The 137883-nt window shown below is 42.8% G+C and overlaps 17 protein-coding genes, 1 long non-coding RNA gene, 1 other non-coding gene and 4 pseudogenes across 31 annotated transcripts in view; 10 read left to right on the plus strand and 13 right to left on the minus strand.

Annotated features, from left to right (window-relative positions):
* Window positions 1–308: 308 nt before the first annotated feature.
* On the minus strand, window positions 309–915 carry LOC127755574 (probable calcium-binding protein CML25/26). Its single transcript, XM_052281254.1, has one exon. The coding sequence runs from the start codon at window positions 856–858 to the stop codon at window positions 406–408; it is 453 nt and encodes a 150-aa protein (XP_052137214.1). The 5' UTR covers window positions 859–915; the 3' UTR covers window positions 309–405.
* Window positions 916–6402: 5487 nt separating this feature from the next.
* On the minus strand, window positions 6403–15726 carry LOC127754833 (ammonium transporter 3 member 1-like; annotated as a pseudogene).
* On the minus strand, window positions 8736–11329 carry LOC127754834 (uncharacterized). The gene is made up of 8 exons (XM_052280430.1): window positions 11162–11329; window positions 10623–10791; window positions 10331–10421; window positions 10176–10234; window positions 10019–10079; window positions 9605–9695; window positions 9445–9521; window positions 8736–9069 (listed from the first exon to the last, which is right to left on the minus strand). Exons 1-8 carry the CDS (start codon window positions 11187–11189, stop codon window positions 8941–8943), a joined length of 705 nt encoding a protein of 234 aa, XP_052136390.1. The 5' UTR covers window positions 11190–11329; the 3' UTR covers window positions 8736–8940.
* A 1048-nt stretch (window positions 15727–16774) lies between the features above and the next one.
* Window positions 16775–21904, minus strand: LOC127753646 (protein CHUP1, chloroplastic-like). The gene is made up of 9 exons (XM_052279059.1): window positions 21637–21904; window positions 21499–21545; window positions 20024–20728; window positions 18184–19476; window positions 17925–18056; window positions 17666–17847; window positions 17424–17535; window positions 17186–17329; window positions 16775–17083 (listed from the first exon to the last, which is right to left on the minus strand). The coding sequence occupies exons 1-9, from the start codon at window positions 21713–21715 to the stop codon at window positions 16985–16987; spliced, it is 2793 nt and encodes a 930-aa protein (XP_052135019.1). The 5' UTR covers window positions 21716–21904; the 3' UTR covers window positions 16775–16984.
* A 235-nt stretch (window positions 21905–22139) lies between these two features.
* Window positions 22140–32895, minus strand: LOC127753647 (probable phytol kinase 2, chloroplastic). 2 transcript variants are annotated; one of them, XM_052279062.1, is made up of 8 exons: window positions 32281–32330; window positions 32014–32105; window positions 24181–24509; window positions 23858–23925; window positions 23602–23736; window positions 23344–23459; window positions 23087–23201; window positions 22140–22993 (listed from the first exon to the last, which is right to left on the minus strand). In XM_052279062.1, the coding sequence occupies exons 3-8, from the start codon at window positions 24298–24300 to the stop codon at window positions 22723–22725; spliced, it is 825 nt and encodes a 274-aa protein (XP_052135022.1). In that variant the 5' UTR covers window positions 24301–24509; window positions 32014–32105; window positions 32281–32330; the 3' UTR covers window positions 22140–22722. The 2 variants fall into 2 exon arrangements, with proteins under 2 accessions (XP_052135022.1, XP_052135021.1); XM_052279061.1 differs by lacking the exon at window positions 24181–24509 and having other exon boundaries at window positions 22145–22993; window positions 32281–32895.
* LOC127753648 (uncharacterized) lies at window positions 29550–30764 on the plus strand. Its single transcript, XM_052279063.1, has 5 exons — window positions 29550–29816; window positions 29911–30026; window positions 30106–30184; window positions 30261–30399; window positions 30474–30764. The coding sequence occupies exons 1-5, from the start codon at window positions 29728–29730 to the stop codon at window positions 30633–30635; spliced, it is 585 nt and encodes a 194-aa protein (XP_052135023.1). The 5' UTR covers window positions 29550–29727; the 3' UTR covers window positions 30636–30764.
* A 9155-nt stretch (window positions 32896–42050) lies between the features above and the next one.
* On the minus strand, window positions 42051–44466 carry LOC127754967 (probable transcription factor RL9). Its single transcript, XM_052280577.1, has 5 exons — window positions 43719–44466; window positions 43364–43440; window positions 43217–43253; window positions 42981–43131; window positions 42051–42759 (listed from the first exon to the last, which is right to left on the minus strand). Exons 1-5 carry the CDS (start codon window positions 43969–43971, stop codon window positions 42312–42314), a joined length of 966 nt encoding a protein of 321 aa, XP_052136537.1. The 5' UTR covers window positions 43972–44466; the 3' UTR covers window positions 42051–42311.
* A 3118-nt stretch (window positions 44467–47584) lies between these two features.
* On the minus strand, window positions 47585–51014 carry LOC127754747 (uncharacterized). Its single transcript, XM_052280309.1, has 4 exons — window positions 50264–51014; window positions 49146–49628; window positions 48235–48744; window positions 47585–48152 (listed from the first exon to the last, which is right to left on the minus strand). Exons 1-4 carry the CDS (start codon window positions 50750–50752, stop codon window positions 48072–48074), a joined length of 1563 nt encoding a protein of 520 aa, XP_052136269.1. The 5' UTR covers window positions 50753–51014; the 3' UTR covers window positions 47585–48071.
* A 1070-nt stretch (window positions 51015–52084) lies between these two features.
* On the minus strand, window positions 52085–56208 carry LOC127754748 (protein MALE DISCOVERER 2-like). 2 transcript variants are annotated; one of them, XM_052280311.1, is made up of 9 exons: window positions 56118–56208; window positions 55482–55646; window positions 55245–55395; window positions 55051–55150; window positions 54400–54522; window positions 53593–53864; window positions 53195–53385; window positions 52963–53095; window positions 52085–52857 (listed from the first exon to the last, which is right to left on the minus strand). In XM_052280311.1, exons 3-9 carry the CDS (start codon window positions 55339–55341, stop codon window positions 52277–52279), a joined length of 1497 nt encoding a protein of 498 aa, XP_052136271.1. In that variant the 5' UTR covers window positions 55342–55395; window positions 55482–55646; window positions 56118–56208; the 3' UTR covers window positions 52085–52276. The 2 variants fall into 2 exon arrangements, with proteins under 2 accessions (XP_052136271.1, XP_052136270.1); XM_052280310.1 differs by lacking the exon at window positions 56118–56208 and adding an exon at window positions 55848–56102.
* Window positions 56209–57553: 1345 nt separating this feature from the next.
* On the plus strand, window positions 57554–57625 carry TRNAP-CGG (transfer RNA proline (anticodon CGG)). The gene has a single exon. It is a non-coding gene; the product is annotated as a tRNA-Pro (tRNA).
* Window positions 57626–58238: 613 nt separating this feature from the next.
* LOC127754312 (ubiquitin-activating enzyme E1 2) lies at window positions 58239–64060 on the minus strand. Of its 2 annotated transcripts, none has more exons than XM_052279791.1 (7): window positions 63924–64060; window positions 63491–63837; window positions 62571–62788; window positions 60865–61659; window positions 59902–60770; window positions 59260–59692; window positions 58239–59079 (listed from the first exon to the last, which is right to left on the minus strand). In XM_052279791.1, exons 2-7 carry the CDS (start codon window positions 63723–63725, stop codon window positions 58483–58485), a joined length of 3147 nt encoding a protein of 1048 aa, XP_052135751.1. In that variant the 5' UTR covers window positions 63726–63837; window positions 63924–64060; the 3' UTR covers window positions 58239–58482. The 2 variants fall into 2 exon arrangements, with proteins under 2 accessions (XP_052135751.1, XP_052135750.1); XM_052279790.1 differs by having other exon boundaries at window positions 63920–64060.
* Window positions 64061–67493: 3433 nt separating this feature from the next.
* Window positions 67494–70381, minus strand: LOC127755322 (ferritin-1, chloroplastic-like). The gene is made up of 8 exons (XM_052280979.1): window positions 70010–70381; window positions 69533–69616; window positions 69392–69452; window positions 69201–69288; window positions 68389–68450; window positions 68198–68263; window positions 68021–68084; window positions 67494–67914 (listed from the first exon to the last, which is right to left on the minus strand). Exons 1-8 carry the CDS (start codon window positions 70294–70296, stop codon window positions 67871–67873), a joined length of 756 nt encoding a protein of 251 aa, XP_052136939.1. The 5' UTR covers window positions 70297–70381; the 3' UTR covers window positions 67494–67870.
* Window positions 70382–71326: 945 nt separating this feature from the next.
* LOC127754926 (LOB domain-containing protein 12-like) lies at window positions 71327–77992 on the plus strand. Of its 9 annotated transcripts, none has more exons than XR_008012922.1 (7): window positions 71341–71549; window positions 71640–71844; window positions 72156–72299; window positions 72799–72940; window positions 73525–73782; window positions 74647–74755; window positions 77337–77475. XR_008012922.1 is itself a non-coding variant. In XM_052280535.1 (5 exons), exons 1-5 carry the CDS (start codon window positions 71473–71475, stop codon window positions 73541–73543), a joined length of 582 nt encoding a protein of 193 aa, XP_052136495.1. In that variant the 5' UTR covers window positions 71333–71472; the 3' UTR covers window positions 73544–73672. The 9 variants fall into 9 exon arrangements, 3 of the variants coding, with proteins under 3 accessions (XP_052136495.1, XP_052136496.1, XP_052136494.1); XR_008012923.1 differs by having other exon boundaries at window positions 77332–77370; XR_008012924.1 differs by having other exon boundaries at window positions 75796–77362.
* A 12027-nt stretch (window positions 77993–90019) lies between these two features.
* LOC127755923 (xylan O-acetyltransferase 12) lies at window positions 90020–93939 on the plus strand. The gene is made up of 5 exons (XM_052281534.1): window positions 90020–90838; window positions 92173–92344; window positions 92448–92656; window positions 92869–93027; window positions 93369–93939. The coding sequence occupies exons 1-5, from the start codon at window positions 90216–90218 to the stop codon at window positions 93715–93717; spliced, it is 1512 nt and encodes a 503-aa protein (XP_052137494.1). The 5' UTR covers window positions 90020–90215; the 3' UTR covers window positions 93718–93939.
* Window positions 93940–103429: 9490 nt separating this feature from the next.
* On the plus strand, window positions 103430–108056 carry LOC127754836 (protein NUCLEAR FUSION DEFECTIVE 4-like). Its single transcript, XM_052280432.1, has 3 exons — window positions 103430–104077; window positions 106337–107211; window positions 107302–108056. The coding sequence occupies exons 1-3, from the start codon at window positions 103724–103726 to the stop codon at window positions 107810–107812; spliced, it is 1740 nt and encodes a 579-aa protein (XP_052136392.1). The 5' UTR covers window positions 103430–103723; the 3' UTR covers window positions 107813–108056.
* On the minus strand, window positions 104071–108597 carry LOC127754838 (uncharacterized). The gene is made up of 3 exons (XR_008012899.1): window positions 108551–108597; window positions 105879–105975; window positions 104071–105768 (listed from the first exon to the last, which is right to left on the minus strand). It is a non-coding gene; the product is annotated as an uncharacterized LOC127754838 (long non-coding RNA).
* Window positions 108598–109985: 1388 nt separating this feature from the next.
* LOC127754566 (protein DETOXIFICATION 44, chloroplastic-like) lies at window positions 109986–119926 on the plus strand. Its single transcript, XM_052280142.1, has 15 exons — window positions 109986–110413; window positions 110827–110958; window positions 111053–111213; window positions 111904–112039; window positions 112224–112292; window positions 112755–113032; window positions 113118–113189; window positions 113285–113401; window positions 113486–113581; window positions 113672–113793; window positions 113879–113914; window positions 114559–114781; window positions 116325–116525; window positions 118621–118664; window positions 118944–119926. The coding sequence occupies exons 1-15, from the start codon at window positions 110062–110064 to the stop codon at window positions 119617–119619; spliced, it is 2715 nt and encodes a 904-aa protein (XP_052136102.1). The 5' UTR covers window positions 109986–110061; the 3' UTR covers window positions 119620–119926.
* On the plus strand, window positions 114509–117623 carry LOC127754837 (uncharacterized). Of its 2 annotated transcripts, XM_052280433.1 has the most exons (4): window positions 114509–114781; window positions 116325–116525; window positions 116616–116675; window positions 116842–117623. In XM_052280433.1, the coding sequence occupies exons 1-3, from the start codon at window positions 114671–114673 to the stop codon at window positions 116667–116669; spliced, it is 366 nt and encodes a 121-aa protein (XP_052136393.1). In that variant the 5' UTR covers window positions 114509–114670; the 3' UTR covers window positions 116670–116675; window positions 116842–117623. The 2 variants fall into 2 exon arrangements, with proteins under 2 accessions (XP_052136393.1, XP_052136394.1); XM_052280434.1 differs by lacking the exon at window positions 116616–116675 and having other exon boundaries at window positions 114536–114781.
* A 1447-nt stretch (window positions 119927–121373) lies between the features above and the next one.
* On the plus strand, window positions 121374–124822 carry LOC127753684 (probable leucine-rich repeat receptor-like protein kinase IMK3). The gene is made up of 2 exons (XM_052279099.1): window positions 121374–123289; window positions 123895–124822. The coding sequence occupies exons 1-2, from the start codon at window positions 121498–121500 to the stop codon at window positions 124533–124535; spliced, it is 2433 nt and encodes an 810-aa protein (XP_052135059.1). The 5' UTR covers window positions 121374–121497; the 3' UTR covers window positions 124536–124822.
* A 1602-nt stretch (window positions 124823–126424) lies between these two features.
* LOC127753685 (uncharacterized) lies at window positions 126425–128106 on the minus strand (annotated as a pseudogene).
* A 2621-nt stretch (window positions 128107–130727) lies between these two features.
* Window positions 130728–131631, plus strand: LOC127753686 (uncharacterized; annotated as a pseudogene).
* A 905-nt stretch (window positions 131632–132536) lies between these two features.
* Window positions 132537–134187, plus strand: LOC127754567 (uncharacterized; annotated as a pseudogene).
* Window positions 134188–134350: 163 nt separating this feature from the next.
* The window catches only part of LOC127753641 (uncharacterized), a 4637-nt gene continuing 1104 nt past the window's right edge, over window positions 134351–137883 (minus strand). The window contains exons 3-7 of the mRNA XM_052279054.1: window positions 137696–137883; window positions 135374–135471; window positions 135231–135280; window positions 134920–134984; window positions 134351–134666 (exon numbers count right to left, since the gene is read on the minus strand). The exon at window positions 137696–137883 is cut by the window's right edge and continues 196 nt beyond it. Of these exons, the coding sequence (XP_052135014.1) occupies window positions 134373–134666; window positions 134920–134984; window positions 135231–135280; window positions 135374–135471; window positions 137696–137883 (695 nt within the window). The 3' untranslated portion in view covers window positions 134351–134372. The remainder of the gene's footprint in view (window positions 134667–134919; window positions 134985–135230; window positions 135281–135373; window positions 135472–137695) is intronic.

The raw sequence follows: 137883 nt of genomic DNA on the forward strand, positions 1-137883 counted from the left end.
CAACATTGACTAGACTCTGCTATATTGTTAATCTAGAAAGACCCAGTGCAATGCAAACAATGGGCTCTGCCGTTGTCGTCTAAAACGTTGAAATGGGGAAGCTGCAGGGCAGGGCTTACTCTTCCATCTCTTCTCTTGTGTCTCTATCCATCAACATTGAACAAAGTTGTCCTAGACCTAGCTATTCTTCCTCGTGCGTGCTATGGTAAACTCATGCCTCATGGCATGCAAATTGCAAAGTAAAAAAACAATAAAATTGAATGAGTCTATCATCATATGGACACATGAGGAATTGCCAAGCAACTAGCTAGCAATCAATCTGTCATCTGCACTAATTAATTAATTGACAACAAAAGAATGAATGGATGAATGAGAAATAGTAAGTGCAACAAATTAAAACGTAGGTCAAGCCATGAGCATCATGACCCTGAACTCGTCGAAGGAGAGCACGCCGTCGCCGTTGAGGTCGAACCTGCAGATCATGGCCCTGCAGTCCTCCATCTCCAGCCGCTGATGCTCTGACCCCAGCCGCCTCAGCATCCGCCGCAGGCTCGCCGGCGTGATCACCGCCGTCTCCTCCTCCTCCGCGTACATGTCGAACGCCTCCCTGAGGCACCTCAGGCTCTCCTCCGCTGGCTCCTGCATCTGATGAGCAGCTGAGAGCCTCATGAACTCGTGGTGGTCCAGCAAGCCGTCGCCGTCGGTGTCGGCCGTTGCGAGGATCGCCGCCGCCTCCTCCTCGGACACCTCCTCCCCGAGCGCCGCCGCCATGCAGCCGCGCAGCTCGGACGTGGAAATCTTGCCGTCGCCGTCCTTGTCGAAGGCCGCGAACACCGACGACGACGCTGTTGATGCCATGCCCAGTGCTTAAACCAGTAATTAATTCTGCCAGTAATTAATTAATTGACGACTCTGTTGCTGCTGGATTGATGAGGGTAGTGATATATCATATATATATATATATAGGAGCTATATATATGCAAGAGATCCAGTGGGATTATAATTAGGTAAGAGGAGAGAAGCTTCAACGTTAATCACATGCATGTGGTATTGACTGACCGCCGGATCGATCGAACGATACGATATGCAGCAAGCGCAACGAAACGGATCTTCAATTTCCGCGTCATTTAGTTTAGTTTGGACTTTGGAGTAACGTACATATGCATTGGCATGTCGCTCGTGCCTAAAAATAAAATTCTCTTCTATTTAACGGTCACCTGGTTATTAATTAGTTATTCACTTCTTTTTTCTATTTAAAAGTCACCTGATTATTTATTATTCTCCACCGTGTGACGCCCGCGTATAGAGGTTACTGACCAATTAACTAAACCATACTTAATCATGTGCATATGGTGTTATCTCACGCTTAATTAATTCCCTTTGAACCAACAGCATAATAAATTAATCATCAACTCAAATGATCTCGTCAGACGGCCATGCATATATATATTAGCCAGACGTTTGCAAGATATATCTATGACTCAATGCCAGAGTAGATCAGAATGGCACTAGCTAGCTAACAACTCGTTATTCACATGTGATATTTGTATTATATAATTTTGGCCTCTCAATTTCTCATCTGGATTCACTAATCACTGACATCCATATAAATTTTGAACACATATTCTTTTAAGATAATATAATTAAATCTAGCATTTACTTCAAAGAAGTTATAGCCCCATATATGAAGCACATTAAAAAAAAGTGATTTGGAGGGAGACATGTCCGTGCAAACATTTTTTAAGTATAAATTGTGAGCATGTTAGGGATTGAACACATAATCTTAGAGTTGAAACCACACACCCCTGCCACTACACTATCGAGTGCATCTCAAGAAGCACATATAATTCTATTCAAACTCAAAATGACTTATAGTGTGAAATAGATGAACTATACTTTAATAGAAAAAGAAACTATATATGCCCCTTTAATACATTTATGAGAATATTTGAATTTTATTACTAGTACTTACTCATAGGATGTAGATATATAGTAGAAAGATAAGTATAACAAGTAGAATTACAGAGTAAATTGAATGTCAGTTGCCATTAGATTCCAGGTTGTAAAATCAAAGTGTTTTTGATTCTTTATTCTATGATGAACAATTGGCATATGTGATTATTGGTTTTGATATTTGGAGATTATTGGCGAAGTGGTTTTGGTAATGATTGATTTTCAGGTGATGAACATGGTTTGTTGTTTTGTCGGGTCCGGTCAGACCGGGCAGGTGCTGCCAGTCAGACCGGCGCTATGCGAGCGGTCAGACAGGCCAGCCCGCGGTCTGACCATCCGACTCTGTGTCAGTTTCGAGCTAAACACAAACTCCAAGCAGCGGGAAGGGGCCGAGCCACGCTACACTCTCAACAAGTCTCCAAAAGCGGCAACACCAGCTAAAGACCACAGATGGCCCTCTGAGTGGATGGACTCCAGAACCACTGAGACCGAAGAGAGCGCAGAGTCGAAAACCCTATGACTTAATTAATACAGTTATAACATGTGGTGTGTCAGCTTGCACTTAATTAATTCCCTTTTGAAGCGTGGAAGCATGATAAATGTAATGATCAAAAGTCAAATAAATCATATGACCAGACGGCCAGGTATTAGTATATCAGAATGATCAAGCTAGCAACGCGTTAGTAGTTACACGTTTTTACATGCGTAATACAGTAGAATAGAAGAAGGTTTGTTTAAGAAGATGATATTTAATTTACTAATAGTTTTTTTAAAATTTATATTAGTAGTAGAATAATTAGTTATTTCCAACAACAGATGTATAAAGAGTCGATGGGAAAGACTAGTACAGCTTGGGTTGGGGATATGCATGATCTTTTTGAATTGGAAGTAATAATAAGGTAAGGGCATTATGCTGGGCTGGATGGAAATTGTGCAGAAATGTTTGATCGTTGATGTTAGGGAGATATATGGAATGGATGGATCGATAACAGTTGGGCAGGAAAAAGAAAGCGGTGATAAGCTACAGTGGGCTCCAGGCGGCAGGCTCCCGTATCCGATTCTTGTTGGGCCTCCAGCCTTCCTCTCTTATACTGTAGTAGTATATAGGAATAAGTTCATCTGAGGTCCCTTAACTTGTCAACGAATCCGATTTCCGTCCCTCATCCGGAAAACCAGACACAACGGGTCCCTCAACTATCAAAACCGGTGCAGATTAGGTCCCTCGGCGCTTTTGGCTGACGTGGCGCCTACGTGGCTAATTTGACTCGGTCTTCATCTGACGTGGCGCTTACGTGGCAATTCGATCCGAAAAAACAATAAAACCCATGGGACCCACATGTCAGTCTCACACAGAAAATAATAAAAAATGGTGGGCCCCACATGTCAGTCCAACTCACCCCTCCTCTTCTTCCTCCTCACTCCCCATCTCCCCTCTCTTCATCTCTCTCTCCTCTCCTCTCCTCAGACGACGGAGAGGCAGTGGCACGCGGTGGCGGTGCGGTCGGACAGTGGTGCCTATACGGAGGAGCTCGGACGAGCGATGGCGGCGCCGGTGCAGCGGGGCGCGGCTGAGCGGCGGCTCGTCGCGAGCGTGGCCGTGCGGCGGCGCCAGCCCCGACGCGGGCACAGCGCGGGTCGCGGCCTCAACAGTGCGGAAGGGCAACGGTGCCGATGCGGAGGAGCTCGGCCGAGTGACGTCGGCGCCGATGCGGTGGGGCGCATGGCCGGAGGAGCCGCGCCGCCCAAGCAGCCGCGAGCGCCACTCCACGGTGACCGGCGCCATAGGAAGAAGAAGAGAACCGAGGAAAGAAGAAGAAAATGTTGCCACCAAAATTTATTCCAGGAAAGCAACACAAAAATTCATCTGCTGCTGCGTCTAACTCATGCAGGAACGCTGCTGCGTAGATGCACACGCAGCAGCAGCCAGCAGCTGCTCCGACGCAGCGTCACCACCAGCCAGCCGGAGGGACGACGATGACGATGACAGCTGCCTGCAGTAGATCGGGAGGAGCAAAACGAAGAGAAGGAAAAACAACATAAAAGAAATACGATAAAAATTTGGTGTCGTTTGATTCCGTGTTGTTCTTTCCAACCGCGCCCTACCGCATCGGCGCTGCCGTCGCTCGGTCGAGCTCCTCCGCATCGGCACCGTTGCCCGGCCGCACCCCCGAGGGCGCGACCCGCGGTGCCCTCACCGGAGCCGGCACCGCCGCACGGCCACGCTCGCGCCGAGCCTCCACTCAGCCGCGCCCCGCCGCACGGCGCCGCCGTCGCTCGGCCGAGCTACTCCGCATAGGCACCGTTGTCCGACCGCATCGCCGCTGCCTCTCCGTCGCCTGATGACAGAGGAGAGGAGAGGAGAGAGAGATGAAGAGAGGGGAGATGGGGGAGAGAGGATGAAGAAGAGGGGTGAGTTGGACTGACATGTGGGGCCCATGTGGGTCCCACCATTTTTTTTTGTTATTTTCTGTGAGACTGACATGTGGGTCCCACGGGTTTTATTATTTTTTCGGGATCGAATTGCCATGTAAGTGCCACGTCAGATGAAGATTAAGTCAAATTAGCCACGTATGCGCCACGTTAGCCAAAACCGCCGAGGGACCTAATCTGCACCGGTTTTAATAGTTGAGGGACCCGTTGTGTTTGGTTTTCCAGATGAGGGACGGAAATCGGATTCGTCGACAAGTTAAGGGACCTCAGATGAACTTATTACATGCCATCCAACCGAACACAAACATCAACGAGGAAGGAAGGAAGAAAGAAAGGAAAAGTCAGCTTTTTGCGATGAAGCGGCGGAAAATCCCCAACCCACAGCGACGGAGCAGCAGCAGCAGCTTGGGCAGATTTACGTGTTACCACGACGACGACAACCACACCGCGGACTCCTCCATTATTATTAACACGTGGTACGACGAGGCGGCGCGCCGGCTTCCCCTGGACGACATCCCGGAGCTCGCCGACGCCGGATGCTGCCTGGGCCTCGCCCACCCCGTCACCAACATCATCCTCAACACCATCCACCACCATGGCCGATCAGATTCAGATTCTCCCACGCCCACCCGGATGACCTACGGCCTCCTCGCCTTCCTCACCGACCACCAGGCCAGGCACTGTGCTCAATGGTGCTGAGGCAAACCCCCCCGTGCGCAAACTCTTCTTCGCCGAATTCTGGGACTCACAACCTGGTCGATTTAACAAATCAAATTCAAAGCCCATCTGCTGCCCTGTTCAAGATTACAGTGCACGTTTCGGTGAGTCACTCAACTCTTCTTCTCATATATATGCTCCTACTCTACTAAATTTTATTTTCGTTAAGGAATGTATTAGACAGGCATATTAATTGTGGCAATCGTTATTGCAATTTGCATGCATGCTAATGCCCTGCCAGGGTTTTAAATTTCGAAACTAACATTTCTGCCGCAGGTGGACGATACAAAATTTTTCCAAAATTTTTGACAGATTTTAAATAAATTTGAATAAAATTTGACTAAATTCACAAAAAAAAAGCAAAAAACCGAAATTTACGAACGAGATGTTAGCATTTTGGTGGGGGGCGAGATTTCGAACCGAAATTTCAAACCCTGTGCCCTGCTGGATTTGTGTAATAATAATATTGTTTTGGTTTTCCGAACAGGTCGCCTTTGCAGCTTCTGTGATGAACCAAGAACGATATTGCATCCACCATGTGCAACTGGAAGTTATTCTAATGACGATGACGATGCTGATGCTGACGTCATTCCTGACTACAATGTTGATGATGCCATTCGTATGTATGGCTCTGTTGCGTCCGAGCTTAGTGAGGGCAGGGACTTGGTAGAGTCAGACATCATTTATTTTGATCACGAAAAGGATGCTGCTAATCTTGCACAAGTTCTCAATGACCCCTCCTTCAAAGAAGACAATAGTTTAGGTCGGAGGAGGAAGCAGTAGTAATTAGGTTCCAAAACAGAGCATGCTAAGTTGCTACTCCCTCCGTTTCACAATGTAAGTCAATCTACCATTTCCCACATTCATATTAATGCTAATGAATCTAAATAGATATGGAAATGCTAGATTGACTTACATTGTGAAACGGAGGAAGTAGCTCAGATCAGGAACATGCATCTCATCAGAAAATACTAGAAGAAAGCTGTACATGTTTGACCTTGTACTACTATTCTTGTCAAACTCTGAAACCTTTGTTTGAATAGCCCTGGAAATTAATAACAATGCCATTTTTTTTCTCTTACAAAAATAAAGCAAGGCTATGAGCCTATGCCAAAAAGAGTATACGCTTATGCTGTGACAGGAGTGACTACTGTTCACAAAGCACGCACATATGTTTGAGAAAACTAATCCAGAAAGTTGACTAAAAACCAATCGGTAAAACTGATCCAGAAAGTTGACCAAAAACCAATCGGTAATCTGTAATTCCATCAGTTATTGGTTTTTTAAAGGAGGAACTAGACGATGAGTTTATTCAACAACTTGTGTCAACCATGGCCGGATGGATTAGCTGTCACTCTGTCAGTGAGGCACGGAGGCTTAATTTCATGAAAAGAAAAGATTATGAATTTCCGACCTCAATGGTCTCATGGCTTAAACTACAATTAGTGCCACTTGAAAAATTAGTATAAGCTTGTTCCCCATGGATGGCAATGTCTCCGGCGAGCAGCTCCTCTTCCGTCATCCTCAGCGGCACAAACGCCCTGACGAGGAGCAAGATGATGGACGTGGCGGCCACGTTCCATGCGGCAACGAACAATGCGGCGGCGACCTGCTTCAACACCTGCACTCCGCCGGCGCGGACGCCGTAGACGAGTCCCCTTGAGCCGGTCACCGGAAGGAACATGTCACAGAGAGTAGGGTGCGCGAAAACGCCGGTGAGGACGCCGCCCAGAACACCGGACACCGCGTGGGTGTGCAGGATGCCCAGCGTGTCGTCTACCTTGAACGACATGGCGGCGTTCATGGTGTAGCATGGCAGTGTCCCCGACGCGACGCCCATTAGCAGAGCTGCCCACCCCTGCACCAGCCCTGCCGCCGGGGTGATGCACACCAGGCCGGTGATCATGCCCTGCACCGCGCCCACCACCGACGGCCTCCCCGGACGGCGACGTCGCAGCAAATCCAAGCGAGGATGCTGGTGGTGGCGCAGATGTGCGTGTTGAGCACCGCCACCGACGAGTCGGTGTTGGCGGCGAAGGGGTCGCCGCCGTTGAAGCCGGTCCACCCCATCCACAGGATGACCGCGCCGGCCACCATTGCCACCAGGTTGCCACCACCCACTGCCATTTCCTCCTCCTTCCTCCTCGGTCCCACCCAGTACCGGCGGCGAGGTGCACGACGTAGCCGCCGGAGTAGTCCATGACGCCCCAGTGGAAGAGGAAGCCTCCGCCCCAAATGCTGTACACTCCCACCGTGTCGTCCACAGCGGCACGAACGCCATCCACGCCTTGACGCTCATGCGCCCGAGAACGGCCCCACGGTGACGCCGGCGAAGGCCCACTGGAAGAACACCATGCTCGCCGACGGGTACAGCGGCGCCATCGCCGCCGTCTCCACCTCGCCGTTGGAGTGGAGGTGGAGGGTGGAGGGGAGCAGCGCCTGGCTGAGCATCTAGTCCTGGGCGAGCGCCGGGGCGGGGCGGCCGACGAAGGGGAGGAGGCGGCGGCCGAAGGCCATGTTGTGGCGGCCATGGCGTAGAGCGCCATGAATGCGGAGGTGAGCGCCCACTTGCGGGGGACGGCGCCGGCGAAGAAGAGGGCGAGGCCCGGGAAGCCCTGCAGGGCGACGAGCGTGGCGGAGAGCATTGTCGCCCTTGTTCAGCCACTACGGCACCGCCACCGACGCCATTGCTCTTCCTAGTTTGAGTTCGATCTGCTGCTTCATCTACTTACAAGATGATGATGATGATAGTAATAATGTACTGTATTGATTAATAAACCATGTAGTAGTACGGTCCTAACTAACAGGACATATGGAATAGTATCTTATTAGTAGTAACAACATATGAGAAGCAAGCAAGTCATATGTCTACTACGGTGAATCGGGGTGATCTCATTAACAAGAGTGCAAATCAATCACTTGCTTGTGAGTGTAAAATGTACTTCCTCCGTTTCACAATATAAGTCATTCTAGCATTTTTCACATTCATATTAATATTAATAAATCTAGATATATATATCTATATAGATTCATTAAAATCAATATGGATATAGAAAATGCTAGAAACTTACATTGTGAATCGGAGTGAGTACTATATCTCATTAACCAAGGAAGAGACCAACGATAGATATATATATATATATATATATATATATATATATATATATATATATATATAGCTTGACTGGTAGACAGGAGACAAGAGAAAATGTCAAGTTCTAGGGCTTAGCAACATAGTTGAAGGAATCTCAGTTTGTAACCCCCAATGAGTTTCCTTAATGAAGCCTGGCAGCCCGAGTCTTACAAATTTTCAATATTCATTCATGACATCAAAAAGGTTTGGCCTATTTCTTTATCATCACCTTTGAGATATGAACTGGAAATAACATTTCGGAAATTTTCTATACGGAAGAATTAAATAAAAGAAACAGGAAGAATGAAACATTAATAAAACAAACAAACCTGCACACAACACTCAGAGAGGCCCCAGGCTAGGCACCAAAAACAACCAAAGAGTACGTTTTCTTTCTTCTTTTTTGGCGAGAAATCAAATTATAGCTACCAACGAATTCATTCAGGGAGTAACAATTGTTCGGAAGAGTTTAAATACCAACAAATGAAGCATGTTAGCTGCGTAGATGTGCCACCCTGTTAATAAGACACGAATAGCTTTATAGAAAATACTAGGACAACGAACACCCTGTTAACATATTACATTTTTCAGATTTCCAACGTACCAAGAGCACAGACGCCATGCGCACGCACAATACCAAAAACTGCCTCAGCACAACAAGACAGCAAGTTGCGTCACTGCAAACTGGGTGTGCAAGCCAAACAAGCTTAAGAAGAATCATCAGCTTCACCAGCTCGCAGTTGCGCCAAGCCTTCCTTGTAAACTTCGAAGTCATCAGAGGACCACCGGCAGACAAGGTACAGTCGGAATGTTGCCATCTGCATCCCAAGCAACCGCTGCAATACAGAAATTCAAGAGGACCTTAATGCAATGGAATAGAAAGACATAGGATTGCCCAATACATTTTAACTTGTGTATTTCCTAAAGTACATAATAATTACGACACCACAAAGATGTTGCCATTGGCTTGGTCACAATATTAACATCATCAAAAATGCCAATCTGATTTTGCATTTTTTTAATGGGGGATTTGCAATTATGACATTGCAAACATTAACCTTTGGTATAATGACACTGGACCCACATTTCATAGACACAGATGGGCCCATTTGTCATCCACTCAGAGTGTCAAAACAGCGAAGCCCCCATGTTTGCAGTCCTAATATTGCAATTTTCTCTTTTTTTAATCATGCACGATATGCAGTACGTACCAGAGTTTGTGCTGCTTCTGGTGAAATGGGCTTCCCTTCTTCACATACTATGTGATCTGCAACTAATTCTACCGCACCTGCATCAACCAGGCCAAACTTTACAACCATTTCGCTTGGTGATTTCCAGTACGCGCACAAAAAATGTAGGGAAACTGCTAACCTTTGTTCAGACGAACTGGCATTCCTTGCTTGCGTAGAAAGGGTTCCATTTCATGTGTAAACTGTTCTAAGGGGCCTTCCTTAAGCTCCACCTGACATATCATCAGGTTCTAAATTTGGTAAACCATGTTTTATGAAGAAGAGAAAGTGAATAGTTATTCCAGACATTGTGCATTGCAGACACCACAGCTAAAACAAAATCACCAAAGAGCTTAACCCTGTCAAAGTGCTTTTGACTTAATTTTCCACAAGTTACTGTAAATCCTACTACTTTCATCCCTAAAATAACCAAAGAGCTTAACATTGTCATTGGTAACGTCAGCATAAATCTCGATAAGCATGGACATTCTAGATTGTTTACTGAGAAAACAAGCCATGAACAGAGGTACATAAATAGAAAGGATAACTTGAATACCGTTTCTGTCGCAATACTTCCTGTCCTGGCGAAATCATGCTCTTCGAATTCTCGAAATAATCTGCAGTGGAATATATGGCAAAAAAAAAGCTCATATCAAGCATAGGCAGTCATCATGTATAAGTATAAAGTGCAAGCCATTGGATGAGGAGACTACCTCTCTACATCATCTCTTGGAAGATTAGTAAAGAACAGTCCAGTATCACCTTGTAGGAACTAAATACAGAAAACATACGTCAAGTAAGAGCTCATAATTCATAGGAATGGTGTGGATTGTATTATATGCCAAGTGTTAAGAAAGGAAAATGTCACCTTGGAAAGTTTATGAAGGCCTGTTTTAGCTTCATCAGCAGGTGAACGCCCCAGCGCTATCTGCATGACCTTCTTTCCAGCAAGGAATATCCTGACATAAAGGGAGTATGTAAGAATTTCATCAAACAGCCAACCTAGAATAGCTTTTGTAAATACATGCAAATATGTTGTAGTTGCAAGGTTAAAGCGAAAAGCCAAAATTCAATCTATGCAGCATATCATTTGATGCTTTGAGCAGAGAGGCACAGTACTGGCTAGACTAATAATACTAATAATAATAAAAGGCAGCTACCTGCTGGAGGACTTGAGCTGCTCTCTGAGGTCCTTGAGCTTCTGATTCCTCATGTTATCGTAGGTGAAGACATAGGCATTAGCGTAGTGCTCGACGGCATCTTTGATATCGGTAACAACTTTGCCCTTGCGCTCTAATCCAGGCTTCTTCTTGGTCTTGGATAAGGTTACTGCGCTCGAATCAGGGGCACAAATTAGAGCTTTGGTGCTGATAACTAACTAATTACAAAACAAGAGCGATCTGTGCAGAATATGCAGGATAGAAAAAAAATAAAGAGAAGGTTTTTGGATCTCCCTTGGCCTTGGGGAAACAGCATCACAGCATAGTCTGTACCTTACTACTGGCGAGTGAAAAGCATGAATGAAGTAAACAAGCTGTGCAAAGTAAACTGTATGATTCTCTATGATTAGAACTAACAGCATATATAATAACCATATAAAATTGCAAAAGATAGGATATGAGCGAGGTAAGAATAGAATCAGTCAGATAGATGGATGAGCAACGAATCGCCGCGGAGTATAGGGATTAGATGCAGTTACCAGGGCGGTTGCGCTTGGATTTCGGCATCGCCTCGTCTTCTCAGCTCGTCCTCGTCGTCGGTGCTGTTGCGGCTGGCGGTGGCGGCGGCGATGTTGCTCTGTGGGTGGTGGCTCTAGGGTTTAACAAGAGGGGATGTACGTCGTCTGTTTGGACACGAAGGAAGGAAACAAGGGATCATTGGGCAGGCCTCCTTCATGGGCTCCTCGATATATGGGCTTGAACATTTTTCTCATTTTATAGGAATAAGTTCACCGGAGGTCCCTCAACTTAACAGCGAGATTTTTTGAGATCCCTTAACCACAAAATCAGAAATGTGTACCCCTAAACTTACACAAACCGTGCACTTAAGGTCCTATAGTAATATATATGGGTGGTTTCGCTGACGTGGCATCCTAATAAGCAAAAAAATTAAAAAATGTCCATGGGGCCCACATGTAAGCTGCACATATTTTTTCTTCTCTTTTCTTCTCCTTCTCTCCTCTTTTCTCTCCTCTCTTCTTCGGGCCGGCGGCAGGCAGAATCGGCTTATCGGTGAGCGTGGATGCAGGTGGCGGGGCGAGCGCGGTAGCAGAGCAGCGGGCTGTGGGCAGAGCGGACGGCGGGCGAGCGCCACGGCGGAGCGGCGGCGGGCTGCGGGTGGAGCAGGCGGCGCTTTGTGCTCACACTGGTGATAATTTGTAAGCTGGAAAGCGACGTACCCATTTCCGGCCCTCCTCCGCCGCCATCGCTGCCGCCGATTTCTAGCCCCGCGCCGCCATGTCCCGCGCTACCACCTCTGCGTCCACCGAACGCTCTCGAGAGAGGGAGAGGGAGAGGGAGAGAGAGGAAGAGGGGAAAGAGGAGTTGAGAGGGTATGACAGGTAGGCCCTACCATTTTAAAAAACAAAAATATTGACTAGACTGCCACGTAGGATAAAACCGCTCTGAAGTAGATCGAGGGGGGTAATTTGTCCGGTATTGAAAGTTCAGGGTGAACGATGTCTGGTTTTCGAGTTTAGGGGGTAATTCGGTCGATCGCAATAGTTCGGGGGGAGGGGGTAATTCGCATTTTTTTTCCATAATAATTAAATAGATTTCGGTATTGAAAGTTCAGGGTGAATGATGTCTGGTTTTCGAGTTTAAGTGGTAATTCGGTCGACCGCAATAGTTTGAGGGGGTAATTTGTACTTTTTCCATAATTAAATAGATTTGTATCGTGTGTCCTACGTAAATTTTAAGGACTCTAAAAGCCTTATATGTTGGTCTATCCCAATCTAAACAACCAAGATGGGACTAAACTCTCCACAATATCTCATAACATTCACATGTGCCACTATGGGCCAAATTCCAAATTGGGCCGGGTATAACATACACCCCCTCAAAGAACCCGATGTCCTCGTCGGGCCCAACATACCCACAATCAGGCAAACTACCAGGAACATTCCCTCTTAGCACACGCGACTGTGCGCCCAGTGCTAGCACATGTGCCACGCTGTGCACTCCGCAGAGCCTACACGTGCAATGAACCCCATGTCTAGCCCTTGGCCCGCACGCAGCACGCGCCGGTGGCCGCGAAGGTCATCTCTGATACCATTTGAAACGCCCCAGAGTCCAAACAACTCAGATCCACTCTGCAACACTGAATGAACCACACCTACCACCATCCCACTTATGCTTTCGTCCTCGCTTCATGTAAAAGGATTAACCTGGGGATGGTGAGATGGAGTCTAGAAGCCTTATATGTTGGTATATCTCACTCTAAACAACCAACCAGGTGGGACTAAACTCCACAATATCTCATAACATTCACATGGGCCACTATGGGCCAAATTCCAAATTGGGCTGGGCGTTGTTCATGGTGTAGCATGGCAGTGTCCCCCACGCAACGCCCATTAGCAGAGCTGCCCACAGCCCACCCCTGCACTGCACCAGCCCTGCCGCCGGAGTGATGCACACTGCCCTGCACCGCTCCCACCACCGACGGCCTCCCCCGGACGGCGACGCCAAGCGAGGATGCTGGTGGTGGCGCAGATGTGCGTGTTGGCGGAGAAGGGGTCGCCGCCGTTGAATCCGGTCCACCCCATCCACAGGATGCCCGCGCCGGCCACCACCCGCCATTGCCATTTCCTCCTCCTTCCTCCTCGGTCCCACCCAGTACGCGGCCGTGTAGCCGGAGACGCCGGCGGCGAGGTGCACGACGTAGCCGCCGGAGTAGTCCATGACTCCCCAGTGGAAGAGGAAGCCTCCGCCCCAGATGCTGTACGCCCCCACCGTGTCGTCCACAGGCACGAACGCCATCCACGCCTTGACGCTCATGCGCCCGAGCACGGCGCCGGCGACCAGCCCCACGGTTACGCAAATAGAAAGGGAACCAATAACTTGAATACCGTTTCTGTTGCTGTATTTCCTGTCCTGGCGAAATCATGCTCTTCAAATTCTCGAAATAATCTGCAATAGAATAAATGGCAAATAAGTGTTCATACAAAACATAGGCAGTCATCATGTACAAGTATAAACCATGTGAGAGCTTTTACGGTGTTTGCATTCCAAAAAATGTAAAAATCCAACGCTTCTCATTAACATGTATCATGTAAAAAGTATTTAAGTATTAGTGTAGGTACTTAGGTATCAAAAATAAAACATAAATTTGCTAGTAGAGAGAAAATGACAGAATTGTCCTCAAATTTAAATCGGTACCGCATAGGTACCACTTAAGTCATTTACATGGTACTAGCATATATGTTCTCTCTTTTACGTGGTTTCCCGTAGATTTACATTGTGTTCTTTGAGGTTCTTATTTATGTGATTTTCTCTAGATTTACATTTTGTTCCAAGAATACATTACTAGCATAAAAATTCTCATTTGCGTGATCTTCTATAGATTTATATTTTGTACGAAATAACACATTATCGTGCCAAAGCTTCTCCCTCGATCGTGTCTCCTTGCGGGTAGAACAGAGGAGATCTCATTCCATTCCCATATACGAAGGAATTTGTGAACTACGTAAATAAATAACGAATCAATTGTGTCAACTAGATCTCACCCGATGGTCTTCACCTATGCCGTTGACTGGTCTATCTCGTCTCATGTTGAATCCCCGACAATTCCGATGGTTCTCCCTCTGTTTCTTTTTGGTGAATTTAGGTCAAATCCTAGTGCAAGAACGAACCAATGTGGAAGACAACGCAGAAGAAGAAATAAAACGGATCTGATCTTTTTCCCGTGGAGATCTATTCGATGCGTAAATCAATGCTTGATTTACGTTTTTACTACCTATCAGTACTGGTACAGTCCAGCCAAGTATTCCATCCACTTGAAATGCACATATTTTACTACTTAATTAATTCACTGCCATCGGTTACAATAAATTTTATTCCGTACCTTACCCCTCTCTCGATCAACGGTCCATATTACCCCACCTCTCAATACCTGTAAATATCTCGCAAACACCGTAAAAGCTCTCAAACGATTTATAAGGAGACTGTATCTCTCTACATCATCTCTTGGAAGATTAGTAAAGAACAACCCCGTATCACCTTGTAGGAACTAAATAACAAAAACTTACTTCAATTAGGACGTCATAATTCATAGGAATGGTGTGGATTGTATCATCTGACAAAGGAAAATTTCACCTTGGAAAGATTATGAAGGCATGTTTTAGCTTCATCAGCAGGTGAACGCCCCAGCGCTATCTGCATGACCTTCTTTCCGGCAAGGAATATCCTGGCATAAAGGGAGTATTTAAGAGTTTCATCAACGATTAAATATACAGACCAAGACATTGATGAAAATCGAGTTCAGGCAATCTAGACTACCTACCTGCTAGAGGACTTGAGCTGCTCTATGAGGTCCTTAAGCTTCTAATTCCTCATGTTGTCGTAGGTGAAGACATAGGCATTAGCGAAGTTGTTAACAACATCTTTGATATCAGCAACCACTTTGCCCTTCCGCTCTACTCCAGGCTTCTTCTTCGTCTTGGACAAAGTTATTGCGCTCGAATTAGAGCGACAAAAAATAGAGCTCGATGTTGATAACTAATTACGAAAGAAGACGAATTTGTGAAGAATATGTAGAACAGTCGTAATCTAGTAGGGGCCGGGGAAAAAGAGAAATGTTTAGATCTCGCTTGGCATTGGGAAAAAGGCACATCACATCACAGCACAATGGTGTGTAGTATTGGCGAGTAAAAGAAACAATTAAGCAAGTTGTGCAAACTAAACTAGGATGATTTTCCCGGAACTAACAGCGTAATAACCGTGCAATTGCAAAAGATACGATGTGAAGAGCGAGATAAGAAAGAGTCAGGTGGATGGATGAGCAGTGAAGTTTAGGAATTGAATGGGACGGGACAGTTACCAGGGCGGTTGCTCTTGGATTTCGGCATCGCCTTGGATTCTCAACTCGTCGTCGACAGCGGCGGCGGCGGCTGCGTGCTCTGGTGGCTCTAGTCTAGGGTTTCAAGAGGAGAGCGAGGAGCGAGAGCTTCTCTCTCTGCCGCAGGCGGCCTCAATAAATGGGTCGACTGACTATGGCCCAATTCTTTTCTCGGCCTCAATAAATAAGCTGCTTCTACTGCTCGTCTTGGCTTCCCATCCATCTTCTTCCTGTGTCTCTCTGCTCTAAGCGCTGCCGGAGAGAGCAACCTCATTCTCAGGCCCAGCAGAGCGCGGCATCCTCCTCATCTTCGTTCAAGTATCAGTAATATGCATAAAAGCATAAAATGCCTATTAGCTCAGCTGTTAGAGCGTCGTCGCAGGTTCGAGACCTGCATGGGCCATTTCCTTTTTCTTTTTAACAGGGAATGGGCATGGCATTCCCTTCCGCTTCCGCAGTTGTTGCGCTTGCGGAGTTGCCTCTTAATTTGCCGTTGAAATTCCCCTAAAAGAAATTGCCGTTGAAATCCTCGGTCATGAAAGAAAAAATCCCAAACGTTTGGTGGTGACGCACATGACCTATACCCTCAAGCGTGGCAATGGTGTGAAGCGCGACGGAATGAGGTGCCGCGGTGGCCGTGCTTGCCTCCGGGAATGAGGTCCTTCTCCTTCCTCCCAGATTTCGATTTAACTTTTTTCTCTCTCTCTCTTTTTTTTTTACAGTTTTGTTCAATTTTCACTTCCTTTCCTTTAGGAATCTCTCACTTATTTTCTCCACGATTCAGGACTGTTTGCATCGAGTTTTAGGGTTTAATATTAGTTTTAAAAATAAAAATTATGTATTTGCAGAGAGTATACTACTTCAGCTGAAAGTTGACTGCAATGTATACGAGTACTAACTACTTCAGCTCTCAAGGTTTGTTCCGCCTCTTCAGTGTTGAGAATAGCTTCTGCAGTAGTAGCTGATAGGTACTACTATCTCCATCCCAAAATATTTGACGTCGTTGACTTTTTAAAAAATGTTTGACCGTTCGTCTTATTCAAATAATAAATTTAAGTAATTGTTAATTCTTTTTCTATTATTTGATTTATTGTTAAATATACTTTTATGTATACATATAGTTTTACACATATCACAAAAGTTTTTGAATAAAACGAACGGTCAAATATGTTTAAAAAAGTCAACGGTGTCAAACATTAAGGGAAGGAGGGAGTACTAGTTCTTCTTTTGCTTTTAAAATTCACTTGCAGCCTTTAAATACAAACAAATACACACACAATAATCTAGTAATACATGTATTTATCATCTGTACACTTATCATTCTTTCCTGCCATATACATTTTGATGGAGACAGCAATATTATATTGGGATTTACACTTCTCTTTTTCTACTACTTTTAGCTACTCAATTAATCTTGCCTTTCAATAAAGAAACCAGTAAACAAGTGTGGAATGCATCATGGTTAGAGCTATACATCGGAAATTTGTGGAGCAGATGTCTGTGTAGACATCTTGCTTCTTAGCTCTTCAAATGCCTTCATGCTTTCCTCATCGAACCCTCCGGCAAACTGCAGAGCACTCGAGAGTAAGTTGTCAATTAGAAAAATCTCCATTTCACCTTTCAGATTAATCAACACCATTATTACATACATGGTTGCGGAATTATATACCTGATGAACTCGGAAAGCAAATCTCACACCCTGAAGAAGCAAGAACTCTCTGTTGGGCTCTTTCTCGGTGCCTTGCAAGGCATCAAGCTCTGTGGCAACCCTCTTCATATACTTCTTCGCCAGCTGAACAGATGCCAATTTGATCTATTCCCAACATAACAAGATGGAATTTGGATTTTTAGATTTCCTACATGGTCTAAAAAGTGACAATAGACACAGGCTAGAGATGTATGTTAACCTTTCCAACTACCCCGGAATCAGACAGCCAATCCACCGGTATTCCATACTCCCTGTAGCGTGATATGGCCATGTCTCTGGTACGAAGTAGCGCATAAACACTCTGCTCCACTCTGAGATAAGTATGATACTTGTTAGTCCAATCAAACATCAAATGCTTATGCTCGCTAAAGATATTTGGACTTATCTCAATCTGAGGAACCATGGAATTTGGGAGAAGAATGGTTCAGAGGAGATGCTTACTTTTCAAGCAAGGAATACATCTTCTTGAGAGCTTCTTCACATGCAAGCTTTCGATCTTCAGTAAACGACGAAACCTTATGTTCTAATTTTAGCAGGTCTTGATACTCAAAGGCTGCCTCTCTTAGCGCATCAGTTTTGCTCTCTGGCCAATCAAAGTGCTTTAGTACTGCCCGCTCATCGACCTAAAATGTTATTTGACCCTTTTTCAGTACTAACTATTTTGTCATGTGTTGCATAGAAAAAAAATAGATAAGCTTACCAAGAAGGATAGTTCCTCATCAAGCCAATTTACAAATGCAACAACTTCGTCGATATTTACAAAACTTGCTGCTCGGACCTCATTTGCTAGAGACTCGACAAAGTCTCCTTGTGTCTCCACATCCGCTTTGACCTGAAACAAATCCATTTTTTTATATAAAAAGTCAGTCCTCATAATAATCTACCTGAATTACTAATGGACTAAGGGAATTCGGTAGTATATATATTTCTGAAAGGTAGCATCATCTTGAATAACTTACAGCTAAGAGGAATGTTGATCTATTCTCAATCTCTCCAATCATGTTGCTTCTCACATCAAAGGCACTTGATGTTGTTGATCCCAGAGAAGTTGTGTCCTTCTTGGCTTCACGCTTCATGAGACTTTGATAAAACTCTACAACCTCTGGAGCACGGTGTACCTTGTCACCACCAGCAAGATTCCTAGGTAGGGAACCAGGGGGTGGTGGCGGTGGTGGCAGGCCACCAGGTTTGCCAGGAGGCGGTGGTGGAGGAGGTGCACCTGGCGGGTGTGGCGGTGGTGGAGGTAACGCACTTGCAGTGTTGGCAGTGGCTGATGGTGCAGGAGGTGGCCTAGGAACTCTTGGAGCTCTCTTCTCAATATTTGCAAGTTTCAGTTGTGTCACTACTAGAGGGTTGTTCTGGTTATCACTAGGTTGATCGCTGGATTCAACATTAGCTGTAGAAGCCTTCTCCTTTATTTGAGCAAGTTTTGGAGGGAGTGCAGATCTTGGAGATGGCACAATACCTGAACTGTTGACACCGCCATATCTTTGTACCCTAGCTTTCTCGGCCTTCTCTTTTATTGCCTTCTCCCGTTCTGTGGCAAGTTTATGCCTATCTTTGTAAGCGGGATACTTGTCATCAGCAAAACCTTGTACAGTCTTTGACATCAAATGGAATGAAGATGCAACATTTGCCTCATCCATGATATCACTGGGATCCTGTTCCCTCTTTCCAAAGGTTGTAATGCCCACACCATCTCCTGCATTTCTGAGCATGAGAGCCTCTAGGGGCCCCTTTGGTTTCTGGCTGGCGCTCTTTGGGGAGTCACTAGTGAAGGACTGTGTCGGTGAAGCTAAGCTGCTTCCATCATCCTTGCCCCTTCCCCACTTCTTGAGCTTTTGCATCAGATTGGGCCTTTTGCCAAAGAAGCTGTATCTGCTAGAAGAACTGTCAACTGAAACATTGTCGAAGTCTTCACTTCTGGGTGAAGAAGGTGCAGAAGAAGCAGTTTCAAGGTCAGTGTCACCCTGTCCTCGTTCTGATCCTGCATATTCCAGCATTAGAAGTTTGGCCCTCTCACGCGATTTTGGGCTCAGGGTCTTGTTAAGGTCACGAGCAGAAATTTTCTCAGATGGTGCCTGGTAGTTGCGGAGCTCATATCTCAGACAAGCATTAACCCAACGCAGGTAAACCAACTCTTCTACTTCACTGAATCTGTTCATTTGTAGGCCTTCTACTTGCTTGGTAAGGTCTTCATTTACATGCCTCAGCTTGTTGATCTCCTCTCTTGCATGGGAAACTACATCACTCTGCACAATGATAAGCTACGTTATTAATATATCTGTATATGCTGAAAATGAACATAATATAAATATCTATTGCTAGTTCATTCTTCCTTTTCTGAGAGAAGCACTGTGAAATTATGATGTGGTTTTGAAATATAAGTTTAGCTCTCAATATAGCTATGCATTATTGAATAGGCAAGGGATTTTTCAGTTAAACCAATGTTAGTGTGTGCAAGCCTAGTCCAATGGATAATAATTCAGTGTTGATAATGTGAGAGATAAGTCTAAATTCTGAGTCCTTGTCATGAAATTGATTGATGAAATCCCAAGGGGAAACTACAAAAAGAAAAAAAAATAAATCCTATCATTTTGTGCCTATTTTTCTTAATGTGAAAATGAGGATAGAGGGGGTAAAAATGTAGGACAGCAGCCAGCTGTCTGCATGCCACATAAATCATGAAAAAAAATATGTCAACATTAAAAACAATTGCTGCTGCTGCAAATGATGCCATGCAAATGTGAGGCTTTAGAAGCATATAATTGCTGAGTGAAAATGATACTAATATCATACCTCTGTTATTTTTCCTTGTGCTGCATCCAGCTTAACGATGAGATCCCTTTTCTCATACAAGAGCTCCTTGTTCTTCCTCCTCAGCTCAACTACCTCCACTTCCAGCTCCTTGAGCTTCTTCAGCTTCCTCTGCACCTCTGCGTCCTTGATGGCTGCCTCCTCCTCCTTGGACTTCAGCGCAATCACCTGGTTCTTTAGAAGCATCAGCTGCCCTTTCGTCTGGTTCGCCTCCATCTGTATCTGTCGCTGCAGCTCCTTGATCTTGTTCCTCGCAGCCTCCAGCTCCCTCTTGGCTCCTGTGCCACGGGCGACGTCATCCTGCAGCTTCTTCCTCTCCTCTTGCAGCGAGTTGATGGTCATTTTGAGCATGTCGATCTCCACCATCTTGATCTTGAGCTGTCTGTGTAGCTCTACAACATCAGTCTCCTGTTCCTTGAGGCCATAGTACTCTAGCAGCTCTCCCTCAAGCTTCACTTCCCTCTCCTCCAGCTCACGCACAAGTCCACGCAGCCTCTCCAGCTCGGAGTTAACACTGTTGTACCAAGAGCGTTCTTTGACGTCAAACCTGTCACTTGATAGGGGGATGTCAATCTCCCCTGATAGGAGGCTCTCGATCTCGGAGAGCATGTCGTCATCATCTGAAAGAGCTGAATTGATTATGCCGCTGATTGTTTTAACCTCTTCCTTCTCTTCTTCTTTCTCCCCCTGAACCACAGCAATTGAAAAGAACAGTTAAAAACTCACAAGTTTTGAGCTAGTAGAGAATGACATTCACTTACGTGTTCAGAACAGTTACAGTTTTTTTTGGGAATACGCGAGACGCGCATTTTTGTATTAAGAGGAATAAATGTATTCACAGAACGGGCTTGAAAAATAAAAAGAAAGGGCCAGGGTACAGGAGAGGGGAACAGAAAAGTAGAAGCCTAATCACCCGAATGATTTGGCGACCAAAGAACAAGTGAAGGGACTATCATGGTCGGTATGGCTGATCGAGCCATCTGCCAGAGGTCCGCTTCCCCCATCATAGCCCTAGCTATCTCCATCCAAGGTCTGCTCTTCTGGTTGAAGACCCGGTTGTTCCTTTCCTTCCAGATTGTCCATGCTACTAGTGCCGCAATTGTGTCGAACCCTCGGCGATGGTCTTTAATCATCCTTTTGCGACTGTCACATAACCAGGCATGAAAGGACTGCTCATTGAGAGGCAGACATTCAGAATGACCGATAGCAGTAAGAGCAATCCACCAAAGCTGCCGAGACTCCGGGCATGTGACCAGGAGATGATCAATCGTTTCGTCGCATTGATCACAGAGGGGGCAATGATCCGGGTGTGACAGACCTCGGCTTCGAAGGCGGTCCGCCGTCCAGCATCGGTTGAGGGCGACCAGCCAGAGGAAGTAACGACATCGAGGAGGGGCGAAGAACAGTTACAGTTAAACTCACAAGTTCTAAGCTAGTAGAGAATGGCATGCCCTTACATGTTCAGAGTAGCGAGTTTTGTCTTTTCCTTTCCTTGCTTGGCCATCTGTTGAAGTTCAACAAGAGCTTCAGTGAGAAATTCAGAGGAACAAATTAAGGAAGGAAGTGCCACTGCAAGAGAGAAGCAAGTATAGTACCTCTGCTGCCACTGTTGGCTCTCTTAAGAGTTAAAGCTGCGACGGAGGCTACAACAACGACGCCTAACCTGACAAGCATGGCTCCTTGCCCTCATCACTGTCCCGGGCTGGAGAGCTGACGACGCACAGTGCTCCCTTGGCTCATCAGAAACTGGCAAGCTATGAGAATGGCAAGCCAGATATCTTGAGCTAGAGATAGATAGATACATTGGAGGAGGAGAGCTCCTTGCCTTTGAAGAGTGAGTGAAAGTCACCAGAACATGTGGCTTGCAAATTGTTCCTTCCAATTTGTCTGTCTCTATATGTTTATCCCTTGTTTGCAAAAACAGACAAGGCTCATTTAGCAGACAAGCTCTTTTCTCTGTGTGCCAGCAGTGTGGCATTTACTAATAGCTGACAAAATTTACATAGGCTGACAGTGCCAGGAAGAAAGCAATGCATCTTAATTTGTGGCTTCTGATTTGCCTGTCATGATACAAGTACGGCTTGTGGCTTGAAAGCTAGCTTGCTAGGCAGGTTGTTTCCTGTGCACAAAAATGAGTGGTAGCTAGTGCGTTATAGCGATATTTGGATAGCTAGCAAAGACAGGACGAGAGTTATGAGGCTCACAGGATGGAGCTTTGCTTATCATTACCCTCTTCTGGACGCACCTGCAAAATCTGAAATACTAATAAGCTAATAACACACTTAGAAAAAGTTCTGATTTTCCTTTTTGGTGTTTTTGGAGGAATCTGGAGGTTCACCTCTGCTGCACCTAGAGAAAATCATTGTGCATGTATTCAGGCCTGTAATCTCCATGGAATGGAAGTATGTTTCGAGGGAAAACAAAAAGCGCTGGCAGCTTGCACACAACCACCATATATACAGAATAGACATTTAGTTTGGAGTGTAGACAGCTCTCTGGTATGTTTTTCCTCTACTCAACTTTTGCCTTACTATATCAGATAGCTTTTGTTTTTCTTGATTACAAGATACAACGATGATGCTTGTAGCTTGTATCGATCCTTGTTACATTAATCAAATCTGATATTAGTAAATCAGTTTCTTTTCAGCTCTGCAGGGCAGCTACTTACTAGTCAGTAGTCACTAGAACCTGTCCAAGACCATCTGATTCTGAACAAGTGCAGAAATGTCACTGCTGTCAGCGCTCATACAACACAGGTTTCTGGCCCCAGTATAATAGAAAACAAGGACACCAAGGAGGACAGAGGCGAGTGGCACAGTCAGATTGTCATCCAGGCGTGTGCTGATAGGGAGTGACTCCACAATTGCAGCAGCAAGCGATGTCACACCAAAGGCGATCACCATGCTCCAGCTCTCCTCGACAAATCCAAAGAGGTGGAAGTAGCACATGTACCTAGCAAGTACTCCAGCAGTTTCAGATTAACAGCTACCAAGACTTCAATAGAAATGTAGGGTAGCCTATTAGATACTCCAACTTGTTACTTACAGGATTGATGCAAGGAAACCAGCTAAGAACATTGCAATGGATCCAGCATAAGACTTATGAGGGTTGTAAGGAAGCTTTACATGTCCGAATCGCCTTCCAGCTATGTCAGCTACACCTGAAAGCAGTGTAGAGAAGTCAGTTGACGTCTGAAACTTTTCACTCGGTGAATGAAAGGAGCAGTCCAAAATCGATAGAACAGTGTCAGTATCAGCAGAAAATTTTCAACTGCAGGAGATTAGATGAAGCTAAGGCCGTACCATCTCCGGCACACAAGTTGCAAATCACTGCGATTGAAATGGGAGATGTCCTCCAGAAAATTACAGTAGCGAGTGTTATAGCACAAGCATAGTACAGTGGACCTTTAAGAAGCTCTCTGGAAACAAAAAGGGATTACTGAATCAAGTGGTAGAAGCAACACAACTATGATTATTATTATTTTTATTGCAGTAATGCGTAAGAATGCCAAATCTTTCTTTGCCCACTAGCTTGTCAAAGGGGGGAAATGAGATGAGTACCTGCGGTCCCCGTTCCTGGTCATGGAGTTAATGACGCCATCATCTTTGACAATACCAAGTCCAATCAAGGTAACCTTTATGATGTTGAATGCAATGACAAGGGAAGCAAGAAATGGAGCATAGACATCATCCGCACTGCAATCAGGAAGAGTACGTTGTCAGGAAGGCAGAAACACACTTGGTATGGCTATGACATGACAAAATTAAAGATACTGCTAGTATATTGTTGGTCTGGAACTCGATCGATCTGGTTTACCTGAACAAAGGCCACATAAGGAAGTATACTAAGCCAACAGTAATATGCACGAGTTTCCTGCAGAGTTTCTGAAGATGGACAAGCCCGACATACCAGTCAAGAATCAGCATAATTGCTGCGGAAAGACATGCTGCAGTATATATGTGATGTGACTAACACAGGATCTGACACAAACACCTCAATTAACCAACAAATTAATGGTGTGCTTATGGAAATTTGCCGGCAGCTAATAGGGATCTAAACACACTAGTCATATCATGCTACAGAGAGCTGAAGTGAGCAACCGTTAAGAGAGTAGGTGAAGGAAGAAGAGGTGATGTGACCTGGTCCAAGAGGGCGCGGTTGCCGACCTCTTCCCAGAAACGAAGCACGGCGAGGGCGGTGGCTCCGGTGAGCACGGCGGCGCCGGCGTCCCGGAGCAGCGGGCTCTCCAGAATCCACATGGATGAGGCCTTGCTAGCGGAGCGGCCACAAACTCAGATTTTACATACTGTATGTATTAAGGGTGTGGCTGACCTTGGATTATTGGACGGTAGTAGCTGATGGATACTCCTGATATAATAATTCTCACGTGTTTCTCTCCTCCATCTCTTCTCCCTCTACATGGAGTCCTTCAACTTCAATTCCTCCCCAATTTCATGGTAACTATTCTCTACATACACAATAATATAATAGAGTAATAAATTAAATAGTAAACTATCCGCTCTTCAACACCAATCTCTCTCTACTGCATTAATTTATCACTTTGGCTTATTGTCTCCTTTTATATACTCCCTCCATCCTAAATTGATCATCTTATATATTTATACACCAAGACCAAGGATAATTTAAATCACATCAATCAAGACACCATATACATATTCTCCCACAATGCATGCATCGATTAAAACAACATGTCAATTACACGCTTAGCATGCACACATTTTCTCTTGCTACATTTATTGTATTCCATTAAAATCCGTGTCCATGCGGTTATATGATTATCAATTTGAGAAATTTTGGATTTCATTATATGATGATCAATTTGGGAAGGAGTGAGTAATTAGGAAGATAGCCCGCGCATTCGCGCGGGCATGTGTATTAGTTTGTTTTGAAAATAGTTCTAACAAAATAAATTGAAATTAAAATAAGGTGTTTTCTATTTTTAGTTGAGTGTTCCTTGCATCTTTTTTTTTTGAAGAAATATCGACAAACTATAATAAATATATTTTCCCACCCTGCTAATCCTATCTTTAATTGCTTCATATATATGCAATTCGTTATGCATAGAGATAGAAAAGTTCTTAAAAAAAATATTTACTGTATTTCGAATTTAGTGATTAAGTCTAATTTCGAATATGTATTCAAATCAAATTATTGTTTTATTCTAAATTGTCTTTTTAGGGATTTTAAAGTGTACTTAATCTTGTATCGTGTTGTGTTTGGAGTTTTCTTTTAATACTTATTTTATTATTCCAAATTTTAGCTATTTATATGGACTCTTGATATTTTATATTCTACATGAAATCTTGTTGTATTTTTATAGTTTTAATGATTTTTTTATTTTTAGTGTATATTTTAATCAATTTGCTTTTTTTTTTTGCTATGAATTTACATACAAACTCCTTGTAGTTGATACGCTTGCTACCATCGGTCTCGTGGATCATCTCGTCGACCTCCTCATTAGTGAGCCTCTCCTGATATATTGGACATGACGTGGCTGGGCTTGGCGTTAGAGATGAAGCCATTTTCTACTCCTTGCCGAAGACTCGGAACATCTCCCTCTGCCCCTCCTCTCAATACTTGTCCTTTTGCATGCCATTAGGCCTAGAAACTCGTGGAAGTCAATGCTACCGCTGTCGTCGGTGTCTATCTGGCTAATAATGTCTTATAGCTCCGCTTCCATCGGGTTTAGAGTATATATCATGGTTCCAAGCTCCTTGGTGGTGATTGAACCTGGACTTTAGACTCACATATTTGAATTCATTCATTGTTTTTAAAGTGCTATTTTGCTCAAATATTTGTAGTCAAAACAACCAAATTATCTAACGGCCCATGTTAAACAACATATTTGCAAACGAAAAATAATTTATGAAAAATTTTTATATACATGTTCTTAGCGATCTAAAAGCAAATGTTGAAAAATAAACTTCGATGGAAAACCACAAAATTAACTCCAAATTTAAGGTTAAAAATTTAAATTTTAGCTAATAAGCATTAGCGAAAAGATGAGGCCGTAACTTTTATATAGTTAATATGGGCAATATATCTCTTGGATTATGTATTTAATTATCAATAACACAAGAAATCAAATAAATTGAGAAAAGTACATGTAACTTGAGAATCATCATCATTTAGCTACTGTTATTTTTTATATATGTTGTGTTAGCTAGAAAATAGGAGAGGACAGTGGGATCCTAGAGGAGAGTAGGAGGGTGGAGCATGTACATGCATGGTCACGTACGGTGGGGGTGGAGGTGGGGGAGCCAGATTTTTTTTAAGATCTAATAGTTAAAATTATTTGGTCCACCAATTTGAAGAAAAATCAATGTTTAGATTATTTTTAATTAGAGCGCCACATGACGTCTAGAAGTGTTTGTAGAACATCACGTGACAGTTTGAAAACGTTTGTAAGAAGTTTAATATATTTTTTTAGTATGTACTATAATATTGTTCCCCTAAAATTATATTTTTTATGATTTAAAATATATTCAAAACTGAGTTTTTAATTGTATAACTTAAGACTTAATAGCGTGTAAAAGTAGGGAGGCACATAAGTAGGAATAGGTAGGGCACGCTCGCTTAAAACCCACCTGATAACCCAAATGCCTAAATTAATTAATTTATTTTCCAAAAGCTTCAAGAAATTTATATGAAATCAAAGATAGCCTTGCTGTACTACTACTACTACGTGGAATCAAAGTGACCAGCCCAGTAAGGTGCGAGATCAAACAAGATGGAAGTTGCTTGCATCGCTTATATTGATACAACAGTGGGTAGAACCGTAGAACTGCTCCATTTATCGACGGATGATTTTCTTGATCTGATCGTTTGCTTACAAATTAATATAGTAATTATTTTGAACCCATCGAACTGTTGATTTCTTGATAAAAAATGATTGCTTAAAAATAAAAAAGAGAATAGGAGGGGAGGGGCAGCAAAAGGAGGAGACAAGGTGTGCGTACAGTGCGTCGCACGCACGGAAATAGGCAAGGTGTGATTGACCGTGAGTCTCAATGGATCAATATAATCACGGCAGGCAGATCACAAGCACACACGTCACTGCATATGCAACATCACACTCACGCACCCGTGAATTCACCTTCCACCCTAACACACTCTCGAAGAGATAGAAACCAGCAACACATCTCTCATCAAAGTAAATCCCTATTTAAAACCAACTTATATGTACGGAATATTTGTGAAAACTAGCAAGGTACGTACCACGCCTCCATCACATCACTAGTATTTCCCCAAGCAGTTTAATCTATTATATTATTAAAACAGTCTTGAAAAGAGGCACCACGTTCGCTGTGGAGACTAGAAATTTCCACGTTAATCGAAGAAAAAAAAAGAAAAAGAAAAAGATTTTAACCATTGGATCATAATAGATCTAGATTTTAACGGTAAAGATTTAATCAGAGTTTTACAGAGTATATAGCAGAAATCGGACAAGTCGGACAAGGTAAAAGTCAGAACCATTTAAAAGTCCAATGGTAGAAAAGGTGTATTACACGGTTTTCTATAGCCTTTATGAAATTGGGAGCTCAGAGTAGTGCTCCCTCTATCTACTTTTGATAGTCATATTTCATCTTGGCACACAGACCAATGATAAGTAATTCTACTTATCATCCATTTAAACATGCTACTAGTCATTCCTGCTAAACAAGCGATTCATTAATATTTACATTTCACGATGCTCAAGTAACCAATCTTGTGTGAAAGAATGAAGAGTCATGCATTAAATCCGAGAAAGTCATTAAGATGATAGGTTGTTAAATTGAAATATGCTTATCAAAAATAAAATTTTCGGATTTAAATATATAAATATCAAAAGTAGATGGAGGAAGTACTACTCTTAGCACATGACATAAAAATACTACTACTACTATTCACTGAAACAGTGTAGCACACGGATTGACATGCAAAGATTCCTATAGCCAAAACTTTTCCAAACTACTGCTATTATTCACCGAAACCGACTGCTATGACTGTCACCGAAACCGACTGCTTTGACGATCGGATTCACATCCCACAGCCAACAACAAATCAAGTCAATAGCAAACAACATGCAACCAGTGGCAATTGCTTAGGGGGTGTTTAGATGGGGCTAAAACTTTTTAGCCCAAGTCACATCAGATGTTTGGATGCTAATTTAGAGTATTAAACATAGACTAATAAAAAAAACTAATTTCATAAATGAGAGCTAATCCGCGAGACGATTTTTTAAGCCTAATTAATCCATAATTATCGAAAGTTTACTGTAGTATCACATTGTTAAAATCATGACGTAATTAGACTCAAAAGATTCGTCTCGCGAATTAGTCCAAGCTTATGGAATAGGTTTTGTAATTAGTGTATGTTTAATACTCTAAATTAGTGTCCAAACATCCGTTGTGATAGGGACTTGGAATAAGTCCCTGAAACCAAACAGCCCCCAGCAGCTCCAAGTCACCGGATTTGCCTTCTACAGTTTGTTTTCTTCCACTGGCAACCTTTATTTTTTTTTAATGTTTGGCCCGTCTTTCCCTCCTATAATGAAGATTATTAGAAATTAATCAAATAAAAAATATCATTAAAGATTAAAAACATTCATTAGTTATTACTATTTAATATTTGTACAATGCGACATATTTACACATTGATTAAACATGCATATTCACCCAACAGTAACTATTAGAAATAAAAACACAATTTCTTTATTATTTACACATGCAACATATATATATACATATCATTATTTTAATTTCTTTTTCAGACTGAAGGCAAGTTATGGTGTACAAGAAGTTAAGTGAACTAACAAGTAGAGGACATACATGGAACATCAAAGTAAAAGTCACGAGATTATGGGATTCAGCAACAGATGAATTACTCAGTCTTGATATGATCCTAATGGATGAACAGGTTTTATTTCTTTTACTTACCTAAACAATCGATCAAGTTTATCTTCCATAAACAATAACTGTTATTTTATCTTCCATAATTAATACTCCCTCCATCTACTTTTGATAGTCATATTTCCAAATCTGAAAAATCTATTTTTGATAGGCATATTTCAATCCAACAACCTATCATCTTAATGACTTTCTCGGATTTAATGCATGACTCTCCATTCTTCCACACAAGATTGGTTGCATGGACATCGAGAAATGTAAATATTAATGAATCGCTTGTTTACGAGGAATGACTAGTAGCATATTTAAATGGATGATAAGTAGAATCACTTATCATCCATTTAAATATGAAATATGACTATCAAAAGTAGATGGAGGGAGTAATTGTTTTTTTTATCAACAGGGAGATGTAATTCATGCATCTATATGGAAGAAACTGATAGACAACTACAAAACACAAATCAATGAAAGCTCAGTCTATGTATTCAGTAACTTCAAAGTTCAAGAATCCCAAAAATATCGTCCAGTTTGCAATGACCTTAAAATCACTTTCATGTACAACACAAAGGTCAAACAAGTCAAAGAAACAGCTGAAAGTTTTCCTGAGTATTACTTTGATTTTGCTAGCATTGACACATTACAAGACCGTGCAAATAAAGACCAACATTTATCAGGTAAAATCTATTGCTTTTTTATCTTTATTTTAAAATATGATATTGTTATTAGTTGATTTTCAATCCTTCAAATGTTGCAGACGTCATTGGACTACTAACCCGAATGAAACCAATTGAAACAAGGATGACAAGGAAAAACACCCCTAACCCACGACTTGCAGAAATTCGTGAGATTGAACTTCTACTATTAGGGTAAATATTGTTATGGCCAATATTTTTTTAACCATTACAAACTATTTTCATGCTATTGAAAATCTATAATATTTATGCCAATTGAAATTTACAGGGGGGATAAGATCAGATTAACATTGTGGGGGCAATTGGCTCGATTTTTTAGCGAAGATGTAATTGGCAACCAAACAGTTGTCATTGTTACATCAACAACAGTGCAAGAATATATAGGTAATAACACAAACTATGGAAATCAGATTGTTCTTTTTATTTATATAATATAAACTAACTAATAACCATGATTATATAGGTTTATCTCTAAGGTCAAGCAGTGCCACGAGAATATATACAAATCTACACATACGTGAGACATGGACACTTATTGACAGGTATATGTTATTTTAATACTGATTTTTAGTAACATAATACAAATCCTTCTTTGATTCAAATATTTATGCCTCATAGACAATTCTCCGAAGAAACAATACCAAAAATGATGGAAGTAGATAAGAGCACACAAGGAACAAGGGAGGAGCAAATGTTCTACAACAGAAAAACACTCAAGGATATAACAGAAATGCGGCATGGCAACCCAGGAAGTCAGGTAATTCCTACATAAATTTTATCTTAATATACTTGGCAATTATATATATCCTTAAAAAATTTCATAAATTGCAGGAATTTGTGTTTACATCAAAAGTTACGATTGATCGAGTACAAGAAAATATTCAATGGTGGTACATGTCGTGCAATCTTTGTAATAAAATAGTTATTCAGAAAAACGATAAATACCATTGCAGGAACTGCAATAAATATCCAGAAAATACAACGCCTAGGTAAGATTACTTCTTTTTTTTTGTAAATAGTAGTACTTACGTAATAATTTTTTGGCATTAACCACAATTCCATATTAGGTACCGACTACGACTCCAAATAAGTGATCACACGACATCTACAAGCTGTACTATATTTGATGATGTGGCACAAAGCATGCTAGAGACACCTGTCTCATCATTACTCAATTTACTAGATGGCAAAAACGACGAAATACCTAACATTATTCAACAACTCTGTGGAAAACAACTCATCTTCAAGTTCAAGCTCAGTGAACAAAATCTGACTGAAGGCACACCAAACTATGTTGTCAAAAGGACATTTGTGCCTGATTATATGCTTGAGAAGCAATACCTCATTAATAAGGCTGAAGAGGTAAAGCAGGCTACTACTGATTTTTTACAACACAAAATCTTGAAAATTTTATTTCTGAAATGTTTCCACATTATGATTTTACAGGAGTTAATGGACGACGATGTGGATAACATACTAAAACAAGATAGAGAGACAGATCAACAGGTATTTGAACATATAATACAAATATTCATTTATTTATAATATATAGCACATATGACAAAGACTTTATTGCCTTTGAAGGAACAAACCAGCAGGGGCCCTCTTATTAAAAAACAGATCCATCTCACTGCTACCCGTGAAGCAAGAGCTAGAGGATAGTGACCAGGAAATCATGAGTGAAGATGAACTCACTTCGTCGGACAAACCTCCCAGTTGCAAACAAATAAGACGGAGGACATACATAATAGAAGACGATTCAGAAGAGGAGAGCAACGAAACAAGTATGATAAAATGCGTAGATGCAAAAGTTCGAGGCAAAAATGCAAAAGGCGCTCATGCAAAACCCACAAAGGCAGAAATCAGAAATGACAACTACAGCCATGAAATAAACAAATCAGTTGTTCAAGAATCCATCAAGGCAGGAAAAAGACAGGCGAAAACCATCAATGGCATAGGCAAGGAAAGCTCTGTTGAGAAACGTAAGAAAACATATGTTCAACCAGACAATATAGCATGCAACACAAGGCCTCAGAGAACAAGGAAAATGAATTCTAAGTGTACAGATAGTGCTTAGAGCTCATGAGAATAGTTCATAATTAGCAGTACCTCGGTAGAATATCCTGCAGTTAATGATACTAGCTAGAAAGAATAGCTCATAGTCAATACAGATCATTACATGTACTATATTATAATAGCTGAATATTGTATGTGAATAAACTGAGATATATTACTATGCGATCTGTTATTTTATTTATGATTTTTTATCACCTCTATATATACAGACCTAATTTTGCAACCGATTGCACATGAAGCATCCAAACATATAATTCATGCAAATGATTAGAAAAGAAAAATAGCGTCAACCAACCTTTGCCTGCCTGCCAATTCCCCCAGGCTCGCCACCCTGGCCGATCCGTGACTCAACCACCGCACCACCTCCACCTTGCATTTTGCTGGATGCTGAAATGAGACCCAAAATAGCAGATTTTGTTATGGCCAAATTTTTTGGTGAAAACCAGCTAAAGGCGAATACTAAAAGAGTTGTGGCAACATAGTGAGTATTCGTTTGAAAACCTGACCTTAATTTTCATATAAAAGTATTTGATTAGCATTTAACAATTTTCCCATCATATACCTCGAGCAGTCGGCGCAAAAGCTCTCCACCGACGAAGCTCGCCGCCCGTTGGATCTAGCAGCAGCATGTGGAGTTGGGGCAAGTGGGTGTCGGAGATCTGAGAGCTGCGCAAGAACTCGCGCATCTGGCTCTGCACGTTTGCCACCGCCGTGCCATCAAGGGCCGCGCCGCCCCCGTCCTCTTCAACTAACCGGAGATCGCGCACGTGCTTCCCCGCTCGGCTTCGGCAGCCCCCAACGACGTGAGAGCCACACGGCGCTTGCGACGGCGATGGACGACCCCGATCCGGCGGCGGTCGCGGCAGCGCCTCGCCAAAAAGCGACTGGACTCGATAGAGATAGCCGGATCCGGCGGCTACGACATCGCGGACCATGCCGAAGAAAGGAGCAGCGGTGAGGAGGGGAATATGGACCCCATGCTGAGAGAGAAGTTTCCCTCAGGTTCCACCTCTCCCTTTCAGTTACTTCTCCTCATCGGATTTGACCTCACCTGATCAGATCTGGCCATTGAAGGAGGTGAGAAGGGTGATAAGAGGCAGCACAGGAAGAAACGAGAGAAGAGGAGAGGAGAAGAAACTAGAGACTGGCTGTGAGGATTGGGATGGCCATGGGCGGCTGAAACGAGAAAAATCAACATATGTATCTACCGTCCCCTCCACTTTCTCTTTCTTTTTCTTTTTCTATTTGTTGAGATGAAATTTTTGGGTTGTAGCACAAAATTTAAATCAATACCTTCAAAGATACATATGTTGATTAATATATAAAGATTTGTCTTACTAAGTACGATAAACAAAAGTAAGAAATTATATATTATTTATTTATTATATATATTATAATTTAAAAACATAGTCAAATATATATTTTGAAGATCGTGTCATTATCCAAAACATCAAACATGTGTACTACATCCAACATATTATTTTCTTCACACATGCAAAACAAAGCAATTTATTAGCATATAGCTAATTAAGTATTAGTTAGAAAAACTTAAAAAAAATAGATTTATATTATTATAAAAATAATTTTACTTTTAAGCACCCTGACATGTGAAATTAGTTGAAATTAATAATTTAATTCTATACAGCATTTATATATAGATGGAGTTAAGATATCTGTAACACTAATTTTAACGACGTTGCCTTATCTCACACGCAAACATTTAATACTCTTTTTTCATCCACATTTAATGCTCCATGCATGTGTCCAAACATTTGATGTGACGGAATTAGAAGTTTGAAGGGAACTAAACGCTGTCTAAAATAGAAGTCATAAAATGTAAAGAAACCGTGATACATCGAATAATCAAATAAAGGGGTGACTAACGAATAAGAGTTAGCGACTGAAATCGCTTTTAAAACCTATAAAATCGTTCGGCCTTTTGAAGTCCCAAAATAATGAGACAGCTATTTAACAAAATATAAGAAAACTCATATGTAAAAGAAGATAATTTTATATGGACGCTAGCCACGCAATTGCGCGGGCCACCCTGCTAGTTTGTGTATAAGTTTTCGAAGTTCTATATCTTGAACATTATATAGAGTGGATTTCGCAATATTTTACATATGTAAGTTTATATATATTATTTTTACTTTGCATTAATTCTAAGAGTTGACATCAACCATAATGATAAAAATTAGCAAATCTGCCTAACAAGCAGAATGTTGGGCATAAGAACAAAGAGCATTAACTAGCTGTGTCTTCACCTAGAAGCAATGTGACAAAAACCAATGCAACGTTTTCAATGAATAGAACTAAAGGGAAGAACTGGTCGTGCCCTGAACAAATTAAACCAGACACTTAGTTGAACTGAAATTACCGGTCCATAGATAGGCGGCGCATAAAACCTCAGAGAGATGATTAATTTATGAGTTGCATGAAGATCGAAGTCAGAGATGTACAGGGAAAATACGAAGATAAAATAGAAGCAAACTAAAATATATTGCATTGTCAAATAGTCAATCCAATATGGCATAATGAAGTACATAAGGTCATACTTTATAAATCCGTAATTTACGGATGCTAGGGTTTTGGCGGCGCCTATGCGATTGGGGCGCGGCGGCCATCTTCTCCTTTGGGAGGGTTCTTTGGATGGAGTTCGTCTCTGTTCCACCGGCAAAGTTTGGTCCTGTGACGTTTGATTCTACTGTTTGCATCTCTGGAGATCATGGAAATCTCTCTGGTGGTCTTCAGCAGTTTGAGAATCCTCTCTCATCTGGTGGGGTGAGACCTGTCCCATTATGGAAGCGGTCCACATTCTTAGGTATTTCTCTGTTGGCTATCAAGCTCTGGGATGTTCATGAGACAATCGGTTCCGGCAGGTTTGATCATCTACGTAACTTCGTCTCAGTTTTGTCCTTTGGAAAGACGTATGTGTATGAATCCGATCTGGACTCTGGCTCCTCCTCCTATAAAAACACACATGTGGTTTCCACAACGATACGTCCTTTGCAAACTCTGGAGATTCTCCTGTTAGGTTTTGATCTAGGTTCTGGGCAGTGTTCTCTCAATATCCATCTCATGGCGAAATCTCTTAGTGGGGGCGACAAAGGGACCATCAATGCGATGGTTACCCGCCCGAAGCTGAAGGATGACGCCGTATTGGATCTAGGGAACAAAGAGGTAGAGGATTCCAGGGCTCTGGTGAAAGCTGGGCAGGATCTGGTGGCAGCACCCCCGGCAGATGATCAAGCGGTGGATGTGGCAGTGCAATCTAGTTCAGGCGTCAACTTGGGTCCTGAAGCACATATGGAGGGTGCAGTTTTGGAGGAAGAAGAAGATGCAATTGAAGTGGAACTTGACGAGGAGGAAGTCAAGCGTGCAGGACAATGGACTATCCTAGCGAGATTCTAGTCGCTCAAATTCCCCAACCAGGTGGCCTTATTTGAGGACATGGGTAGAGCTTGGCGACTCAGAGCGGAGATGAGTTACAAATCTCTAAAGGACAATCTTTTCATCGTCACCTTTAATGCTGAGGGAGACCATAAGTTTGTTCTACAAGGCGGCCCTTGGATTCACAGAGGAGATGCTCTGATTGTAGCAGATTTCAATGGCCTTTTGAGTCCATCGATGGTCCCCTTGGAGTCAGTGCCAATTTGGGTAAGGATATATGATCTGCCCTTAGTAATGATGAACAAAGCTAGAGGTGAGCTGTATGGGAGTAAACTCGGCAAGGTCAGGGAAGTGGATGTGCAGCAAGATGGCAGCAACAAGCATGATTTCTTCCGCATTCGTGTTGATTTCCCGGTTAATCGTCCCCTGAAAAGACAGATTGCAATCAAAATCAAGATCAAAGGTGTTGAGGAAATCAGAAGGTTCAATCTTCGTTATGAGAGGGTGCCGCACTTCTGCTTCTTTTGTGGTTTCATTGGTCACTCAGATAAAGAGTGCGAGAAAAGATTAGCCAATGAGGCTCAACCACTCATGTTCTCTGCTGATCTACGTTGCTGTCCTCTTAAAGCTTTCGAACGGAAAATCAGCAAGGTTAAGGCAAATCAGAGTGCCGTGGTTCAGAGGAAGCTTGTGTTCAGAGGCGCAGGTAGTGCTAGCTCTTCTTCAGCGGGGAATAAATAGGGAGACTACTTCTACACTGACCCACCAACCAGAATCGATGCCTACGATGGTTTTGATTCAAGAGAAGAGGAAGGGGATGAGTTAGTTGATGCTCAACTTGCTGAAAAGGCTGGCTCGCTGCATATGTCTGACAGTACTTTGTCCCGTAAGAACCAAATAAATAAGTTTTCAGCTGGGGATGAGTCAGCATCACTTCCATCATTCGAGATAATCCCGGCCATTAGGAACCTGGGCACTCAACAGGAGTCTACTGAGGACGTGTCCAATGAGGCTACTATTAGCCCAATCAAGAGGAAAGGGTCTGATAATGCTCAACTGAAAATAATGGGCAAAGTGCAACAGGCTCTGTTGGAGTTTGATCAGAGTGAATCTCAGGGAGGATCGGGGCAAGGGAAGACAGGGGCCCCTGCTCGAGCCTCGAAGCGTTTCAAAAAGGATGAGAAGGCTGAGAACACAGCGGTGGATATGGAAGCAACCAGTCTCGGGGCTACTGGTAAACTGGCGAGACCTATGGCTGGGTCTCGCCAGGAGCAATGAATTGTTTAGCCTGGAACTGTCGTGGTATGGGCAACACTGCGACAGTTCGTGATATGTGCTCCTTAGTTACGGAGGCTGATGCCCGTTTGCTCTTCCTGTGTGAAACTAGGCAAAAGGTGGAAAAAGTGTGTCGTGTGCGTAGAAGATTGGGTCTTAAAGGTTTTGTGGGTGTCAGTAGTGATGGGATGAGTGGTGGTTTAGCGTTGTTTTGGCATGAATCTGTTTCCGTCGATGTCAGAGTTTTGAATAAAAATTTCATTGATGTGTATGTGCGCTTGTCTCCGGATGATCCCTTGTGGCATGTTACTTTTGTGTATGGTGAACCTCGGGTTGAAAATCGCCATCAGATATGGACTGCGCTTAGAAATATCAGCCAAACATCAAACCTTCCATGGCTGGTTATGGGAGATTTTAATGAGACTGTGGCAATTCGAGCACTTTTCAAGAACCCAGAGGAATGAGTCTCAAATGCAAGCCTTTCGGGATGTTCTTCAGGATTGTGAGTTGCACGACCTTGGTTTTCAAGGTGTGCCTCATACTTATGACAATAGGAGAGATGGATGGAACAATGTAAAGGTTAGATTGGATCGTGTTGTTGCCAATAATGGTTGGAGAGACATCTTTCCCTCCGCTCAAATTGTCCATCTTGTCTCACCTTGTTCTGACCATTGCCATGTGCTTCTCAAGCTTGTTTTAGTGGAATACAACCAGCCTAGACAGAAATGTCTGCACTACGAGATCCTATGGGAAAGAGAGCCTGACTCAGCACAGGTGATTAAAGATTCTTGGTCCAGTTCGGGTGAGAAATCAGACTTGGGGGACATAAATCGGTCTCTCGCAAAAGTCATGGCGGCTTTGCGTTCCTGGAGCAAAACAAAAGTGAAAAATGTGGATAGAGAACTTGCAAAGGCAAGGAAGAAGCTGGGGGACTTGATTGCTTCAGATGCTGATAATTCCCAAATTCGTTTTGCCACTGACCAAGTGAATGAACTGTTATACAAAGAGGAAATGCTTTGGCTTCAGCGGTCCAAAGTGAATTGGCTCAAGGAAGGAGATAAGAATACCAAATTTTTTCATAGTAGCGCGGTATGGAGAGCAAAAAAGAATAGAATCACAAAACTGAAAGATTTGCAGGGTACTGTGCACCGTACGGCAATAGCAATGGAATCAATGGCAACTGATTATTTCTAGGAGATGTTTGCTGCAGACCCGACCTTGAACCCTGAATCTATCAGCAGATTATTCCAAGCTAAGGTAACGGCTAAAATGAATGACCTGCTCTGTGCAGACTTCAAGGATGAAGAGATCGCTCAGGCTTTGTTCTAGATTGGACTGTTGAAAGCTCCGGGTCCTGACGGTTTCCCTACCCGCTTTTATCAACGAAATTGGGGGATCATTAAAGAGGACATCATCAGTGCAGTTAGTAAGTTCTTTCAGACTGGATGTATGCCGGAAGGAGTCAATAATACGGCTATAGTTCTAATTCCAAAAATTGAGCAACCTATGGAATTGAAGGACTTTCGGCCAATTAGCTTATGCAATGTTCTTTACAAAGTTGTCTCCAAGTGCCTGGTTAACAGGCTCAGACCGATACTCAATGAATTGGTATCAGAGGAACAGAGTGCTTTTGTCCGAGGCCGAATGATAACAGATAACGCGCTCCTAGCCTTTGAGTGTTTTCACTATATTCAGAAAAACAGGAAAGCTAACAAGGCAGCGTGTGCTTATAAACTCGATCTGTCCAAAGCTTATGACAGGGTGGATTGGCGTTTCCTTGAGATGGCAATGAATCGGTTGGGTTTCGCTCACCGCTGGGTTAACTAGATAATGACTTGCGTAACCACGGTGAGATATTCTGTTAAATTCAATGGAACTCTTCTACGATCATTTGCTCCCTCTCAAGGATTAAGACAGGGAGACCCCCTGTCGCGTTTTCTTTTCCTGTTCGTGGCAGATGGGTTATCTCTTTTGTTGAAGGAAAAGGTCCAACAAGGTTCTCTGACCGCCCTTAGTATCTGTCACAATGCGCCGGGCATATCACACCTTCTGTTTGCCGATGACACCCTTCTGTTCTTCAAAGCAAATCAGGCACAGGCAGCAACGGTGAAAGATGTTTTAAACACTTATGCGCAGGGAACGGGCTAGTTGATCACCCCAGCTAAATGCTCAATTTTGTGCGATGATGCTTCCCCCATCGAGATCACTGAGGTAATAAAACAGATTCTCCAGTTAGAAAAGAGCAACTTTGAAGATAAATATCTTGGTTTTCCCACCCCGGAAGGTAGAATGAACAAGGGGAGATTTCAGAGCCTATAGAGTAAAATCTGGAAGCGGCTGATCCAATGGGGTGAAAATTTTCTCTCTTCGGGTGGGAAGGAAGTTCTGGTTAAGGTTGTAATCCAGGCCATTCCAGTCTATGTAATGGGCTTATTTAAGCTCCCGGATTCTGTGTGTGACGACCTAACAAAGCTCACCAGGAATTTTTGGTGGGGCTCGGAGAATGGTAGAAGAAAGACTCACTGGAGAGCGTGGGAGTGCCTGACAAAACCAAAGTGTTGTGGTGGGCTAGGCTTCAGGGATTACAGATTGTTTAATCAAGCTCTTCTCGCTCGTCAGGCGTGGCGTCTGTTAGAGTTCCCTGATAGTCTGTGTGCAAGGGTGTTGAAGGCTAAATATTTTCCCAATGGATCCCTGATTGATACTACTTTTAGTTCCAATGTCTCCCCGACCTGGCGGGCTATCATCTATGGGTTGGAGTTACTAAAGAAGGGGATAATTTGGAGGGTCGGTAATGGTCAATCTATACGCATGTGGAGAGACCCTTGGATTCCTCGGGATCACTCGAGAAGACCAGTGACGATGAGAGGAAATTGCAGACTGAAATGGGTCTCTGATTTAATAGGGCAAGATGGTACCTGGGATGTTGCACAGATCAGGAGGTGCTTCCTGAACATAGACACTGAGTTAATCTTATCGATTTGTCTTTCTCCCCGCCAGGAAGAAGACTTTCTAGCTTGGCACCCTGACAAGTCTGGGCGGTTCTCAGTCCGGAGTGCTTATAATCTTGCCTGTAGGCTGACAAATACTGAAGGATCCTCAAGTTCCTCTGCTTTGCATTCCCGCAAATCCTGGGATTTAATTTGGAAGTGTAAGCTCCCACAGAAGATTAAAATCTTTGCCTGGAAAGTGGCCTCCAATTGTTTAGCTACCATGGACAACAAAAGGAAAAGGAAGTTGGTAAACTCTGATATCTGTATCATCTGCAACAGAGAGGTGGAGAATTCTGTACACGCTCTCTGCAAATGTCCCCGAGCCAGTGCCTTGTTGTCGGATATGGTACAGTCATGTAACTTGTCGCTTGATTTGGTGAATTTCCAATTCGGCAATTACTGGCTGTTTGATTGTTTGGAATATATACCAACCGAAGAACATGATATGTTTTTATTAACTCTCTGGCGAAACTGGTATGTGTGTAATGAAATCACACATAATAAGCCGCCTCCTCCGCTAGAAGTCTCCAAAAGATTCCTGGAAAGTTATATTGCTACTCTATTCCAAATCAGGGAATGCCCCCACGCTGATCTAGAAAAAGGTAAAACTGTTGTTAGCAGATCTGTTATAAGTGCACTTAGAAGAAGAGGACCAGATGGTCCTCCTGCTGCATCGACCCGTTTGCACTGGGAGAAGCCGAGGCTGGGCTGGATGAAACTTAATGTAGATGGCTCATTTGATGCTGATCGTGGGAAGGGAGGTATCAGTATGATTCTACGGGACAACAGTGGTAGTACAGTTTTTGCAGCATGTAAGTCCCTGGATAGCTGCAAGAATGCCCTGGAGGCAGAAATCCGAGCTTGCATGGAGGGATTGATTTTGGCCCTGCAGTGGACTATGTGCCCTATCTTGATTGAAACAGATTGTGTTTCGCTAGTCAATCTTCTGAAGGAAGGGAATAGGGATCTGTCTGAATTAGCTAATTTAGTCCAGGAGATTAAACGCCTGTTGTCAGAGTGTAGGGAAGTGTTGGTTACCAAGATCCATCGTAGCCAAAACGGCAAAACGGTGTTAGCCACCTTTTAGCTAATAGGGCTAGGGCCGATTCAATTTCTGGGCTTTGGCCGAAAGGAAGTTGTAATTTCATTTCATAGCTAGTCTGTGAGGACGTTTTGAATGAGTAATACACTTTTTTCCCGAAAAAAAAAATAGTCAATCCAATACCGAACCAATAAACTGTCAGACAGTTAATTTCAGATGCACTCCTTGCAAAAAAAAAAAATCAGATGCACGTACTAAGATCATAATAAGATATTCCTATATCGTATTCAAATATCAATATATAGCATGTTCTCTCTCTAGAAAAAAAATAAACTCAATATAATAGAAGGGCTGTTCCTGGATCCCCGACGACATGATGGAGTCTTGATCAACACTGCGCCGAGAAGGGCATAAGGACTAAGACCCTGTTTGATTCAGCTTAGAATTATTATAATTTAGATTATTACAAGCAACTAACATCTTATTCTATGTTGGTTTATTACAAGGGACTAGCTAGGGAGTTGTCGACAGTTTTTGAGGTCCAAAACTTTCAAATTTTTTGACTACAGAATTTGTCATCAATGGTTATAAGGGAACAATCCACACTAGTACAAACCATGAATTTTAGTGTCCAAGCTAATTGAACAACAAGAAATTGGCCTACATGTAGAAGGGAAAAAAACTTTCAAATTCAAAAGTAATATGCGCTCCTAAAAAAATTGCAAATCATAATTTTATACAATGTAACTACCCTATAACTATCATGTAACTACTCTGTAACTAAGATGTAAGTGCTATGTAACTAGGGTGTAAGTGTTATGTAACTCCTCTATAACTAAGATGTAAGTGATATATAACTAGGGTGTAAGTGATATATAATAAAAAAGAGTTATTGCTAATTAGAAGGTGCATGGCTTAGCTTAACGTGTGCATCATGTTCGATGACTGCCTTGCCCATGCGAATTTTTTTTTATTCTGGCTGTATATGTTGCACGAATCCTAGAGCGCATCTAATGGCTAGAAAATCGAAAGTTTTCCAAACAAAAAAACTGTCAACTGTTTTTTTAGCAAAACCGTTATTATAATCCAGCTTATAGTAATCTGGCTCAATAATTTAGATTACAATAATCTTATGCTAAAATAAACGGGCCCTAATATAATTAGGAAGATAACTTGATCTATAACTATCGGGCTGAGGTCCTCTTATATTGATGGAGGACTCTGTCCAAGTAAGAACCGCGAGTGACGTTCCCCTTAAGGTTCCTGTTCCTCTTAGGCCCATGACACATAATCAAGGTGACTTATAGGTATGGTGCTGAATAGAATTAAACCAAAATAAAATAGCAGATAGTTGGGAGAGCTATATGTAGATCTGTATTACTCTTTAAAATTTGTACTAGATCAATCATACATTAAAATTGCATGCCTTAGTAACAAACGACATCAACTCCTTAGGGAAAGGCTGTGTGCCTACGGGCAGAGGCCGGAGATGTAACCCATTTCCATTATCTAAAAAAAACTCCTTAGGGAAAACGTAACATAAACCACAATTACTGAATCAGTAGATAGATTAATCGGGATATCAGCTAGATTAATTAATCAAAATATATGAAGGATAATGAACAACCGAAATGCATAATAAATATTTATCTTCCTCTAGATACATGCATAAAAGGACAAGTACCACAAAATATCACCACAGTGTAGTCATATGGTGAGATGAAGAGTACTTGTCCCTGCTGCATGAGTTTTCTTCCCTAATTTGATTTATCATCCACAATAACATATGATATCTAGCTACTATAGCTAGCTAGTGATATATCACCAGGCCAGTACAGCAATATAGTACTGGTAGGACTAGTGATGGTGCATCTTTCAACAGGGGAGACATGATCAGAACAAAGAAAGAGAGAGCCCAGTAGCACAACTCTCTGCTTCTTCATCAGCACCAATAGCAACAGTAGCATGATCATGATCTTCCTCTTGTTTCCTCCAGCTGCATTCTCTCTTCCTCTTCTCGCCCCGCGGACAGATATCGAGTGAGAGATCCAGATTAAGAGGGCCTTCTTGATGGTTACTACCCTCACTGCAGATCATCTCTTTCAGAACTGGTCTTTGATGGTTCATGATATTATCATCTGGAGATGAAGAAGAGCCTTGGACAAAATCTGGATGGTTGCTGGTATTAGCTCTAGCTACATACCTAGCACTTGATCTGCGGAAAGGAGCTTCAGCTTCAGCTGCTGGTGGGTAATAGGGTTTTGATCCAACAAGCAGGTGATGGCCTGCAGGGAGCCAGTATGATCCATGACATCTCCATGGGGACCATGAATTGCCAAACCTATATATGTAAATATATATAGTCCATTATTAGTGATCGACGTCAATAATTAGTCAGAACAAGTTATAATTAATTATCTACTGTAGGAGTTCAGAAGAGACCGAGAGACTTCAATTATGCATCCCAGAGTGTGCTACATGCCAGACAAGAAACTAACTAAAGGTGTCTGAAATTGAATGGAATTTGTTTGCGAGCAAGAGTTGCATGGATCTAACAACTACCTGGACTGGAAGATGGTACCGGAGCCAGCAGTGATAGAGCGATGATGGAGAGCAGGCAGGGAAAGATGGCCAAGGTTGTACGCTTGTCCCCCATGACCACCACCTTGCATTGGCAGATGATCATCTGATCTCCATGAGTCACCACCTATCACTGTATATATGCACATATCATCTAGTATTAATTAGTTATACATAAACTAAAATCGATCTGTTCCATATATGTATATGTGACATACCCTGGCCGGACTCATCGATCTTCTTGCTCCTATACATCTGAAATCGAAGATAGGGAAAACATATGGATTATATTAATTCTAGGAAATTAAGAGAAATACAGATACTACTTCTACTGAGGATAAGAAAGAAACAAGTTTGTTAGGTACCTGGAGATGGCTCTTGACATGGCCTATGCTAAGCCCTCTAACATTCATCAGCTGAAGAACGAGCTTAGGAGTTGCGCCTGCATACATATATTAATTAGTTACATATAGATAGAAAAGTGAATAATGAAATTATATATAGCATCAGGATCATATATATCGCGAGCTAGATCAATGGGTAGATTAAATAGATATGCTTATATAGGGAGGATCATTAGGATCATCTTGATGTAATTAACTGAGTCTAAATAAAGCTTCCATTATCTAAAAAATAGGGAGGATCATATCAGACTGAACCGAAGATGATGAAATGAAGCTTTCTATATAGGTAGGAATAGGAATATATAGGATGGCTTACGATCTTGGCCGCCGAGCCTGTCGACGGCGCGGACGAAGGAGAGGTGGAGCTCCGGCGTCCAGCGGAGGCGAGGGTTCTTGGAGCGGACGTAGGGGCGCACCGACGACGACGACGACGTGCGCCGCCTGCTCTCCCCGGATCCCTCCTCCTCCGTAGTACTGCTCGTCGTCGAGCTCCCGTAGTTGTTGGCCGCCGCCGCCGGTGCACCGCCGCCGCCGTCCTCCTCCTCCTCCTCCTTGCCTGCACTTCCCATATATAGCGATCGAGACAAAGCTAGATAGGGAAATTAAGGAAGGATCACCGGCCGGCCAACTCTCTATAGCTTTAGCAAGCTTAGCTTGATGATGAACACGAGTCGTCTTGTTGCTGCTGATGCGGCTGCATCTGCATGATATCGCCGGCCACTGATATGATGTCAAAAGAGGCTATAGGAGAAGCCAAAAGCTGAAGCTGGAGCTGAGGTCACCATTCAATTCTATCTATCTACCTAGCTACACCCCATATATATGTCCAGATGCATATATATTGCTGCCTTTTTGGAAGGGATTGGGCTAAGCATGCATGCTCATATACAAGTAACTACTAACAAGCTACTCTAGTACTAGTAATTAAGGTAGCTAGCTAGGTAATTAAAGGCAGCAGGTGGATTCATGCGTGAGGAGGAGAAGCAGGTAAATATCTAATTAAGATCCAGGGACAGACAATCTTCCAAGAAGTAGCTACTCCAGTTTGGAATTGGTTGGAACTTACTCGATCCAAAGTCTTTGATAGGTTTCTCTGAGTCTTACTTGTAGAATTTTCATCGATTTCTAACTTGTTAATTTCCTTTTTGTCTCTTAGCTAGTATAGTAAGAGCAGTGGACTAAAAGGATCGACCCAGTGTGAAAACGAGAGATGGAGAAAAGAGTCCAAGAGACAAAATTCAGATGAAGTATGAAGAGGTCCGGGTCTTTGACTAGCTCCTTGCACTACATGCCATTTTGTTTCTATGCTTGTCTATGTGAACGCACGAGTTTTTAGTAATACTTCTATGTAAGAGGATGTACGTGTCAATTGTCCTCCCATCCTGATAGACTCACGTAATTTATTTTGTCTACACATTGTACCAATTTTTATTTTAAAAAAAATATTACTCCTAAAATAAAACAATTTTTAGAAGGTGACACATGCATTAAGAAGGACTAGAAAAACTTATTTGCCTTCTCCAGATAGTTGAGGTATATGCTCGGATTATAATAGAGCAAGAGGATATTAGCATAATATAATAGTTAAGTAGCAAAAGTTACTTTTTATATATCCTAGGTTGCTACATCAACAATAAAATTTGAACTATCAAACTTATTATTATTTTAGGACGGAGGGTGTAGCATGTAAAGTATGTGTGCTTGTTTCAATTCTAATATCATTAATATACCAACGGGTATTACTCCAGGACACCTCATCAGTATCGGTTCGTAAGGATCATCTATATATCTTTTTTTTAACCAAGTATAATTTTACCAGTAGTGAGGATTGAGGGGGTCATTAGGACGGGATGAAGATAGAAACCCCCCCCCCCCCCCCCCCATCAGTGTTTGGTACTCCCTCCGTTTCGAAATGTTTGACACCGTTGACTTTTCGCACATGTTTGACCGTTCGTCTTATTCAAAAAATTTTATGAAATATGTAAAATTATATGCCTACATAAAAATATATTTAACAATAAATCAAATGATAGGAAAAGAATTAATAATTACTTAAATTTTTTGAATAAGACGAATGGTCAAACATGTGCTAAAAAGTCAACGGCGTCAAACATTTCGAAACGGAGAGAGTATTATTTAACTGGTCCTGATAGGGCATCACACATTTTAGCCGGTTCCGTGGTAGTGATCAAGTATATATGAAGGTTTAAGAATTAGTTGGAATTTCGTAGAAAGTCGATGAAAACATAAAGGTTGCAAAGATAATTTAAGGAATGAGTCATATGTATGGACTGAAGAAAGGGAAGATCATGGTGGTTGGCAAAAAGTTGAATGCCTTTTTCTAGCCTTTTGCTTTCCTCTCTTCCTGGCCCCATTGTTCAGCTGGTATTTCCTGCAGGATGCATATATACATCAATACATGTATAACACGTCAGTATATCTCATCATGTACAGTTACTCTGATGGAGTATATTGCTGTTGCTGATGTGTACTAGTGTTATTTTTCAGTTGAGTAATATGCCAAGCCAAGCTTGTGAAAATCTTCATTGTTTCTTTTTAAAAAATAATCATGTACCCAAAGGTTTTTATAAATATGTTCCTTTACATTTTTATATATCCTTTTTGGGATACAGGTGTTTTCAGTAGAATTCCCAGTGATGCAATATTGAAGTGGAGGAATCTTGCAGAATAGGTACAATTGGGATTTCCATTAGTACGAAAGCATTACTACAATCCCTCAATCCCTGTATGTGTGTATTAGCATACGGATAACCCTGATGAGTCTAATGGACACTTAAATTAAAGTGCATGTACTCTCAACTTCAGAAGATGTTAAATGTAGAGGTGAGGTCCATCATTGGACTACTCAGAAGACATCTTAACTAAACTTTTGAACGTATGAATGTAATTAAACCAGTAGCACTTTATCTTTTAGGTACATTTTGTACAACATTAATTAATTCTCCCTATTGACCAGCTAACCTGTTTTTCTTTGATACAAAAGAAAGAGAGAAAACCGGTATATCATTGTTGAATTGTTGCCTGGTGGCATGCTTGTTCTCTGAAAACTTCATGAAGCATATAAGCATACAACATAGGTTTGATATATCACCGTTTCAAAAATAAGGAACTAATAAAGATCAGCTGGCATGATGATTACTGAACAGAGAGATTGGAGAGCCATGGATCAGTTACATCAGTACCATAGCAATGCATATTATTTGCCCTTTTCTCATTATTATTCCAATTTGGTACAATGCAAGTTCTTCCAGCTGGTGACTCTGGTTTCAAAGCAAAAGAGATCTAGCTTTTTCAAAATCTACATAAACACCTTCTTTTTCTTTATCATTCCATTTCAAAGCTTAACTAACCACCATTTGTGAGGCAAGATTAACTAACTCACTTTCCTAATCAGAGAACACGAATGCTAATCATCATGGAGACCAATTGGAAGATAGGAAAAGGATCAAGTTTAATTGCCATAATAAATAGCATTTCACTGTATGAGGAGATCAGTTAATTATGATCACAGCAATAAGAAATCAGCTGGAGTTGTACTGGGAATTAGCTAGGCCTTGTTGACTAACAGAAACAGTACTAGCATGAGCTTATATATTTGCAAGGCCGTTCCGTTCTTAGTTTGTACTATGACTCAACCAACTAATTACCACCTAGCTGATTGCTGCGTGCCGATTAGTTCAAGAATTAGAGCGATACAAGCAGTGGTGAGGAAATAAAACATGTCAGCTGTTCCAATGCAGCATGCATCTGCATGTGAGAAATCTAGACAAGAGAATAATAAGAGAAAAAGAAAGGAGCACACACATTTGTCATATCAGTCCGGCAAGTTCACCAACCTTTTGAATAGCTGAATAACAGAATTTGGTGGTTTGTCAAACATAGTGGCTGGTTGCCTTACCTGCACCTGCAGAAAAACGTTGCTGCTCTTCTTCAGCACCTGACATGTATTAGACATGTCACCATCCTCTTAGAAATCGGAATGTCTCCAATCTCCCCAACTGCTTGATCGACGAGGTCACGGCATTAGTCACTGAATCAAATTCAGTATAAGCTATGATACTTTTTATGCCTCTACATATGCTCTTCTGTCTGAGAAAAGCAGTATTCTTGCCATGCATAGGGCATAGAATTGTTCCAGGATTCCAGAATAGTTGAAAACAGTTAAACACGTTTCCATTATGTATTCCAAACAAGAGGTCTTCACAGGGTGCACTGTATAGTGTTTCTTTGATGAAATTGCAGTGTAAAATCTTACATGTTGGGACTCACATTAGAACATGTGGGTCTTTTTAACAAAATTCCAACAATGTACAATACTATATGTCGTAGCTTGCACAGTCGATGTTTTTCACCACAGCTGTTCTATTGACAATCATACTTGAACAGAATTATCATGTGACTGTCACTTCCACTAGCATGGAGAAAAGCATTGCAAACTGATGCTCCTCACGACTTTCATTTCCATTTTGATTGTAAACTTTACAGGTGTCAATATCACATCATAGGCCAGGACAAGAATTCATCACCCACAGTTTCTGGGCCCTTTTTTCTGGAGAGATTAATTGTGGAGGAAGAAAAAGACCCAAAGCTGAGGGTCATAGTGAGGGGAAAAGGAAAATACAGCTATTAATCTTGTGGCAGAAAGAAATTAGGGCGAAGAAAAGTTCAACTGTATCCCCGCCTTCCCGAGGTCATAATCAAACTGTTTTAGGATGTGGCAGTAATTCACCTGGGCAAGAGGGGAAAAAATTCATTCAGTAACAAAATAATTTAATTTCATCAGTTACTTTAGAGGGATGTCAAAGACAAACCTCTATGCGAAATAATCTTGTTGGCACAACTACACCAAATCCTGCAGAACTCCTGAATGTTTGTAGAAACTCAGCAAGAGGGAATTTCCTGAGATCAGGCTCTGTTAGTTTGGCAAGATTTCCAGCTGAGACAAATGCATGGCCATGGATTCCCAGCTCCCTGAGCGGCTTCAGAGGTATATCAAATGACAGATCAGCAAAGGCTGTGACCGCAATGTCACCTCCCCGTGCACTTAGCTCAGGAGAAGTGGAAGCAACATTTTCAGAATTCTCTGGGGTACTGCTTTGCAAGTCTGTCCCCAGCCCTCTTTTCTTGAAACCTAATAGTGATGATGGTCCACCCAAGCGGCACATAAGAGACCTATTGCCACCCAAGTAGAACTGCTCTGAAAGTGGCAATATAGAGCCCGTCGATCCCCTTGCCAATGGGTGGATGATCCCAGCAGCCACTCCAGCATTAAGGGCGCCATTCAACACACCCAGCGGTAAAGCCACTCGAAGATCAAGTTCCTGATATAATGTGAATAAAATGAGTGATGCCAGTGAAAAAAGAACAATATGATTCCTGCTAGTTCTAGTAATTTAGGCTTGAATCAGATCAGTTGTTTAATATAAAAAAAAAAAATCAGATGTCGAGCACATTAGATATTACAAACAGGGATACCAAGTTGTGCCATTCAAAGGCGAAGTAGTGCAGAGGCTAAAAAGAAAGGGAAATGCCACAAAAGAATTTGGAATGCTTGAACAAAACATTTAATTCCAGAAGTCTTTGGTACTTTAATGACATGATTCATATCACACATGAAGAATAAACTGCTTTTAACAGGCAAAAACTATGGAGCAAGTCATGTGATTTCCCCTTTCAAGGAAGTGGCAGATATAGAACACAAAGGTAAAGTTGTTCAATATACCTGTCTAATGTAACGTGCATCTTTGCTCTCTGGTGCAAGGCCTCCAACTTGAGAAGAAAATAGATAAGCATATCCTCGCGTCGGTCGAATTCTTGAATCTCTCTGGTCAACCTTGTATGCATATTTAATAGAGGACAAAAGGCTATGCCCTAACTGCCCCCTTATGGAATTGGATGACATCAGTGCTCGGTCTGTTATAGTTCGCCATGACAGATTGTAAGCGAGGTTATGGTTCATGGTGGAGAGCAAACCAACAGAAACACCCATCATGTGTTCTCTGAGTGAGGACTTCAACCAGTCCTCAGAGAGAAATGATATTCGAGCTACCAGTGGAGTAGGTATTGCTCCAATTCTTGGTATTGCCACTCCAGTACTTAGCTCCACTGTCTGATCTAATCCAAGATCACCGGATGCATCCCATGTCTCACAATATCCAAATAGGTTCTTCAACTTCACTGAACCTTGAACCGAACATGATCTAGTCTGCAATAAATTCAAAAGGAATTATATGGATGACACAAGAAGATTTGAAAAGCAATTGAAATAATGCAGCAGATATTAGCCATCATGGCATTCTACTCCCAGCAAAGTAGGTTATGAAACTTGATTCATGGTTCACTAGTAAAATTGCAGTAGAAAAAACAAAGAAACTGCAGTGGACGAGTTGTTCTTTATACTCCAAGGAATCAAAGCAGTGTAATTGAAGCAAATAGTATAACCATATGCGCATTTTAGTAGTCCTTAAAGAGAGCTGTGTGGTTTCCACCAAAAAGCAACATAGACACATTGAATTTTATCGAAACAAATCGCATTCATTAACTAAGAGATGGGCTTAAACTTTCCCTATTCATGTCCATCATCAAAGTCATGGTACCAGCATAACAAATTAACACCTGTTGTCTGCTGAGATCAAAATTATGGTACAACATTGCCTCATTTCCATGTGAAAAAAGAACACTTCTTTTCGTTGGAATTGGCTAGGTTGACTCTTGTTCCTAATGCGAAGCAAGATTGTTTGGTCTAATCTTTTTAGTAACTCAAGCAAAGTAAGTAATCATGTCAACATGGATGTTCAATTTTATACTAGAAAGGAGAGATTTTCAGTAGGAAGCGCATACCCCTTTGTTAGCGAAGATGCCGAGTTCGCCGGCGGCGCGGCCACGAGCCTCGGCGACGTCAACAAGGACGATGACGGCAGCGTTACCGGGGATCCCTGGCGGCGCGGCGTCGAGGGTGATGGACACGGTGTCGAAGGCGCCGAGGCGACGGATCCGATCGGCGGCGGCGGCTGCAGCGCGCACGAGGTCTCTGACGGTGGCGGCACGCGGCAGGTCCGAGCCGACCGCCGCCTCCACCGCGGCGCGGCGCGTGCGGCAGCAGCCCCGGATCTCCACATCGTGCACCCGGATCCGGACCTCCTCCGCGGTGAGGCGGCGCAGGACGGACTGGAGGCGAGCCTCGTCGGACGGGGACGGGGAGGGTTCTTGGTCATCATCGTCCTCCTTGTCTTCGTCATCGAGGTCGTCGTCGTCTTGGAAGTCGTCGTCATCATCCTCTTGCAGGTCGGGGTAATCTTGGACGGAAGCGGGAGAGGATGCGGTGGCCATTGGATGATCGGAAGGGGATCTCAACTGAATTGGGAGACGAAGAAGACGACTCTACTCACTCAAACTCAAGGATGCCTTCACAAGCAACGATTAACACTATCAACTTCCTTTTTTGGGGTAAAATTAAATTTATGCAGAGATTGATGCAATTCAGGAGTTTCACAAGTTTCTTTTTTTAAAGAACAACAAATGCATGCTAGAATATGTGAAAAATTGCTACGATTTATATGGTATAGAGGTAATGCCTTTGATACTTTTTTTTTTTGGCCAATATGCAAAAGATTTGAGTATCATTATATTAAACTGAAGGGAAATGTTTACCACAAACATGAGAAGAAAAGAAACACAATTAAGAAATATATATCTCGCCACATGAGTTGGTGAGCACAATAGAACGGCAACAACTTTTTTTTAAAAGAAACACAGGGGAGGGCCCCCCGTTGTTAGATAAACTTTATTAAAGAAATAAAAAAAGATTACAACATCCTAATCCAGTTAAGAATTACTACATCTTTATCACTTTCATTAAGAAACTAGGGAAGGAGACTTATTCTAAAAAAATATAGCCATTCCTTTGCTTCTAAATATTCCAAGCTCCCAACAAAAAAATTTCCATGAAGCAACAATTCTGAAAAGTGCACTTAGTCTGCAATAGCATATGATCAAAGGACAAAGAAGTGTCCCAAATTATGCCCAAAGAGTTCTAGTAGCTCACCGAAAAGGAGCAAAGAAAGAACATATGCAAGAGATCCTCCACTGATTGAGAAGAATAAAGAACACATAGTAGGTCGCAGTTTGGAGGAGTATAGTGCTTATGATCCAGCATATACTTTGTATTCAATCTATTCATTAGAAGCAGCCATCCAAAGACAACAACTTACTAAGCTTATATTTCGGTTGATCTTCATAACGTTGCCTTAAATGCTGGGATACATCGCCTACCACTGAAATAATAATTAGTTGTAAATGCGAACACTCATGTCAAATCTAGAATTTAAATCCAGGTGGCTGGTTCCAACATAACCAGTTGAGTTACGCTCACTTTCTCGTTGCCTTGATATATAAGAGAACACAAGCAATAGGTATCTTATTATAAAAACCATGCCTTACATTGTCACATGCATGCTCTAAATTATAATCCAAAATTACGTTTACATTGTGTCATTATCTACTTAAATAACTTCACTAACATGTTTATTGGTACTAATAAGTTACTCCCTCCAGTTTTTTTTACAAGATATTGGCTAGTTCAATTTTATACTAGCTAGCGTCATACATATAATATAGTATATAGTACTTCAAATACACACAACACAAAGACAAGATTACATATGGGTTAAATGCTATTTATTTCCTTTTTTTTTCTCACCTTTACAAACCTGCAAACTCATTTCTGCAAAGAAAAAAAAATGAAAATATGTTGCAGAGTATTCCTAATTGCCTACTATGATACAAGAAAAAAGAAAACACACACTGAATTTCAGTTTCAGGCTTTCACACTGATTTTGAGGCCTTAACTGAATTTCAGGCGGTTTCGGAGGAGGCGATCTCAAGCTCCGCCCACCACAGGGGCTTCTCCCTCGGCGCCGCCTGCTCCGGCGACAACTCGGCGATGCCCCTCACCAGCCTCGCCACCTCGCCCATGCTTATCGCTCTCTTCCCCGCCTCCGGCCTCCTCACGCACTGCCGCACCACGTCGCACAGCGCCGCCACATCTTTCTCCGGCGCGGCAGACGACGACCTCACCAGCGTCCGGTCAGCCATGGCGCTGAGTGGCCTCTTGCCGTCCAGGTAGCTGGACGCCCACAGCACCAGGAGCCGGTCGTCCTCGGAGAATGGCCGCCGCCCGGAGATCACCTCCAGAACCAGTATCCCGAACTTGTACACCACGCTTTCTTGGTCGTCCTGCTTGTTGATGTCATCCTTCCAGAATTCGATGTCGGCGATCTTGGCTGCGTTGTCCTCGGTGAGGTAGATGGATGATGAGCTCAAATTTGTTGGGAGAAGAGGAGGAGGATCTAGCTGGCTCATGTGCTCCAGGCAGTAGGCTACTCCCATTATGATTCGTAGCCGTGTTTTCCAGTCCAGATGTTCTGCTTCTCTGACTGCAAAACCAAATGTATACATACAACAATTGCCGGTTACAGTTCGTTTGTTCTTCAGATTAGTCAAGATTGCAGCACACAAGAAATCATTATTAGGAGGCTTACTATGCAAATGCTCAAAGAGGGAACCACATGGAGCATACTCGAACACCATCATCCTGGTGAATGGCTCATCGCATGCGCAGTAACCAATCAGGTTCATGAAGTTCTTATGGTTCACTCTGGATAGCACCGAGATCTGAAACAAGAACAGTAAGTATTATAGTACTCTGCAATTCTCCATTGAGAGAAGGAGTAGTAGCTCTGTATGCTTTACATCATTACAATAAATGAGTACCTTGTTCCTGAATTGCTCCTCAGACCGAGCAGACCATTGTTGTGCAGAGTTAAGTGAAGTGGACAGAACAGCTATTTCAACTCCACTTGACAGAGTTCCCTTATACAATGTGCATTCAGGTAAAGTGCCGATCACATTGACAAAACCCTCGCATGCCGCCTCCAGCTCTGTCCTCTCAAGAGAAGGCACACCTGCACACAAAGGTAAAACATACTTAGTATACTGAATATCAGTAAAATGCATCAGGCACTCTCTGGTTTGATGTATCATGGATTTGTGACTTCTGTAGTTTTACTATTGCAGAAAACAAATTTCTACAGAAACTGATAAGTTTATTTAACCATGAAATAGTCTTAACTTCTGCATTGGTAAGATGATGATGGAACAGAAAAACCAACCTGTTACAAATGCCTTCTTTAGCTGTCCACTCAGCCCTGTAGCCCATGGCATGACAGTATTATCCTTCTTTCTACGGGAGAAGAATACATACATGGCAGTAGCTACTGCTGCAATGAAAAGGACTCCAGCAACAGTCAATGCGTAAATAGCCCAACGAGGTACCAGGTGTGATGCTGATGGAGGTGACTGCTTTTTGTGGTGTTTTTGTGTTTGATTAGAAATCAGCTGCCTAGCTTGCAGAAGTTGCCTTGGAGTGGCATTGTGAACAGTTCTACACCAAATAATGGACACAATATGTTAGGAAAAAAGGCGCTTGGAAAATTGATTCACCAAACGTCTAGTACATTTGCAAATTAAATTCGAGATCCTATACCTCTGCCTTTTGTTATATTGGTACACATTTTGTGGATTTTATCACATGAAAAGCATATGCAAGGCCAATTGATGGCTTATCATCTCAATTTCTAGGAATATTTATGGACATTAGATATAGTGCTATTATCAATGCACAAAATTTAAAATAAAAGCAACTTATATAAAATAGAAAGAGAAAATAGAAAAGGTCATAAGGAGTGAACTGAGCTCAAAAATAATTTGAGGGGTTAGGTTATCTGCTGAAATACTTTATTTCTTTTAGAGAAATACTGAAGTGGACTTATCCTTTTATTAATCCAGTAATTTAATAACTGTTTTAAAATTTTGAGTCGTTCTTTTTTTTCTCATTGTAGTATGACGCAAAATCTCGTAGAGTTATCCAATCAAGAAACTATAAACGTTTCATAGCCACAAAAATAAAGAACCCTCACTTTGCTAAACATTTTCTGCAATGTTCAAATCCTCCAGTACCATCAGCTACAGACTCCGAAATTGTGCCAAGCTCTTTCAACTCGGATGGAGTTTCACTGGAAAACATTTTCTCTTTGAGTAATCTGCAAAGATCATCATGGTGGTTAAGGTTACATAGTACAGCAGAAAGACTAAAGCTCCACTGAAAGGCTGTCATTCATTGTAAAGCATCCTATATGTACAATGCAACTGACCTAAATTACTTCTAAAGTATCTTGAATAACTGTTAACAGGAAGTGCAGTGATCTATAAATCTTGGTGTACTGCTAAATGTGATGTAAGTAGGACATCAAGAAGTTTACCCTTTGAAAAATAGTTTGTAAATATGTAATGTGACCATGTGAGATGCACTTGATAGTGCAGTGGGAAGGGGTATGTGGTTTCAACTTCGTGATCCTGTGTTCAATCCTCAACACGCTCACAATTTCTTCTTAAAAAAGTTTGGAGGGATGTCTCTCCCTCCAAATCTCCTTTTTTTTTTGTAAATATTCATGAAATACATGTTCGGACATGGGGATTTGGATTCAAATCCTCCCTGAAAACTCCCTCATACCAAATATGGTTTCAGTTTAGTGGAAGAGGAAAGATTGGATGAAAGCATAATAACTTACAAGTTGAGCACTCTGCCAATCACCTTCCCTTCTCCCCGATTTGACAAAGAATCAGTTGATTTGTCTCGCTCGCTCTCGCTATATCTCAAGAGAGCTCTCCCTGAAGCACAAAACTTAAATATGTTTAGGTTGAAATCTAAATCCACTTGGGCCTCCTTTCAATTCAATCTTTAGCAATCAAAAGAACATCTCACCTTCTTCACTGCAGGGAGCACAGGACCCAAATCTCGCAGAGACAAGAAAGAAGGAGAACACTATGAAGTAGACCACTCTAATGGTCCATGCCTCCATTTCTGATTTTCTGTCCCAATCTGAATTTTTAGGAAGAGTTGGAACCTCTTCTCTCTTCAGCAGAATATCAAGGGTAAGTAACAAAAGCGCGGTGATTATGGAAGAACACTGCAAGGAGGGGAAATGATTCGAAATTTTACCTGTGAGGTGTGTGGAGGTGGGGCTAGTTAGCCAGAAAGCTAAAATCATGTTTTGGATTGTGAAAGCACACATGAACATGATTGATGATTCCACAGCACCTCAAGAAAGGTATCACCGTGTAAAGAAGCATCGTCTCGTCTCCCCTCAAAGATTGAATTCTTGCTCTTAAGAATAACAAAAGGAAATGGCAGAAAGAAATGGTAAATAAGTGAAACAAGAGAGTAAAGCAGGACGCTGCAAAGAGTGGAATCAAGTGAGGAAGCAGGGAACCGGACACAATCATAAATCTGTTCTGCAAGGACCAAAAATGTACAGTAGTTACAAAGGAAATGGACAAGAAAGAAGAGCCAAGGAAGGAAAGATACCTGTAAAGAAAGGAATCCAATCCACTCTACGCGTACTAGGAGTAACTAACTTACTGGACCTCTTGGCTGGTATGTAGTTGGAAAGAGAGAAGCCAGAGAATTCTCAAAAAAAAAATAAAAAAAGAAGCCAGAGGAGCACACAAAGTCTTGAGCTTCCAGAGAGGAGGAGAGTCGGCAGTGGCTAAGTCTTGAGGAATAATCGAAATGTTCTCTGGAGACAGTGGCAAAGAAAGAAAACTTGCAGGCAGCTAGGATTTTCGAGAACCTCACCTGTAAAGCTTTCCACGCCACGAGTCTTGATAAGGTAACAAAACACGCGGAATATCGTTGTCTACTTTTGTGAAATCGGAGCCGAATGTCTGCCCTTCTGTAGTTACCCCTGCCTGCCAGGTATTATACTAGTCTAGTGTATGCAGGTATATATGGCAGTGGCAGATTTTGTTTTAAACCTTATGGCGTGCAGAAAATGAACTTTCTGAGTGGGGCTTGGGCACTTACTACTTCTGCTTTAGTAAAAGTTTACTTGAGTGCGTTTATGTCGGATATTTTAATTATCCGGCAGTTCGCAGCTGATGGTGTCTTTCTATATATCTTGGCCATACATATGGCATGCTTCCTACTAACCAGCCATTATATATCGACAAAAAGATGTACTTGTCGTAGTAGAAGTAGCCGTTGCAGTTGTTGTATAGTAAATATTGTAGCAAACAGTTCCAACTCTTCAAGTTTTTGTTAATTCAAAGTTTTTTTTCTTTTCAAGATGGGCATCCTTCTTACTACTTTTTTATGTGGAATAATTCTCACCAACAAAAGTTTGTGGAAGCTTTCACACTTGAACATTTCTCAAAATTTGCACAAGGCGTGCGTTAGTAGGTCAAGCCTGCCTCCCACAGGTTATATTCGTTGATACAAAACAAAAGGTGGTAGAGAAGAGCTTCACAAGTTGCATTGCACACCTCACACACCTTATACAGCTGATTAAATCAAAGCAGAGATTGACAAGGCACCTACTTTGATGCGACTGAGGCAGATTAACCATCTTATTGTGTTTAGTGATTAGCTACTTCTTGTGCTTCTATTGGCATGTTTATGTTTGAGTCGATCGTCAATGAGAGTAAGTCAACTTAAGAAAGCACAAAGAAATCTTCACAAGACATCGAGACAGTGACAGCTTCAATGCATATGAAACAGGCAGGCTCCTCGCCTCCTCATCTGCAACTTATATTACCTTTACTGATCAAAATGCTCCAAAAGACAAAAGGATGATGAGATGAAAATGGAAGTGGTCAGTTAACTTCTGAATTTCTTTTCAGACAGCTGCTAACTCCATTAGTCCTAGCAATTACCTACTCGATCGTTCGTGTACAATTTCCACTTGGTTTTTCTAAGAAAGATTGCAGATTGTACCATCCAATACTTGGGGGAAAACACATAGAAGAAAGCTTTATATTCATAGAAAAACTAGATTTAGTTGGTATTCGTACCTTTCATGAATCATGGAAACATGCACGCAGGTTAGGCTACTTCAATCATGCAAGGCAGGCCATGATACCCAGTATATGTGCAGAATTAAATTCTGCACGTTCCGTAATCACTAGTCTATCAAAACAAAATGCTGAAATTATTTCTGGACTAGCACATTTTCTATGTCACCATTTGTGTGAGAATCGTTTAAATACTGGGATGATAAAACGTCTATCACCAGCGGGTGTTTGGTCTAGTGGTATGATTCTCGCTTCGGGTGCGAGAGGTCGTGAGTTCGATTCTCGCAACACCCCCTAACATTTTTCTATTTACAACTAGGTCCTTCTCTTACAGATGTGATGTACTCTTTCTGATGTTGCAAGTCTCTCTTGTCTTTTTCTTTCTTTCCTTTTTTTTGGTCCTGTACATGGTTGCAAATTAGAAGCACTCCAAGATAATTGGCAGCTAAAATTGGGCCGTTTGCTACATTATGGTGTAGCTGTGATGAAGATGATATGGTAGTGTATATTGCAAGAGCAGGAGGAGCAGCTGCATGATCCAACGAATTCCGCAACATGCAGACGACAATCAAGCTGGACAAGGTCACGTTCAGAGGTAACGAACCCATGTGGCCACGCCGTGCATTCTCATTCTCATATTGAATGCACATTCCAAGCATGTGCTCCAATCTTTTCGTATATTGCTCTCTAGTCTCTAGAGACAATGGATCATGGATGCACATCAGCACTCAACTATTTCATCTGGAGCTTCTAATGTTTTCTCAAAATGGATATTCAGGTCATCAGAGAAGCAAAAGATTTCACAACTTACCGAAAAGTGCACAAGGTTAGACCGATCAAAAGATCAGATTCACGAAAACAGACACTAAATTGCTGTTCGTCATACGAGTCGCAAACACAGGGCATATGCCATATCTAATTCAGTCGTACGGTATCATCATGCATCAATTATCAATATGATGGTATCGTATCAAGTTTCGGGGATGGTAACAAACCACCCATCTGAACGAGCTCTATCATGATGGTAGCAAAATAAAATCAGTAATGTGGCTTAAACCCCCACTTAGTTTACAGGCACCGGTGCAACTTATACATCGTCTCTCTGAAAAGACCAAATCCAACGCCATGTCAACGGAGTGACAGCCCCTCCTTCACCGGAAGTAGATTGATACCAGTGGGATGTCAACGTCGTTGTCATCATCGTCCTCACAAGCCACCACCACGTCAAGATGGCGCCGGTATGGGGGCACCTCCACCTTTGCCACCTCCCTCGCCACATCGACCACCTTCTTGTCTAGACGCTCCTTGTGCCTGGGGAACATTGAGTTGTACAGCAGCGAGGTGCCGCAAGATATGCTGTATGCATTCAGGCCCTTCTCCTTGAGCCAGTCCAGGAGCTCCCTCAGCGTGATGTTGCCAGTTATGGTCCAGCGGTCCCAAACAGTCCAGGCCATGTCCTGGTGCTTGATGGTCTTGGGAGGGACCGGCTCAGCCATAGAGAAGAGGGGGATTGCAAGGTTTGCAAATGTGTTCCTGTAGTCTTCAACCTTGTGCCCACCACCGAGTACCTTGTACAGTTCCAAGCAGACAAGACCAGTAGCCATCGCAGTTGAGGTGGCAATGGCAGGGATGATCCTGCCAGCTATGAACTTCGCCTTCAGCTTGTCCACTTCAGGAATGCTATAGTTCCTTGCCCGCATGTTAGCAAAACCAGCTATCACGTCCATATGGTAATTGGTGTCATCATCCTGCACGTACATGAATGCAGATTAGAAAACCAACTCTCAAAGCTAACACAATTTGTGAAACTCTTAGGGTCATAAGGGTGTTCATCCTAGAGGTGCATGGTTGGCTACAAAGGAAAAGCTAAGGAAAACAAAATCACATTTACTCTCTCGAACTTATCAGGGAAACAAATTGAAACTAACCTTCTCAAACTGGATTGGTTTCATCTGGAATCCTGGTTGCAGTGTTTTGGAAATTGCTTCTAACTTTGCAATAAGCTCTTCAATGACAGCAGCATCATCAACAGATGCAGACGAAAGACTAGTAGCCTTCTCATCTGTAACTATCTTAACCCCCTGTTTTGGTTGGAAATCAGGAACAATCACCTTGTCAACAGCTTCAGCCATCTTTGCTGGGTTTTTGACCCAGTCAGGTATGGGTATCCCAAATGTCTCTGCCCTTAAAATTGCAGCAGCCAAAATAAAGTTAAGCTGGCTTGGATCAGATGTCGAGAACTCCAGTGGTCGTGGGAAACGCTTTGGAGCAGACCAGAAAGGAGCACCAGAGCTGGTCATTGCATCTTCAGGGAAAGTGTATGTCAGTTGCTTCACACGGTTGGAGAAATAATCCTCAAACCTAAGATGAACAATCAATACAAACAAAATGCAAAGTGTATGTCAGTTGCTGCAAAATGCAAACAACAATCAAAAAGCAAATGCTTTAGTTGCAAAATTTAAATTTTGGAATATTCTTGCATATTGCAATAATGAAATTCAAGCAGATGTACACAGCTTCACCCCCTATGCGTAATAAGCTAAAGGTGCTCAAGAGATGTGCTAACTTACTTGAGCCGGGCCCAGGTAATACAATCTTGGAATGTCTCACACTTCTCTCTCTCGAGACATTCAATAACGCGCTCAAGCTGATCCCTAGCCTGTGCATCACCAGCAGTTCTTGCTGCAGTTGCATATCCACCAGGATTCAATAGGAAGGCATTTACTTCAGTGGGGGTCTTCTCAAGCAAACCCTCAAACTCAGACCTAGCCCAGGTTAGGCAATGATCAATATTATGAGGAAATGAATGTACAGTACACATCGGCGCCTGCTTTTCAGGTGGATCTCTGGATGCGCCATAGTTCTCTGTTAGGTGAGGTATGACCATCTGTGTGTTACATTTAGCACCCAGAGTCCCAGATTCCAAGAGTGGCTTCTGGAAATATACACATCGGGAGTCAATATACATTCTTGCGGTAACATTGTCCAACGCATTGACAACAGCATCCAGGCTCTCCCAAAAGGCATCGTTGAACACATTTTCAGTCTCAGGACTTGCTCTGTTCTGAAGGGCCTCGACATGAAGCTTAGGATTAATTGCCATAGCAGCAGTAGCAGCAACCGTGGACTTGGGCTGACCAATGTTCCAGTCACGGAAGAGAAACTGGCGACTGAGATTGCTCTTTTCAATAACATCATCATCTGTCACTATCAGCTTTCCATTCTGATTGCAAGAAATGCCCATTAGCGCTAGGTTTTTCAAGAATTCACATCCAAGCGCCCCAGAACCAACCATAAATATTTTCGCCTGCTCAAGTTTCTTTTGAAGGTTAGATCCAAAAACACTGATTTGTGCATCATATCTAGTATTCTCTGGCTTCAACTCGGCTGGCTCCAATGGTTCAACAGGGAGAGATTCAACAGAATCAAAATAGAAGAACTGCAAAACCAGGAAAATTACATTAATGTTTACATGAAGAGTGCAGATAAAAAAAGGGATTTACGTTATTATAATGAAGGAAACAGATTATAACCTGGTAAAGTGGATGGAATTTCCCTGAGCATGCTTTCACAACCTCTTGACCTACAATGCCACCAAACATTGCAGCCATAGGGTTCAGAACAGCCCTGGAACCACTTGCAAAATGATGCAGGAGCTTTTTGTCGAGCTCTTCAAGTTTGCTATCACCCAGGGACTCGTTAATGCTAATAGCAAAATCTATCAGTCTTTGCACATCATCACTAGACCCAGAAATAGGGAATCGCCTCAAATCATTCCTAAACTTATCCAAAGCTTGGAAAGCCAAATGCAGAAGTGGTGGACGGTCGAATTTGGAGAAATCGCTCATGAGAAATTCTCCTGGTTCCTTAATGGCGTCTTTCAAGGTTTTGAATTTAAGAACCTTTGGTGGCTTGACCTGAGTAACAATACCACCTCTAACATATGTCCCATATGAGGTAGTGTCTTCTTCTAGAGTAAAAGAATAAGGCCTAGCGTTCTTAATCTTTCTTGGTTTCCCATCATTTAGTTCACTCATTCCATGGACTTCTGAGAACACAACTAAATCACCATCCTGGAACTCCAGACGCTCATCATCAACACAGGAAACAAGCGCAGGGTTGTCATTGCTGATCGATGCTACTATTCCTGTATGTGGCTCCTCTCCATCAACATCCAATACAGTAAACTCAGGACCAAAGTCACAAAAGACACTGCCAAAAAGGCCACGAATTTCTGACTTAATGAAAGCAATTGGTGGCTGATGGTTGTGGCAGTAACTGTCAAAGTCAACTGCTTTCTCTAAGCTGATATCAGTAAAGACCACAGCCTGTATGTTCACATGGAAATGGTTATTCCAAGAATAAGAAAATATGCAATACAAAGAGACAGTCATTGCTCAAAACAGAAAGATGGCTCTGAAATATTATCTTGAGCTACTACAGACCTTTTGCAGGCCATATTAGTATGAAGGATTTACTGCCATGCCACAAAATTAAAGCAGACTCACACGATTGTCTCTGTAGTCTACTGAGATGATGTGGAACTACTACAGCTTTACTCTTAATTTTTCTTATCAGTAATTGGCACAAATTTAATAGAGCTATTGTGTGGGAATACGATGATAACACTAACTACTAAGACCAAATTCACTAAGTTTAAATAGTATGTGTTGCACTGTTGCTAAATATTAAATATGGAGTTCCAATGAATGTAAAAGATGTTTCTTTGACAAAAATCAAGCAATCAAAGGAAAAAGGCGATAATACCACAGAAACCTGAGGGCTGAAGGCCTAATGAATGCAACGAACCTTTATGCTATTCCAAATATCAAGCAGAAGAGGAATTTGAGGAAGCTAGTAGTGATACACATGCATAGTTAATCCTAAACTCCATGAAATTTGGTGTGTAAATACTATTTTGCATACCTTGATTGTGCACTTCCTTATACATAATTGTTGACTTTATTTCTTCTTCATTCAAACATATATTTAGTAAATTGTGAAACCGCACTGTATTGCCTATAAAGAATTTCCATACTTTCTATGAAGAGTAGCAACAATTCCTAGACTAAGATCAAATAACAAGATGCACAGCCTGTAGTCACAGACTTGCAGCTCACATGGACTGAAGTACAAGCGAAACGACTACTTGAAATCTAAGATTAACAGGCATACACGATGAAGTAGAAGAAACAAACAGCAAGGAAGGAGATCACAAATCAACTGCATGCTCACATACCTGGAAATTAGAAAGCTGCTCCTTAGTCAAATCACCGGTTATAGTAGAGATAATAACAGCATTATTGAGCTCCTGTAGCTTCTGAACACAAGTTTGAGCACGGTTTTGACCAACATCCTTCTCTGTGAGGAAGAAGTTGCTTGATAAGTCCCATAGCTCCACATTGTCATCATCGTGCAAGGTTACGGACTTGACACCCGCAAGGACAAGGTTCTTGGCTGCAGGAAGACATTGGCATTAAGTAAATTTCAACAGCATATCTGAAAGTATGAAAAAGGCAAAGCCAAAAACTTGTACAATCATGTGATTTGAATCCTCAAAAGGTCTCCCAATTTCACAAGGTAGACATTGCATTCTGAGTGGTTAAGCATTATATGCCAAGTCTCAAGCATCTTAGCTTATTGCATAGCACAAGGGACTGACCAGAACTAACACAGATTTGTTGTATGATGCAAGCTCCTAAAATGTAATAAGGGGGTAAGAGCACCCCAGCACAACTGGGAAAAGTTTAAACTCTGGTTCAAAGAATGGACTCAAGAGTCAAGAGCGTCAATGTGTTTGACAATTTGAGCTGCTCCTATAATCATTGTTTACAAATCTTAAAATTGAAGAATCAGTTAATAGGAAGCGCACGCTACCACGCTTCATATTTCTAGTAACAAGATGTAGAACTTGCGGAACTGAGGGCAGTAACCCAGCATGGAGATCGTAAAGCACGCATTGAGATAAAATTTGATAATAATAACTAGCGAAAGATCAATTGTGCACAAGTGATATCGATTAACTGTCTACGGGTCTATAATAGATAAGATCGATTGTGGCAGGAAAGAGGTAATTGAAGACAAGTTGCCCCTTTACTCAATAAGGTCGATCTGTATGTAGAGTAGATGAGGGGCTTTGGGAAGCTAATTAAGGCGTACCGATCTCGGCGCCGAGGCCGTTGAGGCCAGAGACGAGGACGTTGGAGGCGAAGAGGCGCTTCATGGTCTCGCGGCCATAGACGGCGAGCTGGCGGCTGTGGAGGTCCTCATCGATCTCGGGCGCTCTGCCGGTGGTCATGGTGTGGTTGTCGTCGGCGGGTTCGTCGTCGGCGCGGGTCTTCTTGTGCAAGTCGTGGACCTCGCCGGCGAGCTCCTCCCGCTTGCGGGTAAGCATATAGTGTAGGGCGCCGCCGAGGAGGCCGACAGCGAGGGTCGCCGCGAGGACGAGGCTGAAGGCAGCCGGCGAGAGCTGCCGCGTCAGATCCAGGTCGCAACCACGGCGAGACCTACACACCCGAGCGGCTCGGCGTGAGACGGGAGGGAACACCGCACCAAGAGATGAGGGAGTTGGGCGACGGAGAAACTCACCTACCTTGGATTCGTCTCGTTCGTGGATCGAGCTGTTCTTCCTTCGCTTCCCTTGTACAATACTCTATATCTAGGGTTTTGAGGAGGAAAGAAGAAGAAGAAGAAGAAGAAGGGCTAATTTGTAAATTGTGGCCGCTTCTCTTGTGCGTCTGATAATAAGAGGAGAAGGGGAGAAGGGGAGTTGTTTGAGTTTGAGACGAGACGAAAGATGTGGGGGTGGGGCCCAGCTGGCAGTGAAAGAAACGAAAGGCAAAGCAAAGCATCAGTGCTTTCCTTGGCGTTGGCGCCGTGAGCATCTGCAGTTCTGCACATCAACTCCATGGAACCATCTCGAAGGAATAAGTTCATCTAAGGTCCCTTAACTTTACACCGAATCCGATTTTCGTCCCTCGATCGAAAAACCAGACACAACGGTCCCTCAATTATCAAAATCGGTGCAGATTAGGTCCCTCGGCGGTTTTGAGGGCGGTTTTGACTGACGTGGCACCTACGTGGCTAATTTGACTCGGTCTTCGTCCGACGTGGCATTGACGTGGCGCTTACGTGGCAATTCGACCCGGAAAAATAATAAAACCCGTGGGACCCACATGTCAATCTCACATAGAAAATAATAAAAAAATAGTGGGACCCACGTGGGCCCCACATGTCAGTCAAACTCACCCTTCCTCTTCTTCTTCCTCTCTCCCCATCTCCCTCTCTTCTTCTCTCTCCCCTCTCCTCTCCTCTTCCGGCGAGAGCAGCGAGCTGGAGGTGGCGGCGAGAGCAGCGAGCTGGAGGAGGAAGCCGGGGCGATAAAAGGGGATCGGCGACGGCGGTGGGCGGAACAGATCGACCCGAGCGGCGACAGGTCCCCCCGGAGCAGCGCCGGCAATCGAGATCCAGCGGTGGCGGCCGGGAGAAGGGTGGTGGCCGGCAGGGAGAAGGGGCGGCGTGCAGCGATGGCCGCCGAAGGAGGAGGAGGAGATGCAGCCATGCGGGGAGGCGTGGCGGTGGCAGCCGAAGGAGGAGGACGTCCGCCGTGCGCTGCTCCCCCCGGTAGTGGCGGCGGCGCGGGGGCCCTAGGAGTCGCCGAGGATGCCGAGGTCGACGTCGATGTCGTCCGCAGCCACGGCCATGGCGTCCCTGAACGCATCCGGCGTGCGCCACAGAAGCGGCGGCATGGGGAGCGGCGCCTCAGCTACTGCGGCGGCGGCGTCAATGGGGGGAAGGGGAAGTGGAAGCTCCTCACTCCAGTGGGCTGCCGCTGACGAGCTCGGTGGTGGTGAAACGCGACGGATCGAGCGCCATCCTGGCGGCTGGGGGCCCTCCTCCGACCTCTGCTCCAGACCGCCGCCTTCGTCCTCTTCACCCGTCGCCGACTATCATCCTCCTCGCTCCGGTAGGCGGTCACTGACGAGCTCGATGGTGGAGGCGGGTTGCGGCGGAGGGCGGTCGCCGCTCCCTCTCTCACTGGCTGCCGTCGGCTGCGCACCTCTCCCTCCGTCCGTCGCCATCAAGCCCCCGCCCACGGCGCTCGGCCATCGCCGGCCTCCCTGTGTCCTCCCTCCCTGCCCGCCTCGCGCGGTCTTTGCGCGTTGCTCCCTCCTCTCCTGCCGCCAGCCGCGTGCCACCGCACGCCGTTGTCTTCCGTGGCGCCTGGATAGAGCAGAGATAGGGAGATGAAGAGAGGGAGATGGGGAGAGAGGAGGAAGAAGAGGGGTGAGTTGGACTGACATGTGGGACCCACGTGGGTCCCACGATTTTTTTTATTATTTTCTATGTGAGACTGACATGTGGGTCCCACGGGTCGAATTGCCACATAAGCGTCACGTCAATGCCACATCAGACGAAGACCGAGTCAAATTAGCCACGTATGCGCCACGTCAGCCAAAACCGCTCTCCAAACCGCCGAGGGACCTAATCTGCACCGGTTTTAATAGTTGAGGGACCCGTTGTGTCTGGTTTTCCGATCGAGGGACGAAAATCGGATTCGGTGTAAAGTTAAGGGACCTCAGATGAACTTATTCCCCATCTCGAAAGACACAAGAGGAGTCTCGGGAAAAAGTCCACTTCACGTCTCTTGTCTCATCTTATCGTTAAGTTTAAAATACATCCCTCAACAAATAAACCCAAATATAGCATCCTTGATCTTGCAAAAACCGCAGTATGTATGGGTTGGCTCCGCTGATGTGACAAATTGACTCGGTCCACTCACACTGACTAGACACTTACATGGCAAAAACAAAATAAAGCCCCACATATAATTCTCTCCTCCCTTCTCTCCCTCTCCTCTCCTTCCTCCTCCTCCCCTTTTTCTCCATCTCTCCCCCGCACCCTGGTGATGCTCAACACCGCGCTCAAAGGATGTCGCCTTCTCCACATCTCCTTGTTGTGGTTCGGCAGCGGCGGTAGCGGCGATGACAACGACAACCTATGCGGGCGCCCCAACATCACGTAGAACGAGCCCATATTGTTCCCTATCTGGGACCACCTCATGCTCGACATCTTCACTGCAGAGGAAGGTGCCGATGAGGATCAATGTTGGGTGCTCAACATACTGCTATACTTCTTGCTTGATTTGGATGGCCAGCGTCGAGCTTTTACATGTCACTTATTGCGTGTCTTTCCTGCATTAGGTCACTCCTTTCTTCGTCGGTCACCACCCTTCCAGTCCGTCGTGAGACAAGTGGGCGGCGTCGACGCCCGGCTTGTAGGTGACGAGGTGTGCCACCACTATCGAGCGCGCCGCATGTCGGTCACAATCTCCTCGCTCCGCCGATTGTTCGTGCCTCCACTACTTTTGCCATCGCCAAGACCAAAGGATGGGGAGAGAGATAAGGAAGAATATTTGTTTCGCTGACACGTGGATCCCACGTGAGTTTTATTATTTTTTATTTTTTTCTTTTAGTGTCACGTTAGCCAAAACCACCCTCAATACTGTCATGGGATCTAATGTGACCTGTTTTGCAAGATTAGAGATATGTTAACGTGACCTGATTTTGCAAGTTTTAGAGACTAAAAAAATGCACGTGCGTTGCAACTGCGTAGTCTATTTTAATCTTATTATTGTTATACGATTTAGCTATGGTGAAATTCACCATGGGAATTCGCCTGGATATTTTATTTTACAAAATCATGAGTTGTAATTAGGAGTTTGATCGTTAGCATACGGGTTTTTTTTAAAAGAGATTTCTTATGCGATTCATTCTGCATTTTTAAAAGCGAATGAACCTAAAACCAACTCAAATACGGATATGTATTTAAAAAAAACCTTAAAAAACCAACTCAAATACTCAAATATGAAGACGTACTAAAATAAAAGTAAAAATATTTCAGTTTTTATAATAGCAGAGATACATGTGTTATAATGTGGAGCCTCGCCACGCCAGCAAAGGTGGGTTCAAACTCAAACATAAGCTGTCACTTAAGGCCCAATTATTCTTGATGGGCCCATCCTCTTCTCTTTCTTTCTCTTATTTTTTCTGTTCTTTCAGAGGCAGCAAAGCAAAGGGACATATATGCATAAAAACTTGCCAGGCTTCGAGTTACTAACATAAACTACTAGGAACATGACATAAGCACGATGAAACAAGCATTAACACCACAATGGTTTATCATATTGTTCCTTATTGGCTGCCAGCAAAATCTCTCTAGCAACAAACGTGTAAATGCCCCCAAAATACACCATCACCATGACTCCATGCATAGCCACAATATCACAAGTATCGCTACAGCCAGCGGCGCCATGTTCCTTTTCTGCGAGGACGCGCGACATACACATGATTCTGAAGCTCTACTGACCTAGACACAGGGGGAAGTTCATGACCAAATTGGTTGGTTCATTCACTCCATTGCTACTGCGTGCTTAATTTGATGAATACACAGACTCGACTTATTTTCTTTCTTTAGCTGCATGATCCCATGGATGGAAGAAACGAAACCTACTACTGCCCTTCACACCGTCTCCTCCATTCAAGCTTCTTCCTCAAGCAGCTTCTGATCAAAGTGCCACACCCCTGCAACACAAATTACGTAGCAAACAACAACTGATGAGTCAAACCACAGGTCTATAGATAGATGGTAGTACATCAAATGAAGTATTTTCTGACAAAACACACTAACCATGCCCCTTTCCCACTCTTCTCAGCTGGGCGACATACTCAGAGATCTTCTTGATGGCTTCAACCTTTCAGAGCAAGGCAGATATTTTCAGCAAAACATACTTCACTAAAGCACAGCAGTTGAATATTTAACATCTCAAGAGCTAGTTCAGTACCCAAGTGGGCAGAAGGTTTTTACCTGCTCCTCAAGGAATTCGCTCTCAACGAAGTCGGTCAGCTGTGGATCATTGCACCTTGATGCCACCTGTTGATTCACAGCAACACATTTTCAAGTTTCACCATATATTTCTTTTCAAAATAGTGTTGAGAATTATACAACACATTCTAAATCCATGTTCAGCATTACTGCATAACAGGAGAATATCTTACACTGTGCAGGTTGTGCAACTTCTCATTTACAAGCTTTTCGAGAGCCAAGGCCAACTCCATAGCTGAAATCACAAGCAAGCTAGAGGGTAAAACATAGGGGTACACAAAGTTTGTACAGGTATGTACAGCAACAAACAGCCAGTGCATGCTGCTTCCTGGAGACACTAGCAAATGCCATAAGGTGAAATGGTGGAAAATATACAATGACGTTTTCTCCTTTAGGAGCTTTTAGAATTTAGAGAATCTTTACTGTGCAGTCCAAAATGTTTAAAAGAAAGCTTCTACAAAACAAAGTAGCCTTTATTGAAAGTTACTCCCTTCGTTTTTTAATGTACGACGCCGTTGTCTTTTTAATCAACGTTTAACCTTTTTTTTGCAAATATAAAAATATTTAAATCACGCTTAAAGAACATTTGATGATAAATTAAGTCACAATAAAATAAATAATTACATATATATATATATATATATATATTTGAATAAGACAAATGGTTAAAAGTTAATCGCGTCATACATTAAAAAACGGAGGGAGTAATTGACATCAGGATTCAACATGGAACTTTTGAAGAGGAAAGTATCCCTGTTGAATCTGGATGGCGAATGAGCTCATTCACCAAGGAAGTTCCCCTGTTTTTGCAAAAAAAAAAAAAAAAAAAAAAAAAAGGCTCCTCCCAACCTTAAGGATTGAGCCACTTAATTTTCACATAGATAATTAACAGGCAGACACTCAGACTAGCACACAGTAAGCAGAAGCATAAGTACATATACCATGGAATAAAAAACATATATAGGACAAGCTGAAAGCAACTCACCATACAAGGCATCCCCTTTCTCAGGATGGTCGAACTCTGTCAAAGGTGTGACGATGGACTGGAGCCGCACCCTGCCTCCACGCATGTTCTGACAAAGAAGAACATTGCAGTATTAGCATTTGGGTGCATGATTATAGTGGTACAGCGTACAGTTTTCCTGGTGTGCCAATTGGCAGCAGAGGTAAAGTTACCTGGTACTTGATGAGTTTCTCTGCGTGATCCCTCTCCTCATCGCTGGATTCTTTGAAGAATCTGAAGGAACAGAATTTGTCGATACATGAGTGACAATTTTCCTACTTGGTGATGACTAAATGAGGGTGGTGATGGCTTACTTGGCGAATCCCTTGAGAGCAACGTTGTCACGGTCAAAGTAGGCGAAAAGGGAGTGGTACGCGTACGATGCATTGTACTCCACACTGCAAAGATTGAACTCTTTTTTAGGATTGAATTCCAATTCGGAATATAACTAGAACGGATGAGAAGCTAAATATAGCTAAGCACAGTGTCTTTTCTCCTATTTACATCAATTATTGTGGAATAAAATAATTTTGTATCCGTTGGTCCATGTATCAAAAGAAAAAAATGTTTGGGAAATCTGCAGCACTGTAGAACAGACGCATCCCAAGAGCAGAAATTATTATAGGATGAAAAATGCAACCCTTTACGAAATCCAATCACTAGCAAAGAAAATAAAATGACCAGGAGGCACAGAGATTTTTGTTAAATTTAAAAAAGAAGAAGAAGAAATGCGCACATGAAAGGGGAATAGAAATTCAAAAATGGAAGGCAGAGTGAGGAGGAAAACAGACTTGATCTGCTCGTTGATGGCGGCCTCGCACTCGTCGACGAACTTTTGCCTAGCGAGAGACTGGTCCTTGGCCTGGGGGACGAGGGAGAGCTCCCCCTTGAGCTCCTCGAATGGCTGGAAGACCACGCCGCTGAGCACCTCCTTCCCTTTCCCGGCGGCCCTGCACACTGCCCCGGGTCCGGCACCACGCGGCACAGGCAGCCAGACGGAAGCAGGGGTCGAGGACGCGGCGGCGAGATAGGTAGGCGCGGCGGCGGCGGCGGCCGGGGCAACCCTAGGAGGAAGCATGGCGGAGAGGCGCGTGTGGCGTTTGCTTCCGGAGGTCGCGGCGGGTGAAGAGTGATGAGATTAATTGTGCGGTGGTAGGGGTGGAGGTGATAGAAAGGGATAGATATAGGCGCGTGGAGCTCACGGATGGGCCACACGTGGACGGTCGAGATGGGACGAAGGCGAGGGAGCGCGTGGCGGGCTCGTGGCTGGGAGGATATTTTGGGCTGGTGGTTTGTTGATGTGGAGCCCGGCCCGGCCGCACCGGAGTCGGTCAAGCTTAACCACTATTCCTTTCCGGATTGCTTCTGCGTTCTACTTGATGGATCGGTTAGTCTCGTTAATTTCGTCATCAGCATTATATTGTGAGACTTTTTTAGCATTATCTATATTTATATAGATGTTAATGAATATATATATATATGCATGCCTAGATCCATTAACATGTGGACAATGCTATAAAGTATTATATTATAAAACGGAGAAAATAGTTGGGTGGAGTTACTGTGTTTATTGCTTTCCTCGCAAGCTGATGGCGATGAGTTGTACAAAATTCCACACAAATTTAGACGTCTAGATGCAATGCATGCATCTGGCAAATTTCTCTCCTTCTTCTGATGATTGGTCAGCAGAGAAGACAGGTGGGATATCGAGGAGGAGCTAGATGAGGATAAGAATGGCGCGCACAGTGTGGACCGTGGAGATGCGATGTCGATATCGTACACAAAAAAAGTCATTTGGAGGCGTGTGGAGGCCTCACGCCCGCTCTGGACCAGATTGCCCTCTTTCTCTCCACCACAATTATCTTCTTCTCTTCTTTTTTTTTTCACCTTTTACATATCTGTCTTCGTCAGTATTCATGTGTTGCACAGAGCCACATACGCGTACTCTCTTCAATTCCATGCATTGCAGCCATATGTTTACTTGGCTCCTATAGTGACAAAACCATCTTTTCTCCTTTTAACAGCGCATTTGTCTATTGAGAAAATTGATTCATCGAGACTCCTGCTTACTTCTACTCTTCTAGAACGAGCTAACGTTTTTCATTTGAAGAAAAAAGAAAACGGACAAAAGTTCTTCTGCGCTTCGTTGGAAGCGAGTTCGTTAGTGGGCCTAGGCCCAAATACAAAATCCAATCCAATCCAATCCCATCCATCCATCGCCTTCGCCTTCGTCGGGCAGAGCGGGAGGCAAGCCATGGCCACCGCCGCCGCCGCCGGGGATGGGGACGAGCACCTCCTCTCCCTCTTCGCCTCCGCCCTCTCCCACCGCAGGTAATCACACACCCTTCTTCCTCTACCATCCACCAACTAGCATTGCATTCTTCTACAACCGCTCCATTCTTCTCGGCTCGCGCTGCTCAGGTTTGGGGACCAGGAGCTCAGCCTACTCGACGCCGCGCTTTCCGCCGGCGCCGACGTCCCCTCGCTGCTCCACACTCGCTCATCCGCCCGCTGTCTGCTGCGCAAGGCCGCCGCCCAGGCATTCTCCTCCGTCCCCGATTTGGGTACCACCCTCTCCGTCGCCGACTTCTTCGCGCGCGCCTTCGCCCTCACCGGAGATGTCGAGGTCCTCACTCACCGACGACTTGCCTCAGCGCCTGTGGCCAGGATTGTGGGGCCATTAATCATGTGCACATATCCCCTAGTTTTGTTTGCTCTGCAATCTACACCTAATTGGTTTCGATTGCGATGCACATCGGGTGCTCCAGTTCTGTATGTTCAATGCAATTCGCATCATATGATGATGCCCTTATAATCATTCATTCTCCTCGTGCAAATACACATTCTGCACATGCTACCGTACTAAACTAGCCGTGTTGCAACTTTTTTTTTTCTGCTACTACTTTACTAATTCTGCTAATGTCTGTCCATTACTAGAGTTGCCTTGCTATGAGATATGAAGCTCTGCTCCTGAGACAAGCCAAATACTCCGACGACCTTCATCTGCAAGTATCCAATGAAGAATGGCTAACTTTTGCAAAGGACTCTCTTGATAATGGTTTTTACACCATTGCTTCCAAGGTACTTTCGTTTCAGTTCTACTGTAAATCCACTCATTTCTTTTATTAGTCAGCATTGAAACAAAACTGATGACACCTCCTTGCTAATACTAATTCTATGTTGCCTTGGGTCACATGCTACTTTTGTACCAGAATTTAGGCTAATGACCTTTTCAAGTGGAAAGGCATCGCCATTTGGAAATATGTTCTGAACAATGTGATGGATGATGTTTGATGGCTGCCTGCTGTTCATACTGGTAGTATTGTCTGAACAAACTTAGCACAAATAAACATAGAACAACACTCTCACACTGGAGGGCATTGTTTTGTCTACCTCCTTTAGGAGTTATGATTAGTTCATAACCATGCCAATGTGTCAATCTAGTCATCTGTCTGTACTTAATTTTGTTGAATGACTGCATCATAGTGCTTCAACATTATTTATGTGCAAACCACTGATTCTAGGGTTTAATACCATGTGGCCATGTTTCTTTCTACTTATATATGTATTTACCTTTTAGGCTTTTGCAAATGCTCTTTTGCATATTGATCCCAGCCACCCAGGATACTTGGACTCAACCAATTCTATTCTGAAGAAAGATAAGATAAATGATATAAGTGGACTCCAAAACTTGGCCAAGTCATTATCCGCACGCCATTCTGGTGAGTTTTGTAATACCATAAAATGATGTAAATTACATGCTGCGTTGCTGGTTAGAAGAGCACTTTAGATGCTACTCTTGTGCTCTAACTGCCTCCTTTATTATCTCTCTGGGGACTTCTGTAAGACCTTGCTATGTACTTACGTCAAGTGATGGAATTGGCATAAAAACTCAAACTACATCTCGGGAAACTGCAATCTTACTTTAAATTGACTATTAAACAAGATGCTTAGAGTAGATAAGTGTATTTCAATGGAAAATCATGATCTTTCTATGTAGAAAAAGGATTAGCATATCCTGAGTATAGGCCTGTACAACAATGTCTTTATTTTTATTTTAATTGAAGAAACATTTGGGCATCTGGTTAATTGTTTTGTTAAACATCATCTATAAGATACTCGAGGGTATTAGGTATGACTATGTTTTTTTATCATATTGTGTTCATTATTTTGTTGGATTGATGTAGCATTCCCTGTACATAGATCAAATCAAGGCACTAAATCTTCTATTAGATTTTTCCAAATTCGGTGCTTATTTCTTTTTGTTTCAAATAAATTTCCAATACGGCTACTATTACTATGACAGTTCAGGCACAATCAGCTGAATACATGAAAAGGAAAGCTTCAGGGGTTGATGAAAAGTGTAATTTGCACTTGGGAAAAACAAAGCTACCTGGAAGTTTGATGTTTAGGCTAGGTATCAAAACAAGGAACATACAGAAACTACGCTGCAGCCGAGAGAGTAATCTGGAAGATGTTTGAAGCAGTATTAGTGTGACATCTTCCATTAGGCTGATAAGAGCGATATGATCTTTCACACAATCTGTTGTCGATGTAACAAAAGGTGAATCTCATGCCTTGGGGTTTACTCATTTGTTTACTGAGAACTTCTCAGTTTATTATTTTGGTAACTAGTGGAACATCTGCAGCTGCACATATGTCCAGTATAGATTTTATCAATCTCTTATGGTTTCTTTGCTGACTACCTCTTTGTTAGCTCAACATATTTCCATCCTGCTATCCACTCGTTTTCTTCCTTAAATACATCCATACTGCCGTATGTACGTGTCTCCTTATCAGATTGCTATGATAAATGTTCTTTGATTGGAACAGAATAGGACCACTTTGAACTTCCTCTTTGTAAGATAGCAATGTAGGTTATGTAGAATTTATATGTGAGGGTTGTGTTGGTACTTGGCAGCATGTGCACTTTTGACTCGTTCTCATTTTCTTTGGTAAGTATCATCATGCATGTGTTGTACCATGTAAAAACTCTTACCATTTGTCACTTTCAAGCAGTACTTTCAATTAGTTTCGTTAACATTATCTGTATGACCAAGCCAGGCCCAACTTCTCACTCCTTTAAAATAGTACTAAAACATCTTTGCTTTCTTGCTTACTTTCAGAACACTTGTGGAAATGAGAGCACTGAGTAGAATAGCACACCTCACTTCAGAACAGAAGTTTAATTATACATTAATCATATTGAAACAGGATACTTGTATCTGCTCACATAGTTACATTGCATCACGTTATTGCGTAGGAATTCATGTTGTTTATTCACTTGGAATGATTGTCGATCCCATTTTTAATTACATATCATTCTGATATACCACTGCGCATTTTGGTCTGTCCAATGTGGCTATGTACATTAATACTTAATATGCTTCAACGTAATGAGTTTGCTTCTGTTTTTTCATTCAATTAGGTGAAAATTTTCGTGCAATGGAATTATGATCCTGATGTCGTGGATGGGTATTTGGGATCCTGAGACAATGAGGGTCACTTGCCTCTTCTACTGCTGTTTCACTGGGAAAGTAAGCTGCTTTTTTCCATACTCCTGAATATTGTGACTTGTGATGTACTAAGCAATATGCTATACTTTTGCTATACTTACGCATCTGTATTAGGATCATATGGATTAAAATCCAGCGCTGACTGCTTGAAGTATTTTATTTAATTTTTGAGATGATATATTGAAGAACTTCATGTTGTTCATTCATGGAAAGTTTATTATGCACGGCACCAAATGATATCATAAGACATACAATTAGCTCAGGTCTTTTTTTGAGGGAAACAATTAGCTAAGTTTCATGAAGAATCATGTCATTTATTTTTAGTAGTAAAATAGTAAGGAAAAATATCGGAAGCACTTGAAAATCTAGATGTTCGGTATTGAGAAATAAGCATGTCTAACTTGGAATGTCAGGCACTTGACATGTGGCACTTGGCAGTGACATATATGGATAGACCAAAATCTGAATACTGAAACCTGATCCTAGAGCACATGCGGATGCATGACTAGATCTTAACTACTGTTCAGAGAACATGAAGCTAATATAATTAGTGGTCCAGATGATAGTGTCTTGGATCTCTATCCAATAGCAAGTGTCTTCATAGGAACAAGTCATTATGTTGAGGAAAGAACATGTCTGTTGCATATGCTCTCGCTAGGAATTGAGGAAAAATTAAAGAAAATACTGGCGTTAGTAAAAGTTTGCAAAATAAGGTGGGTAGATGCATAGGCATTAGGCAGAGGATGTAAACGAGAGCCTAGTCTGTCATGTGGGTGATCACCCAGTTAGTCTAGTGAACTTGCATGTGAGGGTTACGTTTATTTTGACCTTGGAAAATGGAAGAGTTGGCAACGGGCTTATACTTTCCTTGACTTGCTTAGTGGTAAAACACTGTCGGCAGCTTAGGGTGTCGGCGCCGGCCGCCTGCTGTGATTGATGACCATTCATATTTATGCTTGAAATTCTTGGGAGAACCCGTCCTTTTGAGTTTTGGCAACAATGGCATGTGCAAGCACGAATACGGCTGTAAGAACACTGATCCATTGTACTCTATTTCAAAGGTTTTGAAGCAAATGAGGGCAGAATCCTCGTTCCGCTAATGTATTCTACACAAGCTAGACAAAATCAACGCAAGAGGTAGAATTTTGTCTTTTGTGTGACGACTAATCGAGAACAATATTATCTTTGTTTGCTAGCATTGCTCCAACATGATTTTATTCTGTCATCCACATTGGAAACAAAATCTGGGAAAAATGACAATATAAGGGATTAAGGGATGTCGTTATGGACTCTGCATCTATCATAATTAAGCTGCAAAATGCATTGCATGGGGGCATGGGTGTTTGTAGTACATGTCACTCACCACCTGATTCAGACTGAAACCACAACCACCGGAGGTCCCATTCGCATTTACACAGGCATGACGTATACTTTGTCTCTAGCCACAACCTACTGTATGCATGAATGATGCTTATCTTAAGACATCCTCGATGCTCGACAAAGTCCTAATCTCGTCGTTGTTGGATAGCCTCTTCCGGTGTTTATACGTGTCATCTGGTCTCCTAGTGTTGGCTACTAACATGCACGTATGGGATAAACAAATAGACAAACAGGAGTACTGGAATACTACCTGTCGTTTTCTCACGTTTTAATTAATCTATATCCTTGATTTACGATTTTCCTTTTATATATCTAGCTACTACGTTATGATCGACATATATAAAAACAGATCGATGACTGGGAGAGGTGATGAGATCTGGTGAGGTGTCCAAAGTTGCTAATGTCCAATTGCTAGAGCTTATAAGAAGCTACAATTAATATTTTTGCTGGTACTGTCAGTTGTTTGTTTTACGTGGATTGTGATGAATACTAGTACTGTCTAGCAATTAAACCAGAAGTTAAAATGCAAGCGTTACATCTCAAGGTCAACTCTGAGAACGTGCGTAGGAACTAACATTAACAGTCCAGTATACCAAAGGTCATTCAAACTGCACTAGAGTCCACATTTATTTATATAAGATATACTAGTGCATAGGAGTAGTAACTTGATCACCAGCTGTCGTCGTAGTCGTAGCTAGTTAGGATCCAACTCATTTTTGTCGATCGCGGGGGAGGAATGTTAACGGTGCATGTGGTTGGTTGATTTGATTAGTGAAACAAAAAAAAAGTGGTTTTCGGTGGTGGTAATTTGAGCTTGCTTTGAACTTTGAAGTGATCGATGTCTGCAATTCACACTGCAGAGAAGGATGAAGGCTTAGCTCGTATGTAGACTTTTGATGGCTTAATCTTATTTGCTGCCAAGTAGAGACAAAACAAGTCAGAGAACCCATTACTGTACATATTTATACATGAGTAATCAATGATATGGGTGGATGTGATCCATGCCTCCAGCAGGACATCATGATTAGCATGTTATGAGGGATCACTATACTTAATACTCCTCATATACTTAGTTGTTTAGTAGTGTTAATTAAATTTGTCGTGACTTAGCTTAGTTGTTGCTGTTGTTGAGCTATAAAGGGAGAAGCTCTGCTCCCGTGCACCCTCCCCTCCTGAAACGTTAGCCTGCTCCTCTGCATAAACTGTTTTCTGTCCAGTACAGAAGAGGCCTGCACTGCAACTGCAAGCAATGGCGGGAAGCGGGAGCGGGAGCGGGACACCGTGCGCGTCGTGCAAGCTGCTGCGGCGGCGGTGCACGTCGGAGTGCGTGTTCGCGCCCTACTTCCCGGCGGAGGAGGCGCAGCGGTTCGCCATGGTGCACCGGGTGTTCGGCGCCAGCAACGTCAGCAAGATGCTGCTCGATGTGCCGCCGCCGCAGAGGCCCGACGCCGTCAGCAGCCTCGTCTACGAGGCCAACGCCCGTATGAGGGACCCCGTCTACGGCTGCGTCGCCGCCATCTCCTTCCTCCAGAACCAAGTCTCCCAGCTCCAGATGCAGCTCGCCCTCGCCCACGCCGAGACCGCCGCCCTGCAACTCCAGCTGCAGCAGCAGCACCAAGATCAAGATGACCACCACCACCAGCAGTGCATCCTGGAGAATGCTGCTGCTCATCACCAGCTGATGCTGCAGGAGGCATTCCTCAAGAAAGAGTCCATGTGGACATAATTGTACGTAGTAGATGCTTTCTAGTAAATCTTTGTGCTTCGATCGATTGATATGATATGATGTTGTATATCATCAGGGCATCTGCCCTAGCTTGTTATCTTCTCTTCTGTAATTTCCGGAAAGAGGGAAAATGAAGAAGAACAATTCGGTCACATTAGCCTACCTCATCTCTCCATTTCTGATCAAATGACTGTATTAGCAAGACAGAAACTGATTGGCTTTCTGAAACACCTGTTGGCTTCATGAACCATCAGTTCAGCTCCCATGCATGCACAAGTTTCAGACAAGCCTTTTGCTTTCGGAGATATGGTTGTTTGCTTGGTAAGGGTCAATGATGTGGGACACATTAATTTGGCTTCACAAGGTCTCTAGTACAGTAGGATCCAGATAGTATGTACACGAACTAAGCACCTCAAACCACCCCAAACTCAATTAAGTAGCAGGAGAGGAGAGCTAATGATATTGGAAGTCCTGATCTCACCTACTAGATTCCTAAGTTCTCTACACGGGACATGTGCCCTTTCTGAGCTAGGTTTATATCATACCTGGACTTCACTAATTCTCCAAATCCAATATCATACCTGGAGTACTAATTTGTCAAATCCAATGTTGTAAAATACCTACGCATCAGAATATGAGTTGGTTGATCGATCCTACAAAACAAGAGTTGAGTGCCTCGTGTCATCAAGGGACCAACACAGACAAACCAAAGGTTGTATCTTTCTTGAGAAAGGAATAATTTCCAGCTATGCTTAATTTGGTTGTTTTGTTAGTAATGATATATTAAGATGGAGTCCTTTTAACAGCTTGTTTTTATAAACTTGATCATGCTTATCTTGGTTATGATATTATCAAGGTGCTAAAGTCTCAATCTAGGACAAACGAAGGATTCGCTTGTTACCCCCCAGGCCCCCACATTAATTTCTGCCCATATGAATACTGTATCTTGCACATACATTATCTCCATTTTTTATCAAATACTGTATTAGCAAGACAGAAACTTATTGGCTTTCTGAAGCACCTGTTGGCTTCATGAACCATTTATTCAGCTTCAGCTCCCATGCATGCACGACACGACAAGTTTCAGACATGCCTTTTGCTTTCAGAGATATGGTTGTTTGCTTGGTAAGTTTCAGTGTTGTGGGACACATGGTCTCTACTATAGTAGGATCCAGATAGTTTGTGCACGAATTAAGCATCTCAAACCACCCCAAACTAGTCGTTCAAAAAACCACCCCAAACTCAATTAAGTGTGCAGGAGAGCTAATGATATTGGAAGTCTCAGATCTCACCTATTAGATTCCTAAGTTCTCTACACAGGACATGTGTCCTTTCAGAGCTAGGTATATGGAGTACCGTATATCGGACAGTGGCATGTCCTTACATGAACTTCACTAATACTAATTTGCCAGGTCCAATGTTGTTAAAATACCTATGCATCACAGAATATGAGTTGGACGATCATAAAACAAGAGTCGGGGGCCTCATGTCATCAAGGAACCAACACAGACAAACCAAAGGTTGTCTCTTTCTTCATAAAAGAATAATTTCCAGCTGGTGCTTAATTTGCTGGTTTTGTTTGTAATGATATCCTTCCCCGGTTTATATTATAAAATATTTTGACTTTTTTTAGACTTTTTTATATGTCAAACTTATATAAGATTGATCAAGCTTATATAGAAAAATGTAGTCACTCTTACCGGATCAAATTAGTTCTATTAATCTAACACTGAATATAATTTTAATAGTATGTTTGTTTGGTGTAAAAGATATTGTTATATTTTTCTATAAATTTAATCAAACTTAAAAAATGATATAAAAAATAAAAATGTCTTGTAATATGAAACAGAGAGTGTATTGAGTTGAAGTCTTATTACCAAGGACTTGCTCATGATTGGCTTGGTTATGATATAATCAAGATGCTCTAATATCAACCTGTTAAGGATTCGCTTGTAACCCTCACATTTCTGCAGATATGAACACTGTATCTTGAACATACATATGTGTGCATTCAAACTTTTAAGGATTTTAGACATAAGTATACACGCAAATACTAAAATCATTGTGTTGTAAATCATTATGCAAATCTCGTGAGAAATTGAAAAAATGATACTTTGAATCGTTGTGTTTTGAATAGTTTTTATAAATACTTAGGAGAAAAATATGATGGTGAAAGATGCATTTTAGAGAGCTAGCAATGTTTAATACTAGTATATAAGTAGTAAAAAGGGAAGGCGGGAGTACCGGCAGATAGTGGTGATTTTGCTCTGAGTATGACCGGCCAACCAACTGTTCCCCTTTGTCTTTTTACCAACATCAATCATTGATCAGCCGATAAATATTTGATCTGACATCTTATTATGCATGCTGTCTTGGTTGACCCAAAAATCAATGGAACAAAGACAGTACGAAAGCAAGCATGCACTCACAGATCGACATGGGCCGAGCATTCATGTATAGCTAGCCCAGAAGCTGCATGCTAACTCTTCTTAATTTCAGCCCAGCAGAATTGAGATCTAGCTTACTGGTGCCAATTTAATGCAGGTTTGCCTTCATTATAAAAAATATTTTACTCGTCCAACTAATATATATATATATATATATATATATATATATATATATATATATATATATATATATATATCATATATTTGTGGAAAAAACCGTATCATACATTAAGCCATATCATCTAAAAAAAATAGTAGCCTTTGTATTCTTCTTATGTATTTGATCTCAACCCATATATCATATGTATTTATAATCTACTTAGTATTGTTATTGCTTTATAAATCTTACTATACATTGAACCTTGTCACCTGGAAAAGTATAATAACCGGACACGACTACAGGGAGCACATGCACTCGTTAGTACTAACCAGCGACCATCCTTCTTACAAAAAGTAGTACACTGTGTATCATCAGTTAGCCTTCTTACCAAAAATAATAGCACCTTGCCACGTGCATCCCCATTACCCATCTAAATTTCAAAAAACAATCTCTTAAATTGCTTATCCGATCTACAATTTGATTGCACCATTGTGTTCGTTGTAATTAAATCTTTATAACAATATATTACATGATTATATTACGATGAAAAATATTTATGTTTATAAATGACTTTTATTATATATGTAAGTTATTTTTATCATATATATATATATATATATAAATTACTGTTAGATTTTATTAAATAACTTCTTATACATTCATAAGGCTCTGAGTTGATTTCCATAATTTGTGGTGATTAAATTTTATTTCTAGATAAAACCTATATTTTTATCCCTACAATGGATTTATTTTTACTGTCCTGACAAAATTACTTTCTTTTTGTTTTAAGTTACTTTCATAATATATGTATATTACTTTTAGGTTTTATTGAATTTACTTTTATATGTCTAAAAAGTAATTTATTGAATCTAAAAGTAATTTAGATATATTATAAAAGTAATTTATAAATTTTCATCAAAATATAATCATGTGAGATCTTGTTATAAAGATTTAATTGTTACGAGCTGGTTTGGTTTAAGGCCTAAATTGGCCTTACCAATATTTGACAATTTCAATAGTGTTTAGTGTCTATTTGGTTTAAAGCCAAATTTTAGCATGACTAAGAAAATAATGACTAAGAGAAAATCTATTATATTATTATTAAAGGAATAGAAAAAAGAGCCTCCACGTTCGCTCTTATGGCCTAGAAATTCTCACATTAATCGGAGAAAAAGAAAAAACGGAGTTCATATAAAAATACAATTTAGAAATAGCTGAAATTCGGAATTAAAAAATAAGTAATATTAGAAGAGAAGAGTAGAGTCCATATAGAAATACAATTTAGAAATAGTTGAAATTCGGAATTAAAAAATAAGAAATATTAGAAGAGGAGACTAGACTCCATATAGAAATACAATTAGGAAATAACTAAAATTCGGAATTAAAAATAAGGAATATTATAAGTAGAGTATAGAGTCCATATAGAAATACAAATAGGAAATAACTAAAATTCGGAATGAAAAATAAGTAATATTATAAGTAGAGTATATAGTCCATATATAGAAATACAATTAGAAAATAATAGAAATTCGGAATTAAAAAAATAAGGAATATTAGAAGTAGAGTATACAGTCCATATAGGAATTTAAAACTAACTAAAATTTGGAATAAACATAATAAAATTAAAAGTAGAGTTTAGAGTACGTATAAAAATACAATTTACAAATAAATAAAATTCGAAATTAAGAAAAATGTGGGAAGAAGAGTTTAAAGTCAATATAATAATACAATTTAGAAGTAACAGAAATTCGAAATTAAAAATTAAAGAATATTTAAAGATGAGTTTAGAGTCTACATAGAAATACAATTAGAAATAATAAAAATTCAGAAATAAAAATAAATAATATTGGAAGAAGAGCATATAGTATATATAGAAATACAATTTACAGAAAATTCAGAATTAAAAAAAAAAAGAAATATTAAAAGACAAGTCTAGAGTCCATATAGGAATATATATAATTTACAAATAACTAAAATTTGATATTAAAAATAATTAATAACTAACACGTATATAAAATACAATATGAATATTGCACATTAGTAGTTTTGTAAAGTTATTGCAAAATTTAAAATTATGTTGTCATTTTAATATATTTGAATAATATATTGAGAAAACATATATGCTATTATATGAGAGAAAATATAATGATGTTAGCCGCGCAATCTGCGTGGGCCACCATGCTAGTTTCATTTAAAGCATATGTGGTAGGAATATATTTTCTAATAGACTAGTACTATAACTATAAGATTCTCTCAAATTAACACTTATTCGACAAATATCTGAGAGGTCTCTCATTAGCACTAAAACGAGATGCCTCTCGATTTAAATTTTGCTCTAATAGTCATTGGATTCTTCTCATACTTGATACAAAATGTCACGCCCATAAATTTAGCCCAAATTTCCAGACTATTTTGTATATTAAATCCCTGTCCAGGACCAGCCAGGGTACACAAAACGGCAAGTAATAAACAGTTCCAAACGTAAATAAAGCGTAAAATACTTACAGGAGAGACACTTAGTCCTCACACCGAAACAAAAGCAGCGGCAGCGGAAAAGACGATCCTAGCGGGGCTTCAGCTCCACTCCACAGGCAAAACTCAACTGGGGTCTGAGCCTTGGTCCTCTAACTTCGTCTTCAACTCAGAAGCACTACACTTCTGAAAAGGGCGAATAATAGCAAGGCTGAGTACAACCACCGTACTCAGCAAGCCACACCAACGATGCAGACATGCAAGGGGAACACAAGGATGGTTTGTGGCTATTTGCTTAAAGGCGGTTGTAAAACATTTTATTGAGCAAAACAGTAAAACTGTTGAGTAATTAAAGTAACATTAAATCTCCACTGATCAACGCTACACCACGTTGAACAGGCCCAACCAACCCACCTGAACTACAGTGCATTGAGTCGATTTATTAAGGTGGGACTAATCACGGTGAATCTGGTCGACCGCCCATAACCGCGGGCACGGCTATTCGAATAGTTTTACTCTGATCAAAGGTGTACAACTGTACCCACAAGACACAGCCCCACGACACGTTTCCGTGCGCCGACATGCCACCACGACATACCGGAAAGAGGCCATGACAGGACCCTTCGCATAACTCCCTCTAACCAAGCACACCACACCTCAGGTTTCACCCCCACTCCTCGAAAGGCAGCGGGCAGTCCCCTCTCGTGCCTAGGTGAATCAGGAAGCCGCATAGGCCATCGCAGGGCCCATCCAAACTCCATCACGCCCACCCTTGCCTGGATGCGTCAGCTAGAGGAAAGCTACACTACAAGCCCAGCCATTGCCCACGCTGGCTTGTGGTAAGCACGATAAATTCTTCCAGGGTTTCCCGCGAACCGGTCCTTAATTGCCATGGGCACGACTAGCAAAACCATGCACCCACAGCCCACCATGAAGTCACATTTTAGTTGGATAATTACGACCATGAAGCATGGCCAGATGTCTCGAGCACGCAGCTCATTCTGATACTAAAAAGGTCTAATACTGTAATTATCCCATCAATTGAGCTAGTGGTAATTAAGCATGCTAAGCATATAGTTCTAGCTAGGTCACATAAGTAACATGAGCTAGTCGATTTATTACCTAAGGTTGACAAAGGACAGATATCAAGTAAATATGGTACAAGCAAGCAGATAGGTAATACCCGGATCCCATGTAATTAGCAAGACATGCAATTTTATTTACAAACGATAAAACATTTGTAAATTAGGATCAAAATGCTCAAGGGGAATGTGTGACTTGCCTTGCTTCTTCACAACAACCTTCCGAACTCTGATCCTCGTCAAAAGCGATCTTCCGAAACGACGGGAACTACACGCTGGCACGTAAAATGAGGAAAAACTCTAATGAAAACCAATGAAACAGTACATAAAAAGTAAACAAACATGTAGAGCTCAATTTTAGATGAATTTTGCAAGTTGAATGGCTCAATTCGGAATTCTAATGAATTAGATATGAATTTTAGAAGTTTTGAGCCATTTAAATGAATTTCTAGAATTATTAACGAATTATTGCACAATTATTATTTATTTTTACAAAGGAAAAGATCATCGCTGACGTCAGCAAGGGGCGGCCGGCGCCGACATGCGGGCCCCACCGGTCAGCGACACAAGGGCGTTGGTCTACCGTGGACCGGGACCACCGAGGCGGTCCACCACCGGTCCACGGGAACTGACGGCCCGGATCGGCCCAAAGCCGATCGGGCGGCCACGAGGCGGCACAGCCGGGACACGGGCACGGCACAAAGCCAACCTGGTCGAACGACGGCGCACGGCGGCGCGTAGCCAGACGACCGCCGGCGACGGCAGTGCGTCGCGGCAGCGGGCACGCGGAGCGGCGGAGGAGGGGAAAAAGAAGGAGGCGGAGGGAGAGCTCACCGAGGGCTGCGGCGGCGAGACAACCACAGGGAGGCGACCGGCGGCGGAAAGGATGGCGGCGGCCGGGGCGGGAGGCGGCGGGAACGGCGTTCCGACGACGCCCAACCACAACGAAGCCGCGGCCGAGGGCCGGCAAGACCTTGACTTTGGAAAAGCGGCTCCCGTGGGGTTCTGGACGGAGTGGAGCGGCAGCCAGGGTGCGGTGGAGCGCGGCAACACTGCGCGGCGACGGCTAGAGCGGCGAGAGGTGGCGGCTGGAGGCGGTATAGTTGAGGCGGCGGTATAGTTGAAATTCGAAATTAAAAAATAAGGAATATTACAAGAGGAGACTAGAGTCCATATAGAAATACAATTAGGAAATAACTAAAATTCGGAATTAAAAATAAGGAATATTATAAGTAGAGTATAGAGTCCATATAGAAATACAAATAGGAAATAACTAAAATTCGGAATGAAAAATAAGGAATATTATAAGTAGAGTATAGAGTCCATATAGAAATACAATTAGAAAATAATAGAAATTCAGAATTAAATAAATAAGGAATATTAGAAGTAGAGTATAGAGTCCATATAGGAATTTAAAACTAACTAAAATTTGGAATAAACATAATAAAATTAAAATTAGAGTTTAGAGTACGTATAAAAATACAATTTACAAATAACTAAAATTCGAAATTAAGAAAAATGTGGGAAGAAGAGTTTAAAGTCAATATAATAATACAATTTAGAAGTAACAGAAATTCGAAATTAAAAATTAAAGAATATTTAAAGATGAGTTTAGAGTCTACATAGAAATACAATTAGAAATAATAAAAATTTAGAAATAAAAATAAATAATATTGGAGAAGAGCATAGAGTATATATAGAAATACAATTTACAGAAAATTCGGAATTAAAAAAAAGAAATATTAAAATACGAGTCTAGAGTCCATAAAGGAATATATATAATTTACAAATAACTAAAATTTGATATTAAAAATAATTAATAACTAACACGTATATAAAATACAATATGAATATTGCACATTAGTAGTTTTGTAAAGTTATTGTAAAATTTAAAATTATGTTTTCATTTTAATATATTTGAATAATATATTGAGAAAACATATACGCTATTATATGAGAGAAAATATAATGATGCTAGCCGCGCAATCTGCGCGGGCCACCATGCTAGTTATATTATTAAAGAAATAGAAAAATGAGCCTCTACGTTCGCTCTCATGGTGTAGAAATTCTCACATTAATCGGAGAAAAAGAAAAGGCAGAGTCCATATATAAATACAATTTAGAAATAGTTAAAATTCGGAATTAAAAAATAAGAAATATTAGAAGATAAGACTATAGTCCATATAGAAATACAATTTAGAAGTAGTTAAAATTCGGAATTAAAAAATAAGGAATATTAGAAGTAGAGTATAGAGTCCATATAGAAATAAAATTAGGAAATAACTAAAATTCAGAATTAAAAATAAGGAATATTAGAAGTAGAGTATAGAGTCCATATAGAAATACAATTAGGACATAATATAAATTTAGAATTAAAAATAAGGAATATTAGAAGTAGAGTATAGAGTCCATATAGAAATACAATTAAGAAAAAAATAGAAATTCGGATTTAAAAAATAAGGAATATTAGAAGTAGAGTATAGAGTCCATATAGGAATTTAAAACTAACTGAAATTTGGAATAAACATAATAAAATTAAAAGTAGAGTTTAGAGTCTGTATAAGAATACAATTTACAAATAACTAAAACTCGAAATTAAGAAAAATATGGGAAGAAGAGTTTAGAGTCAATATAGGAATACAATTTAGAAGTAACTGAAATTCGAAATTAAAAATTAAAGAATATTAAAAGATGAGTTTAGAGTCCACATAGAAATACAATTAGAAAATATAATATGAATATTACACATTAGTAGTTTTGTAAAGTTATTGCAAAATTTAAAATTATGTTGTTATTTTAATATATTTGAATAATATAATGAGAAAACATATATGCTATTATATGAGAGAAAATATAATGATGCTAGCCGGGCAATCTGCGCGGGCCACCATGCTAGTTGGGATCAAAACATAAGAAGGGATCCTTTTGAATGGTTTTGTGTAACGCCCCGATTTTAGTTCGGTATAGGTGAGAATTTCTAGGCCATGAGAGTGAACGTGGAGGCTCCTTTTTCTATTGCTTTAATAATATAATAGGTAGATAGATGATTCATTCGTACTACTACTGTACATGTGTAATGTTATGTCTTCAGACTGAAGATTTGCAATCAATCTACGTACGTACGTACGGCCGGCCATTATATAATACCTGGTCTTTCCTTTTGTAGTTTGGCCCATCTGGAAAGCTAGCCCAGGAAGGATCGATCGATTAATTGTCATCAGTGTTTTTGTCCTTAATTAATTAAAAAATAAAAAGAAGGAAAGAAAAAGAGGATATCATTTTCATTAGAGTAAGTTGTGTGTAAACAGTGTCAGACAAGGGGGAGGGTTCGGTGAGTTAGTTAGTTGACGCCTTGACGGAGAAAAGAAGGGGCCAAATGAGATCGACAGCATGGCCCCTCGGAGGTATATAGGTTAGGTGAATGCAGATGCAGCCATGCAGGCAGAGGCAGGCGTAGGCCCTCTCTAATTTGTGGTCATCTTTATTTTCAAGAGACTCTTGTTGATCTACCGTACCAATCAACAGCTAGCTAAGCAGAGTGCGTGTTGTACTCTTGTGCGCACAAGGCCGGTTAATTTAATTTGTTGGTTTAACTAATTAACTGTCAACAGATTGATCGATCGATGATGTTGCCCGATCGTCCAGCCGATAGATAAATCCTAATAACAGCCAATAAACCACTTTGGGTTGCAGCAGATTTTGATATCTCGTCCATTGTCTGAGGAATTTATTAACCATGGATTTTGCCCTGTAGCTCAGCCCCTGATTATCATGACTAGCTAGTTCATGCATTGATTCAGGCTTTATATAATCATGCATAGCATGGACTGGGGAATCATATATATGTACATGGATCGATCGAGTAGGATGCAGAGGTCGTCAAAAGAGTGGGACAGACCGAGAAAATAGACAGTGCTCTGTCGGCAATTAAACTAGCTATAATAATCTTTATTAATTTCATATGATCTGTAGGTTACTCACTTTAGGTAGCTAATGGTTCAAAATCAATCAATCAAGCTTCATTACTATTATTTGTTAGTAGCTAGCATCATATATTTAATAATACAAAGTCGTTTGCAACTAATGCGTGCCTTCGCAGCTAGCACAGATCGAAAGGAATATATACCACTCCTCACATGACAAGAGCACAGGGACCTGCAGACATGCATCCCAAGTTGAAACGCCCTCTAATTGGACTTGTGCATGAAGCAATCCATATTTCATTCGATTCAATTCATGCGGAGCATTAGGTACAATTCATCCCAACTGCTGCTACTCTGCACATCGATCTCAATCTTACTAACCTTCTAAGGCTCACTAGCTCACCAGCTGATGTACCACCAAGCAGTAATAATTGTACCATTCTCCACACTTGCAGATATGTTCATCATTTTTTTAGAGGATGTTTAGATCTAGAGGTGTAAAGTTTCAGCGTGTCACGTATGGTATTATATAGGGTGTCGTATGGGGGGTTCGAGTATTAATAAAAAAATTAATTACAGGATCCGTTAGTAAACCGCGTGATGAATTTATTAAGCCTAATTAATCCATCATTAGCAAATATTTACTGTAGCACCACATTGTCAAATCATAGAGCAATTAGGCTTAAAAGATTCGTCTCGTAAATTAGTCGCAATCTGTAATTAGTTATTTTTTAGCCTATATATATTTAATACTTTATACGGGTGTTCAACGTTCGATATGATAGGATGTAAAATTTTAGGATGGGATCAAAACAGAGCATTACTCAAAGCATGCAGCCGATCATATACCTGTCAGAAACAGTTTTTTTTTAATAAAGAAAATGGAAACATGCTATCCGATTAGCACCATGCATGGATGACCGTACTGTACATGCATATATATATTCTCAAGTTTTCAGCAGCCAAGCATTCCTATTAGGCCCCACTTATATATTAGGACAGGATACCAAACAATAAAGCAAATCACACCACATACTTTTTCACCTAACCCTTTTATATTTTGGTCTTTGGAGGTACTCATTTCATGCTATGTGTGGAAAGAAGAGAATGCAAAGGGAGTCTACTATTTAATACTGAGTAGGGACATATTTGAATATCCACCACCATACCAAATTGATGCTAGAATGTTTTGATTTATCATGTGCCATTTACCTCTAGGCACCTGCATGCATGGTGTTAAACAAAAATTAATACTAGTATGTCCTATCCATTCCATTATTGATCCGGCCGTACTTTTGCCAGAAAAGAAAGATTGGAAGGCGAATTAAGACGGTCTGGACCATTATTAATTGTCCGTTTCTAAGTAAATCCAAGCGCATGCATGCTGGCTGGTGGCTTAGTTATATATTTCACTCATCTTCTAGTATATATATTTGAGATCAAAATCACAACTTTATTATTCAGAAACCAGTCTATTAGAGAGAGACAAACCGACGTCAGTTGTAGTTGTTCAGAAAGATCAGGGGCGCCGTTGCATGCACATCGACGCCGGGACCAAAAAAGTATACATTATCATCGTGACTCAGATGTTCTGAAAGTTGCTAAGAATGTACACATGTAAAATAAGTAGTATGATCATTTCTTTGCTTAGTGGACAAAGATTACCTTATATATATATCTCGTTAATGCATGTTTGATAAGGAAAAGATTTCTTTGCTGAATGCTCCCCATCAACTTTTCGTGGCCTAAGTTGCATGTGAATCTCATCATTTTTACAATTGATACACGGAATAATCTTTTTGGTACATGTTTGGTGCGATACAGTGGTGGACTTATAGATAGAGAGGTGTCGGTCACCAGAAACCAGCACTCTAGCTACCTCAGATCACCTTTTAATTTTCCATGTTTGCTTTTCGTTAGCTAAACGAGGCACAGTATATATGAACATGATAATTAAACAGCAAGGGAGGCTCTACTGTAGATAATTTCTCAAATTCAGGGCACAGTACATGCTGCAGAGGGACCAACATTCACATGCAGAGCCATTTCAGTTTCAGTACGAGCTAAAAAGGCTAACCTGCTCTCATGCTTTGCCATGAATAATGATGGAGTTGTTGCATGTGCTGAGATGATGAATGTTTCAGATGAATATATAAGTTTCACCACCACATTCCAAACAAACACACAACCATTCCAATTCTATTAATTCTAACCCATTTATCATCTCAGATGAATATATAAGCTCCTCCATTGGAGGTTAGCCCAAGGGTCAGTGTTGCTTGAGAGGTACTCACTCTGTGCAGGTGCCAGTGGACTCAGGGCATTTAGCTAGCCAGCCAAAGCCAATTGCCATGTGGAGTGCTCTCTTCTCCCATCTGAGAGAGGTTCACAAGAGAAGCGGAGTTAAGGAGGAGAAGTTGATAATGAAGTCGCCAGCAGCAGCAGGTGAGGCCGCCGGCTGCCACAAGCCGCAGGCGACTGCCACCAACAAGATGACGGTGCTGCAGTCCCCGCTGGGGCTCAGGACCATCCTCACCTCCCTCGTCGCCTTCTTCATCGTCGTCAGCTCCGTCTCCCTCCTCTTCGACCGCAGCCAGGATGCTCAGGCGCAGCTCGCCGTCGCGCAGCATCAGCACCAAGAAGTCCAGCTCAAGCAGAAGCCGGCATCAGCAGCAGTGGGCGAGCAGAAATCAGTATTCGTAGATCAGTCGTCGCTGAGGAGCCAGGAGGCGCAGGTGCAGTGGACATCTGAGCTGCAGGACGTGGCCACGGACAGCGGCGACGGCGGCGTCGACGGCGAGGAGGAGTGCAACTGGTCGTTGGGACGGTGGGTGTACGACAACTCGTCGCGGCCACTCTACTCCGGCTTGAAGTGCTCCTTCATCTTCGACGAGGTAGCCTGCGACAAGTATGGAAGGAATGACACCAAGTACCAGCACTGGAGATGGCAGCCTCACGGTTGCAACCTTCCAAGGTATCAACACGACTCATCTCCATTCTAATCCACATCAATTTTGACACTACGTACACTCACTACTGCTGCAAGGATCTGAAACTGCACTACTACTTAGTACTACACTCCATTCGTACGAGCTGTCTCAGTGTTTCTTACCAAACTTCCAACTTGAGCTACTCATGGTAACAAAAACGTTTTTAGTTTTGTGAAAGCAGGGGAAAATGTTCTCTCCTAGTCCTGCAAAAAAAAAAAAAATCAACTTTTTTTTCCAGATTGATCTTGTAACTCAGAGCAGGGTTCAACTTTTCATTTTCGGTGTTTGTATCGGATGGTGCCAATATGGCGAAATTTCTGAAATTTGGGACAAAATTTAGTCAAATTTAAACAAATATTACCAAAATTCATGATTTTTTTTTAAAAAAATAATTTCGGCCAAAATAATATCGTATTGGAGGGGTCCAAAATTTGGAAAATTTCAATCTGAAATGTCGAAACCTGACCCAGAGTCCCAGGTGCCAACTGGAAAACATATAGAGAAAAATCGGTTGGTTTTGAGTTCTTTAAACAACGGTTAGTTTTGAGGAATAAATTATTGGACAGCAAAAGATCGGTTGTTCTTTTAGATAACCGAAGATACAGTTAGTGAAAGATCAGTTATGAGAGAACCAATCGCCAATGCTTACTAGCTAAAAAACTTCAGAAGTTCTTTTTTTTTTCTTCTGACATGGTGTCGGACTCATAAGAATGGACCTTTCAAATACCTATATGAAGTAATGGTCAAATCCATTGGAAGTTTTGAGGAAATATAACATGAGCTCCAAGCTCTTGGATAATTTCCTTTGTGTCATCCTCTCTTCAAATTCCTGTACTGTTTTGTGAAGCATCCAAACAACACAATTGAGTAATTCCTATATTGTTCATATTCCTTATGATTACATTGACACGTCACTCCAATTTCTGTGCTTTTATTATTCTTGTGTTTTCCTGTGTTTCTCAATTCCTTTGATCCAAAGAGTCAGTTAATATGTTCCTCCCCTAATTAATATCCAATTAAAACAGTACAAGGTACCTAGTGGAAAAAAAAACCGTCGTTTATAATGTGTCCAGATTGCTAAATTTATAATATGCATGGTTGCTTCTGTAAGCCAATGGCCAACTAGAAAACGTACAGACAAACTATTGATTAGTTTTGAGTTATTCTTAAAAAAATTGTTAGTTCTCAGGACTGAAATATTAACAGTGAAAGATCCGTTATGAAACACAAACCAATCACTATTCACTAATGCTTACTATGGATTAATTGTTTTTTTTTTCTGATATATGGTGTCGCAATCTTTACCCTGTCAAAACAGATTCAATGCCACAAAGTTTCTTGAAAAGCTTAGGAACAAGAGACTAGTTTTTGTGGGCGATTCAGTAAACAGAAATCAATGGGTGTCGATGGTGTGCATGGTGGAGCACTTCATCCCTGATGGCCGCAAGATGCGCGTTTACAACGGCTCCCTTATCTCCTTCAAAGCATTTGTATGTCTCACTAATCTCTTCATCCCAACATGCTTCTGAATTCAGAAATCAGAAGCACTACTCTGTGTTCTCTGATCTGAACATTTTCTTTTGTTTGCTACAGGAGTACAATGCGACGATAGATTTCTACTGGTCACCACTGCTATTGGAATCAAACAGCGACAACCCCATAATTCACAGAGTGGAGTATCGGATCATAAGGGCAGACAGGATTGAGAAACACGCCAATGTCTGGAAGGACGCTGATTTCATCGTCTTCAACTCCTACCTTTGGTGGAGGAAGCAGAGGGATGGTATGATGATGAAAGTCATGTAAGTACTTAATTATTACTTCTTACTTTCCTGTTCAGAAAAGAAAAGGTTTCTCTTTTTTCTTGTTCCAATGCAACAAAGTGAGATTTGGAGGCATCAGAAAGTTTTCTTACTTTTTTCAGTCAAAAAAAGTTTCCTTTTTTTTTCCTCTTTCCAATGCAACAAACTCTTATTTGGAAGTATGATCAGTAAGTCATTATGCAAAAATGTAGGTATGGTTCATTTGAGGATGGGGATGCAAAGTTAGATGAGGTGGAAATGGTTGATGGTTATGAGATAGCTCTCAAGAAACTAACTGAATATCTTGGAGCCAATATCAACAAGAACAAGACTAGAATCTTCTTTGCAGGCTCATCACCTGCCCATTCCTGGTGAGAGAACGTACAACTCTTGCATCATTTCTCAACTGCGAAACATTCTGAAAACCAATAAAATTCATCAGCTCTACTCAAGTTCAAAGCTTGCTTATATTTTTGACACTGAAAATGAAAAAAAAACACGAATATTAGAGAAAGACCTAATATTAAATAATTAGAAGGGATGAGACTTCGAACCCAGGCCGGTTAGCTCTAGGCCCACCACCTTGTGGAGCTAGCCTGAAGAGGCCCGGGTGTTTCTCATGACACTGAAAATGACAATCAATCTACACTGAAAATGACAATCATGTGCATTCTGACAAGAAAATGCTGGAACAAAAATGGATGTTTTCCAGGGCTAGCAACTGGGGAGGAGATGACAACAACAAGTGTCTAAACGAAACAGAACCAATTCAGATAGAAGATTATAGGAGTGCAACCACAGACTACGGCATGATGGACAAGGCGAAGGAGATCTTTGGAACATTGGAACCAAAGGGCATACATGTTCAGATACTGAACATCACCCAGCTTTCTGAGTACCGCAAGGACGCCCATCCAACGATATTCAGGAGACAGTACGTTCCTCTGACGAAAGAGCAGATTGCAAACCCGAGCATCTACGCAGACTGCACGCATTGGTGCCTCCCTGGAGTTCCTGATGTCTGGAACGAGTTCTTGTATGCGTACCTCATGCACAAATGATATATGTATAATAATGTAACCTTAATTTGGCCAAATTTCTTCTTTGTTAACTTGTGGGTGTCTAAGTAGGTATAAGTGCACAGTACTTGGCCCCCATCAATTTTTTCTGTTTTCGACATTTACATCATTACATGTAAAGAGAAAGGGAAGAACATAATCGCAGAAATGAAAAGGAAGAAGATAAGTTGATTTGCCTATACTGAGAGTTACTGCTACTTATCGATGGTTGTGCAGCATAAAAAGATTTTTTGTGAATAAGTAGGAGTACATTCTACATAAAGCAACTGCTGTAAAGATAAGAAATCAATTGCCAAACTGCTCATGTCATGAAGCTCACCAGGGAGCAGATACCAAATTCAGATATACCACCTCCGTTTCACAATGTAAGTCGTTCTAGCATTTCCCATATTCGTATATCGAATATGGGAAATGCTAGAACGACTTACATTGTGAAACGGATGAAGTATAACTTTTCGTGCTTCTGTGGATCGTTTGGTTCCTCCAATCGGTCACCCTTTGCCGATAGGAATAAGTTCACTTTGTGACCCTCAAAAGTGATCGAAATCTAATCCATAACCCTAAACCACAAAACCAGATATCTCGACCCCTCAACTCTTAAAACCGGTACAATTTGACTCCCTCGGTGGTTTTGAAGGGCGGTTTCGCTGATGTGGCGTCTACGTGGCATCCCAATCATCAAATAAATTAAAAATAAAGCGGGGCCCACCTATCAGTGAGTCCTCTCCTAAATTCTCTCTTTCTTCATTGCCGGCAGCGGCAGGAGGACAGGGTGAGCGGCGGCGGCTGGCGGCATCGGGGCGCAGCGCGGTCGGCGGCTAGGACGGCGGCGGCTCTGCTGCGGAGGCTCACGATAGTAGGAGGACGAGGGGAACAGCGGCGGCGGCGGCTCGCGGCAGTGGGAGGACGAGGGGAACGGCGGCGGCGGCCCAAGATGCTGCTTGTCGTCCTCGCCCTCGCGGTTACCGGCGTGGTCTCTGATGGCTCGCGAGTCGCTGGACCACATCTCCATCAACTGCATCGGCGTCGGGGGACATGTCCAGCTGCCGCTCCGTCCACTCGCGCCGCTCAGCACCGACGAGGGCGGCGAGGCTCCTCGTCCCCGTTCAGCCGCGGCTCTTCTTGGATAGTCCCGACTGGAGGCAGTCGGCGGCTAGGAGGGAGTGGGAATGGGAGCGGGACGATGACGACGACATAAGAGGAAGCTGGCTCGCGTCGGGATCTTGGTGGTTCGTCGGTGATGATGCCGCATGCGCTGATGGATATTTTGTAATCTTGAGCTTTTTAATTTCTGTTTTGCATGCACGTAGTGGCTGGCTCAAGTGTAACGAACTGCTGATGGAGATGAATAAATAGAGAAGAAAACAGAAAAGCTGCGGTGACTGGTGAGACTTAAGCAGCACAAAAACCACTCTGTTTAGAACTCTGTTCTTCGGTTTTTTAGTTTACTGTTCACAATCTTACAATCTTCAGAGTTTCAGAGATTCAGTGAGGTTGAGCGTGTGAGCTGTGAGCGAATTGCAAGTTTCCTGACATGCGCTGACTCCCTCTCTGCCGGCAACCACGTGGAGGAAGTCGACCGGCGGGGTGGTTTCGGGGAGGAGTGGTTCTTGGTCGCCGTAGAACTTCGTCTCTGCTATGTTGCAGAGCTCGGAGACGGCGTCCGCCGTGTGGTCCGCCTCCGTGTCGTGGCCTTTGCTTGGGGAGCGGCCGTGGGTGAAGGCGACGGCGACGACGTAGACGACGTAGAGGGAGGTGAAGGCGAGGGCGCCCCCAGATTGTCACCTCGCCGACGGCGAGGACGACGGCCACATCGACGAGGGAGACGAGGAGGAAAGACGCGTCGCGGTAGAAGTTCACCCTGTCAATGGCGACCCCGCGCGCGCCGAGGTGGACGCCGATGATGCCGAGCACGGCGGAGGACACGAGCATCGCGCTCCCCAGCACGCCGTTGAGCCCCACGGCGGTGGCCTCCCCCTCTCCCCCGCCGGATGCGAACGACGCGATGGTGGAGAGCGCGTCCAGCACGCCTTTCCCGAGCGACAGGAGCGTCATGCCGGCGAAGGCGGAGCAGCCACGAGAGGCCCTCGAGGCTGGAGCAGAAGTACACCGCCGCCGTGTCGCCGAGCAGGTAGAACAGCACGACGAGCCACGCCGCCATCACGCCGTAGCAAAGAACCCGCCGCTCCTCACCGAACACGCAGTCGAACAGGTACAGGTAGTCGACGTAGCCACGCGGGAATCGCTGGCGATCAAGGCCATCCTCCTCGGCGATGTGCTTGCACCTCTCCTCATAGCTCTCAACCTGGAATACGCCGCCGCCATCGCGACGCCCCCGGATCCCGCCCTCCTTGGACGACGATACCACCTCCGGCAGCGTGCCGCCGCGCGGCGAGATGATGAAGAAGAAGGCGAGGAGGAGCAAGAAGGCCACGTTGACGCTGGCACCGATCAGCACCCTCGTCGCCGGCTAGTACGGAGAACAGACGCCGACCCCATCTCTCCGAGCGCTGGCCTCGCCATCATCGACTCCTCCACTTCGGGGACCGCTTCAGCTCCCGCCGGGCGGCGCCACACCGCGGCCCATGCCCTGCCGCCGGCCCAAGGGGAAGAAGGGGAGAGAAAGAGAGAGAAGGGAGAGAGGGAGGAGGACTGACATGTGGGTCCCACATGTTAGTGGGCCCCACATTTTTTCTTTGTGTGAGTGACAAACGGGTCCCATGTAAATTTTTAATTTTAATGCCACGTAAGTGCCACGTCAACTCCACGTGGATCAAAGGCTCGGTCAATATCGCTACGTGGCGTCATGTCAGCGAAACCGCCCTCCAAAACCGCCAAGGGAGTCAAATTGCACCGGTTTTAAGAGTTTGGGGGGTTGAGATATCCGGTTTTGTGGTTTAGGGTCACGGATTAGATTTCGATAACTCCGAGGGTCATGAAGTGAACTTATTCCTTGCCGATATGGGCTGTTTTGTCAGCCCAGCCCAGCCCAGCGGAGGGCCCAAAATCATAGATTGTAGGAATAGGTCTAGTTCACGACCCTCATATTTTCGTCAAGTTCAATTTGCATCCTTAAATTCAGAAATCTTAACCCCCTACTTACCAAACCGGGTTAAATCAGATGAGATGTACCGTGGGCGACGACGAACTTGGGGCCGTGCCCGTGCAAGGGGAGCTTACTATCTGCGCATGCTCCCTCCGCGTCGGCGTCGGCGGCGGCGGGCTCGACAATGTCACCTCACTGTTCTTCGCGTCGTGCTTCTCACCTCGTCACCTCCTCACTGTAGCCCCGCCCGTCCACGTCGTCGTCTCCAACCAGCTCATTTTGCACAACGGCAAAATGAAAACCCCGTGTTCCCTGCTAAAACTAGCTGCCCCAGTTAATGCATAAGCCCTTGTTTTCAGGTATTTAAATTTTGATGAGTTTCAAGTGCCAAATTTGTACTGTCATTCATATATACCTTCGATCTTTCGCTCGCTCATACTAGTAGGAATCTTTTCAACGATGATATTAATTAATTAATACAATATGAACTTAAAAAATTAAGTTCTTAGATTTAGTAAAGATACTACACATACACGTTTTACACATTTTATGTGATCCAACCTACTAACCCTTAGGGTGTGTTTGGATAATGGGAAATGGGAGGTGGGATTGAAATTAGGAAATGAATGAAGGGTTAAGATTAAATGGAAGAGGGATAATGAATGGTTAGAATTTAAAGATGGGTGAAAAATCATTTCCCTTTCCCATTTACCGAACAATGCCTTACATGATGGGTAATTATCACTACTAGATAGTATAAGTACATAGCCCTTACGAGGACGAGGGCTAGGGCGAAAAATACTTTGTTTTTTTGCTGTCCTATGCAGTAGTAATATGTTTGTATATTGCAACGGATCCATACGATTAGAAATAGAAATGGTTTGGGAGTATGATCGAGTATACATATACTAATATAAAATGGAGAAGTTATTTTTTTTCCTACATCCCCCTAGTAAAATGTACACACGATTTCCTATTTTTTCTATAGCCATCAGATCCGATCCTTTTGTCCAATGGCTGAAAAAGTCCATTATTGGCTGGGTCTAGCAGTGCTATATGGTGAACTCACCGCAGAAACGCCCACAGCCAGACGCACTTCTCCCACATGCTAATACCACCATCGTGCCATCTGCTCCATGGAAACATTGCCATCACACCCTCGCTTCTCCAACACCGCTGCTCCCTTGATGGCGCAACCTCGCTCCTCCAACGCCGATGCACGCTTCCTTCCACCACGGTGCGTCTTCTCTCACTACAAATCACTTCTCTCATTGCAAAATGCATCGCATCTTTCTCCTTGTTGGAGCCGTGGTCCAATGCTGTTGCACACATCCTTCTGTGGCGGAGCGCCTCCTCTCTTTTTAAATAGTAAAAATAGAACTATTTAATCAGTATAATTTCGTATGTATAAATGATAAGGTATTTTCAAATATAGGTACATGTACTTGCGAATATCTAGCTAGCTATGCAATTAATCAGGTGACTAAGATGATGTCACTTAGAGCAGATACAATAGCAGGCTATTAGCCAGCTATAAACATATTTTAATGAGATAAACGATGAGAGAGAATAGCAGCGGGCTATAGATCTGTAGCCAGCTGTAGCACGGACTACAAGACACACTGTATGTATGACAGGTAGGATCATATATTAATAGTATAGTAAGCAACTATTGTATGAATTGGCTATTAGATTGGCTATAGATGAATTGGAGCTAGTAATGTGCTATACTATTAGACTTGCTCTTAGATGGTTAATTAATTAATTTGCTGATGTATATCTGGTACTCCCTCTGTCCCAAAACATTAGTATTTTTAGTATAGTGTCAAGTCAAACATTTTTAACTTTGACTATTAATAGCAAAAAAATTAAAAAGATCAATCATGTAAAATTGATGTTACTAGATTTATCATTAAACAAACTATTAAAATATATAACTTTTTTTTATTTAAAACATCTCACTTTTGTAGATATTATTGATCAAAGTAGTATCTCGAAGATTGTGTCGAAGTCTAGAAATACTTAAGGGAATAGCTTTTCTTTAGCGTTTGAGTTGCAAATGAAAATGGGGAGCATCCATCCAGAGTAGTCCATGTGTGTCACGCATGCAAGTATTCCATCGGATTCCCCTGCCTGCAGACTTGCAGATACAGTTGAGCGTACAAATAAAACATCAATAAATTGGTCCTTATTGCGCATGCTGCTGCCTGCATCAATTAATCGACCGATCAATCATGTGCAGTGCAGACCAACACGAATGATCCACGGTACAGATCGAGACAGCCGCCCCCATGCACCTGGTTTTTTCAATTCGTCATTATTTGTTCAATGTTCACATGTTCGTGTACATGTACATGACAAATTGACAACCAGTACTTCATTTTACAGGTAGTACGTACTGCACTAGTAGACGCTATTATAATCTTAAAAATGTACATATACTATACTATACATCGATCAGTACGTGTTGCCTAGCTCGAAACCCAAAATTCAATTAGTCAATCTACTACTGCTACCATGTAAAAGGCTCAGTTGATGATGGTGTTGCTTAAGTGTTTGCCTGTAAGATGTTACTCCCTCCCAGGGGCGGATATACATTAATACCATGACAACTTTTGACAAAAAGCTACGCTTAAACTGCCTATCCGTATATTATAACACTATATTCTAAATATAATTAGTATAGTATGACACCGATAAACACGTTATGACACCAACAAACTAAGATCCGCCACTGCTCCCTCCAAGCTAGTTTGATCATCGCTTAAGACTAAAATGTCTTCTCAAAATTTCTGTCGGTGTAACTCTACACAATATGCAATCCGCAGAATATGAATTGATAAAGCACATTGCTCGATGAGAATTAATTTCAGAACCATGGAGGTTTTGTTATGATTGATCATAACATCATTTGCCTAGGCAATGATCAAACATGGATGAAGGAATAAAAGATTGAGATTGTATGTATTAATTATCAAATTAAGATGATAACACATCAATACTAAGTGACAAATAAATAAAGAACACCATGTCGGTGTTTTAAATTCTTTTTATATAATGAAAATGGATTATGTCGGTGTCTTCAATTAATAACAAATTAATAAAAAAGAGAAAAGAATGGAGGTAGTAACTAATGATGCATATACATAAGGCGTCCATGCTGTTGATGAGCAATGGATGCATGGACGAAATCGATCGGATCGGTTGGAATTGGTAGCAAATCTCTAAAAAAACAATTATCGGTTGGTCGAGAATAAACCATATTTACCAATTTAACTATTCAATGTCAATATAACAGTACGATATTGAAAGAAACTAGCTGGGTGGCCCATGCAACTGCGCGGCTAGAAAAAAAAATCATATTTTTTAGTATAATTTTACTTAAAATTTATTAAATAGCTATCTCATTGTCTTAAGACTTTGAATGTCCAAACCTTATCATCCTCGTGTTTCTAATTATATAGTTTTTAATAGTCACACCAGTTGCTACCCCTTATGTCATCTCATTCTTTATTTGCTTGCTCGATCTACCACTATTTCTATTCATTCTTCTTGGAACCTTTAAAAATTGGATTTTATAGTTTTTAGAGTTTATTGTCACGTTGGGTTTCATTTTTATTATTTCTAGATGTTCCGTCAAACGTTGCCATTACACTCCTCTACGACACATCTACTATCTCTTCTCTTCATTGTCATTGAGATTTTAAAAATTGAATATAATTATCGTTTGGGTTTATTTTTACTTTTTAGAAGTCCCGCTAAACCGTTAGCAGCTTTGCCATTGTAATCCTCTACGGCTCGCCCGCTGCCTCCCTTCATTATTTCATTGAGATTTTAAAATCGAACATGATTGTCATTGTTTTTTTTAATTTTTAGAAGTTCCGAACCTTTAAAAATTGGACTTGTAGTTTCGTTTTTTTATAATTTTTAGAAGTCCCATCAAACAATGTCAGCTCTGCAACTATACTCTTATACACCCCGCACGCTACTTCTCCTTTTTATTGCCATTGAGATTTTAAAAATCGAATATGATTATCAATGCAGTTTTTTTTTTTACTTTCTAGATGTCTCGGCAACCGCCTTACTCGTTTGTTTCACGACCTGCCTGACGTCCCTCCTTTTAATCGTCATTAGGATTCTATTTGGTGTTTTATTAACAATTTTTATATGTCGTATCAACCGCCACCACTCTACTCCTTTATAGGCCTATTACTTAATTTATCTCGTCATGTGTTTTAGATGGTCTTTTATTTTAATAATCTTTATTTTTATCAAAAATTTTAGTTATTTATAAATTGTATTCCTAAGTGAAATCTTATGTTTCTTTTTTCTAATTTTAGAATTTTTTAAAAATTTTTATTTAATATCGTATTGTGTTCTTTTAATGTTTTTATTTTTTATTTTCAATTTTAGTTGTTTTAAAATTGTATTCCTACTTGAACTCTCTTTTAATTTTTCTAACTTTGGATATTATTTTATTTTTTATTCTAAATTTTAATTAATATCGTATTGGGTTCTTATATGGATTCTTCTTTCAATATGCTTATTTTTAATTCCGAATTTCAGCTAATTTTAAATTGTATTCCTACCTGAACTCTTCTTTTATTTTCTTTTGCTAATTTCGGATTTATTTATTTTTATTCCGAATTTTACTTAATCTCGTATTGAGTTCTTATATGGACTCTTCTTTTAATATTCCTTATTTTTAATTCCGAATTTCAGCTATTTTTAAATTATATTCCTACTTGTACTCTCATTTCCTTTTCTAATTTTAGATTTTATTTTATTTTTGTTTCGAATTTTGATTAATCTCGTATTGGGTTCTTATATGGAAACTTATTTTAATATAGCTTATTTTTAATTCCGAATTTCAGCTATTTTTAGATTGTATTTCTACTTGGACTCTCCTTTTTTTTTATTTTTCTCCGATTAATGTGGGAATTTCTAGCCCCACAGCGAATGTAGCGCCTCCTTTCAAAGCTGTTTTAATAATATAACTAGCTGGTGGCCCGCGTAATTGCGCGGCTAGCACCCAAACGAAATCATATATTTTTCAATATGATTTTACTTAAAATTTATTAAAAACTATCTCGTTGTCTTAAGACTTTGAAAGACCAAACCTTATTATCCTTTTTATCCTTGTATTTCTAATTATGTAGTTTTTAAAAGTCACACCAGCTGCTACCCTTTACTTCTGTCATATCCTTCTTTTTTTTCTTGTTCGATCTACCACTATTTCTATTTATTCTCCTTGCAACCTTTAAAACTTGGATCTTATAGTTTTTAGAGTTTATTGTCTCATTGGGTTTCGTTTTTATAATTTGTAGAAGTCTTGTCAAACGCTGCCATTATACTCCTCTACGGCCTGTTCATTGGAAATCGAACATAACTATCGTTGGAATTCATTTTTTATTTTCTAGAAGTCCCGCCAACCATCGGCGGCTCTGCAACTATACTCCTATTCACCCCGCCCGCTGCTTCTCCTTTTTATTGTCATTGAGATTTTAAAAATCAAATATGATTATCAATGGGGTTTATTTTTTTACTTTCTAGAAGTCCCGGCAACCGCCTTGCCCGTTTGCTTTACGGCCTGCCCGTCGTCCCTCATTTTAATCGTCATTAGGATTCTATTTGGTGTTTTATTAACAATTTTTATATGTCGTATCAACCGCCGCCACTCTACTACTCTATAGGCATGTTACTTAAATAATCTCGTCATGTGTTTTAGTTGGTCTTTTCTTTCAATAGCATTATTTTTATCACCAATTGTAGTTACTTATAAATTGTACTCCTAGTTGAAATCTTTTTTTTCTAATTTCAGAATTTATTTTATTTTTCATATTGTGTTCTTTTGATACTTTATTTTTTATTTTCAATTTCAGTTGTTTCAAAATTGTGTTCCTACTTTAACTCTCTTTTTAATTTGCCTAATTTCGGGTTTTATTTTATTTTTATTCCGAATTTTAATTAATCTACTATTGGGTTCTTATACATGTACTCTTATTTCAATATTACTTATATTTGATTCCGAATTTAAGTTAATTTTAAATTGTATTCCTACTTGAACTTTTTTTTCTTTTCTTTTTTCTAATTTTAATTTTTTTTTATTTTTTATGCCGAATTTTAATTAATCTTGTATAGGATTCTTGCATAGACTCTTCTTTCACTATTGCTTATTTTTAATTCTGAATTTTAGTTATTTTTAAATTGTATTCCTACTCGAACTCTTCTTTTTCTTTTTCTAATTTTAAAATTTATTTTATTTTTATTCTGAATTTTAATTAATCACGTATTGGATTCCTATATGGACTCCTATTTCAATATTGCATATTTTTAATTCCGAATTTCAGCTATTTATAGATTGTATTTCTATCTAGACTCTTTTTTTCATTTTCTCCTATTAATGTGGGAATTTCTAGCCCCCACAGCGAACGTGGTGCTTCCTTTCAAGACTGTTTTAATAATATAATAGATAGATAGATAGATAGATAGATAGATAGATTAGAAAAAAAATCAAATTATATATAAGACTAGAATTAGAAATGATATCACTTATATATATAGTAACGATGCCCGGCCAATCAGAAAATTCCGTGGCAATAATATATATACCAGCAATATACATGTGCGCATATATAGAGCATACATTAGGAAATTTCGGAAAAGGAGAATGAAGTTTGAGTGACATAGTCTTAATCTGGCTGCGCGTATATATTTAGCCAGGTGGTAAATGGATCAAGGAGATGAGGGAGACATGCTTGTCTCGTTTATATTGAGAAAGAGAGAAATATATATAGGGTGGCTACGACAGCGGGGCGGCGCTGGATGGATGCTGTATATATGGGCAAGAGCGAGCACAGCCGGCCGGAGGAGGAATTAAGCAACAAGCTAAGCTAAGCTAGCCAGAGGAAACAACAAGGAAAAGGAGAGATCGATCGAGCGATGGAGCGGTCGCCGACGACGACGACGGAGCAGCAGGGGCGGAGGAGAGGCGCAGGATGGCGGCGTTGGGCGGTGCTGGTGGCGACGGTGTGGATACAGGCGGTGACGGGGACAAACTTCGACTTCTCGGCCTACTCGTCGGCGCTCAAGGCGTCCCTGGGTGTCTCGCAGGAGGCGCTCAACTACCTGGCCACCGCCTCCGACCTGGGCAAGGCGCTGGGCTGGTCGTCGGGCCTCGCCCTCATCCACCTGCCCCTCCCCGCCGTCCTCCTCCTCTCCGCCGCCTCCGGCCTCGCCGCATACGCCCTCCAGTACGCCCTCATCCTCGACTACCTCCACCTCCCCTACCCGCTCGTACGTACACACTTCGTCTTCTCTCTCTCTCTCTCTCTCTTTCTTTTCTTTATTATCGATCGCCTATTCGCTTTGTTTTAATTAAGCTTGATTATTCAATTAGCTTGCTAGTTACGAGTACCTATAAGGTGTCCTTCCATCATGATTATATACAAGAAATATAATGGAGATCTTAGCTAATTAAGCTAGCCAACTATGCTGATTGATCGTAGTAGTACGTGGATGTATAGAGGCCAAGGCCGGCCAGCAGGGTTTGGAGATTCGAGGTCGATAGTACTAGTAGTAGTAGTAATGAAGCTACTGATCTGAGTGGCCACAAATAAGTTGCATTCATATATCACATTTACGGACGCAATTCTAACGTCCCATTCAACTGCTACTGAATTATATGTATATTAAATCGATATCTGAGAGACTCAATGCATCCATATCTCTCCGTCGCCGCGCCCACCTCTCGTTTTTCCTTGGCTTACAATTTTTTGGAATCGTCTGCTGCAATCGATTACCATTTACCAATATACTCCTACTGTGTATTATAATATTGCCCATGTTATACATAGTCAATCTTATATACTGTGTATCTGCAGCAATAAGTTAGTTTCTGCCTTAAACATGTATCTGGATTAATTGATTACTTCAATCAACTCAACGTATATTTTGGGATGGAGGGAATAACAAACAACTCCTAACCAACAACACCCGCATATGCCATCATCAACCACGATCAAAAGTGTTTATTTAATTGATTCTTTCTCATCTCCCTTTTAATTTTCATAAATGTTAGCTGCTTGCGCCTATTTCAAAAGATGAAGAGCCAAAAATAAAAATCCCACACACGATCGAAGAAGAAACAAACAAATGGTTCTCAAGTCTCAGCTTAAAATGGTCCAGAAAAGTATAAATAGCTAAAACTCCATCGGTAAGTTCACGCTTCACTCATGAAAAACTCACGAACAAACTAACGCTACGGCACTATGTAAAACTAAAATCCATTCTGTTACTCTAAACATCCAGGTAGCTCTGTGTCCTGAATTACAGTTAATAAAACTCGCTATCAAAATACCCATGCCAGTGAGTCCTGCATTATTGGCATCATCTTGAATTAATGCCTTCCTGCCCAACTATCAGTTTCAGCTTCAATTCAGCTTTGACTAGCAGATGAACAAGCTACCATTCTTCCCCCACATAATTCTTCTTACAAAAGGACCATCGCTACACTGTATCCCCTTCTTTTGGTTTCTTTCTGACTGGTAGAGTGGTAGGTGTTGATGCCAACTGCCAAGTATAGCCTCCTTCCTTCAACTTCTCCATCATAAACAGTAGCAAGAAAGAAGCAGCACATCCTTTTTATCAGTTACAGTAATCAAATAGTCTGAACGTATTCCTGATTTTAGAGCCTATAACCAATCCTCTGCCACCATAATATATTTTGAATTACAGTAATAAATCTTGTTAGACTGCATAGCTCAAAGACATAATTAGCCGTCCTGGTTTGTCCTCTGAAACTAAAACAGCATACCTAGACAAGGTCAGCAAGTTAATTACCTATTCTCACTTCTCAGACCGGCTGCAGTTTTCCTTTTCTGAAACCAACGGCATGAGGCCTTTAACAAAGGAACGTCCTCGCAACCGCCAAATCGAAGGCACTCCCTCTAAAACAGAAGCCACATCATCAGCCTAGAACAAAATTCCTGACAAAGAAAAGCATTGCTAGAGCGTCAGCCATGAATGTGATGACAACAACAACTTCACACACGCCTGTTGCATTGCATTTTTCAGTACTCAGAACAGCATCCTCAACCTGCTCATGCTTCACATATTCTTCCTTTCCTTGGGCAGATCCTTCAATATCAGTAGGAAGTATGACATCCTTTTTACAGATGAGGAAGCATAACATCCTGATAAACACAAATACCAATTAGATCACAGAATTATTACCGAAGATCATGCCATTACAGTTTTTCCGCAACAGTACATAACACTCTCTTCCAAACACTACTCGAAGCAGCAAATCTGGATTTATCACTTTGTTGTACAATGCATTACATATTAGTATACTTCACATCTTGCATACATTAAACCAGGATGTATGAACTGATCGTTGGTGCATAATAACTTACTGTTAGGCATGTTTTCCTTTAACTTTCATCAACAGTATTAAACCAGCGATGTACGGACAAATGCTTTTTAACTGTTTGCAGCCAGTAAAACTGAGCTAACCAACTGATTGACTAATTTGGATCATGTATTACAATGCAGGTGTTCTTGATCTGCCTGGTAGCAGGTTGCAGTATCTGCTGGTTCAACACAGTATGCTTTGTGCTCTGCATTCGCAGTTTCTCCTCGAGCAATCGCCCACTGGCCCTCTCCCTCTCCATAAGCTTCAATGGGCTAAGTGCTGCATTCTACACCCTCTTTGCCAATGCCCTCTCCCCCTTTTCCCCATCTGTCTACCTCCTTCTCAATGCCATTGTCCCTCTCGTCGTATCTCTTGTTGCACTGCCAGCAATACTCCTCTGCCACCCACATGACGGCCACCTCCACGTTGTGCCCAAGCATGACAAACGTATCTTTCTTGGTCTCTACCTCCTCGCGTTCATCACTGGCATATATCTAGTGATCTTCGGCTCTTTCAACACAACCAACTCCACTGCATGGGTGGTCCTTACAGGTGCCATGGTCCTCCTCACCCTACCTCTCATCATCCCTGCCTCCTCCAGTTGTTCTCATGTGGACACACATGACCCTGAACCTACTGTTCAACTCAACCACGAAGATTCAAGAAAACCACTTTTGCTCAATAGTGACCACAGCACAGAGTCCAATGCCATGATGCAGAAAACAGTGGAACACCCAATGCAGGATTGTTGCTTGGGGACAGTACTGGAGAAGGGACGCATGTTGGTTCTTTGTGAGGAGCATAGTGCAAAGAAGCTTATCCAGTGCGTCGACTTCTGGCTATACTACATAGCCTACTTCTGTGGTGCCACTGTTGGGCTAGTGTACAGCAACAACTTGGGGCAGATTGCACAATCATTTCACCGGGAATCTCAGCTCACCATGCTTCTTGCCGTCTACTCCTCCTGTTCCTTCTTTGGTCGCCTTCTCTCTGCACTTCCAGACTTCCTTCACAGGTCCCTCTGTCTTGTTCTATATACTTGAATGCATCCTAATTCTCACCAGCTGGCCCATAAACTAACTATATATATTGAATTTGCATGCAGGAAGGTTTCGTTTGCTCGGACAGGGTGGCTTGCAGCTGCGTTGGTTCCCATGCCAATGGCGTTCTTCCTAATGTGGAAATTGCATGATGTAAACACTCTGGTAGCAGGAACAGCACTAATTGGTCTAAGCTCAGGCTTCATCTTTGCTGCAGCAGTGTCAGTGACCTCTGAGCTCTTTGGACCAAACAGCATTGGCATGAACCATAACATCCTCATCACCAACATCCCTCTTGGATCACTTCTCTACGGTCAGATTGCTGCCCTAGTGTATGATGCAAATGGCCTAAAGATGTCAGTAATAGACAACCGCAATGGCATGGTTGACACTATGGTGGTTTGCATGGGGCCAAAGTGCTACTCAACCACATTCTTTGTGTGGGGTTGTATCACATTCCTGGGGTTGGTGTCAAGCATAATCCTATTCTTGAGAACAAGAACAGCTTACAGTGCTGCTGGTGGTCAGCAAGTTGTAAACACCTTAGCGAAGTTTCGACTTGACAGAACTCCTTGATCTGTTCCTTACTGCTATGAAACCATGGCTATTTTGTACAAGTTTTGATTGAGTTCTAGGTGAACTAGGTTAGTAGATAACATGCATGTAAATAAAATCATCAGAGAGAATCGCAGAGAAAGAAGCAGATTAGGATAGCAGTTCCATTTACAGGGCATTGATGTTGAGTTGTTGACATCCAAGATGCCACGGAATTAATTTTGAACAATTGTTTCTAACATAAATAGTAAAATCAAGAACGTTTCTCAAGGTATTTTTTTTTTCATTTAGCACTTCGTGTATGATGCAGTTGTGAAATTGGATGCCTCTGCCTAACACGCTAGGTTATTACCTCAATAAGAACTAAGAAAATTAGCTGGTTCAATGGCACAGTGGACATGGAATTTAGTTAGGAACACAGCTGGGCAACCTCAGCTATCTTTAATCACAAAAACCCATACTCCAGTAGCAGCAAACCAATGAAAAGGGATAGTAGTAATACACACACACACACACAAAAAAGGGCCTGTTCAACCTGTCCAAGCCTATAATTTCCTTGTTATCTAGTATGAAACATCAGTGCATCACATAAAGATGGCATGCCATCTGTGTATGCGTGTTGAACCAAAAAATATATATCAAGACATACGGGTATATTCTTCTAAAGCATTTGTAGAAGCTACCACCTACCATCCAGCAGTTTGAGAGAGGTACAATTACTGTTTGACCAACTGCAAAAATGCTTAGTATCGAAATTACCTCATGAAGGGCTACAATTGAGGGTGGCCATGAGCCTAGGACTATCATTTCTCTTGTTCATCATGCTTCCTCCATGGATTCAGAGCTTCTCTCATGGCTTGAGCCTCTGGGCTGTTCTCCCAAGCTCTTTTTTCTGATTCCAACACAGTTACCTTCTCATCTGTAGAGCAGAACCAAATAGAAAAATAGAGATTGACATTAGCACAAAGCAATGAACACAAGGGAAAAAATAACTTTTTTTAGCTGGGTTTGGAGCAGGGACACACAGAAGCCGGTGTGGATCATGAAGAGCTCCATGCTGGCACCTATGGCGGCGCCGCCTACCGCAATCTTGAGGTACCACCCCAGGAACCTCATATCCTTTCCCGTATGTCCGTGATGCAATCGAATGCACAGATATTTTTTTACTCTCGCACCCCACTCAGCTCTTGCTAGCTGCCAAAGAAAAAGGGCAGTCAATCAAATGAACAAACCATGAAGGGCGTGGCATTTTTGGGATGGGCATTCAGAGTTACCACAATTTTTTTTTGAAGGAAAACTGTGGAAGGCATGCGGCCAGCCTGAACATTTTAGTATTGATCAAAATTGTAATATTTACATACAGATTGTGAAGGGTACAGGGGTTGAGGGGAAGCAAAAGGGGTCCTACATATTACAACATGTGAGAAATTTGTTCCCCCAATCTACTACTAGACATTGTGAGGCAAAACTATCTGTGCTGGGAGGTGATCAAGACTTGTTCGATGACGAGTGAAATGTTAATAGTTGCATCATTAGGAAAACAAATACTAGTTCGTAGCAGGAAGGTCTATCTATCTTTTTTTTTTTTAACAAATGCGAAATAGTTTTACAGAAAACTCAGTTTAACTTTGTGCTCATTAAAAAAAAAAAACTGATACCCGTGCTATCCCTTTGCTTATTTCATTCTACCGAGAGATAACCAAACTCATTGAATAAAATATTCTAGACATTAGCGGTTGCTACGAGAAGAGTTAACAACAAGTGATTCCAAATCTAGACTAATTCTTCATATAGGAGTATTATTTTTCGAAGCTATGAAATCTACAGTTGACATAAGGACACGCCACATTCCATGATTCATCAGTAATGAATATAGAAATGAATACGAAGAAGAGCAAGAAATGGGAATTTATTTCACCTCTATGGCTCTATGACCTTCCGGTGTGCACTCTGCCCTGTGTACAGGTCGTCGGCCTCCCTCCTCGGCCCGCGCTGTAACTTTCCTCCGTCAAAGGTAGCTTGGCCGGAGAGAGAGAGAGATCCACCGCGCGGAGGCGGCGGCGGCGGCAGATGGAGCCGAGGTCAGACGGGGGAGAGAGAGAGAGAACGCGAAGAGGAGGCACGCATATTGGCGTAATACACAGATAAACCGACGGTCCAGATCATCCCCTGGAGTTTTTTTTTTTTGTGAGAGAAGGCCCAGCGCCGGCCCAGCCCGACCCAGACCCAACACAGAAAATATCACTGCTCGCACCACACACCCGGGCGGCATGGCGGCGACCTCGCCGCCGATGACGTCTGTCGCCGCCGCGGCGCTTGTCCTAACCCCTTCTCCAGCTCTCAACCGTATATCCTTTCCCTTCTCCCGTCGTCACTGCCGTAGTGCTGCTCCTCCTCCTCGGTGGAGGCCCACGCGGTGCCGCGGGAAGCCCGGTGTCACGGAAGTTGTAGCCGAGAAGGAGACTTCGCCGGATGGCGAAGAGGAGGAGGTGCGCGGGCGCGGATGGTTCATGGTTGATGAGATTGGTATGGACATCCTCACCATCGCCTTGCCTGCTGTGCTTGCCCTCGCCGCCAACCCCATCACGGCTCTCGTCGACACCGCCTTCGTTGGCCATGTCGGTAAGGATCTTGCTTCCTCACTTGTATCTTTTCTTTTACTTCTTTCTACATTTCCTTTGTGGAGTGTAATCCCAATTGCTTGGGTAACTTCTTGTGGAAATGAAATAGGCAAACTGGGTTGGCACTCTTGATAAATAGGGGAAATTATCCTTTCTATATTAACCATTTCCTATAAGAAAAATGTTTCCGTTACTTTGAGAAATGGAAACTAATGAGTGAAGGACTTGTGTGTACTTTGGATGATCGGTATGATGAGTTCGAATTGCGGATGTTTTACAAGAGGAGTACACATGCTTGTATCTGTTTTTTCTCTGTTATATGTTGTGAAGAAACTTATTTCTTACAAGCTTACTCGCTACAGAAATGTTGGTCATAATCTTTATTCAGTTGACGGGCTTCAATTCATTCATCAGGTTCGACTGAACTTGCTGCCGTTGGAGTATCCATTTCTATCTTCAATCTGGTATGCAAGCTGCTCAATGTGCCATTGCTCAATGTCACCACATCCTTTGTTGCCGAGCAGCAGGCAGTGGATGCAGCTGAAAGTAAGCAATTCGCAGGTCTTATTTTCTTTGTTATAAAACTTAAAGCCATCTTGCTTGTTTGCAAAACACTGATTAGTTTTTAGTCCTCGCATAGGAAATGAAATTTCAATACCCCAAGAGAAAGCAAGTGAACAAAGGAGGTTTCTTCCAGCGGTCTCAACATCCTTGGCTCTAGCTGCTGGCATAGGATTGATGGAAACGGTGGCACTGATACTTGGGTCTGGGACACTAATGGACATCGTTGGTATACCTGTCGTACGTAAGACTAATTTATTTCTATTAGTAGATGTCTGAGATTTATCTCTTCTCTGAAATATGGTGCTAGTGGTGGGTTTTTCTCTTGTTAGGGTGTGTCATGGTTGTGGATATCTAGAGTTTAAATCCTGTGTAGAGTTGACAGCTAGGTGAGTCAGGTGTTACATTTTGTGTTCCATTTGTCTGTCTGGGTATTCATCTTGATGTATATACACATACTTCAAAATTGTTTTCAGACCTATTCTATGTGCTTCATTAGTCAAGTTTTCAACAGATAATAAAGGATCAAAACAACATAGTGTTTGATCAACACATGAAGACGAAACCAAACTAGAACTATATTATACCAATATAGTATTTGGACAATGTTATATTCTAAGCTTGATTGATTCGTATTATTTATTTATTGAGATTGGCATAGTACAGAGCACAAAACAAATTACCTGATGGGCCCTTAAAACTTACTACCCTAAAAAAGGAGTTATGGTAGGCATTAGCCAATTAACAAAATTTGGGGGACAAAATTTAGTACACTTAACACCTGCTCTCATTTTGTTTATTATTCATTTCAAACTTTCTGAGCTTAATGCTATGTAACCTTGGAATTACACTAAATAATTCTATATTACAAATCCAATAAGTTCTTAAATCAATGGCTTCAATATAAATTCTCCGAACAACCTTATACAGGATTCAGTGATGCGTGTACCTGCAGAGCAATTTCTTACTTTAAGGGCATATGGTGCACCTCCAGTCATAGTAGCACTTGCAGCACAAGGTGCTTTTCGTGGATTCATGGATACAAAGACACCATTGTTTGCCGTGGGTAAGATAATTCATGCAAACTATTAGAGCATGTTTTCTGAAATCCTGTCTGATGCATACGATCTGCTATAGTGATTGCAAGTGTAGATATACATATTTTTGTTGTTACCATTTGTCATCTTTTTTTAAAGCAATAGACATATTTGACTTCAAATGATAAGAAACTAATAGTATGATGAATACAGGTGTTGGTAGCCTAGTGAATGCATTGCTGGATGCCATATTTATTTTTCCACTTGGTCTAGGTGTAAGTGGTGCTGCATTGGCAACTGTGACTTCAGAGTATGTTGAACTCATCATAAGACTTTACAGAAAATTGTCTTTTCTTTCATTTGGAGCCTCTTCACTTCTTTCTTTAATCAGTATTCATAAGCCCCTAAAGGCCTAAACTATCTGCATAATTTTACATGTATTCAGGTACTTGACAGCATTTATCCTCCTTTGGAAGCTGAACAACAAAATTGTTCTGCTCTCATGGAATATCATTGGTGGAGACGTTGTCCACTACCTAAAATCAGGTTGTCCAACATCCCTCATGTTCATTTGCAAATACATTACAAATGATGGTTTTGTTTTCTTGTAAGAGAGCTTTGATATACAATGAACCGATAAAAAACTATCAATCAATTCAACTCCCTTTTTTTTTTGAAGGCAGATCAAATTTCATTGACCCGGCTTTGCAAGAAAGCCTAAGCAACAAACAGAGTCTTATACAGAAAGGGAAAAAGCAAAAACAATTCAACTCCATTTAGTACTACCTCTATTAAACAAGTTTCATCTTGCTGCAATATACCTCTATGTTAACCCCTTTCACATGAATCATTCTCTAGGTGCACTGCTAATTGCAAGAACCATTGCGGTAGTCCTGACATTCACACTGTCGACATCCCTGGCAGCCAGGGAAGGGTCTGTTCCAATGGCTGGATATGAGATATGTTTGCAAGTGTGGTTAACAATCTCTCTGCTCAATGATGCACTAGCTCTTGCTGGTCAGGTGTGTACATTTAGAGGATCATACCTTTAGTTTCTAGGCTCTAATATTTTACATTGGCCTGTAAAGTATTCATGATACAATGCAGGCTCTACTCGCAAGTGAATACGCAAAAGGAAACTACAAGAAGGCCCGCGTTGTCTTATACAGAGTTCTCCAGGTATGAAGACATTATATAATATTATGTTAGCAAATTCGTGACTATCCTCTTCTTTTTACTCTTGCAATAAGATTCTCACACTGTTTTATATGTAGATTGGAGGCATAACTGGTGTAGCACTTGCTACAATCTTGTTCCTTGGGTTTGGATATTTGTCCTTGCTGTTTACAGATGATCCAGCAGTTTTAGATGTTGCCCAAACTGGAGTCTGGGTAATGACTATCCTGAGAGGTCAAACTTGATTTATCAAGTGTTATGCAATGATTTTTATAATAATGGCTGATGAATATTTGCAGTTTGTCACTGTTTCTCAACCGATAAATGCTGTTGCTTTTGTGGCCGATGGGCTCTACTATGGTGTTTCTGACTTTGCTTTCGCGGCGTACTCTACAGTTCAGATTTCTATTCTTGTCATATTCCATTGCATTGTTGTCAGTTCTAGCTGCAGCATCCTAATCACATAAATATTTTTGCTGTTTCAGTTATTTGCTGGAGCTGTCTCATCCGCAGTACTGCTTGTGGCCGCTCCTAAGTTTGGTCTTGGTGGAATCTGGGCTGGCCTTGCTCTATTTATGAGTTTGCGAGCAATTGCTGGTCTGTGGAGGTAGTAATGGATGATTTGCTTTGGGTGTAGGCCAATTATGTTAGAAAAACTAATTTGTTGATTTGAGTGATTTTGTGGTTTTCAGGTTAGGGAGCAAAGGTGGACCATGGAAAATAATCTGGTCTGAAACTGAGTAAACAAAAAAGATAGTTATGTATACTCAATTATTCGACTAATTTCTTACAGTCAACATCTAAAGGCAAGTACAGAACGGCAAGCAAGAAAGCAGATAGCTGGTAGTCATTGTCCAGGACAAGATTTTCTTTAGGAGATGACAGGGTAGCTCATGTGGTGATTTGGTTACAAGTAGATATACTTGCTGCTGCCTCTAGATAGATATAGATAGATAGATAGATAGATAGATAGATAGATAGATAGATAGATAGATCTCTTTGGTGTTGACTGGTATAGGAAGTTGATTCGACTTGTACAGTGCTGTGTTATAGTAGAATGGATACCCTGTCAGTATACAAGAAAGCTGAAAGCTCATAGATACAAACACATTCAGAGCCATCCGTCCATGTAAATAAGTGAATCTTTTCCTTGGGAGAAGCATATATAAGTGAATTCTTCCTCTCTGTTTATATTTCTTGGAATGATGTTTATGTACTGGGGATTTTGCCAAGGATCGGCAGCATGAACATATATATTGCGTACCTTGCCCCAGGCAGACCACAAAGATACACAGCATGAACAGGAAAGCTATGGGCCTATCGTATCTGGAGGCCCAATAAGCTCCAAGGATAGAGCCGGAGTGGGAGGCAGGGCAGCAGAGGCGCAGCCGAGCAGAAAGAACATCAGGAGGGAGAGGCTGAGGCCTGAGGGAGACGACGACGAGGGAATCAAGGGATTCGGAATCGGAATCGGAGAAGGAAAGATGCCTTGCCTCAACGTGTCCACCAACGTGAACCTCGACGGAGTGGACACCTCCGCCGTCCTCGCCGACGCATCCAAGACCGTCGCCACCATCATCGGCAAGCCCGAGGCCGTACGTTCATCCCTTTTCCTCTTCTTCTCTACCCATACCCACCCTAGGTTTAGGCGTGCCTCTCCTGGTTTCTTCATAAGTTTTCGCTTCTTGTAGGCGTGCTAGCTTGCGATTATCTCTATTAACCTGGCGCTTTTAGTGGATTATCGCTCGCTTGTCTGGTGATTCAGTCTGCTCGAGCAGGATTATTAGGGTTTAAGTAATAAGTACCCCCATCGGTCTTCGGCATGCAACTGATGTAATTGGGATTTTGATCTGTAGTTTAGTATCAACTATGGTGATGTTCATTTGGGGATACAACCTTAATAGGACGAGGGACAGGGAGGGAGACTGGTTGAGGGGATAGACAAGTTCCCTATTCTTCTTGGATTTCCTTCACAATTCACATACTTTGTATTACTGGTGCCTGAGTAAACCATTATCGCTCAATATAAATAGTAAATCATTTACTCTATGAAATCTATGAACTTGCAGTATTCCTAAGCTTCATTTGGAATAGTAAATCTTCGCTTCATTTCGAGTTTGGCTGCAAAAATAGTAAACCATTTGGAATACAAACTTGGTACTTTTGCAGCCAAAATTTATAAACTTGCCTTTTCTTTTCAACATCAAATCCTCACCTTTTGGATTTTTCAGCAAGTAATAAATATTTGCAAAAATAGTGTGCCAAGTCTGTTCATTTGGCTGAAAAAAATACAAAGTTTAACAACATTTGGAATAGTAAATCTTCGCTTCATTTCGAGTATGCCTAGGCTGCCAAAATTTATAAACTTGCTTTTCTTTCCACATCAAATCCTTCCTCTTTTGGATTTTTTAGCAAAAAATTTTAAAAAAGACTGTTGCGCATACTTTCAATGTAATACATCAGACTATCTGAGATCTTTTTCCTGGACTGTTGCTTGTTATGATCGTCATATTGAAAGATGAAATGGACGAACAATTTTCATAACAGAAATTGGATGAAACAGAACTAATATAACATTCCTACAATAAAAGTAATGTTCAGTTAGTCTAAACTAAAATGCTTATAAGCCATGACTTTTTCAACCACTTACTGAAAATTTTACTTTTTCCAAGAGTAGATCGATTTCATGTTTTTCATTCTAAATAAGTGTTCTTCTGAAAGCTGTCTATTACTAGCGAATAGTTCTTAGAGTGATACTTGATGCTGTATCAGAAATAGCTATATTGTTACTAGTGACCAGATAGAGGTAAGATCTGTTGTTAGTGGACCAAATGCGACTGCAGAAATGGCTAGTTTTGCTGTTAATGGACTTTCTTTTACTTGAAATCAACATTGGTTCTCTGATTATAATCTGTGAATCATGATACTCAATCCGTCCCGATTGAAATGCTATTCGTTGCACCATATTGCTATATAGATTTCAGAATTCTATGATTGCACAATGTTAGACCTGTGCTAGCGACAAACTGAAAGTTGACTTCCATCAATTTTCTGGTCTTAGCGTATGCTGAAGCTATTTTGCATCGCCTTTATTGTTTAGATACTAATTAGATTGCTTAATGCTTATTCCTCCCACAGTATGTGATGGTTGTTCTCAAGGGTTCAGTGCCTATGGCATTTGGAGGTACCCAGGAGCCTGCCGCTTATGGCGAGCTGGTTTCCATTGGTGGGCTGAACCCTGATGTCAACAAGAAGTTGAGTGCTGGCATTGCCTCTATCCTGGAGTCAAAGCTATCCATTCCCAAGGGCCGCTTCTACCTCAAGTTCTACGATTCCAAGGTAAGCAGGCCACATTTCTTATTGACTGTTCATCCATGGGTCTTCATAACCATATAGTCATGTTCTCATTGCATCTTTGCTGTTTGTTAGGCCCATCGTGCACAAGAACATGCTCAATGTTTGCATGCTTTGCATCAAGAATAGATCAGTGTAAATGGGTCGTCTGTTGCTTGTTTAATGTCATCGTATTGGTTTTTGCAGTTTAGTTTCTCTCTGCAGTTTGGCAGTAAACCCTTGCCACAGCACGTATACTCTTCCATGCTAATTATGAGCAACTGAGCACTAATAAACCCCTTTTGATTTTCTTTTTATGTAGCGCTCGGACTTTGGATGGAACGGCACCACCTTTTAGGTTAAACTGTATGCCTGTGGCTTCAAGATGCATGAAACCTAAGAATTCCTAATATCTTGTTCATTGCCTATTGGAGGACAATGCAGTCGATGTATCAGTTTAATGTCAACAAGAGTCACCGTGGAACTGGAAATATGCTTCTGAATGCGGGGTTTTTAACTATTTGCCACGTTTAGATTTGGCAAATAACTATTTGCCACCCCTATCTCAATGACATGTGGGTCCACATGTGTCTATGACGTGTGGGTTCAGCGGCAAAAAGTTAATTGCCACATCTAAATGTGGCAAATGGTTAAATATCGGTCTGAATGCAATTTGGCATGCTTGAGTTGAGAGCTCTGTGTGTGTGTTTTGTCTATTAAGGTTTGTCCCTGTATTAATGGGTGTGGGGGGCAGGCCTAAATTCAGTGTTTTAGCACACAGAATCAACCAAGGAAGCCTTTGCTGCGAGGTCATTTCTTCCCTTGACCACAGCAGTACTATATTTGATGGCTAGAAGTAGGAACCACAAGTTAATTAGGGCTTTGCATTTGGTGGTTGTTGGTGCTAAAGTGGTTTGGTACTTGCATATCAAAGGGTCTTTGTCTGTTTGGTTTGGTTCTTAAGCATGAAACTTTGCTGGTGTCTAGTTTTTGGTGTTGTGTTTGGCCCAAGTAGGGTGCCTTGCTGCCTAATTTATTATGACCTCTCTTTTGTTGTGCTCCTCAACAGGTAGAGTAGCCAATCTCTGCTCCATATTTTCTCTTGATGCATTGCCATTTCACCTAACTAGGCATATGCAAAATTCACACAACCTGATTGTGTGGACTGCACATACTTTGGGAGCTCTGGAAATTCAGTCCGTTGCATTTTATATCTATGAATAATAAACAATCTCAACACAAGAATCCACAAATTTTGACAATTTGACTCTTTGCAAAAACTAATTTTACAAATGAACTGTGACCAAAACTTATTTAAAAATGACTCTTTTGATCAGCGCAAAATCGTATAGTGCTGAACTTAGACACCTCAGCGCCAAATAGCACGGCGTTGAATGCATGTTGGCACGCCGACTCAGCCTCTCATCCATGGTGGCATGGCCCTCAGCGTCAGTTGACATGGCGCTGAGGTGTCTAAATTCAGCGTCATACGATTTGGCGCTGAACAAAAGGTTATTTCTGAAATAAGTTTTGGCCGCGGTTCATTTGTAAAATTAGTTTTTTATAAAGGATCAAATTATCAAAATTTGTGAGAAATCAGAGGGGGTGGGGCTAATACGCGAACTTTCGCGGGCCGCGATCGCAGATCAGATCACAAATTCACTTTATCGTTTAGTATCATTACCTTTTGTCTCTAACTCTATGCTTACGTGCTTAATTATCTGCACAATTTGCAAGCAACTGCATGCACGCATCTTGCGGCTAGAGATCAAGAACTGGAGTAGCATGCAACCAAGCATACCGCCACTTAATTAGCATGTACTCACAAACTTTAAACACAAATTTAAACTTTATACGTACAAACTTTTGATATGGAAACTTTATATATATATACTTTTCACATGGAAACTTTATATATAAAAACTTTCGATATACAAAATTTATACACAGATGAATTTCAAAATGAAATTAAAATAAATTCAAAAAATAAAAACTATTAAATTTCAATTTGAGCCAAAACTAGGCTAAATATAAAGTAGTAGACTGGGTACACATTTAGAATTCCCATAAATCTTCATAGTCTTATGCGTGCATTGTGCAGCAAACAACAACAAAAATCACATACTTGATTAGTCCTAAAAATCGGTGATTAAAAAAATAAAAACTAATTACGTTTAGCTATACAAGGAAAGCCACTGCATGCATTCGAGGCTCCAGCTGTACGTACGCGTTAGCTTTCTCAGTCTTTGCATATCAATCTGTCCGAGCTGATCGCGAATTAGAGTTAACGCGAACGTTCGCGTATTAGGTATTTAGCGTCGGTGGCGTCTCTCCTAACCTTCGTTGAGAAATCAATAATCCACGCGCCATTTCATTGGTAGCAGATCTCTCCTTCCTCCTCTGACCTCTCTCTCCATCGCGCAGATCCAGCACCGCCATGGCCGCCGCCTCCCCTCCCCTCCTCCCCACCACCGTCCTCCCCGCCAACACCACCGCCACCGTCTCCCCCGCCCCCACCTCCGTCTCCTCCGCCGACGCCAACCCTGCCGCCACGCGCGCCTTCCTCGCCCGCCTCCTCGACTCCGTCAAGCGCGCGCTCTCGGGGGCGCGCCCCTGGCCGGAGCTCATCGACCGCAGCGCCCTCTCCCGCCCGGAATCCCTCTCCGACGCCGGCGCCCGCCTCCGCAAGAACCTCGCCTACTTCCGCGTCAACTACGCCGCCATCGTCGCCCTCTCCCTCGCCGCGACCCTCCTCGCCCACCCCTTCTCCCTCGCCGCGCTCCTCGCCCTCCTCGCCGCCTGGTGCTTCCTCTACCTCCTCCGCCCCTCCGACGCGCCCCCGCTCGCCGCCTTCGGACGCACCTTCTCCGACAGGGAGACCCTCGGGGGACTCATCGGCGCCTCCGCCTTCGTCGTCTTCCTCACCTCCGTCGGATCCCTCATCTTCTCCGCGCTCGCCCTCGGCGCCGCCATTGTCTGCGCGCACGGCGCATTCCGCATCCCCGAGGACCTCTTCCTCGACGAGCCAGACCAGGCCAACGGCGCCGCCTCCGTCAACCTGCTCTCCTTCATCACCAGCGCCACCGGAGGCCGCGTCTGATCCTCCTCCTCGCGCATGCATTCCAAGCAAAGGTCATAAATTCTTTTTATATTATACCTATGAGACAAACACTATCATTTATTCATATGGTGATCGATGTAGAACAAAAAAAAATTAGGGGAGAATGATACTGCTATAAGATGCATATATGATTTTGTCGATGATCTAGTTTTGTTTCCTTTTGCATTTGATGTATGAGAAACTTGAGAGCAAAAAGAAGAATTCTGTTATTGATCCTGATATTGATGTGATCCGTCTCATCAATCGTGCCGGTTCTGTTATAAAATTCACAAATTTGTTTTGGTCTGATGGATGATTCATAAGCCATCTCATTCTGTAAAGATGATATACATGAATCTAGGTTAATCAAATAATGTTGGATCTGATATTGTACATCTTCATTTGAACATTATACAAGGATGAGAGATTTCGTTTGTCTGCTTCTTGTCAGTGTTTGTTATGTCAACCTAAACGGCCGAGGGCTCTTGCTCAACTTGGTGGGATCAGGAATTGGTGTTGACGATGGGGGAGAGAGAGCGCTCAAGGGAACTAATGAGACCTTGGTTTGGATACATGTTTAGCCCAAGTCTGTTGGCAAATGCATTACACAAGGGGATTGCCTGAAATCTTGTAATCCATTGGTCATTTTTCGGATGGCTCAGATTGCGAACCCACGTCTTCCCTCGCTTCATGCCACGCTTAGCTCTGCCTCCCTCTACCTCGTTGCATACTAGACGAAATCTATTCTGCTTATATTCAGGCCTGTTTACATTATTACTGCCTAAATGAACTTTATCAAAATTTGGCATTGCTATTTTTGGAATTACTGCGAAAGGGCCTGTAACCTAGTGGTTGCAAGACCTCAGTAGCACCTTAGGTCCTGAGTTCGACTCCCCATGTAAGCGAATTTTTTAGGATTGTAAAAAATCCTAAAGGTAGGGTTTGTGTGTGTATCTGCATTGTACTGTGTAATTCAAAGAGGTAGGTTTGCGTGCGTGTGTTCTTGTACTCTAATTAAAAAAAAATAGGGTGACACTCAAAAAGTTTATAGTGACACGAACACATAATGAATAGTGTCCAATGCTGTTTATTACTCGAGGTTGGTTTATGTCCATAATACCTTAATGTTACATGGCAAATCGTCCAGGTGGGTTTATGTCGTGAACATCTGAAAGTTCCTCCCTCCGTCCCAAAATAAGTGTAGTTTTACGTTCAACGTTTGACCGTTCGTCTTATTTGAAAATTTTTTATGATTAGTATTTTTATTGCTTAGATGATAAAACATGAATAGTACTTTATGTGTGACTAAATATTTTTAAATTTTTTACAAATTTTTCAAATAAGACGGACGGTCAAACGTTGGTCACGGATATCCACGACTACACTTATTTTGGATGGAGGTAGTAGTAATTTGGTGGGGCAGAAGCCCCTGGACTATTTATGTTCTGTAAATCCAACAAGCTGGACAAGATCGGAATAGTAGGCCAGGCCCAAAGCAAAAGAAATACCTGGTCCAACTAAAGGACGGGTCCACAGTCCATCCCACCCGTTGCTTTGGCTTCTCTCCCCAACATTATTAAACACAACAAAATCTCCTCCTTAAAAAACGACGACAAAAGAAAAAAAAAAGAAGTAGCCGTTAGTTGGTAGTGGGGGCCATCGCCGTCGCCACATGACAGCATTCGTAGTGGTCAGTACTCTCCCGTGCACTCCTACTAGCCGTTGCGCCTCTCCTCTGCTAATCTCCTCCTCTCTCTGCTCTGGCCACAGCCCACAGACGCGCGCGCGCGCTCCAGCTTCATCTTCTTCCTCCTCGATCACCAACTCACAAATTCCTTCCGCTACTCATCTACTCTACTCTACTCCTCCATCAACCAAATGCAAGGACCACGGAGGCGAACACCACCTGCTCCTGCCGCCAAACAACCAGCCATGCTCATGCTCGGACCATTCCCCGCCCACCATCGCTGCACACTTTTTCTCCTCCTCACTGTCACACTCCTCCCCTCGCTCGCCGCCGCCGCCGCGGCGCACCACCACCACGTCCACGCCGCGGGCGACGGCGTCGTCATCAGCCAGGCCGACTACCAGGGCCTACAGGCCATCAAGCACGACCTCTCCGACCCCTACGCCTTCCTCCGCTCCTGGAACGACACCGGCCTCGGCGCCTGCTCCGGCGCATGGGTCGGCATCAAGTGCGTCCAGGGCAAGGTCGTCGCCATCACCCTCCCATGGCGCGGCCTCGCCGGCACCCTCTCCGAGCGCATCGGCCAGCTCACCCAGCTCCGCCGCCTCAGCCTCCACGACAACGCCATCTCCGGCCCCATCCCAACCTCCCTCGGCTTCCTCCCCGACCTCCGCGGCGTCTACCTCTTCAACAACCGCTTCTCCGGCGCCGTCCCGGCCTCCATTGGCAACTGCGTCGCGCTCCAGGCGTTCGACGCCAGCAACAACCTCCTCACCGGCGCCATTCCGTCCTCACTCGCCAACTCCACCAAGCTCATGCGCCTCAACCTCAGCCACAACACCATCTCCGGCGACATCCCACCCGAGCTCGCCGCCTCGCCCTCGCTCGTCTTCCTCTCCCTCTCGCACAACAAGCTGTCCGGCCACATCCCAGACACCTTCGCCGGCTCCAAGGCGCCCTCCTCCTCCTCGCTCAAGGAATCCATTACCGGGACCTACAACCTCGCCGTCCTCGAGCTCTCGCACAACTCGCTCGATGGCCCGATACCGGAGTCGCTCTCCGGGCTCCAGAAGCTGCAGGTGGTGGACCTCGCTGGCAACAGGCTCAACGGCACCATCCCCAACAAGCTCGGCTCGCTCGCCGACCTCAAGACGCTCGACCTCTCCGGCAACGCCCTCACCGGCGAGATCCCGGCCAGCCTGTCCAACCTCACTACTAGCCTCCAAGCATTCAACGTCTCCAACAACAACCTCTCCGGCGCAGTGCCAGCCTCGCTCGCGCAGAAATTCGGGCCTTCCGCCTTCGCCGGCAACATCCAGCTCTGCGGCTACTCTGCTTCCGTGCCCTGCCCTACGTCGCCGTCTCCATCACCATCTGCGCCGGCATCACCCGCGCAGTCACGGGAGGCGACGGGGCGCCACCGGAAGTTCACGACCAAGGAGCTCGCGCTAATCATCGCCGGAATCGTGGTCGGCATCCTGCTCTTCCTGGCGCTCTGCTGCATGCTGCTCTGTTTCTTGACGAAGAAGAGGTCCGGAAGCGGCGGGAAGCAGACGACGAGCAGCAAGGCAGCCGGTGGTGGCGCCGGAGCCGCGGTGGGGGGCGGGCGAGGGGAGAAGCCGGGGTCGGGGGCGGCGGAGGTGGAGTCCGGGGGAGAGGTGGGAGGGAAGCTGGTGCACTTCGACGGGCCGATGGCGTTCACGGCGGACGACCTGCTGTGTGCGACGGCGGAGATAATGGGGAAGAGCACGTACGGGACGGTGTACAAGGCGACGCTGGAGGACGGCAGCCTCGTGGCGGTGAAGCGGCTGAGGGAGAAGATCACCAAGGGACACAAGGATTTCGAGTCCGAGGCGGCGGTGCTGGGCAAGATCCGCCACCCCAACCTGCTGCCGCTCAGGGCCTACTACCTCGGACCCAAGGGCGAGAAGCTCCTCGTCCTCGACTTCATGCCCAACGGCAGCCTCTCCCAGTTCCTCCACGGTCAGTACTCTGTCAATGCTACTCTTCTTATCTTATGCATTTGATCTTCATCCTATTAATTAGGAAGACAATGCAATTGATAAACTGTATGCATTCTTCAGCTTTTACTTCTGCTTTCAACTGAAACTACTCTGAACATTTGAGAAAATGTTGTAGTCTGAACATTTGCAAATTCTGGCAGTGCTAACTGCTAACATTGATTCAGCTCTGTAATCAAGTAGATTTGATACATCTGAATTTTTTTTACAGTGCTGAGTACCTTTTTTATTTAGCATAAGAATGAACATCCCATGCCAATTTAGAGATTGAGCATTACATGTCTTCTGCAAATTTTGGACAGTGGCTATATGTCTTCATGGTCAGTGCAAAAAGTTTAGTAATAGAGTGTCATGTTCAATTAAAAAAGTTGACATATTATGTAGTTTTGAGGCTAATATGTGAACAATTGTTGATCTAAATGACATGCTTTTGTTTTAGTAGCACTGTTTTATCAACATTATTCAGCTTTCTGGCTCTGAAATTTCATCCTGATGAACTGAAAATCTGCATAACTCTGACACGGTGACACTAACATTTCGTCCTGATGGCATAACGTGAATGTGCAGCTCGCGCGCCCAACACTCCGATCAGCTGGGAGACGCGGATGACGATCGCCAAGGGCACAGCCCGTGGCCTGGCTTTCCTCCACGACGACATGACCATCGTCCATGGCAACCTCACCGCCAGCAATGTCCTCCTCGACGATCACTCCAACCCCAAGATCGCCGACTTCGGCCTCTCCCGCCTCATGACCACTGCCGCCAACTCCAACGTCCTCGCCGCCGCCGGCGCCCTCGGCTACCGCGCCCCCGACCTGTCCAAGCTCAAGAAGGCCAGCGCCAAGACCGACGTCTACAGCCTCGGCGTCATCATCCTCGAGCTCCTCACCGGCAAGTCCCCCGCCGAGACCACCAACGGCATGGACCTGCCACAGTGGGTGGCATCCATTGTCAAGGAGGAGTGGACCAGCGAGGTGTTCGACCTCGAGCTGATGCGCGACGGCGACAACGGGCCCGCGGGCGACGAGCTCGTGGACACGCTGAAGCTGGCGCTGCACTGCGTGGACCAGTCGCCGTCGGTGAGACCTGATGCCCGGGAGGTGCTCCGGCAGCTCGAGCAGATCAGGCCGGGGCCGGAGGGCGGCGCCGGGCCGAGCGAGGAAGGTGGCGCAGGGCATGTGGCTGCTGATTCTGCAGGCAATGAGTAGTAAGCAGCAGCTGTGCTCTTGAGCAGAATTCGAAGATGAAATCGAAGGAAATGAACTTGTCAATCAGCTAGAGACTAGAAACAGAGCAGCTAGAGAGTAGAAACAGAGATACTCCTATATTTCATTTATGAATTCTTTGATTTATTTGAAAGCTTAGTAGTAGTAGTATTAGTAAGTGGTAGACATTATTCGTCTATGTTGTTTTTGAAGCTTCTTGTATAGGCAAATATTATTATTTGCAACAGAACTGAATCGCTCTATCAGAATATCAATTACAAATACCACAATGCCTTCCTTACTGATCTACTGTAGTACTCTGTGTGTGTGTTTGTAGATCCATGTCGATGATGGGAAACAAGTGATAATCATAGCTTGTTGCTGAATATGTCATGTATATCCTGGACAATGCATAGCCGCGTGCTTGCATGAGCTTTTCAGATTAGCAGAAAGTGCCGACCAATGCTTAACTGAAGGTCATATCACCGAAGTGCATGGATTGTAAAAGTGTAAAGTTAACACGCTTTTTCAACTAATCATACAGATCGTGTAAACTGTTTCTGGAACTTCCAAACATTGGACAATTATATATATCGTGGAAAACTAACTGTTTTTGACAGGACATGGATAAATACTTATTCATGCATATTCATTTCATCCCCATCAAATGACTGAGGAACATGCATATTCATTTCATCCCCATCAAAATCTGCATTGTACGGCGAAGTGGCGGACAAGTTTAAGTGGAAGGTTGAATAGGGCATGATTTTAATGCGATGCCCCCATGATATACATTTTGTGAAGACTGGGTTGCCGATTGAAAAGAACAAAATCACCATCATCAAGGTGCCTTTCCACCTGACAAAATAAAACACCATATGAGGAGACTAATATAGAAGACATTATTGTCATGTGACCATCAGTAAAAATCAGATTCTGAAACAAAGTTGGTACTCACATTGTAACCCAGTTCCAGATACTGATCAGTTCTTTTCTTCACATAACAAAGATCAAGCCTTTGAGCGTCTCCCCAGATAATGTACTTTGCACCTGTCTTCCCAGGGGGGGGGGGGGGGGGGGGGGGGGGGGGGATAAGTGATCATTAAAAAACAGTGATCATGCTTCAATAACAGTAAAGCATTTTACCTTGGAAATTATATGGAGTAACAGTTTCTGGGTATGTAAGGTTCAAAGCAATACTCCATGGCACTACCAATTCATTATAATATTTGAATCCGGTGTGATGACAGTACGAGCTGAGAAATCAACACGCTTCCCCATCAAATTTCCTCTACTGCTGCGTTCCTTTGCTTTTAGATACCCCTGGACTTTTGCTAATCTGTGGCGAACAGCAGTCTGTAACACCTGCAGAAGAAAGATTTCACTAATGTGAAAATTTTATGTAAATGTATAAGATATAAATCATGCTTAAAATACTTTGAGTGATAAAACAATTCACAACAAAATAAATTATAATTACGTAAATTTTTTGAATAAGATGAATGTTCAAACGTGTGACAAAACGTCAACAGCATCATCTATTAAAAAAACGGAGGTAGTATTTTTTTTTTCCCGCACCACCATTCAATTTTGCACAGTGTTTTGCCTAGTATATTGTTATTTGCTGACACCGGCATGAATAGGTACCTGAAACAACCATTCATATTACTAACATTCCAACACTTAATCACTTCTTTTTTTTAAGGTTACTGATCAAAATTACCAGATTCAGTAATACACTCCTGGATAAGGCATTTTTAAACCAAATCATTTGCATACTAACTTGCAAGTTACAGATAGATGACTAGCAAACATACACAAGTAAATAAAAAAGAATTTGCATAAGCTATATATATAAAGAAGCTAACAAAGTAAAAAAAAGAACCTTGTGGCTAGTCTAACATGGGGGCCGGCAGATTTGACCAATGCACACTGACCAAAATGGTGGCGCAATCAAATATCATACGTAGGATGACTTGGCCATGTGCTTTTGCCTTCAAGCCACGGAGCATACGGACTGGCTCCTCCTCCTCTAAGGCGCCACTCCGCTTAACCTTCAAGTCTAACACCAAGATGCCGCGCTTGACAATGGCAAGCACAAACCTCTTGTTTAGCTGACATGGCTTGGCAATGGCAACACTTTCAAAGAGCTTGATTTCATTGGGTATTTGACCGACACGACAAGCCATAGACATGTCGAAGCCACCGCTGCCACGCACTTCGGTTATTTGGATATGCATCGTGGCCTCTATGGCGTTGTGGAGAAGTGCTAAGCTAATGTTCACGGCACCGTAGTCGCCGGCAATCCATCGGGTGTAAGCTTGGGCATATGGCGGGGGTAGCTCGGTCTCACTGATAGTGGCAGCTCTATCTATGAGCTGGAGATCATCATCTTCTCCATCTCCTCTCTTGATCCTTATATCGTACTCAAGCAGTGCAGGAGTTTCCATCCCAATGCCTCTCTTAGGGCCAGACAGGAGTATAAAGGGATCGGAGAGGCTGACGACAAAAGGTTTGTCGCGCCCGCGGTTGAAGACATAGTTGCGCAAGCAATCCATATGATCTCGAACAGCCATGAAGCCATACACCTGAATGGGGTCATCACCAATAGCAGGGGCAGTGATGGAGACCAGCTTGAGTGAGAAGATCTGCAACATGGAAGAACTTGAGTGGACGATGCAACCAAACCAGTTGGGCCGGCAATCCGTGGTCGGATCAGACAGCATCATCGGCTTCAATGGAGCTGATACAACAACCAGACAGCGACATGTAAGAACACTGAATAACTATATAAAAATTATTATTATAATTAGCGAGTTAAATTTGTAGAAGCAGTAAGTAGATTGGGTGATGGATAGCACTAGCCATTATTGAGTTTCTGTAAATTTGGTTGTCTACGCATGGATTTAAAGAAGAAGAAGAAGAAGAAGAAGCACCGGGATGATGTACATCAGGCTAATATAACGGTTTAGATAATTTTGCCAATTCTCTTCCGCTCCGGCTGTCTATGACGCCCTAGGCTGGCTCCTAATCTGGAGCAGCGTAGCGGGAGTGCGCCATAGCCAGAGGGGGCAAGAGGAAGAAAGGGAAATTTTGTGCAATATAATAGGGCATCCAAATTAGTATATCGGCTCAGTGAGCTGAGCCAGCCAAATACACACAATCAATCAATATACTTATATACATACAAAAAAACTTAGGGAGGAATCAAGGGGATTCGAATGATACTAGAACTAAGAAAGGAGATTGGATTCGGTGGGAATGGAGGAGGTCTCTTACTTTCGTTGGTATCGGCGATACGATAATAGATACTCCAGTAATCGGTACCCCTGTAGATGGATCCATCTCGATGCTTCCTATCCTCAAGAACATCAGCAGGCTGATGCTTCCTATCCTCAAGAACATCAGCAGGTTGGTCGTCGTCCTCCTCCTCTTCTTCTTGATCCATCCTTCCTTCCGTGTCCGTTGTGCCTGCAAGGATAGTCGTCCCTCCCCGCCGTCACTTCCTCCTGGATTTGGATTCGACAACCATCTTCCCGAACTGCTGGGAATCGCCGCCGCTTCCGCCCTCCATCGATCCCTCCTCGATTCGAACGACTCGACTCAGCTAGGGTTTGTTTGCCACTCCAAAGGGGATCGGTTCGGTTGCCTTTTATTTCTTTTTTTCGCTTATCTAGCCTAATCAAATACGGTTTCGATTTTATTCGAACATTGATTCTCATTGAAAACACGCCCGTTTGTGCTTTTTATCTGTTTTTTTTTGTTTTTGTTTTTCAAAAACATAAATTTGTATTATGAAAATGCTGCCAATGTGTTCATCAAGAGAGATTGTGAAATCAATGTGTTATCTATCATGTTAAAATTGCCCACTACTACCACTTGTAAGTGTAGTAGAAAGACTTTTTTTTTAATTGGATCCATGCCACTGCAACTTTGCGAAATTAAAAAAATGCCAATATTATTCGTCATATTGGCTATATGCCACAGGAAATTTCTAAAATTGGAACTATGCCACTCCCCTCCCTTTTTCCGTCTCCTCTCTCACGCCGTCTCCGTTCCCGTCCCATATGTCAGTTTCATCTCCCCATCTTTTCCTCCATCCGGCGCGACTGCAAAGAGGACAGTGGCGGCGGCTCCCGAGCACTCCTGCCGTGGATGGCATCGAGGACGGCAGTGGCGGCAGCTCCCGAGACCTCCAGTCGCGGATCGAGGACAGCGGCGGCGGCTCCCGAGCCCTACCGCACGGATGGCATCGAGGATGGCGACGGTGACAGCTCCAGAGACCTCCCGCCGCAGATGGCGTCGAGGATGGCGGTGGCGGTAGCTCCTGAGACCTCCCATCATGGATCGAGGACAGAGGCGACGACGGCGGCTCTCGAGCCCTCCCGTCGTAGATGGCGTCGAGGACGGCGGCGGCGGCTCCCGAGCCCTCCAATGTGGATGACTCCCGAGCCCTCTCGTGTGGATGGTGTCGAGGACGGCAGCAGCGACAGCTCCATAGACCTCTCACTGCAGATGGCGTTGAGGACGGCGGCGGTGGCTCCCGAGCCCTCCGGCGGTAGTCGCGGGTGAGGTACGTTAGCCTCACTCGGCGCCATCGACCCGCTCCCTCCTCTCCCTCCTCCGCCCACCATCTTCTTCTCCGAGCTCGCCGCTACTACTCGGGCTACTGGGTGGCGCTCCGTTGCATCGCCGTCGTCGCCATCGCTATCACCGGCGCTGATGGACAAGAGTGCAGGGCGGCCTCCGCCTCCTCGCGGAAGGGGGATGAGGACGGGAACGGAGACGGCGTGAGAGAGGAGACGGAAAAAGGGATGGGAGTGGCATGGTTTCAATTTTAGAAATTTTCAGTGGTATGGTTTCAATTTTAGAAATTTCCAGTGGCATGTAGCCAATATGACAAATAGTAGTGGTATTTTTTAAAAATTTTGCAAAGTTGCAGTGGCATGGATCCAATTAATCTTTTTTTTTTGTCTATGTCAGGCAGGCACATAAGTTGTTGCTAGTTGGAAGTCTGCAGTAATGTAAAATTTTAACTTGTGCGGAGACTGAGAAGCGGCCTATCTAGACATTTCAGAAACAGAGCAGCCAGAGAGTAGAAACAGAGATACTCTTATATTTCATTTATGAATTGTTTGATTTAGTTGAAAGCTTAGTGGTAGTAGTATTAGTAAGTGGTAGACATTATTCGTCTATGTTGTTTTTGAAGCTTCTTATATAGGCAAATATTATTATTTGCAACAGAACCGAATCACTCTATCAGAATATCAATTACAAATACCACAATGCCTTCCTTGCTGATCTATTCTGTGTGTGTGTGTTTCTGAATATGTTATGTATATCCTGGACAATGCATAGCCGCGTGCTGGCATTAGCTTTTCAGATTAGCAGAAAGTGCCGACCAATGCTTGACTGAAGGTCATATCACCAAAGTGCATGGATTGCAAAGTGTAAAGTTAACACACTTTAGAACAAAATCATGACTAGGTAACTCAGCAACTGTTTCTGGAGCTTCAAAAGTGGCAATTATACAGATCGTGGAAACCATTTTTTACTGGACATACATAAAATGATTTTTTTTTAAACAACATAAAATGAATTGGTGCCGAGTGCGGGACAACTTTTTTGTGTGATCCGAAACAGAAGAGAGTAAAATGCAAAGGAAAAAGTACACCGAAGGTCCCTCAACTTGTAATCGAGTTACAAAATCGTCCCCCAACTACAAAACCAGATATATGACATCCCTCATCTTATAAAACCGTTCATTTTAAGTCCCTCGGTGGTTTTGACCCCGGTTTTATCCGACGTGACAGTTGAGTCAGCGTTAGACCCACGTAGGCCCCACATGTCAGATTGTCCACGTCATCACTTTGTTTTTCCCCTCTTCTCTCCCTTCCTCCTTTCTCTCACTTTTTCTTCTCAGTCCGAGCAAGCCAGCCGGCGGGGCGAGGGTGCCAGGCAGGAGAGGAAGATGTCGGGAGGCCGGCGAACGGCGGCGGCCGCGACGATGTGGAAGCAGGAGGGTCTCCCCCCACGCCGCCACCACCGCCACCGCCGACGGCGCAGGCGCCAGATCTGCGGCGACGTCCTCGCGCTCCCCGTCAGCACCATCCACGTCCGCCTCGTCCTCCCGCGCCCGCCCTCCCACGCCGCCGGCCTCCGTCGCCTTTCCACGTGCCACCATGGATGACGACCATGGATGACGATGACGGCGACTTCCCTCTCCCCGTCGGCGCCATCCGCCTCCGCCTCGTCCACCCGCGCTTGCCCTCCCACGCTGCCGGCCTCCATCGTCTCTCCACGTGCGGGCATGGATGACGACGGCGGCGACCTCCCTCTCTCTGTTGGCGCCATCTGCCTCCGCCTCGTCAACCCGCGCTTGCCCTCCCACGCTGCCAGCCTCCATCGTCTCTCCACGTGCGGCTATGGATGACAACGGCGGCATCCTTCCTCTCCCTGTCGGCGCCATCCACCTCCGCCTCGTCCTCCTGTGCTTGCCCTCCCACGCCGCTGGAGCAGGAGGGCTTCCCTCACGCCGCCGCCGCCGCCGAGGCGCGGGCGCCAGATATGCAGTGGGCAGCGTCCAGCAGGGGAGCAACTGCACGACATCCTCGCGCTGGTCGGGACCCGGCAGGCCGTGCGGACGAGCATCCTGTCGCGTGCGGGGGCGAGGGTGTGGCGGTGGTGGGCTGTGATAGCTTCGAGGATTTCGCCGACGGTTCCACCTCGCCTCGCAGGCCTCCTCCCCACCAGCCGGCCAGCCTCCGCAGAGCTCGCGTGCGCTAACCTCATCGACCGGGGGGACTTCGATGGGGCACGCCGCGTCGTGGATGCCGTGCTCTCCGCCGCTGGCCCTCGGGGCGAGGTTATTGACCGCCTCGCGCATCACTTTGCCCGCGTGCTCCTCGCTCTATGCAGTGAAGACAAGGGAGGCCATAGCGGTGATGAAGGCACGTCAGAGACAAGGGAGGCCATTGCGGCGCTCGACCGCGACGTGCTCCTCTGTTGCACCGGCGACCGTGACCGTCGCACCATCCTGCCGTGCCCTGGCTGCTCTCCGCCGGCCATCGACGTGGAGAGGATAGGAGAGAGGAAGTGAGTTGAGAGGGAGGGTAAGAAGTGGCTGACATGGACTGTCTGACATGTGGGGCCCACGTGGGTCCTATGTTGACTCAGCCGCCACGTCGGACAAAACCGGGGTAAAAACCACCAAGGGACCTAAAATGAACGGTTTTGTAAGATGGGGAATGTCATATATCTGGTTTTGTGGTTTGGGGACGATTTTGTAACTCGATTACAAGTTGAGGGACCTTCGGTGTACTTTTTCCAAATGCAAATAATCATGATTGGGCCACAATGCTCTGCTATGGGCTAACTCCCGTTCCGGCCTACGAAGATTAGGGTCCAGAGTTGTTTGCGAGCTGAAACAAATGGGCCCATTTCTCATTGATGGAAGGAAACATTTCCCTCGCAAGAAGCAATTAAACATTCAGCATTTCATGGACATTTGAAGGTACCCTTAATTCTGCTTCCACAAGTCCTAGTTCTTTATTGATAGAATATGACATCTCGGAAAAAGTTCTCAAAAGTTTATAGAGAGAAAAATCTTTAATGTATAAAACAATAAGATGATAAACCCTGTTTGGTTGTTTAATTAGTAGCCTGCATATCTCCAGAAGCACGCAAACAGAAAAAAGAAAGTGAAGATGTTCCTCTGAAACAAAGCAAGAAGCAAAAGGTGAAGAAATCAATCTTTCCGAATGTGCCTGCTGCTGCGCCTGTACCATTTCGTCAAAACGCACCACTGCTTCACATACTCTTCCAATCAACTCAAACAGCCTAGTCAATACATGCAGATCAAAAAATCTGTTGAATTTACCCTCTGCTGGTAGTTTTCCTTTGATAAAATGTTCAGATTAATCTGCTAGATTGACCTACTTTACATTTGTATATATGCTAGTCCATGTTGCACATATCAACATGATAACCCTTCTTTACACTGTGATGTGGCAGGTATATATGCACACCATATTAATCACTAGTACCAAACTTGGGTTAGCTAAACTTGGGTGTCTTTCTGTACACACGGCCACACGGGGATTCAGAATCCACGGTAATGTGCCAGCATCAACATGGTAGCAACTAGCAAACCCACCAGTCATACCAAATACATATATGGGAATGGTCTAGCAGATACTAGATAGACAGCTCCACAACTCTACTCAGATCTAACACCTGGAGTTAAATTAGGAGTTGGAGCTCTACCAAACAGGCCCTAACGATTAGAATAAAAATTCAGCAAAAAAAATTGATGTACTGAAATATAGAAGTTGTTTCCTCTGAGAAATATAAACGCATGTTCAGAGAACAAATCAACCACTAGACATGTTTTCCATACCACGATATTCTACTTTAAAGGCAGCACAATATTTAGCCGGTTGATCACTTACCGGGTCAGCTTTAGCCTGGCACACAACAAGAAATAAATGACGTTCCATCGTACTCCCTCCGTCCCATAAAAAAACGAATCTAGTACTAGTATATGTCACATCCAGTACTAGATTCGTTTTTTTGGACAGAGGGAGTATATGTTAAATCTTAATATTACACTGCAATCAAGGTTTTCAAATTAAAAAGTATGGACCATAACCATGAAACACAGTTTCTAGCCCAACAGGATAGAAACGTCTGATGTAAGCTCAAAGTTTCATTGCTTTTTCTGAGACCTGCACAAAGATTAAAGCAGCAATGAGAATGTAGGGGGCACTATGACCAAAAGACATTCTAGAAGCTTATTATAGAAAAAATATACTCCCTCCGTTTCGATATATATGACGTTTCCGGCGGCAAGGACAAAATTAAGGATAGAGCGATTTTGCCCTTCATCCCTTTTGGACGACAGGGAGGAGCACAGTGCGCGCGGCGCGGCCGTCTCCCTCCACGCCGGCTCCCTTGCCATCTCCCCCGCGCTGCCTCGACGCCGGTTGGCTCGTCGTCTCCCAAACGCCGCTGCTCGCGACCACAGGAGGAGGAACCCGCTGCACAACGCTCTTCCCGGACGCCGCGTCGCCCTTTCTTCTCCGACCTTCCCGGTGAAAGCGGCGTTGGAGCCTGAGATCAAGCGGTCCTTCTCGATTCAGTCCTCCTTTCTCGTCTCCAAGCAGCATGTCCTCCCCGGACCTCGGCTCCTCACTCGTCACCCTCTCTGTAAGTGAGCTCCTCGATCTCGCCTTCTCCAACTTCCAGCTTGTTTAATTTCTTTTTTCTCATTTCCTCCAATTTTCATTGCCTAATTGCCTGGTTTTGCCCAATTTACAATTTAAGCAGAAGGAGAGGAGAAGCCCTGGTTCTGGTTGATCTCCAGCCGAACGGCAATAACGACGATGTCATCTGCAGATGCAGTACGTTCTGCTTGGTTTCAGCCGAGTGGCAAGAACAACAGTGGCGGCAGCAGCAAGCCCGACGTCCGGCTCCCTGTGCGCCATGCTGCCCGACTCTTGCTTGCCCCACAGGCCACAGCTCGGGGTGGCCGGTTGCTGCCAAATTGGGGTGCGGCGGCGGCGCACGGGAGGCATGAACGGCGGCGGCGCACGGGAGGCATGAACGGCAGCGGCGCGTGGGAGGAGACAGTGGCGAGCGAGTCCGGTCGCGATGAGGACGAGGCAGCGCCGTGGCGATGTTGAGATGGAGGGCAACGATGGAAATTAACAAACGTGACTAGGACGGATGAACTGGTAGCGTCAAACAAAAAAACGATTCTGATTTGCACTGTAGCGTCAAATAAAAAGAAACGGAGGGAGTATGTGTTTCAACAAGCATACCACCAAAGATTTTCTGTACTCAAGTGCGCTTAAACACCTTCCGGGACATTGAAGCAACAGTATAAAGCATCCTTCTGGATTCACTTGACATCAAACCACGATCTCCCATTGATTTGATTGTGTTACACGGGTGGTCAATACTCTTGGTCCCCTTCCTGCTCGCTTCAGCACTTAGCAAGTCCTTCCTGCTTGGTTGACAGGATGGAACTATCTTCAGCTGCAACCGACGAGACAACACCGATTTCCAGTATGGGAAGAACATATTTCTCACTTCCTTTATGGCTAATCCTTTAGGTGGTTGCTTTCCCAGGATCTGTTTACATGAGAAAATTAGCATCTGAACGTATAAACAAAATTATAAAAACACTCAGATTTAAGTAGTGAGTATTCATTCTGTTGTTAACAAGGCAACAGTTGATGGTTATGCATTATGTTATCAAATATTTCCATATCTTGTTAATTGATTGGGTCAGTAGGAGCAAATTTGGAGGAACAATCTTGTTTTCATACTAAATTCATCGCATGAATTAGACTCAAAAAATAAATTTAATTACGTATCTCATTACCATTTTACTAACTTCGCCTGTATCAGAAGATGACTTGTCCGCTTCAATAGTTTCCCCATAGCCCACTGTAATCAGCAATGAAATTGGTCATGAGACAGCTTATGAAATGGAAAGCATAGTTCCGAGGTTGGTGTACAGAGTCTGATTGCACCCCCTTTTGCACTGGATGCAAGCCATAAGCTTTCTGCAATGTTCCAAAGTTGTGCATTCACCACAGCAAATGACTTTGTAATGGGTGGACACATAATAAAGTTTCACAGCTATTTTCCTTTCTAGTTTATTTTAATAGGATCAACCAAAATGAAACACACCTCTTTGTGAATCTGACTTGCCAATCGGCATCCCCCCATCATGTTGGTAGCTTCAAAACACAAATAAATCAAGACATAAATTATATGCACAAAAACATGAACTGAATATATATATATATATATAAAGCCAATAGATGTCAAACCATTCAAATTTTCCAGTGTCAATGCTTTTCCCAGAATGAGCAATGCCATTGCTTTTTAGAATTGATGAAACATGTTCAACAATGTCGTCATGGCGCACCTACATTTCACCAAGAAAATTGTTAAAACATATCATTACAAAATGTTCAAGGGCATTATTCCAAAAAGAGAATTCAGATATCTACACTTGCAGGTGGTGGTGGTTGCAAGACACATAACAGCCTTCAATAACATCATCTCTCAAGACAAATAGTACAGCACAACTGAAAGTCAACAATGGTGTTTTAAGCACTACATTTAAACAAATACTAAGTGGCCAATAGTTGAATCAGTAAGTCATTGATTTGGCATGCTGCCGACCTGCCATAGTCAAACAACTCTACTATTACAAGCTTGGATTTATTTGCCATCCTTGCTCACCGCAAACAAGACAACACCAAAGAGCCCACTAGGGCCTTGTCAATAACATCTCTTGGCTAGATGAAAAAACAACCAAATTGCCCAACTTATACTTTTTGTCTGGAACCAATGGCACATTACTTGACGACACTATAGTATAACACCAGAAGAAAATTAGAACAGATCTTACACAGTAGAACAGTGGTATGGCAGCACTATGCCGGCACACGTGTAAAGCAGAAGAATATTGGCAGGTGAGAGTTGTTTTCGGTATCAATGCACCTGCTACAAACCAGATCCCTTCTTGCATTCTGCTACTGAGACTGAAGAGGACCCTCTTCCCTCCTCTTAAATCTTCTTTAGAAAGGATGAATGAATGGTACATGGGCTCAATAATTGGTAAGCACGTGTGTAATACAAAAGTTGGCAGCATTTGTATAGATTTAGATGTAAGGCCCTTCACAGTGCACCGACCTGGCGCGTGATCTCGTTGCGCCAGCTCGGATTCAGGTCGACGTGGCGACGAGGCCCGCACCCTAGCTCAGCCGCTTGGCCCCTATCTGGGACGCACGTTTTCTCGCCGCAACGAGGGCACGCGGCGAAGGAAATCTGCGCTGTGGGAGTCGTTGCTTGATTCGCCTGCTCCTCGCCCTCCTCGACGACCCCACCGCCTGCTCGTACGACGGAGGCGGAGGCGGCGGGGGCTTGGGCGGAGACGGATGGGGCCGCTCCAAGCTCGACGGCCGGCCTCCAGCTACAACCTTGCTCAGCGCCGCCGCTCACGAGCCCCCGTGTTGCCGAGCTTGCCGCTCCATCGTCGGGGAGGCTCAATTTGCCGGCGAGGGAGAACCACCTCCGCGGCGGCGGCGCGGCGGCGGCGGCTTCATCTTTGGCGACCACCGTGGGGGATTCGAATATCTCTCTCTCTCTCTCTCTCTCTCTCTGAGCACCCATCGAATCCAGCGAGAGTTTATCTCGTAAATCCGGTGGAGGGAGGAGGGGAGGAGGCCGGTCGAGAGAGGAGGGGAGGACGCCGGTGGAGGAAGGAGGGGAGAGCCGAGGAGGAGGAGAGACGGCGCCGGGCGTGACGAGGGAGGAGGAGAAAAGCGGCGGGCGGGGATGAGTCTGGATGAAGGCTGATTTTTTGGGGCGTGAGGATAAGACACGGCGCACTAGTATTGTGGGGTACCGAGCACTGTGAGGTGCGTGACCTAGAGATAAAATTTGGGCCAAAATCCTCGCTGGAAGGCACGCATGCCGTGCCTTGGACTACTACTGCCCTTAGGTGTCACCTTGACTTATGCGTTGAACTCATAGGCATCTGAAAGGTGGTGGGCCACCATGCTTCGCTTTAAGAACACTGCATCTACTCCCCTGTGTTTTCATATATTTTCGACTCATGCATTAGACTTGAAACTAGCAGCATACTACCGCTATGCTGGGCCTGCTATTCAACTTCTTGGATTTACATAAAAATGGGGGCTAAAAGATGCCATTTACCGCATGGGTCCAGTTCTTTTTAACTCCTTTTTATAATATGGATGTGACTAGTTGATACCATGCAGCAGGAGCTCCTCCAACTGTTTACATATCACCAAAAAGAAAAAGAAAAACGACCAACACCCACCACAGCTTTCTTAAAAAAAAAAGCGAATATTAAGGAAGGACCTAATATAAAATAATTAGAATGGGTGAGGCTTCGAAACTAAGCCAGCTAGCCCACCACAGCTTTCTAAAACGAGGGTAACTATTAGATCAAAATCATGGAAGTAAGCATCATACAAATTTGAAGAAAACGAGTCACTATTAGATCAAAATCATGGGAAGTAAGCATCACACAAATTTAAAGAGAATGAAACTGGAAAATCAAAACACACAGGGGTAGCAGAAAGCAATGGTAACAATGAGGAAATTTCAGCAATTACCTGTGAATGAGTTTGAATGTATCCGTCAAGAGCTTCACCAGCTTTGTGAACAATGCACACTAGTACAAGTGCTGTAAGAAGGGCTTCCTTCTTGTCTTTCAATCTCTTTAGTGCCCTGCCATTCTTTCCCTCTTGAACCATATTTAAGCCCTCAAGATGTATGGTGCTAAGAGCATCACCAATGCGGC

The sequence above is a fragment of the Oryza glaberrima genome, chromosome 11 (assembly GCF_000147395.1).
Source record: "Oryza glaberrima chromosome 11, OglaRS2, whole genome shotgun sequence".
Taxonomy (NCBI): Eukaryota; Viridiplantae; Streptophyta; class Magnoliopsida; order Poales; family Poaceae; genus Oryza; species Oryza glaberrima.

Bases quoted from the DNA above. Each gene is read 5' to 3' on its own strand.
- LOC127755322 (XM_052280979.1), bottom strand. From the start codon at position 70,296: ATGCTTCCTCCTAGGGTTGCCCCGGCCGCCGCCGCCGCCGCGCCTACC. The intron at 68,264-68,388 runs GTAAGATATTCT...GTGAATCAACAG, and splicing joins AGTTGCACAACCTGCACAGT to GTGGCATCAAGGTGCAATGA. The intron at 67,915-68,020 runs GTTAGTGTGTTT...TTTGTGTTGCAG, and splicing joins AAGAGTGGGAAAGGGGCATG to GGGTGTGGCACTTTGATCAG.
- LOC127754566 (XM_052280142.1), top strand. From the start codon at position 110,062: ATGGCGGCGACCTCGCCGCCGATGACGTCTGTCGCCGCCGCGGCGCTT. The intron at 111,214-111,903 runs GTACGTAAGACT...AACCTTATACAG, and splicing joins ACATCGTTGGTATACCTGTC to GATTCAGTGATGCGTGTACC. The intron at 116,526-118,620 runs GTAAGCAGGCCA...TGCATTGTGCAG, and splicing joins TCAAGTTCTACGATTCCAAG to CAAACAACAACAAAAATCAC.
- LOC127754836 (XM_052280432.1), top strand. From the start codon at position 103,724: ATGGAGCGGTCGCCGACGACGACGACGGAGCAGCAGGGGCGGAGGAGA. The intron at 104,078-106,336 runs GTACGTACACAC...ATTACAATGCAG, and splicing joins TCCACCTCCCCTACCCGCTC to GTGTTCTTGATCTGCCTGGT. The intron at 107,212-107,301 runs GTCCCTCTGTCT...ATTTGCATGCAG, and splicing joins CTTCCAGACTTCCTTCACAG to GAAGGTTTCGTTTGCTCGGA.
- LOC127754312 (XM_052279791.1), bottom strand. From the start codon at position 63,725: ATGCTTACCCGCAAGCGGGAGGAGCTCGCCGGCGAGGTCCACGACTTG. The intron at 61,660-62,570 runs GTATGTGAGCAT...GTGAACATACAG, and splicing joins AGCAGCTTTCTAATTTCCAG to GCTGTGGTCTTTACTGATAT. The intron at 59,080-59,259 runs GTTAGTTTCAAT...ATGTACGTGCAG, and splicing joins AACCAATCCAGTTTGAGAAG to GATGATGACACCAATTACCA.
- LOC127755923 (XM_052281534.1), top strand. From the start codon at position 90,216: ATGTGGAGTGCTCTCTTCTCCCATCTGAGAGAGGTTCACAAGAGAAGC. The intron at 92,657-92,868 runs GTAAGTACTTAA...GCAAAAATGTAG, and splicing joins GGTATGATGATGAAAGTCAT to GTATGGTTCATTTGAGGATG. The intron at 93,028-93,368 runs GTGAGAGAACGT...GATGTTTTCCAG, and splicing joins TCATCACCTGCCCATTCCTG to GGCTAGCAACTGGGGAGGAG.
- LOC127754926 (XM_052280534.1), top strand. From the start codon at position 74,672: ATGATCCTGATGTCGTGGATGGGTATTTGGGATCCTGAGACAATGAGG. The intron at 74,756-77,336 runs GTAAGCTGCTTT...TGTCCAGTACAG, and splicing joins ACTGCTGTTTCACTGGGAAA to AAGAGGCCTGCACTGCAACT.
- LOC127753647 (XM_052279061.1), bottom strand. From the start codon at position 32,653: ATGGTCCGCGATGTCGTAGCCGCCGGATCCGGCTATCTCTATCGAGTC. The intron at 32,106-32,280 runs GTATATGATGGG...GTCTCATTTCAG, and splicing joins TTTTGCGCCGACTGCTCGAG to CATCCAGCAAAATGCAAGGT. The intron at 23,737-23,857 runs GTAAACCAGATC...TCCTGATTGCAG, and splicing joins CTTATGTGGCCTTTGTTCAG to TGCGGATGATGTCTATGCTC.
- LOC127754747 (XM_052280309.1), bottom strand. From the start codon at position 50,752: ATGGCCACCGCATCCTCTCCCGCTTCCGTCCAAGATTACCCCGACCTG. The intron at 48,745-49,145 runs GTATATTGAACA...ACATTATATCAG, and splicing joins ATGCACGTTACATTAGACAG to GAACTTGATCTTCGAGTGGC. The intron at 48,153-48,234 runs GTTTGTCTTTGA...CCTCTTGCCCAG, and splicing joins CAAGATTATTTCGCATAGAG to GTGAATTACTGCCACATCCT.
- LOC127753646 (XM_052279059.1), bottom strand. From the start codon at position 21,715: ATGCTTGTCAGGTTAGGCGTCGTTGTTGTAGCCTCCGTCGCAGCTTTA. The intron at 17,848-17,924 runs GTAAGCTTATCT...ATAACATTTTAG, and splicing joins ATGAGGAACTATCCTTCTTG to GTCGATGAGCGGGCAGTACT. The intron at 17,536-17,665 runs GTAAGCATCTCC...TACTTATCTCAG, and splicing joins ATGTATTCCTTGCTTGAAAA to AGTGGAGCAGAGTGTTTATG.
- LOC127754837 (XM_052280433.1), top strand. From the start codon at position 114,671: ATGCCTTGCCTCAACGTGTCCACCAACGTGAACCTCGACGGAGTGGAC. The intron at 114,782-116,324 runs GTACGTTCATCC...TTCCTCCCACAG, and splicing joins TCATCGGCAAGCCCGAGGCC to TATGTGATGGTTGTTCTCAA. The intron at 116,526-116,615 runs GTAAGCAGGCCA...GCTGTTTGTTAG, and splicing joins TCAAGTTCTACGATTCCAAG to GCCCATCGTGCACAAGAACA.
- LOC127753648 (XM_052279063.1), top strand. From the start codon at position 29,728: ATGAAACCAATTGAAACAAGGATGACAAGGAAAAACACCCCTAACCCA. The intron at 29,817-29,910 runs GTAAATATTGTT...TGAAATTTACAG, and splicing joins ATTGAACTTCTACTATTAGG to GGGGGATAAGATCAGATTAA. The intron at 30,400-30,473 runs GTAATTCCTACA...CATAAATTGCAG, and splicing joins ATGGCAACCCAGGAAGTCAG to GAATTTGTGTTTACATCAAA.
- LOC127754967 (XM_052280577.1), bottom strand. From the start codon at position 43,971: ATGGGAAGTGCAGGCAAGGAGGAGGAGGAGGAGGACGGCGGCGGCGGT. The intron at 43,254-43,363 runs GTACCTAACAAA...CTTCGATTTCAG, and splicing joins ATGTCAAGAGCCATCTCCAG to ATGTATAGGAGCAAGAAGAT. The intron at 42,760-42,980 runs GTAGTTGTTAGA...TTACATATATAG, and splicing joins GGTACCATCTTCCAGTCCAG to GTTTGGCAATTCATGGTCCC.
- LOC127754834 (XM_052280430.1), bottom strand. From the start codon at position 11,189: ATGCCGAAATCCAAGCGCAACCGCCCTG. The intron at 10,080-10,175 runs GTAGTCTCCTCA...ATTCCACTGCAG, and splicing joins CCAAGAGATGATGTAGAGAG to ATTATTTCGAGAATTCGAAG. The intron at 9,522-9,604 runs GTTAGCAGTTTC...TGGTTGATGCAG, and splicing joins GCCAGTTCGTCTGAACAAAG to GTGCGGTAGAATTAGTTGCA.
- LOC127754748 (XM_052280311.1), bottom strand. From the start codon at position 55,341: ATGGAGGCATGGACCATTAGAGTGGTCTACTTCATAGTGTTCTCCTTC. The intron at 53,865-54,399 runs GTGAGGGTTCTT...TATTTGGTGTAG, and splicing joins TGCAGAAAATGTTTAGCAAA to AACTGTTCACAATGCCACTC. The intron at 52,858-52,962 runs GTAAGCCTCCTA...TTGGTTTTGCAG, and splicing joins CCTCTTTGAGCATTTGCATA to TCAGAGAAGCAGAACATCTG.
- LOC127753684 (XM_052279099.1), top strand. From the start codon at position 121,498: ATGCAAGGACCACGGAGGCGAACACCACCTGCTCCTGCCGCCAAACAA. The intron at 123,290-123,894 runs GTCAGTACTCTG...GTGAATGTGCAG, and splicing joins CCTCTCCCAGTTCCTCCACG to CTCGCGCGCCCAACACTCCG.
- LOC127755574 (XM_052281254.1), bottom strand. From the start codon at position 858: ATGGCATCAACAGCGTCGTCGTCGGTGTTCGCGGCCTTCGACAAGGAC.